Consider the following 144,179-nt stretch of genomic DNA (forward strand, 5'->3'; position numbering starts at 1 on the left):
GCATAATACTAGCGCAATGACAATGATTTTCCACTTTTAGTTTATTCTGGACATATTTTTGATATTAACACAAGACACCGGAGATAACAGATTCAAAGAATGCTTATAGAAGCCTACGTAAATCCAATACCATTAAAATTGGTAATTTTTTTTATGTGTTAACATAAAAATTCATTAATCATAAGTAATTGATTTAAACATTTTTTTTGGAGTTAAAGGTATTTATAAATATTGATAAAAAGGCAACCATATAAATAAACAAAAAAAAATTGATTTTTGAGAGCCAAAAAATGTCTGAGAACCTTTCTTTAAAATGCAACATTTAATCATTTGGCTTCGATGTGCATAACTCTATCGTAGAATATCAATAATTCCCTTCTGCCAATTAAGAGTATGATAATTGAGCGCGATACACTAAGCTGTGAATCACTTAAAAACACACAAACATTGTCTTTTATTGATATGGATGATATACGCTGTTTTCTCGGGATCCAAAAAATATAATTGTCGAGTGACGACATATTATACAGGCTCAGTTTACCACGGATATGATATTATAAAGGTGTGTATAGAATTTTTTTATATTTTGAACAGGAATCGTGAAATAATATATTTTAGGTGCACAGTTTTTTTATTTATTTTTCCGAACAGGTATAGTGGAATAATATGAATGGATGTATTGTCTTTTTTTTTATTTTCCTGATATATATAATATATATATATATATAAATATTATAAATATATATTATACACTGCAGACGGATCGCGGTATCGATGACGGTAATAATAATGGTTGAAGGAGTTCAACGAACATCCAGCGTGTACAATATACAGGTATAATGTGTTGGCAGGTACATATATATATATATATATTATACGATATTATACGATCCACGGTAGCGGTGGGTTATACTATATTTCTGATATACATATTAAATAGGTAGGTGTACACGGCGTGTGTTGGTATATAGGTGTAATATGCGTAGTGAAATCAATAAATCCGACTACGCTATGCTTATCGATTGTGACAGCTGTAACGGGACATGCAGCCGCTGTGTAAAAATGATAGTATTTACAGGCAAATTAATCGGCGCAGAGGAAGTAGTCATTCAGGAACCAGGACGATGACATAAAACGTGACAGTCTATATAGATAAACGAAACTCCGCAGAAGGCGGGCGATAATAAGGAATGAAAAAAAAAAACAGGAAAATATATAGCACGCCCAAATAACTGTGTGGAATTGAACTGAATAATATAATAATATATAATGCGTTCTCGTGCTTCGGACGCGCCTGAAACGTTCTCATAATGCAATCAATTAATGTTATTCAACATAGATGGTGTCGAAAACTGCTGCAATGATGCACGATTAATATTCCACAGATCCGGCAATTAACGTAGGTACCTAATAATATTTTTTGTAACGTCGTAATAGGTCGGATATAATATAATATTATAATTTATAATACCTTTTTCGCAGGTAAAAAAAATATATTATTATGGTGTTTTATTAATCGGATATTTATAGAAAAGTATACTACTACTAATATTATCATATAATGAAGATTTTCGATGAAAAAAAAAACCTAAAACGCGAAAACATTTTGATTATTTTTCTTCATTCAAAAAACCAAACTATTGACCCAGAAAATGAATCACTCCGTATGTGAATTATATTACCCAAAAACGTTCTGTAAACGTATATATAGGTCGTAGTTAACGAGAAAAAACACAGTATTATAGTTACACAATTTTTTTAGAGCAATCGAGATAATGTCCTATATTAGTTTTCCAGCTCATTATGAAATTTGCCTAGATTAAGTCCGTTGAAAAACGGCAACGTAGTAGTCCTCTTACAACAAGTGTTTAAAATATGCACTCGATCAATACACATAGATATATTATGTAGGTACATATTATTATGATTGTGTGTGCTTCTTGAAATATTATTTGGTCAGCCTTATCTTCTCTGTCAATGGAAAACCAATGGATATTTCACGGCATTGCAATAATAGGTACCTTGGTACATGATACAAAATACCATACATATACAACGGGGTAACGATGTTTGCCCCGTAACTTGTACAAATAATTGCAGATAATGCGTAGATAAATATTTAACTTGATGAAAATGTTTTTAACAACAATAATTTTGAAACATTTACAAATTTCGAAAAATGTCTAAAGGCTATAAATTGAACTCGAAAAAATTCGAAATATTTCGAAAATTTCACCATAAATGAAAAACGCCAGTATAAATATTTATTGAAAATTTCAAGTATCTACGGTTATTATGGTTTTTAGATAACACAAAAAATATCAAATTGATTTTGTCACAAATTGAACGGAGGTTTTTACACAACCAAGTTTTGGACAAAATCAAGTATGTACCTGAAAAACTAATAACCGTAGATACTTTTAAGTTTCACAGTATATTTATTTAACTATTTAGTATTTCATGTACACCATTAAATTTTCAAAATATTTTGACTCTTCTTGAATTGTTTATATTGGTATAGGAAAATTTTGATTTTTATTAGTTTTTTTAAAAAGTTATATTGATTACAATACTTTAAAAAGTAATAGGTATAACGCTAAGTTTTAGTATATAGAAATCAGAAAAAAGTTTAGGGTAAAGCTACAAAATGTATTTAGGCAAGTGCGTCTGAAGTTTGAATGTTGACAAAATTTGTTTAAATCAAAACTTTTGAAACATTGAGTTAGAAATACATTTTTATGAATGTTTGGATATTATTCTTTAATTTAAATTAAAATTTTTTACTAAATGTTTATTTTATAATTTTCAAAATATTTTCTTTAGTTTTGAGCCATTACGAACCTTTAAAATTTTCAATTTTTCAGTTTTTATTTTCTTTAAATTTCGATAAAATTGTTGTTGTTAGGTAAAAAAGATTGGAAAATTGACTTACAGCGTACATTTAAAATCTGTGTTTAGATGCAAATATACAAATAATTATCTATTGTACTTTCTTATCAATAAATATTACTTTTCTATGAAACTTATCAAAAGATAGTCCCAGTTAAAAACTATTCCATTTATTGTAAATTTTATATCGGTTTTCCACATTCACAGTTACAACTTAAATTGCAGGTAGTATAGGAGCCGAGAGATATTCCTACCATGTTTGATTTTTTTAATTAATTAGCTATTAGATTGCTTATCTTACGTTTTGATAAACAGTTGTTGCTTCTACACCGAAAACAAAAAAAAAACAATTCATTTCTTGAAGTTGTTTTTGAAATGTCTACAGTACAGTAGTACACAGCGTTAAAGCGAGTAATCAAGACATAGAGCATTCAATAAACGGTTTGCAATTTTACTTGAATAAAAATATGTATTATCTTCCCTATGCTTGTTCGACCACATTATGATTATAAACATTAGACTTTGAAATTCATTGACTTACGACTTCAGCATCTTTTCTGATAGGAAATTGAAATATATCTAGTTGTTACTTTTATAATAGAAAATGTTCAATAGTGTTGAAAGCATCGGAAAATGGGTGTAACTCAATACATAATATCATTAGATACTTTAAATTTGTATCATATGTTAATATAACCATTCCCTATTCATAATTTATTCGAAATATTTCATTTTTTTGGAATTTTTATGGCCATAGAAATTTTTTATTTATTTTTCAATTATAGCTGATAAGAAATAATTGATTCATTTAACAGCTTGGTAATTTAATGTAAGGATTATTATACGTTGTTTTAATAGTACTTCAAATATATTAAAGATCTATAGGCATGGTTATTTTTATATACGTTTGATGTTCAAATTTAAATGATTTCTACCTTTATGAAAAAAAGTTAATCGGGTGATCCTCTAACCCTGGAGTAGCTGTCTCTAAGTATTTGGATAAAGATAGTGTTTGAATTTTGAGGTATTATAGAAAAGCATACATTTAAAGACGCCAACAGAGGGGACTGGTGGTGCATTTGCACTACCTGAGAATTTAAATAATTTGGATTTTTCAAATAAATAATAAAATATAAAAATTCCTCCTCCTTTCATTTATAATTTATGTCTATGATTATTTAGTAAATATTAAATAACTATTGTGTTCTGATAAACCGTCGTCTGTCGCACTTAAGTACTGATTACTGACTTGGGTACAATTACGAAAGAACTCCAAGAACGGTAATATCACTCATCTAATGATATTATTATTATTTATACATTATTATGGGTATGTTCAAGTAACTTTATATGATTACAATAAGTTACTCGAACATAACGGTGTATAACCTAAATAAAATATTATGAAAAGTATAACTATTATTGTACACTTGGGTTTTGAATTTGAATTAAATAATTTTTTTAACTTCAGAGATGTCATTAATTTAAGGTAAGGGGGTTTGGGGGGGCAAAGCTCGTCACGTCTTATATATTGACACTAAAAGTATTTTTCACCTAGTGTGCTACTCCTCTGCGGGCGTCCTTGAGCGCAATATGAATAATAAATTATTGTAGATGTTGTTGCCGTCGACGTTGTACCTACTAACTGCAATACACTTCTGAAATAATAATGAACTAATGAATTATGTATGCGTCAACAGGTTCATTTTTAATCATATGTACCTATAAGTAAAAGCTTCTTCTGAGACTTTGTTAAAAGGGCGTCCAAGGACCAGGTACAATAACCATTATACCACCTACCTGTAAAGTGATCTCCAAACATTTATGTATCCTAGGAAGATTTTAATTATTGTCCAATAACCAACACAACAAATTTATAATGTAAATACCTAAACACATAACATTATTACTAGCGTCATGCGTAGATAATTTGTATCTCTATAATATAAAAATACATACTTGTACGATTTCACGTGATATTATTGTCGTCATTGGATTTCATGTAACCCTTTGTTGTTGCTTTTAATATAAAACGTGACATAATAAGTAGGAAGGTATAGCATCGAAATAACGCAGCAAAATGAACTTTTGCAATGCAAAATCTGCAGCCACTGTATTATTTTATTGTTACTATTAGGATTTACAGTGGTATTTCTTTTGTATTTATTCTACACTGTTATATGCCCAGTGTATTTTTTTGAGTACAGGTTCACACTAAATTTAAGACGATACGTGATCCGTATGACTGTACCTATACCTATAATAGAATTTTCAGATGGTACTAATAGTAGATAATATCATATTAACTACCAAAAAAATATTTTGAGAACCAAAAACCAAACAACCAACAAAAATTACCCAACATTTGATATTCAAGTACTTTGAACTTGTTATTCTTGTGGTTTACCTAACAATGATAAATACTTATATTTCTTATTAAATAAAAACCCAAAACAGCATTGGTAATTGGGACTCAAATTGTATAACAGAAAATGTCTTTCTTTTTTTCCTGATAATTATATAATAATTATATTATATACATATATTTGTATTATTAAATTATTGTCTACTGTAATTCAAAATGCATTAGGTATTTCACTACTATATTAGTTTATCTAGTTTTAAGATTCGCTTTTTTGAGGAAACCGATGGTAACTGCAAGTGGGAATAGGAGGTTAGGGAGATTCTAATTAATATTCAAAAAGTGTTGAGCTAATTCCTTAATTTACATAATTTGTACTGTATGTCGGCATTCTGTCATTATGTGCAGTTAGATCATAACATTGCCTATCTGATCATAGGACAACGGGATGGGCTGAATTAGGGAATCGTTTATATTCATTAGGTGCTTGTGAATCCTCGTATGCCCAATAGGTATGGAGTGTTATTGGTATAACTTCGAACTTACTTGGTAGGTCTGTATAGAAAATTAGCATATAGATAGAAATCTACATCTTAAATAATGGATCACGACAATTCACTTATCTATTTTGATAGTGATCAAAAACTTTTTGCCATCTTTCAGCTCAGTCAATATATCTTCTTTTTGCACCTGCAAAACATGGATTTTGTTCAACGATTCTTCTTTTTTAAACGCGTTGATACATTTCCGAATAATAGGATGTATTACAATTAACGTAGATCAAAAACTAATATGCATTTACGCCACCCTTCAAACAGATCTTTCTTTCTTATCTATAGATATTCAAAAACTTAGATTTAAAATATCAATATAATGTGTGAAAACATATGTTCATATAAAATAACCGCGGTCAATTATACTTAGACAAATTATTGTAGAATTAGAACAATTAATTCAGTACATGTGGTGATTAGTGTCCAAGTAGAATTGTTTATATTATATTGTATGCATAACTCTTCCAAACAATAATGTGAACAAATGTCAATTAATTTTTTTATCAGATAATTCAAATTTACTTTGCGAGGTTCTCAATATGATGTTCTTACAGAAGTTCAAGGTTAGGATTACAAAAATATGCAATATATATATTTATTTATTTAATATTTGTTTGTTTCATAACATTTTTAATTTTCACATGACTAAGGCTAGACGATTTGGTACAGAATTTTCAAAGGTTATTTGAAGTTGAAACCTAATCAAACAACTTTAGGATAGAGTTACATGCAATTTTATGAGCGATTCAATTTCAAATTTTTATGACATTGGATATACACGCATAAAATAAACATTTCTCCTCAAACGATTTTATTTTATTTTGTTTTATCAAGAACTTCAAAAACTCTACAATTATGATTATATAATAATTTTCGTTACAAAGTGCAATTTTAGGTAGTTTAGTAAATTATATACATAATAGAGGAAAAGTTCCCTACGAATAAAATTTTTTAAATTACAATATAATAACTAAAATAGTTATTTCAAAAAAACTTTGACTTTGGATGGCTAAGTAAAAAAAACTGAACCAATAATGTATATTTCATAATTTTATATCACTGTTAGAGTTATCTGGAATAAGGCATAAGCTTGTATTTATTTTTAAATCTTTTGACAGAGAAAAAACATTTTGTTTCCTCCTCCCCCTATTCTTACTCTTGGCTAAGACACTGGATATTATTATATATTATTTTATAATTATATATATATATACAAATATTATATATTTTACTTTTTCTAGACTTATATATTTATTTATAATATTATTATTATCGTGATAAATATTTGTACTGTGCGTGTCAAATAAAATGCTAAGAGTATATTATTTGTTTGTGTTCTGTGTTGGTATATCATTTTTTATTATACCTACTCCACGATTTGTCGGTGACGACGTGGACGAATTACAAACATAAATTAAGGACACCCGACAACGTCCCTTCTCCTATGAATTAATAGAATCAAATTGCATACACAATCATCATGACTGTAATGCGGACACAACAACAATATTACTTCAATCTAAAACACACACACACACACTACGACGAATATTGCTTGTTGTCGTAATAATATGACGACCACTCGTCATCAGTTTTACCGTAGTCATCTCGTACCCGTCGTACTAAGTTTGTCGTCTAATCCGCTACGAACACGTTCGAGCACAACGGCTTAACCACGGTTATTGTATTCGGTTCGGTTCGGTTCGTCATATTATCATCGATCTACATTTGTTTTGACGGGATGTAGAGTTTTCGAAAAACGGCGGGCAGACGTAATATTATAACATTATATCCGGTAAAAATAATTTAGGTGAATAATCACCGTATTAGATAAGATACATGACGTCTCCCCGATTTTTTTCAGTTATTCTTAATACCTACTGTTTAATATTAAGGAAATATTGTAATTTAAATGATAATATTTAAATACAAATGATTGGCATTATAAATATTTTTAAATAATCTCACTAATCGCACACCACCGTTATTTATTATTGAAGGGTAACGAAATATCATCCAAAATTAATTTTAACATATAATATTACGTCATATTGATTTTTCATCGATAATTAATTTTCTAAATTCGTGATTTTTCTTCTTTTCAACATTTTTGAAAATAATATTCTAAATATCAAAGGTAATATGAAATGCGTACAATCCTAGTGCGAACCGACGAGTATCGGTGAGACGTCTCATCCATTAATGTTATGTTTTTTATGCGCATACATAAGGCACTACACAACACTTATCGTGTTATAAATTGCATAAGATCACTGCAGCGGTACTTTTTAATTATGTTACTCTCGGTTCGGCATCTTTTCATACATTTTCACTGTAAAAATAAGATCAATAAAAGTTAAATGCCACTTGCAAGCACTGCTGAATTGGAAACTGAGCGATTGTGCCTCGGACAAGATATCGCGCGTTAGTGCATTCCGATCACGTCATATAGATTCGTAAATAGTAAAATAATCAAAAAATAATTATATAATAATAGCTCTAGCCTCTGTTGAAAATCAAATAGTGTCCGACAGAAGCCAGGGGTAATGCATATAATTAGGGTGGCTCTAGGCTTATTCTTGTAATTTTCAAGTTTGCGGCACCCATCAATTTTTTGTTAATGCGTAAGAAAATATTAACTGCAAGGTTTGTAATCAAAACTTCAATTTTAAGCCACGCCAGCTCCTAGAAACTTGAGCATATGTATAAAATACTAGTTCGTTTGACGGGAAACCCAAAACTAATGAATATAATTAAATATTGTTATTATTTTTTTTTGATTGTGACCTTTACGAAAAAAAAAACATCTAATGAAACAAGATTGCAGTTTCCCCGAAAAACAGTTTAACACTTGTCTGTTTTTTTAACTAATTAGGTATATATTAAGCAGACATTACACTGGCATTTTTTAATTTACACACATTAAAATCATCATAACTTACTTAAAAATAATAATATCAAGGTCATATGATTGCCTTTAAAATTTAAAGATGTTAATTCACTATAATTTTAGAAATTAAAGAGCAAGATGTATTATTGTGATCGCAAAATTTGCCATGTTGTATGTTTGTAAGGCAGTACAACAAATGCCCGTGTGGCATCCTCTTAATATAATAGTATTGGGTTACTAATTTAAGTAACTATAAATAAACATACTAATCAAAAATAATTTTTAAAAAAATTCTCGTATAAGTGGATGGTAGTTTGGAAAATTAGATTTTATAGGAAATAAGTGTACTTGATAATTTCTAAATTAGAGTTGTAAATTATTGATAATCAGTGGCAAAATATTGGTAAGGGTTCGAGGTTGATACGACAGTGCCCACCACATTATACACCCCCCCCCCCCTTTATACACCTCCAATCAAAATACATTTTTATCGGGAACGGTATGAGGTTCCTAATTCGGAAAACTAGGTTCCAATTAGTTCCAAATAAGTTCAAATGCTAAAATAGTAAAGGTTTGAAGTCAAAATGGCAATGTGGGAGGTAACCAACTTCACGCAACTTTTTTGTATGCAAAGATTTATGATGATTAAGTTAAAATATATTACATCCATCAAAGTATGGCATGCTCGAAATTGATAACTACTGTATAATAGAGCGGTACCAACTCCATTTCATTTTTTTACATTTTTTAATGAACAGTTTGTTTTTGGAATAGATAAAATAGTTTTGAGTACAAAACAGTTAACTTATAATTGAATCAAAATCCCAAATTTGAATTTCATCCTACAGATTGACAGATTTTTATTGTTGTCATGTGATATAGTATTTTATACTGTTTAAGCGGCCCATAAAATCCAATGATTCGAACCTCCACACATGGAGGTGCATTGATTAAAATAAAACTCTTATAGGTGTTATAGGTGATAAACTGATAACATTTGCAGATTAATCTCATGTCCCATTCCAATAATGTCAATTTATATGTCACACAGTGTCTTTCATGACACCAAAATACTATCATACCAAATACCAATTTGACTATAATTTATACAGTTTATAGGCAGCTGATGATAACAATACTAGTGACAATTATTTATTATATCGGATAAACGTTGTTAGAGTAAAAATAAAAAATATTCATCACTTTCAAACAACTTTTAAGAACTGTCTAATTCACAGAACAGAAGTTTGAATATTTGAATATTTGAATATTCACATATCCCAATCATTATTTCATTTTCTTTTAATTATAGCTTTAATTGTAGCAAAACAAATACCAGTTCAAAACCTTAACGACGACAGTAAGTTCTAATCGACCAAAAAAAAATCGTCTTGTAACTATGTAATTTTATAGTGATTCTCTGTTAAGAGAAGTTATATTACTCAGTTATATACAAAATCGATAATGCCAGAATTTATAAACATTTAATCAGTGAACGGCAACAACGGCGACATTTCCAATTAATGAAAAAAAACATTTACGTGAACGATCTTACTAATAGCCGGAGAACGCAGATGGGAAATATGCAATACTCATGTGGCGTGTGCGACAGGTCTTTTAAATAGGTATACCCAGCTGACGTCACACCAGCGGACGCTGCATGCGGGAGAGAAACCTTTCCTCTGAGATGTATGCGACAATTCATTCAGCGAAAGTGGCAGTTTGACAAAGCATCGGTGGAGACACATAAGGAGAGAAACCTTATCCATGTGACATATACGACAAGTCCCTCAATGAAATTGGCAACCTGACTGCACACCAGAAGACGCATACTGGAGAGAAACGATACCCTTGAGACATAGGTAACAAGTTGTTAAGTCAAAGCTACTCAATGGCATTACACCAGCTGAAACACAAGGACCGGATCTTAAAAATATGATCTATTCTCTCGCTCTATATTCACAGATATTAATTTTGATTGTCATAATCATCATAGTTGTTTCACATGTACATTTTGGTGTCATAACAGTCGTCAGTGTGTAACATATAGATAAGATATTAGAATTAGACATGAGTCTAATCTGCAAATGTTATTGCACATAATACAAACGATTTTTAAAAAGCTAAAATAAATAGAAAATGAAATAAGAATTTGGAAGAATTCAGATGTCTGAATATTCAAAATACTATTTTGTGAACCAAACAATTCCGAAAAACTGTTCTAAAGTGGTGCATTGTTTTCAATTTTACACAGACAAAAGAAAATAAGTAATACATTTTTTCTTACATTTTTTTTCTTTATTTCATTCAAATTTGTTTATTTTTATTTTTTATTGAATTTATTAGTGCTATCACTTATTTATAATAATTATAGATGTATTATTACAATTACTGATAAGTTCCGTTAAGTTATTTATACATTTTATTATTCTAGTGTAGTCAGATCAGTAGTTAGTGACACTAGATGCACTATAGAATTCAGCTACAGCCTACTGGTCTACTTACCGATACCGATTTCCCATCTTTTAGGTTTCTAAAAACATAATTGTAGAACAATAAACCTCTAATATCTCTGTATATCTATTAGTTTCCAGCACATAGTTATAGTAGTTGATATTAAGGTATTCATGTACAAACTCCCTAGCTCCTGCTCAGTTTTTACAGCAAATTCAATTGCCACAATAAAAGCTCTAGAGCTAATAATAAATCACCACTTCCAAGACGCCATCATCTTCACTGACTCCCCTAGCGATATAATATTTGTTATATGTATAACTCATCAGATATTGGACTATATATTCAAAATAAAATCTACACTCTACAAAACAAAAATAAATACAAAATCAAACTCTTCTGGATTCCCGGATACTCTACATCATCGAAAATTAGCTCACTGATCTCGTAGCCGAAACCGCAATCACCTCTCCACTATCATAGTTCACACAAATAACTTCATTTAGGGACATACAAATGCTTACAATAAATAAATGCCAACTATGATGGCACTAGAAATAGACATCAACCCCACTTAACTGAATCATATCAAAGATAACAACCGACGATTGGACATTCCCTATCGAAACACCCAGACAATTTGAAGTTATAATTTCAAGACTCAGTATCGGACATACTCAAACTACAGTTTCTTAATGGCCAAAGAAGAACCCCCAATATGCCCAGTCTGTGGTGTCCAAGTCACCATCAACCACATTCTTACTGAATGCCGAATACACCATAGCATCATGATTAGTCACAACCTGCCGAAATACTCCAAACTATATACTCCTTGCCCTTTCCAAAGTCAACACTATCCAATTTATCACCAAATCTTCAAACCAAAATTAAAAATTAATATTTAGTCCATTATTTGTAAGTCCAAGCCCCATTTCTCATTATAACGATTTTCTTATTTAGCTGTAATCAAAAAACGAATAGTTTTAGATACTTGAAATGTACACCATATATGATTATATGATTAATTTATATACTTGATCAAATTTTCAAAATATTTTGATTCGTTTTGAGCTGTTTACGGACATTTTCAATTTTCAATTTTTTTGGTATTTTTTCTACAATTGTTAGTAAAATTTTATTGGTTGGGTCAAAAAGTTTGAAAATTTAATACAAGACTCCTGATATATATATTTTACTATATAAATTGAAAAATATTAAAGTATTAATAGTAAAATATTAGTAAAATATTAGGTACAATTTATTTTTAAGCCATTTAAAATTCAAATTTTGGTAAAATTCATATCATTCATAATTTACAAATAATTTTATACTAAAAAATTTATAAAATTTTAAAATTGTAAAAATTGTATAGCTAAGGGTTGAAAATTTAAAACAAAGTTCCATGTAGCTACGTTATTCTGTAACCAAAAACTATAAAAATAAAGAATCCTAGTTTTTTTTTTTTAGATTTTTTTATGTTCGAATACAGACGAAATAACATAGTAAATAACAAAGAATAATGATTTATGTTATTTTGTTGTAAATATTATTAAAAATATTGTTAAATATATTATTCATGGGTAGGTACTTGAACCTTTTAAAATATATTATTATACTGTATACACACAATGACTTTTCAAATGTATTTTTTTGGCAAAATCTATGCTTACTAGAAAAATAAATTACTTTAATCACAATAATATCATCAAATAATATACTAAATTATACTAAGTAATATTATAGGCTGTCGGACCGTCTTCGCTCAGAATCGTTTTCCGTATACAATGACTTTATATCACTCAATTCACATTACAATGACCCACTTGTAACCTACTGGAGAGAAGAGCGACATTCATTTACCCACTTTGTATGTGTTGTATTCTTGTACATAATAGTAAAATACAATATAAAAATATTGCACTAATAATATTATTTATTTGTGAATAGAAATAATAGGATGATAACTATAATAAGAATAGTTTCGCGCGTTCAATGAACGTTTTTAATACATAAAAGTACATTTTTTCCTTTTTTCATTTTATTTTTGTATATTATTTGGTGATTTTGTAATATATTTTACTCTGCTATTAGTTATTTAAAATGAAAACTAAAAGAAAGAGTGGTGAAGATCAAATCAGAGAAAGAAAAAGGAAACTACAAAAAACATTAAGTTTACTTGACTCAAGCAGTTTAAACATCGACCTATGTTTTTCATCCTCTGTGATTCAGTTATAGAGTAATAGAAAATAAGCAATACATTATTCATTATACTGTGTACCTAAGATAAATTATTAAACACATTATGGAATCTTAAGTTGTTTTGATGAGAATGTTAAAGATTGGAAAAGGATGCAACATTCATTTATTAAAACTTAGGTAAATACGTTTAATTTTTGCACATTTTGACATTTTGTGATACCGAAATAGCAAGGGTCGGTCAAAACATAAATTTCCCGGGCTGAATATAGTTGCTCCAATCCATCCCAGGAGTATAGTGGTATACAGGGGTAAACCGTAAAATGTTATCCACTACTCCGCTCTTCTAAATTTCATATGTTTATACAGTTATAAGTTTATAGCTAATAAACTAATTATTCAAAATATGGTCTTTATAGATTAAAATACTTCAAACAATATTCTTCTTCGGAATATGAAATCAAAAATCTATGGTGTAGTTCAAAAGTAAAATTTAAAAATTATAAAGATATGAAATAATAATATTAACTTTTTTTCAGAAACGTTTTTTTGAAATGGCTAAACTTATATTCAAAGAATATATTTTCAAAAAAATTTTAAATGTCTAAAATCTACAGATAAAATATAATTGTCTTCATAAATAAACCACATAACTGAGCACTGGTACAGTGGTGGATTTAAGGAGAAGGCCAGGGGTACGTGGGTCCCCCGACCCATAAGATGTGTAAGGAGTAAAAGATTTGTTTCCAAAACAACGACGTTTACAATTTCGTTTATAAAATATTACTTTTAATTATATTTTTTTTATATACAAATATTTTTAATTTTAATACTTTTTTATGTATTTACACCTATATAATACATTATAATTAATAATATATTTTAAAATACCATTATATAATATAAGTGTTTCTATAAAAATATGTAATAATGTAAAAAAATGTTGCTTTCCCCAACTCCCCATCCCCTCAAAAAAAACCGAATCCTAGATCCGCCACTACGCTGGTAGACGTTAGTAAGTATAATATTTAAATATTATACAAGCATCTCAATACCTGAGGAAAATAATAAAACAGTACTAAATATTTATGTTTTTATGCACTTAAAAAAAGTACAAATAAGCATAAATATGCACTTATTATTTTTACATAAATAGTTCATAAAACTATAAACAGTAAAGCTCAGGGTATTCTTAGACTTATTAAATATTTAATTATACAAGGTTTTATAGTTTTACTTTTAAAATTAAATAATTTATAGAATAAATACACCGGTACATACATAAATTTTTATTTTTAAATTTATAAAACATAGGATTTATAAAATAACTACAACAATAAATAGCTGTAAAAATTCTACTTATTAAAATTATTTCAAATTTCTCTATTCAATTACATATTGGCCAATCGAATAAAAGACACCATACAATTAGATAAACCACTAAATAACTAATAAAAAATCATTTTAATTAAATTATGTTAGGTATAATTTTGTCTATTTTGGGTCGAAATAATGCGAAAGTAGTTCCATCCAGAATTCTCGATTCATTAAAAAACAAAAATATATACTTACTTTCAACATGCAATATTTCATTGAATCATTAAAACATTTTTAACATTATCAAGATTAAATGATCACCAAACTTTTTATTTGCAAACCCTAGTTAAACAAATCTAGTTTAACTCCTGCAAGTCTTGGATAATGCAAAATTATACAACATCATCAAAATTCGAACAATCTAAAATATTACAATAAGAAAATTAATAACTGTCCAATTCCGCGTATCTAACCACTTAATACATTCGTATCTGGATTTACTCTATAGTCACTCATTTATTTATAATAGCTACATAATTTAAAAATTAAATTCAAAGTTGTTAAATTATTTTCTTGGATTTAAATTGTTGACACACTTTAATTTAAATTAATATGAAAAGGTAAATAAGTAAATAAAAAATATTGAGTAAATAATTTTTATGCTTAGATATTTTGCCGTACAGTAGTGATTTGTTTTTAGAATAGGCAAATTGTTAAATTCTCCCTTGAATATCAGGCATAGTATTCTACGGTGCTATACATATCATATGATACACTATGGCTTCACATACCTGCATGTTTTAAACCTTAATTAAAACATTTGCATGTTTCTGCATAGTGCGAAAAAGATAAAGAGGGGATTGAACCCCCCCCCCCAATGCTGTATACTACTGCTTCGTGGTCTTTATTATCGATTAACAACTTATATCCTAACAACGGATATCATTGCAGGGTGGTTCTCATTAAAAAAAAAAGTTTGCCTTGCCATAGATCTCACCTAAAGGTGCACAATAGACTTTTAAAATATGATTCTTAAGTGCCTAACTACACTAAAAAAAAATCCAAAAACCAGAATTTGAATAAATTCACTATTTAAGGAAAAAATGGGGGATGGTCGTGATTGGCGAATCACCCTGTATATTATATAACACGCACACACTCTCGCACACACACACAAGCACGCACGAATACATTGAAGGATAAGAGTGGGATGGTTTTGGCACGAGGAGCATACAGGTCCACGCACCAGCGGATCTCTGTGGCTTTTGTGTGTACTTAGGATGCGATTATCCTTTTTACAGCCGGACCCGTCGAAGAAGGGGCGTCATCCTGCCTCCACCGCCAACACCGCCACCAACGCCACCGCCTTCCAACACCGTCTACTCGCCGCAGCATTACTCCCGAGCGGAAAATGCGGTGGACAATTGCAGGTAAGAAACCTCTCGACTACGTTAAAATAATTACTTACCTTTAACCCGACGCCTAATTTAGTACATATTAAATTCGCATGCACAATATTATACTATTATTATTATTAATATTATGCTATACCTATAATGATATTACGATAACGTGGATTTAGTTCAGCGACTTTAATATCATTTAGGTGTGTGTTGCAGACTGCAGATCGTATAATATCATAATATTATTAAATTACATAACCTCGTCAACACTCTCGAATCGTTCCCACTTTATCGTGCGCCGTAAATCGGATTAAGTTCATACAATATTATGTATTACGTAAAATGTTCGTTTTAACTCAATAGGCATAAGTGAAGCAAATTATTATAATATACAATATAATAAATACAATATGTATTTTAATACTTCGATATTAGACAGATGTTCGTGTCTTGTATGATACACAGTTATAGTTCTTTTATCGAATTTTCGGAACCTAACTGTAACAACAAAGAGAAAATTATATGATGTAAGTACTTATTAACAAGGTGAAAGTTTGACAAATCTGCAGTTGGTACCCATGTTTTTTTTTAATTACGATTAATACCTATATATAAAAGTTCAGATGATGATTTAAAAACCCCTCTTTTTAAATTAATTTCGGTTTTAAAAACAAATGATTAAATCGTATTTTGTAACAAATTATAAAGAAATGTTATGGGCGCCGTATCGAGCATTTTTTGTGGGCTTTATTACGCACTTTGTGCGGTAATGGACGGCGCTGAATGTATACATACGCGTATATTTATAATAATGTAACTGGTTATAACTGTTAAATATCACTGTTGCATAGTGGGCACGAGGCGTGGGTAAGGCGTTCGGTGTAATGGTGTATCGTCGTGGTCGGAGAGGAGGGAAAGGGGTTGGCAACCGTTTGTCCGTTAATAGATCGCGCATCAAAATCGGCACACGCGTTTCTAAGGCAGTATTCGCATCATGACTTTGAAAATAATAATATTAATCCGCAGTTTACAGCCAATTTCGAGACGACGCGAAAACAAAAAATTTCGTTCGCCTCGCAATCCCCCTTCCTGTCGGGTGTACCCTTCTTCTCCACCCCACACTCCACTCCACACCCCCCTGGATCACCCCGACCCGCGACCGTGACGCTCGGCAACCACGCACGGGGAGAGACGATTAATATTATAATATATATATATACATTGTATTATAAAAAAGACTTATCGCCAGAGATTGAGGTTCGCGGCGGCTTGGCGCCCGGTCAAAAAAAAAAAAAACAGTCTCCGGGCGTGCGTCTATTTTTGGCCCGGCGGGCGAACGGATACACGACGGGCTTATGTGCGCGATACGGTTACACACACCGCCGTGGTGGAGGGACGACGACGTTCAGTGTATATTTTAAATGTTTATATTGTATCCGACGACGACGACGACGACGACGACGACGTGGTAAACATTTCGCAGTGACTTGCCCGAGCCAGCAGCGACGAGTGTCCGTCTGTCCCCGCAAACGACAATAATATTATAACATCATATCATAGCACAGAGAGCGTTACCGTGACGCCGCCGGGCGGGTTTCGAAAGTTTGACACTTACAAACAATCGTATCGGTATTAGAGTATACTGCGATAACGATGCGAAAGTCCTCCGAAATGTATACTGATAACGCCGGCCAGTAGGTACGTGCGAAACAATTCCAATTACGAATTATAATAATTTATAATATAGTTTGCAATAATATTTTTTAACTACACACTTCGCCTTCAAACAAGGTGATTTTTTAAGCATGCTCGCCATAATTTTGTGCTCAAATTATGCGTACATTCAAATTCTGATTTTTGGAATTTTAAAATACGAACACTCGAAGAACGTATTATTATTTTTGAATCGCTGCGATTTTTTGTAACACTTAAGAATGATCCTTTGACAATGCAAGCTTCTGTTTTCTTTCATATAGAAACTCCGCTTTTTCATTTTCAATCATCAAGAAGATATTTTTTTGAGAATTTTTTGTGTACTTAGATACACTCGATGTCAAAATTCAAGAGAGTAGTTTTGAGTTATATGACTGTGTACTGAGGATAATTCCTATGCTTATGGTAATGGGTCAAGTCGATATGAGGGCTTTGACGATTTGAAAAAGTTAGCAATTGCTATTGATTTATCAATACAAATAATTTGCAAAAATTATCCAATAGTATAAATAGTATAATAAATATTAAATACTACACCTAATATCACAAATTAGCAGCATAAGCAGACTTAATACTTCTAGTACAACGTCCGTTTATAATAATGATAATAATGTTATTTTATATTATTTTATTAATTACAATTTACACATATTATGTGCGAATAAGGGAGTGGTCGAGGGTGCTAGGAAATTGGTAGTTAAATTTCTCCGAATAGTTAACTTAACAAATTTCTTGTAAACTATGACCTTTGTTTGGATTTTAAATTTTTTTTTGTTTAATCACTTTAAAAAACAAATGTTTAGAGGTACGACACATTTTTGATTTCAAATCAATAGCTTAATCTCGAATAATTCATGTACGTATATAACGGTAGACAAATATCTGCATTAATTTTAATAATTTTAATCAACTTTTTTTTATCGATTTAATAAAATGTGAAAATAAATAAGCATATGGGCTAATCACTCTCTTATTCTTAATGAACGCATAATATTATATACATATTATTTATAATATTATAATATAAATCTATAATATATGTTAAGGGCAATGCACACAGTGCCCGATCAATTTGATCCTGTCCATACAATTTGAAAAATGAATACATACAAATTGTTTTTTATGAAATATTTTCTATTACATTTATTATTATTATACCCAATAATAATTGTGTAATATTGATAAAAAAAACAAACAACAATTGATTATTTCAGTGTTAATTATAACTGTATTATTACCAACCTATTTATTTTATTCTAAATATCTTAAAAACCATGATAATAATGGTAATAATTATTATACCTATTATTGATAACACAACACTATGAAAGTAAATACTAAAAGTCAATTTTGAGGTTCTTTAGAATTGTATTATTGCCTATCATTATTTCAACATGATTTATTAGAATGGCATTTAGAATTGCAAAGACAGTCTGCTTTCCTACACTTGCATTTAATTATTTTGCGTACAAGTACATCGATCATCCTTCAATATTAAATATAATACCCAATATCATACTAATATCCCAAGTCCCAATCATTGTTATTCAGAATAAAATAAATATTTTAAAATATATAATATAAAATTAATTATTTTTTTCGTTTTTTCGTCAATATTATATTATAATAAAATAATTAGTAATGAAAGATAGAAAATATACTGCACAAAAAATAATTTTGTAACTTCGCTTAAAATATTGTCCAGGCCAGACCAAATCGACATGGCAATATGTATCTACATTGTCCGGTATTCCACATTACCGATTACATAATATATATATATATATATTATATATGCATAATATAAAAGCATACTCACGAAAATGATTTAATTAATATTATAACAAACGATAGAAGTTAAAAAATATTTTCTGTTTCAGCGCTTAAATATTAACAATATTAAAACATGAAATAATCTCAGTGGCACACCAAGAATTTTACTTTGGGGAGGACTGATTATTTTTTATTTAAGGAACCTTTAGCCCCTTTAATCCCAATCCACCATAAATTCTCCTGTAATGATGTGGGTAGGTATATTATTTTTAATTTTGGTGTCTGCACATTTTTTTTCTTGTACTAAACTGCACTATTAATTAAGCTATTAGTAACTCTTTAACCGCTGATTTTATATGCAGGGGCGGGATCGCGAGTGATGAGGGTATCATCTCCTCCCCACATTTGGCTTTTTTTTGTCGTATAAAAAATATGATATTTGATAAAACAATGAAAGTATATTTACGCTATATTACGTGGAGTAGTATGAATTTGTTGGTTCTGGCTCCATTTTTACAGGGAGATGAAAAAAGCTGAGGAATAATGATTTGCTAACAGTGATTCCAATCTCCCTGAAAAAATTAAGCCAGAACTAACAAATGCATACTACTAACGTGGTATGAGAGCACTGCATCTATGTTTATCGATCCTCTTAATTGTATAAGAAAGAGTGAAAGAAAATATGAATTTCCTTTAGTATTAATGAAAATTCGACATTTCTAAATTATTTCAATAATAAACTCTATTTCAAAAAAAAATAAATATAACAAAAAGCAATAGCAAGCCACCTAATTAGAATTTCCACAATTTCATTAATGCTTAACATTATTTTTAAACAAAAGTATTAAATAAATAATAGTCTACAGTAGTACAGTCAGAATATTTTTTTCATAATAATGTTGTTTGGCATTTTTGCTTTCCACCGTCACAATGCTCGTCCAAAATTGTTTCATCTGAAATGTTAATATCTCTATGAATATTTATTAGATAACAAAGCCAGATCAACAAGTCAACAGGACGTACTCAACTCCGATACCACAACCGATGCGTAACGGTACACACTCGAAACTTGAATGTGGAATATTCAAATACTATAGAATTTATTGAAAAGCAAAAAGATAAGAAAATAGAAAAGAAATTAAAATCTATAAAATTAATCTATAAATTACAATCTTGAAACATGGTTACACATTTCATAGAAGTTATAGAAATATAGAACCCAGAATAAGTCTGAATTATTAAATGTTCTTGAAATTTCATTAAAGGGTAGCTTATTCCTAGGCTGCTGACTATGACATCACTGATAGAATATATTTTTCAGTTGATTAATTACATAGGAACCTACGTGGTATGTTAATATAATATATTAATATGTTTTACAATGTCAGTTCTAATTCACAATTTCAGATGTTTATTTATTATTATTCAATAATTTACATTGGGTAAAGGGTAAATATATTCATCATATTCGACTAATTATTATTGGAAGTATCTTCTCATATATATATATATATATATAAACATATCATCATATTAAATTAAAAATTGAACATATTATTAATAAATAATAGTATAGGGTACCTACATTAATACCGGTACAATATAATATTGTAAGATGAATCAGAACAGTTGGTGTAGGTAGAATTAATTGAATAAAAATAACAATGTAATCACATAAATATATTATATTAGCTGTTTTTATGTGAGTTTGTAATTCATGGACAATATTAAAAATGTTTACATATACCAACGCGGTTGACGATTAAACTCGATTTCTTCTAATAAAACGTGACGAATGGTGATTATGTCGTAGTACCTTCGACGTTTTCCGAACACGCTATAATAGTATTAACGATGTTAACCCCAAGGCCCATCATATGCATCATGTATGTATCCTATTTTTCTAAAACGATTTTCGCAAGTTTAAAATAAATATTAATGTTTAACAATATTTTGAAATTTTTAATATTATATTAAATGTGTTTGTATATAATTCAGTGGTTCCCAACCTTTTTGGTACTATGGACCACTATGAGAACTTTTGATACGTCACGGACCACCTCAATTGTGTACCTTATTTTTCTTACAAATAAGAATCAATTTTTTTTCACATATTTTAGAATTTTGATTATTATTACATGAATATGAAGCTTTTAATAACATGGATTTCACTATATAATATAAATTTATAAAGAAACGACGTACTATACACGAATGTCAGTAATTAGTGTTATGCCTCAAAGGAAAATTAAATTATTAAAATATTTTTACATTTTGTAAGTATGGCTCGAGGACCACTTGACAATGTCTCGAGGACCACTAGTGGTCCACGGACCATAGGTTGGGAACCTATGGTATAAATAGACAAACGATAAAAATATATTGTATCCAATCGTATCCAAAGTAATACTTTAAAATAAAAATGATAAGCTTCGTTAAACATAAAAAATTACCATCTCGATGTTTACAGAAACATGACGCAATTTGTTTGCAGCCTGAGAAATTGTATCAATTCTAAACAAACTTCATTAAATTAAAAACAATATTATGTAAGAAACGTGAATCTTTGTGATTTTTTGACAATGCTTCCTCCGAAAGCTCGTCGATTTCTCCATTTTTTTATGTACGCACAATACCTAAATACATTTATATGTAGCTGGTGGATAAACTCAAGGGATAAAAACTTTCCACAGTATAAAATAATAAATAAGAGGTCGAGTGACCTATGGCGCATACAGTATACTATTCAATCAACGACCATGTTACGGTTACTAGACGATGCGATGATAAAATATAATACGTAATTAATTAAAAAACCATAAAAATGCATGTACACGAATGTTTAGAACAATGTTTTTTTTTAAATTCGGTCTCGAGGTCAAAATACGTGTAGTTACGTTACGGATAAAATATGTGTTAACGGAAAATGTATGAAGTTCATGACAATATCCTTCGAAGATGTGCTGTACGCGCTTACTAAAGATTAATGCACATATACTACACACCCACAAATGTAGTCTAAAAATATTTGTGCAATCGCGACGTATTAAAGACATGTTTCCATGGTTATACTATGGAGAGTCATTTAAAATGTAGGAATAAAAAATGTTTAAATTACTCGTAATCCGCGAAGTAGGCCACGGTGATGAAATCGGTTTGCATCCCGTGCACAGTAAATATTTTTGTACGAGGGAACGAAATTCGATTAGGTTATCGTGGGGAAAAGTAAATATAAATACTGACTAGTATGGTTTGAGGTATAAATATGTATAGGTAGCTTAAAATGTATTTAAATAAAAATTTCAATGTGTGCAGTAAATAATATTTTAATAATATGGTGAAAAGTCTAATCTATATTTAAGTATTGAAACACGCATGATAAATACCCAAATCAAACTCAAACATATTATTTCTACACATGGTAATTTATTAAATCTTGTGGGTTTTTACTCAGGGTTAAATATTCACAAGTGAAAATATCCCTGGTTAAATGTTTAACTTGAGGTAAGTAATCGCTAGTGAAATGTTACCGGAAGTAAATCATTGTTTGTAAAATTTTACCTCAATAGGGTAAAATATAACTGAGGTAAAATTTCACGGTTACAACTACTTATAGTAAGTCGTGAATATATAACTATATTATAAGTACAGATAAACTCCTCTTCGCTCTCAATTTGTGGCAACTACCAACAATCACTTGGTAAAAATTAAAGTACCCTTCGAGATTTTTTTTAAAAAAAATATTTAAAGCAGGATTGTTATTTCTATAACATAAACATTTATTGTAATATAATACAGACGTACCTACTACGATTTAAGAGTTCTGAGTAAATTTACCATAGTAGTTTTACTATAGTTCATGAATTTCTAGAAAAAAATGCTTCGAATAGAACACGTGTAAGTATATTACACTATTATTACTTATTAACAAAATTATTATTCCATCATCAAATTACTAAAACTTTTTAAGAAACTTAGGAAGTCCTGTGACAATGTAAACTCTTTTTGTCAAAACTATTGATTTATATGATAATATTATGACGTACCTATAAATAATTCGAATTTCAAACAAAAAGTTTCTGTCTCTCCTAAATTAACTTTATGTGTTAAGGATAGTCAGTAACAATAACGAAATATAGTTATTGACTAGGTACATATAAGTCATTAAAAGGATGCGCCACACACCTGCTTGTGTTGTCTCCATCCTACGAACTTATGGAGTACAACATATCAAATTTGAATAAAGCTGTTCCAATTTTTGTGTATTGAGCTTTAATGATATAACTAAATTAAACTTAAAGGTAAGGATATTATCTGAGCTTTCAAGTGCGTTTTTGACGATATTATGAATTTGTAGAAAGTTATGAGAGCCTACTATGCAAAATATTACAATTTAAAAATTCTCATAAATCGCTTACACATTTTAATATTGTAAAAATCCCATGTAAAAGTACAGATGATGTTAATTTCTTCTAAGTTTGGTTTAATGTGTTAATTCTGTCTACTATTAACGGTTGAGAAGGTATTGCACAAGATTGGAGCTGCTGAATAACACAACTTTTGCTAAGTCTTACGTTCGTAATATGGAGACCACACAATATGTGGGCGTTCTCGTAACGTTAATTCTTTAATTTACGTCTTTGACGATAATATTATATACGATATAATGTACGTTTAGTGAGATTTATTGTATATGTGGGTATGCCACAGTGCCACAGACCCATCTTCTTTATCTTTGGCTTAATGGCATCAATTTAGGCAGTGAATATAGGCGTCATTACGTAAATCATTCATTATCGATATTTACAGAAAAAACCGATGACTCTAGTCTCTAAGGTTTTGCAAAATATTATAAATATATTATGAGTAGAACGAATTTAAAAAAAAAATCATTATGATTTATAGTATTACAATATTCGCATAAATGAAAAATCAATTAAGGTCGATAAATAATAATAAAATGGTTAATTACATACCTATAATAGTTGTGATTTGAGAAATTTCAAATTATTCGCTCAAACGCTATAATATTATAGTCTATAAGTGCATGATACATCTGGTGGTAGTTGATACATTATTTATTTCTTTAACTCAATTAAGTCAACATTTGTGTTCGTGTTAATTTTAAACTTTTATAGATAATTTATTATTTGTTAACTATAACAACGCTGACTTGCTCCACTGTATAATATATTATAGCATAGTTATACAGGTACTTTGATAGAAAGTGGGTAGTTATATAAATGGCGACTGACTTTAAGAATCATATTATAAATATTATGCGACAGTGGAGGAACCTGCAGGTTCGTCCTAGGTGTAGATCATTCTACTATTTCATTCATATATTGGTAATATATTATTAATGTATACTTACATATCAAAAAATCAATTTACTTCGATATTTATACGATTGAAATACTATATTTAACAATAATATTAACCATTGGTATAATAAGTACGAAACTAAAATACATATATACGCATTATATGTATAGTCCAACAACCTCGTAGTGAGAAATTGTCAGTCCTAAGACGAGAACTTTAATGCCCCTCTTCTTTACCAATATTTATTACATTTTGCACTTTCGATTCTTTTAAAATTATATTTCTACCTAAAACAATTCATGACTTGCTTGTGCTCTAGCGACGGGAATGCAGTATCCCCCCTCCCCCCTCATGTAATTTCTAGTCACCGTACTGTTAGGTGATATTCGATATAAATAACATTAAAATAATTATACATGACATAAATATTGTACACATATTTATATATTATTATTAATTTCGAAAATTTCATGAAATTTAATTTTTTTTGAAATATTTAATTTTGATGATATTGCTTTCATCGTACATTTTATAAATTGCATAATAATTATCAATCTTATATATTATGTATAATATCTCCTCTATCTACGCATCGTGATTGGGAATCAAATATTGATAATCAGGCGTAAAATAAGTTTGATCATCTAGTGATAATTTAATGAAACATGCCAAAAGACACAAAATTTAAATAAAAATTTAAAAAATATATATTCCAAAAAGGGTGGAAGTTTGAATTTTGAAATATCTCTAAGTTAAAATTTCACGTGAAATATTTCATAACCATAACCCACTAATCGTTCTATATCGTATCGTTGTACTCTGCCGTTTGCGCGAATGGAAGGGCATTTTGGATACGACCCGAGACTGCGCTTTTGCGACGGAATCAATGCTTTCTGTGACGAATGCTTTTTCGAAAAGAACAATAGGTACTGTGACTATTTTATATACTGTTACCTACATACAGAGGTATCCATCAATTATGATAATAGACATTGTACACATAGACCGCGAGCGAAATCACGTCATTAATTTTAAATCAACGTGTATACACATTTATGTATATAGGACACACACACACTTAAGCTCATGTATACAGAGTGATTGACAATGCATGCTCACCACCTTTTTTTCCTTCGATGCAGTGATTCAAAATCTGATTTTTGGAATTTTCTATTTCTTGTGATAATTTCAACTACCTAATTATGAAGTTTCCCACATTGTAAGTGTGTAACAAACTCCTGTTTTTTAAATGATAACTATTCTATAGTAGCCAATTATTTAGAGGATAATTTTTCCGAACATTTTAGGGGTATCGAAATCAAAGGGAGCTATGTGAACTATAGTGATTTGAACATTTTAGTAATTAATATTAATCCATCATTATTTATTTATTTATAAATTGTAAAAATGGTCTAACCTTCTAAGCATAATAAATACTAGATCCAATATTATATATTGTTGTATTTTTGCGAAGCCGTGTTTAAGGATTATTATCTCAGGATTAGACATCTTAATAATAACTGATAAATTACTCCTTCCAATTTTGAACTAGGTGCTTACATCAAAATATTATCCACTAAATAACTGTAAAAAAAAAGGTGAGGGTTCTCATTTGGCAAAAACAGAAGTTTTTATTTCAGGAAGCGCATCCTTAAGCGGTACGAAAAAGTCTCAAGAATTTACAAATATTGTCCATAAGTAGGTATAGTTAAAAATTCCAAAAATCAGAATTTGAACAAATTCACTGTTCAAAGAAAACATGTGGGTGAAGGGTGAGCTCGATATGCTTGGTGAATCGCCCTGTACACGATATTATAATATAATATTATTATATATTATACCTATACCTATGTATGACGTTGTGCGCGCGTGTTGTGTTCTAAGGGCACACTGTGTACAATATTATGCTCGCAGACACACACACACACACACACACCACATGCTTGGAAATACGGTAGCAAAGAACAGGCGAAACACGCGACGACGTTATAATAATAATATGGTAATCGATTCCGTACCTAATTCAAACTTATATAACTGTGAACGGTGAAAAACCGATGTAGAGCCCGTGCGCGCGGCGCATTTGGCCGTTTCGAGTTTCGTGTCGCGTCGTGTCGGGTTTTTTTTTTCGTTTTTTTACGAACAAAATAATATTATATATTATTATCATCTAAATATATATATATATATATATGTATATAAACAATACTAGTAATAATAATAATAATAATAATAATAATAATAATAATAACAATCATGATATCATGTACCTACGTTCGTAGTATACGTCGACGTACCTCTATTATACCCTGTACCCACTTTTGTTATTATTATAATATTATGTATTGTTTGCGCAGAAATCCGCGTACCTAAATGTACTTAAAGTTGTGTGTTTCTTTTGTATTTCAGTTGTCGTGTTGGTTAATATATCGCTGTCCCGCGAGGAATGTTTTCCCCGTGAGTAACAAAACAAAACATATTATTATATTTTAATATATTATATCAAAATGATTTAATACACTGTATTATTTAATATTATTATACGTCTGTTAAAAAACGTGTCCGTACCGATACGACGGACAACGGTATCACGTTGTTACATACTGCTAAATACTATATCGATATTCGTCGGTTACGGGCGGACTTTTTTAGTTTTTTTTTTTTTTTAACAAACGGTTTTTTGCATATTGTTTTATATCTTACCTTTTTAAACGCTGTACCATAATATATTATAGTATTATTATTTACCGTTTTACTTGATTTCTGTTTACAATATAATATTATTATAATACAATATATACGCAATCGTTTTCATAATAGAACTCCGGTCATATTATATTATTGTTTTGTCTTTCTTTTATATAATTTTATCTTCACACCCTTTTTTTAACTACCTATATACTATGGCTCATGTACAATGTAATGCAAATACGTAAAAATATAATACTACATACACCCGTCGTAATACTACAATATCGACCCGAATGAAGGACCTTAGAATATTTACTGTTTTACTCGTTATTATCACACCCGGAGTCGTCGGTACTAGTACGGAATGCTCAGCATATCAAGGTAGGTGTGTGACGTAGTGCAACCGAATTATATAATAATGTATTATAATAATAATAATAATAATAATAATAATAATAATAATAATAATAATAATAATAATATAATAACAATAACCGTATAATAATAGTGTGAAAAAATAAAATCGTATGCCGTGCTGAGTGCCGCTGACCTTTAGGTGGTATATTATAATATTATGTTTATAGTATATACGACGGAGTAGAAGTAATAATGTTCAATGAATAATAATAATTACCGTGATATAGTATACGCACTTGCACAAGTACCTATAAAATATTTTAACTAGTACGAAATGGGTACCTTATATATAGGTAAATATAGCACAGGGTTATGCTACCTTCTCGCTGGTGCACTATATAAACACTATACGGTATATGATTTAACAATAATTATTACATCATACAAATTTGCAATAATAATAAGAATGGTCATAATATTATACATTTAGGGCTCGAACTTTATAATGCTTTAAAAACTAAATATTATGCGTGCAGTGTATGCAGGCTAGGATTAGGATACGTGTTTGGGCCCTGGGACAAACAATTGTAGGGACCTGTATGCCTAACCATCACAATCAAAATATTGGTACTCTCCATCATATGAAATATTAGTAATATTATATTGTACTTCGGAGACAAAAAAAAATTTGTTTCGTATAGGTACCTGCAATATTATCATAAGTTTTAATATTTTCATGATTTTATTAAGTGGGTACTTACAAGTTTATAACCTTTCATTTGTACAAACAATATTTTCTTGTTTTTTTTGGAAGCATCCTTAAATTATTATGATCACAATTGCAGGTATTAAACGCATTGAAAATATCACTTTCTGGAGAAAACAAAACCGTTAAATTAGTTACCTAATCTTTATTCTCCAAGAATTTTTAGTTTTTTTTTTTACGAGTTAGTTCAAGGAAAGCTATGTTAAAAACAATATTTGTAGTTCGGTGTATTTTAATTGCAATGTACAAATTAGTAATACATTTTGGATTCTGAACGGAGCAAAATGTATTTGTACTTATATGTGTTTTTATTTTTTTGTCCTGTCTGTTATTACCTTTTGGGGCAGTGAAAATGTTTCAATTTTCAACTTTCAACTTTCAGGGTAGTTTTTTGTATCAAATTGGATCTAGTTGGTAATTTGAGGGGTCAAAAGTTAAAAATTAAATTTAAATATTCATATTTCTGGTAATAATTAATTCAACTTCCCTCATTACTAATAGTAAAATAAATACCTTAATTAGCACCTTACATAAAATATACTTAGTTATATTGTATAGGCTGACTCGCTCAGAATCGTTTTTCGTATGCAATGACTTATTGCTGAATTAAAATTGAATAAATTGCAGTGTCTTACTCAATAATGAGGTACACTCGATACCTATTTTACCTACTTTCCCTTTGTTTTTATTCAAAATCTTCTAAATATCTAGAGCGTTATCTTTCGTGTCATTGTATGTACGTTTATTCAATGTTCACAGCTGCATAATATTAAATATTAAATTGTATAATTCATTTTTTCAATGCATTTTTGTATTTGGTCACAATGTGATGATCTTAAGGTTTTCCTTGCACACTTAATATAAATATGTAGATAGTAGGTAGGTATTCTAAACTGAATACGAATTTTGATATTCATACATTATTAGCCATGAATTCATGACATGACAACAAGATTAAAAGCTTCAATAATCGTCTTTATTTTTAATTTACGAAGTGGGTATTTAATCCTATTACTTCCTACTAAAATTTGCATTAAGAGGATGTCAGAGCGCCGTTTGTTTTCTTTCTCTCTCTGGCTCAAGTGCAAACATAGATACAACGCATTTAAGCAAAATCTTTTTTTTTTTTTTATATTTTTGAACAATTTTAGAGAAAAATCACAAAGTACAAAATCGATAGAGAATAATATTTTTTAGGGAACCGATTTGTCTGAATATTGTCTCAAAACATTTTAAACATCATTTAAATTTAAATTAGAGTCGAATTAAATGCAAATAATAATAAAATATGAAACTTATAGGTCATACCTTCAAAAATATTCTCCTCTATGTTTCTTGTGATAGGCGATTTACACTAAGATCACTCAAAATCATAAAAAATTATTTTAGGTGAAAGCGTTTTGTCTATGTTACGCATGAGTCTAAACAAATATTGAACTGACATCCTCTTAATCCTCAAAATATACGGACTAGCAATTTTTTTATATTAATTTCCTTAAGTCTTTAATTCATCCAACTTAACTATAGCGATAAACGTATAAAGCAAAAACAAACAAATTTAAATTGAATAAAGTTCGAGCTCTAACATTGTTATAATTATTAATTTTACAGTTACGTACATAGGTACTAATTATATATTTTTAAAAGCTAAACGTTGATTGAGTTTGCTTGATTAATTTTTTTTCTGCTCGGATATATTATAATACTATCTTATATCACTTGTGGGTAGCTTGGGTGGAGGGGGTCGAACAAAATTTACATTTTGGTCTCAACTCCCTCTCCATCTGTAGATTTTTACAAATTTCTGTATACACACTACACAGAGTGATTCACCAAGCATTCTCGCCCTCTTTTTTTTTAATAATGTTTTAATAATGGAGCCTATCAAAATCTGATTTTTGGAATTTTTAATTAATTTTGAAGACCGCATTTTTAAATTATTGGGATTTTTTTGCTACGCTTAACGAGTGTCTTGCAATGACAAACTTCTGTTTTTCAAATTAACTTCCCCCCTCCCTCTTTCCCTCTTTTTACTGTAAATTATTTAGTGGATAAGTTAATGGGTATACTTAATACAATTTTACGTACCTAATTGTAAAATTGAACGAGTAATTTCTCGATTATTAAAATACTTATACTAAATATACTATCTTTTCAAACCCATTACCTAACATATTATGTCCCTTCGTACACAAAGTTAAATAAATCAAAAACTACTAGTTGGAATTTTGATTCTGATGAGCCAAATATTTCAGAAAAATGATTTACTAAATAATTTATGGTAGAAAAGGGAGGTATCATTTGAAAAGTACTTTTTAAATAATACGACAAATCTTAAGAACGTAAAAATGTAATCTTTAAGTATACTTAAAGATTCCAAAAGTCAGATTATGAATAACTTTATTATTGAAGATGAAAAGTGATAAGCATGCTTGGCGGATCACACAGTGTAATATGCGTATATTTAATACACATATAATATATACGTACAACTCACTTGTCACTGCTATAAAATGAAATAAATTAATATATTATTCAAAATATTTTTTTAAAATATAAAATATTAATATTATTAATAAGTTTGACTATTTGACGTCTATTAAACCTCTGCAGACCAGCGAATATTTTTTTGGAACATTTTTAGTTTGAGTACCTAGGTTTATATTTTTTTTGTTTCACTTTTAAAGAGTAGAAAGAATTATTTAGAAATAATAATAGTAAATTACCATATATACTCGTACATTTAAATGTTCCACAATTAAATTGAATAAAAATTGAGGCAAAATATAGTTTATTTTTTTAGGTCTCAATCTTTTATTGCTATACGAGTAGAATTTGAGATTTACACTGATCTCACAAATATCTTCAGATAATTTAACTTTATAATACTCAATGTATATTTTTTCACTTTAAATTAATTAATAAGAGTTTAATTTTTGATGCGTATGTAAAATATATGAACCAATTTCACAACAATTTGTACTACATTGAAACCCATAATTCACGTGGTTAAGCCGAAAACAGGACCCCCATGCAGCGAAATAATTGAACTAATATTACATTGTATCACTTTAATGTTCGTTTTAATTAAATATTCAAATATTTCATGCATCTTACATGATTAAAAATATATATTTTTAGATGTAAATTTGAAATACACCAAATAAACCATTTCACAACATTAACCTCGACCAACTGTCATTAAAAATAGGCGGCTGAACTTTAAACGACATTTTAAACGATCGTGATACTTAAATAAATCATTAAAACGCAATTTGCGATTTGTGACTAAAATAATAATCTTGTGGTGGGTAAAATGGTTGATCGTCTTTCGCATAATATTTCTATAATTATATTCGCTGGTAACTGATGAATGTCACAATAATAATAATAATACTGAGTGCGGTGATATATTGAAGTAAAACTCTAAAAAAAACAAAAATATTAAAATCCATCATCTTGCCACCTCGTTTAAATCGTTTATATTGATATTGATTTTGTTTTGTCATGCGATCTCCTGCGACGCCTTCAGCTCGGTCCATTTACTGTTACGAATGCGACAGCGCCAAAGATCCGCGTTGCAAAGATCCGTTCAACTACACAGCCATGCCTCAAGACCAACCGCCTCTGGTCAGCTGCAACGGCTGTTGCGTTAAAATGGTCCGGTACGTGCGAACGTGTAAGTACAAACAATTTTTTTAAATCATTTTTTTTTGAATTCTACCATTTTGTTTTCCAAAAACTGCTGCACTAGAGTGTCTACCGAAACATTTTTTGTCCTTATAATATTATAGTCTTAGGGAAGGTAAATGTCTGTACGTCTTTCAATCGTTCCTTTATAAATAATACATATTTTCCCCGATATCCCACAAACATAGTTGAATTTGAATTTATTTATGCATCTTCTTGGTGTGTTACTCTTAAAAAATTATAAATATTGTCGTCTGGAGAGGGGTTGCAAAGCGTCAAGAGCACCGGCTTCACTATTTTCATAGAGCAATCTATATACCTGCAGTAGCTTTTTCGACAAAACTTGCAGTCCAATCCTACTCGATTACCACTTACCATTTAGTTCATCAATAATTCATGAATCACTTCACCTCTTCATAAAAAAAATACCATTTAAAGCAATACAAATTGACCACCCCTATAATAGATAAATAAATTAAAATACCGCCTCCAAAAAACTCTAAACAATAAATATATAATAATATTTTATTAGTACTATTGGTACTATTATATCCATAAAGCATCTAGGTACTTTCTAGTTAATCTGTAAAATACGGGTACACACCACACAGTACACAATCTCTCAAACACAGACAGGACAAATGAAAAATAATAAAATAATAACTATCTACTTAATGACTACCTATACCCATATGGCCATATGGTCATAGTTTAAATTCAAGGCACTCTTTGCACACTGTAATTTGATCTGACGGTGTGGTGTGTGGCGATATTTTCAATGTGGCAGCAACGTGGGCTCTGGGCCGACTGCTCAAGCTGAGTTCAAAGTGTTAACTTTAGTATTATCATAAACTGTTTTCTGTACGATGCACATACGACTCGTAGATTATGTTTACGAACTTATTAAGACTTTAAATTATAAAATAGATATAGGATACCATAAACATTAAAATAATCACCACTATCACTATCACTATAGGTAGTAGATACATAGCATAAAACAAACTCGCTTCCCGCTGTCTGTCTGTCCCTATGACTATTGTATGCTCAGACCTTTAAAACTATGCAACAGATTTTGATGAAGGTTTTTGTGATTGATAGAGTGATTCAATATGAAGGTTTATATAGGTTTATAACATGCATAATATAGTAGAGAAACACTGATAATATTTTAAAGGTTTGTAATATGTGATGTCGCGAATAAACACATTTTTTGAGCCTACGTTGCAAACGCTGGCTGAACCCTACGAGATAAAAAAATTATACCCCCCCAAAAAAAAATGTGAGCTTTGTATACAAAGACATTCTATAGTATATTTTAATATCAGTATTGCATTAGTGAGGAGCCAGAGTGGGTGTCTAGTACATTATATACAAAAATAGCCGTTTATACATTATTATATAAAATTATACATTTTCCATTTTTTTTTTTATAAGTATGATGTATTTAAATAAAGCACTACAGAATTTACTGTAGTAACTTACTTTAGCACTCTCTAAATTTAGCCGCCCTAGGCAACTTCCTACACTGCATACCTAATGGGTATTCCACCTCCGAATCTCTGATCATACATTTCAAAATGTTTTTTTGCCTACATCACTGTTCAAGTAATCACAGTAGAATGTGAATAGTCGCCTTAAGTCCCTCGATTGATAAATAATGATTTATAATATTTATATATGTACCTAGGTACATTAGTATACGCATTGAAATCTAAGTATTTTAAATTTTAATAGAACTACGATCGAGTACAAACGATTATTTTTTTCTTAGATGTGTTTTCGTGTAGTCAAACACTAAATTGTATTAGTAACTATAAAATTGTCATTTATTATAATTTATTATTATACACGTTGTCACCATACGACCACATTAGTCATGCACATATACAGGAAATGGACCAAATGATGGCTAGTTAAATTGATACCCCTTTTTCATAGATACGGTCTAAACGTCGGACAACAATTTATAGGTTCTTCCTGTAGTTGAGGTATAGTTTGATTTTAAAAATTCAAACACGTCAGAACACATAAACAAGCTTAGGTACAAGCTAATTCTGCGGTTAACAAAGAATAAAAATATGTATTTGGTTTATTATGCTTTGAGAAATTCCACAGCGAGTTTTCACATGATTAGGAATTTTTATTAACTATCATATATTTATATAATAATAATATAAAAACATAAGCTTTCGATTTGCTATGCATGTACTTATCAACAGTATAAACATAAATGTACAATATACGAACCCGAACAGAATAATAGATATAAATGAAAATAGCCAACATCAAACGCGGACAAAGTGACAACCTAAAACCAGTACTTATCTACAGTTGTATAAAAAAGTCCCGATAGCCGGACACCGGTAGGTATTCGTCGTCTTTTTTGTATAAACACGTGCACATGCACAACGCATAATTTGGCGAAATCAGTTTTCGTCACAACTTTCAAATTATTAAAATACTCGCATTATCAGCCATATATACCATCTATGCTAGTCCAGCGTGATGGGGTGATTCGCCAAACATGCTTATCCCCTGTTTTTTATCAATTACGCAGCTATTGAAAATCTGATATTAGACATTTTCAAATACACTTAAATACCATATTTTTAAATTTTTGTGGTATTTTGCACCTACTGCCTACAAGAAATACCCCGTGGAGTTAAAAACTTCTGTTTTTCGAAGGGAACACTCATTTTTTATTGTAAATTATTTAATTTTTCTGAAAATGTTGACGTATCAGTCGTATCGAAATCAAAATTCAAAACGAGTTCTTGTAGTTTTTGAGTTACTTGGCTTTGTGACTTGTGTAGGTACGTATTAAAGCTTAAAGATAATCTTTCAAATCGTTCCACGATAATGGTTTTGAAAGATTAAGAAACTCAACACTCTGTTTTGTCCTATTCACTGCTCGTTAGGTATACCTAAATCATCTCAATTTGTTATTTTATTAATTTATAGTACCTATATAGAGATTTTTGACAGTAAATTCGTATGAACTTAATACAAACAAAATCATAAAAATGAATAAAATATCAGATCCCTTTTACAGTCTAAGCGGCTGGTATACCAGGTATACCTATTTGATCAGCATAATAGGTACCAGGTACCTACCTATAGGTATATGCTTGGGAGTACACAATCTCTAGTGTATAATATGTATAATATGTGCATTGTGCATTTATGCTCACAGTTCACATACCTACTTATAGTTTATACTAGCTAAATATAGTTATATACCTACAACTAATTAAGTCAACAATAAATAACGATATAGTGTCGTAGTTATTATTATATATAGGTATTATTTAGTTGAAAACAATTATGTTGGATGGGCTCAGAACTAAAAGGTATTAAATTCATTTTTTATAAATCCCCTTTTTATAGGTGTTTCCCGCATTAATGTTAATACGATATAACATATTTTATCAACGTCAAGTAACCAGTGCTCAGTCATAATTTAGTAAATCTCACGAATAACCATGTCGGCTGATTTTTTGAAGAGTTGTCCAAAACTAAAATGTACCTAAATAATGCAATTTACAAATTTGTTAAGGTTTAACTAATGCATGTTAATCAAATAAATATCCAGGGCCCAACCCTTCGGATACTTCAAAAACCAACCAAAATTATTCATTAGTTACATTTAGAGCTGTAAGCTGAAAATGTTGATTGAAATTTTCATGCATTTTTCAGCAACATGAACAATTTTCAACATTGAAATTTTTCAAGTTTTTTCATTTTATTCTTTTTTTTGTTCAAGAGTTAGGCAAGTGAATGTACCCAACTTTGGTGTATGTAGGTAATAACTAATTATAGTATTGAAAATTTGTAATATTACGTATTTAGTAAAAATAGCAAAAACTATGATACCTAGGTAATTATTATAGTAACGATAAAGATAATATACAGACTATAATGTAGTTGTAATACTATACTGTCAGTAAGTGTTTAATTATCAAGTGGCCGATACACTTTAAAAAAAAAAATCAATAATTACAAAATCTATAAAAAAATTTCAACATTTTTCAGTTTTTGAAAATGTTCGTAAAAATGTACTGTTTTAAGTAAACTATTACAGTTACCTATTTCATATTTTAAGATATTGTTGGAACCGTCGTACCATTTTTTAAAACTTGATTAATTGAGAACGAATTTTTGAAAAATCACTGGCTACTTCAAGCCAAGTCAGCTGCCAACTTTGGAATGTTGAAACATTTTGGATGGTTTTTAAAATGTTTCAAAATAAACCAAAAAGTAAGAACCAACAATTGAAAACCATTATTCGAAAAATGGCATATTTTAGCATAGGTAGGTACTATAATATTTTTAATGAAATAATTTAAAAAAAATAATGATTCTTCATCATTTCCATTATGTTTAAATGTATTATTATTATTATTTACCTGTATTTTACGATACCACTGATACAACCTATGACCCAAATAATATTGGCAAGGTAAGAATTTTTATAGCTGGAAACAGATTCTTCTATTTCAATATCAGAAAAATAGAAAGGGTTTTTTTTGGACTTGGCCTTTCTTATGCCAACCCTGTTATAAATAGCTCAAAAAGAGTCAAAATATATTAAAATATTATGGTGTCTAGACAATGTTAATATAAACATTTGGTGAAAATTCCACGAATCTACGATTATTTATTTTTTTTTAGTTACAAAAAAAAAACAAAATTGATTTTGTCAACTTGTTTTGCATAAAATGTCCGTTTTTTAAAAATTGTCATTGTTTCTCTCGAACGCCTCGAAAACTCCAAGAATTTTCAATTCGTATCCCACAAATGCACCACCTTATTATCCACCTACACTCACTTTCCCACCAAAAAAGTAACTAGTAAATTTAAGCATTATTTCAACTAAATACTTACTTGCGGGTAAACACGTCTCATAAAAAGTGTTCAGTACAAAAATGAAAAGTTATATAATATTATAGCTTGTGATTCGGCCATTCTAGACACTTTTAAAAAAGCACCAAAATATTGATAGGTGGTCACTCAATTTTACTACAGCAGTGTTGATTCCAAATTTATAAGCCATTTAACAGTCAATAATATTATACAACTCTATACCTGGTCTTATACTTTGCACTGATAATAACCATTACATAATAATAACCGATTGTGTTGTTTCATGGCACGCGCGCAGCATACGAAAGCATCAAGAGAACATGCACGTCTCAACTGCAAATCAACCTGTTCATGGTGGACCACGTGTGCATGATGGAGGGAACGGGCACAGGACACATGTGCTTCTGTGAAGAAGACAACTGTAACGCGGCCACCGGACCAGCACGGTCATCGGCGATAGTGTCCGGTGCTGTAGCCCTAGCAATGTACACCCTGAAACTGCTATTGCACCGGTAGATATGGTCGAAAGGGCCAACAGTGTTTCATCATACATTTATTTACAACTTTTATTTCCCCTAAGTGTATATTATTATTTTTTTATCATCATTACACATAATTCTATACGTAAGAACTAAGAAGTAATAACTAATAATAATAACAATCATGTCATTAATGTCGAAGTGTGTTAACACTACAAGAGCTCTAGTTGACGTAATAAAAACTATGCCACATTGTTATAAATGTTCAGTTTTTTTTTTTTATCATAAATACTATTTACCACCATTAAAATGACCAATCATTAAGTACAATAAAACATATGTCACAACATGACATAAATGCCACGAGGCAAGTACATTAATTACATCAGTATACCACTTTTTGGTACAAAAACAATATTTATTAACACAGTATGTCAGTATAGTTTTTTAATAATCATAATAATAATGATACAATGAAATCAATACATTTATCGTTATTGTGCATATAAATTATGTGTTTCACCTAGCATTAACAATATTATAATAATTATGATCTTTATTATGCTTAAATTCTCTAATCATTGAGAATATGTTATAATAATGAATTCGTTCTTCGGTAAACATTAAGCTTCTGTTTTAAGTTAAATGAAAATACATACATTTATTTTTATATGATATATTATTATACACATATATATGTATAATAAATAACTAATAAGTAATAACAATGTTAATATTCACAATGAAAAAATTATAATTGTAATAATTAATAGTAAATAAATAAGTATATAAATATAATTACACTCCTTTATGTAAAATTTTAATTAGTAAGGTGAGTACTATAAAAGTTAATGTTAACAAATATGACAGTTAGCTAGTAATTGAAAAAATAAACATATTATAAACACTTTAGGTATAAAAATGTTTATATATTATTATGCCGTTATAATGAATAATGCTAAAAAAAAACTATAAGTTTACTTCATTACGGCACAATTAAATGGCAAAATGTGTGACATGACAATGAAACATTAATGTGACAATTTGATTATAACATTATTACTTAACATAAAGTTTAATACAAGATCAAATTGTCTTTATAACATTTAATTGAAATCTTGCCATACATAAGTAACAGATTTATAAAGCAGTCGACATTTTAATTTTTAATAGTAAGTATATATTAAATTCACTATTACGTTAAAACAAAATATAAAAATAAATATAATTCATATTTGGTATGAAAAAAATAATAAAATAGTTCAAACTAAATTTACATTTAAAAAAAACGAACAATAATTTATAGTTTTAACAGTATTGAGACGCCTAGTCTCTACTAACAAAATCCCATAATCAATGTTTTCATACAATTTTAGTATAACTACTCATTTTGTGGTGTTTCGACATAAAAGTGTTCGAGGGCACATATTTTTCTTCATATTATAAAGAGTTAAAAATAAACTAAAAATTCATAACTAAGCGATTTCATTGTTTTCAATATAAAAGTGAATAGCTACCATAAGTAATCTTTCAATGCATATTATTAAAATATTACAGAATATATAGATTAGACATCACATTTACTTAAAGACCAAACATTTGTTCAAAATAATTATCTATTAAATTCACTATATATATGAAACAAAATCATATTATTTCAAACTTTTAATTACATTGTAACATTAAAGAATGTTAAGAATGTTTTTTTTTAACATATAAACTAAACAGTCTATATGTTTATTTAAAAAAATTTAATTAATAAAAATCATAACTGGAGTAATTTTATTTTTTTCATGAAGTATTGTGGTTGATTTTATAAAAAATTTTGTTAGTAGAGACAGCCTTTAATTAACAAAAAAATATATATATATTATTATCTTTTATAAATTTATCATAATGCAAAATTAATAATTATGTCTACAGAGCGTTACAATTCGATGTTTTTGTTGTTTTAAATACTTATTGGATAATATTTACAATGCCAAAATGCTGTTGGGCTATTAAAAATAGAGTATTAATTTATAGACTATTTATATAAAAAGTTAGCAAAAACACCTCTTTCCATGTTATCAATTATGTAAAGGTACAATAAGCATGGTTAGTCATTGTTTACATAGTCTGGTTTTGAAAGACAAACTATTTTGAATCTCAGAAATACAACGATATGTTTATGTTGAGATAAGATTGTAAAACTTAAAACAATTACTAATTGAATGAGTTAATTGACTAGAATTTTTGAAAGTGAGATTGTTCTTACTGTGATATACATATATTATATATATATTAAGTAATGATTTTTATTATTATTATTGTTGGTTCACTATTACAGATACTTTGTGAGTGAATAAAAATTTCAAATACAAACATGTCTAATAATATACTCATGTTAGGAACTAATATGTTAAAAACAAGATACTGATATGAATAATGTCACTGAATACAATTGAAAACCAAACAAGTTGTTGAGTGCATATTCTGATGTACAAAACAAAATTGTACAGACAATAATAAATTGAATCAAATACAATCAAGGTTGTTAGTGCTTTATATAAATAATAATCAAACATGCATTATTGGCTCTGGATAAGTCTTTTGTGTGTTTGTGTAAATTAATAAGTGCAAATGTGAGGAGATGGAGGAGAGCAATATAATTTTAAAAGGAAAAGTTTATGTACGGGTAAATGTAACTTCACAGATAGTAACAAGAACTCTAACGCTCTCATTCGTTGACTGTGTATGATTTGGTCGTGGTTGTCGTGTTGTTGCTGATTGTAGATGAGCAAATATACTTTACAGTGTTGTTCTTGGTGGACATCGAGGAGGATTTGTTAAACACATTTTTGGGGCTCGAGCCTGAAAAATAAACATTCATACCTATTAGTTTCATTAATAATCAATCAAATGTATTATTATACTTTAATATTAAAACTATCAGGCATGCACTTGGATAGTTTTTAAAAGTGGCTTAAAAGCAGTCTCCTAGGTTTCTGAAATTGACATAATATGTAACCAAATTATATCAAGTTAAGGGAAAAGTCATAATATTTATATTTATAATTGAATTAACTTTTTAAATTAATATTTTCTAACTTTGCGAAAGCAGTGACTGGACCTTGTTAACTTGGCTGCTATATACCAATCGGTTATGTTTAATAAATCCATTCATTAGATTTCTAAGAATTTAATACTCTCTTCTCATCTTAAATTGTATATAAAAATAATGTGGATACATTAATATAATACATATACAACTAATATAATAGTGTGATTCAAAAGTAGCTTCATAATGTAGCCATATTATTAAGTATGAACTCAATTGTCTATACATAACCAATGTATAACTCAGAACATAACTAAAACAATATTGAAAATTGCCGCAATTAAAACCATGAAGATCAAAACTAGAATCATTATGATCAAACTATAACAAAAATTGTAAGCTAGTGCAAGGCATTACGTCTAACTAAACCATTTTTGTACAGCAACTGCAATTAATGGGATTGTCATAAAGAATAATGCTATTTTTTTCAATTATATTTAATTGCAAGTTGTACTTGTTTATTTTTAATTATTACTAAACTTAACTAAGTAAATTGTAGTAGAAATAACTAATAGTGATTTCATGAATTCATCATATTTGTGAAAGCCAGTTAATCTTATTAAAGTGTGTAACACACTAGAACGGTAGAACAATTAAATACATATTACTGTTATCTCTTCAGCTACTACTGAAACTAGAGATATATATAAAGGATTTTAGAAGCGGAGAAAGCCGTACTGCATAAAAGCAATTTAAGGTTTATTCCTATTGGCAGCCTACTATAAAAGATATTATTGTTGGTACTACATAGAATCTCAAAACCGTCATAAAATAAACCAGTGGATAATTACACAACGGTAGTAATAAAAACCCAGTCATTTCTACCTGTCCATTTCTATTTTATATACGTTAAATAAATGTAGAATACCTAATAGAAATATACAACATATTATATTTTATTTTATAATATAAGTTTAAAATATAAGTTAAAAAAGTTAATATAAGTTTAAAATTAATTCTAATTTTTTGGACACTTGCTATATTCAAATTTGTATATTCACAACACTAAATTCAGTAATTTATATATAATACAGTAGACAATAGTAAATAAAGAGCTAAATGTGTACATTTATGTCACAATAAATTCTCTCTAAGCAGACATTATTGGTTACTATATTATTGGTACTGTAAACATCTATTAACTGGGGAGATAGCATCTTGGGTCTGTGCGGTCGGGTAGCCCAATTTCCCTGGCAAGCGAGAGATCTAGGTTCAATCTTCACTCCAGCGGCTTGATTTTTAACGTTATCTTCCCAGGAGAAGTTACAGTACTTAGATTTAAATATAAATTAATACCTCAGTATTTTATTGTATTACACAGTATATTTTTTGTCGATTTTTATCATACACGATTACATGTAAAATTTCAGTTTTGTTGTATATTGTAAGAAATCAGTGGTTATAGATCATTAAGAGGATGCTACACCCTCATGTGTTATTTTTGTCTTACAAACGTACAACATATCAAAAACTATTTTGAGCGAAATAGAACCACTCAAGCTGTAGTCCAAGCTAAGCAATCAAATTTTTACACTATAAACAAGAGAAAATTTACTGTGCAATATCATTTTCATTTTTCGACATCACAAATACAAGAAAAGTTATTCAAGTTTGAAATAATTAATTTATAAGCAATAAGAAGTTTTCTTGTATTTGTGAAATCGAAAAAATAAAAAGGATATTCAACAGTAAATGTTCTCTTGTTTATACTGTGAAAATTTGGTTGCTCTGCTTGGATAACATCTTGAGTGGTTCTATTTCAAGCAAAATAGTTTTTGATAAGTTGTACATTTGTAAGACGGAGACAACACATGCGAGTGTAGCGTCTTCTTAAAGGTAAGTAGATAGCAACAGCACAATAGGGTAAAGCAAGCAAAAGCAAACAGCATTTCAGCTTTCAAAGCTTTTAAAAACGCTCTCTCGACAGAAAGCAGTGTCCACCACTGCATTGTTCTCGTCCACCAAATTAAGTGTATTTATAGGTAGGCAGTATACCTGCTGAATTGTACGTGTACAATTTATTTGTGCCTGAGTGAAACGTTTCATTAAAAGTGTTCAGACTAGTTTGATCATTTGAGTTGTTGAGGAGCTTGTACACGTTGTAGGCGTTAGCCTGAATGTTGTCTCCGTTTTCATCCATACTACTGTTGATGTAGTTGTCAGTGGAAGTTCTATAAAATATAGCACCGATGTTTTACCAATAAAATATTAATCGAGCTCAAATGGTTTGCGATGAAGACCCGCCTTTTCAACATGTTTATTCTCTTTGGAACACAGGAAATGTGGTAAAATATAATATACACATTGTAAGTAAAACTTTGCCAATATGTCGTGGGCACCCTAGCTATTATCATGAACAAAAATGATGCCATAATATTATGACTGAATCAAATATTAGTCATGTAGTTCACACACAACGCAGTCTAAATATTTCCAAACAACAAACTACAGCATTTAAAGACAACAATAATAATAATAATAATCAATATAAGACAGCTAACATTGACAAAAAAGAATAAAGAAATACAATGAAAGCTTTTCCAACAGATTTTTATTCAAATTTACCTGCTGCCATTTAACTGATGTTCGAAAGACGAATCATTTTCCATCAGTTCCGTAGGACTCGAATCATCACCTTTGGCCTTGTATTTGGCTTGCCTGATAACAACCAACCGTTGACGGGCCTCTTCTAATTCACGTTCGATCCTCAATACTTCTGATCTGTTCAAATACAGAAAACATATACATTATTAAATAGATACTAAATTACTAAATTATTTTTTGTGCAATTGTGCTAGTTAAAATAGATGATGAAATTCACAGTCAATTAAATACCTGGCATTAATTTCTTGTGCAATTCCTCCAACCATCCGTTTGCTAAGAACCAGACTTCGTTCTTCATCATTCTGAATGGCCTGTTGGGCAGCTTTAACCAGGTTGTCTGTTGCACGTTTCACAGCATTTCCAGCCGCCTAAGTAAAAATAACAAAATATAAGTTTAAACATAGTCACACAAACACGTCATGTCATTAGCCAAGATGAAACAATAATAATATTCTAAAGAAAACGTTTTACAGCTATATTCAAAGAGATTTAATAAAAAATTCAATTTAAAATATTTTGTAAGTAGTATATTTAGTATAGTATAGTTTAGATTATTATTTTTATTTATATTAATATTTTATATTTATCCTATCCTTAGTATATTTTGGTAGTCATATAATTGAAGTTGTTGGATGTTACGAAATTACAAAACTAAATAGAAAATGCATTAAATTATTTAGTCACGGATACTGTTTATCACTGCTTCTTATAAAATTTTAGAGTTGCAGTATTAGCTATAAAATAATATAAGAATAATTAATGTTAAAACAAATTATATTCGAATACATTTAGTATTTACTTAAAAATTTAAGGTATACAAACATGGCAACAGCTATAACTTAACAGTTGATTTGTATGGACTATTTTAAAAAACAAATTCATTGTTATTCTCAAAATATTGTTTACTTCAAACTATATAAAATGTGTTATTTTTAGTAACCACTGTGCTCTGTAGAGCGCTAAAAAATTATAGTTAAAACAGATTATGAACAAAATATCAGTTTTATTATCTACCAATAATCTCTTTGTGGATGCACTGTCGGGGTCGGCTTTAACCTTGCACGACACTAGCAACTGGGCAGTTGACGAAGCCACTTGTTTTGCCGATGATATCAGCTTTTCTTCACTTGATATCCCTTGCACTAAAGCATTTGCTGATTCCACTAAACTGTGAGTGGCAGCAGCCACTAAACGGGAAGCTGATATTAGGCCTTCTGACCATTGACCATCATCAGAACTGGTTAAAGGTCTGCGACTGACCTGTTTGGATTAAGTACGGTTGTTTTAATTGTTTGTTGTATATACATGTAAACATATACATTAATTATTTAATTTTCTTTACTCTTTCTAGCTATACAACAAAAGTATCTTACTTTTCCAGAATCGATTAGTTCACGTTGTGCAGCGGAAGCTGCTTTCACTAGTGCTGAAGTGGCCGCAGCAATGGATTTAGCTGCTTCCAAAATCACTTCATCAAAATTCCATGACGCATCAGCAGCTTCCTGAACAAACATATTGTTATAAAATATTAATTATTACTTAAGTTCAAAATAGTAGTATGTATACTGTTATTGTACACAGTTGGTGCTTTTTAAATAAAATACATTCTCATTAATATTACCACATTGACTGATTTCCTGGGACGTAGACTGGCAAGTTTTTTTGCAGCAGCATCAATAGATTCTGCAGCACCCAACAATTCGTTCTCCGCAATTATAGTAGGATCTTCAGGACTGACCCAATCATTACCTAAACAATTTCACTTATACAGTATACTTATAACATTATATTAAATATTAAAATAATGCAGTTTATTACCTTTGATAGTTTCAGTTACAGATATCAATTCCGTAACATACTGTGCGATCATACGGGAAATTGTTTGTAACATATGCTTGGAATCAGAACTTGAATTTGGTTTAGATATTATAAACAAAACGGTTTGCAATAGCTTTCTGTATTCTTGGGAGATATTGTACCCAGCTTGCAATGTTCTTTCTCTCAAATCAGCATTTTCAATAGTATTACTGCATCCCTGAATAACACATAATATATCAAAATATATACACTAATAATGGTTCTAAAAATCGTAACAGCAATTTTATTACCCTGCAGACAGTCAATAAATCTGATATAGCTTTACGCCCCATGTTTGCTGCAACAATAACATCTTCTTGTTTGCCACTGTTACCGGCTGAGACAGCTTTTGCGGTAGCCATTGTAATCGGTTTTGTACAGCGTATCAACTCTTCTACAGTAGCTGTTGACTTGAATGTTTCGGTTGAACTTAAGGCCTAAAATTTTATTATAATCAATAGTAATGGTAAACAGACAAAGTTAATGCACAGTAAATCATTTTTAAGGATCTAAACTTAATTTAAAAAAATGAATGTTTATAGTTTAATGGTTTGTAAAAAAATTGTCTGCAGTCGGCAAGTATAAAAATTTGATGTTGCACCAAGTTTTACTGTAAGCTAATATCACAATTTATTTTATATGAAAATGGTGATAACAATATGATTAACAAATCTTGTTAAAACATGATATTTGAGGAATTGTGGATATAGGACTTTTTAAATAACTTAAAACATATCATTTTTTGATTAGTCACAAAGATTATGAACATTATTTATTTGTAATCTTTTTTAATAAAAAATTATTAATTTTTACCCGAATTTCTTGGCCAATAACTTCAATAGTTGATTCAAGAGCTCTTGTTCCACGCGTGTGTTCGTCTTCGACTGCCTTAACAGTTTTTAAAAGCGAAGTAACATTTGTAACCATTACCTGAAAATACATAAATTTATAAATCATTTTATTAGGTTAAGTATTCTCAATTGGTATTAGTATTGTAAATTTACTTTAGCACTTTCTTTGAGTTCATTCATGGATGGATCGTTGATATTTTTTCCAGAAGCAGCTTTTGTTGCTTGAATTAAATCTCCTAATGCAGTGGCCACGTCTTTCACGGCATTGATTAACATAACCTATTAATGTTAATATTTTGACAAATACAATTTAATTTTTATAATTATACTTCAATATAAGTATATATAGGCCCCCTTTAAAAATGGGTAACAATGTATGTATTTGAAGTTAATCCCTGATTCACTGATCAGTTGGAGTAACTAAAAATATTGGCTCAATAACATCCTCCAAAATTAATGTTTTATGTAGTTATCAAAACTTGTGTATAACTACTATGATATAATAATTTGAAAGTTGACATTCTAGACAATGATTATATTTTAAATAATGACAATAATAAGTCATTACTCATTATTAATGATTTATTAGATGTGAATTTTATATATTATAAATTTTTATTAATTGTACAGTTTTTTTTTTTATATACTATTACTCTATACATGAAATATAATATTTTTAATAACCAAGCTAAATCTAGATATAAGAGAATGTTAGTACAGTATTTGCTATTTCTCTCTGACGCATGAGCAATATACCAAATTTTCAACAGCAGAGCCTCCCTTGCATTGTTAGCTTTTACTAAGGTGAATTGACCTATTATCAAATTCAAAGTTCAGAACATAATCTGTTTGTTTTTTACAATATTTAAATATTTTAAAGCCAGATATAAGTATTTTTAAGTTGTAATATCTCACATACTCATAACCTGCATTATAACTAAAACATAATAAAAAAATCCAATGTATGAACATAGATAATGTTCTTAATTTAAGTTGTACAATAGTGAATTATTCACTAAAATATTAAAAATAACAACACAAAATTAATTCAACTGAACAGAAATTTGATTGTTATACATGAGTCAGAGTGAGAAAAAAAATACCTTGTGCATTAACATCCTCATAAATATTATTTGTAATTAACTTTATAATTCGATAAAAATTTCGAAAAACTGATCAAAATTATTAGGATATTTTTATTTAACTTATTATCAATCATCATAAATGACAATAACATAGTCATATAGGATTATATAATATTATAAAAACCCACCTGAGCTTCTGGATTATTAGCTCCCAAAGAAGCTGCACCAAACTTCACAACATCAGCCAATTGTATTATAGTAGAAACAGCATTTTGAGCGGCAACTGCTAGCTGTTCCTGTGAGGAAGCCGCACCTAAGACACATTTATAATTATAACTACATACAATTATACATAGTACATAAATTGGCTAGAATGTGAAAATGCTATACAAAAACAGTGTCTATAAAAATATTTTAGGCGTTAATGCTTAATAAATGTAAAATAAGGCATTTTTACTTGGTACGAATTTTTTTTTTGCTCACTAAAACATTTTCAAAAAACATTAATTGTGTTTCTATCCTATATTAGGTAATAAATTAAGATGTATTTTTTCAAAAAAAAATGTGTACAATTAGTAAACCCATCAGATGCCTTATCTAACTATTAAATTTTTTTTGTAGTTACACAACTTTTACTTAACAAGGCAGGATATTGTAAACAATACTCAGTAATATTAATATTAATAGGTATCTTTAAATATTAAATAAAATTAATACTAACCAGTAACCAAAGTTTTAGTGTCTTCTACTAATGCCTTAGCAGTTTTCAAAATATTTTCTCGGTGGTCAGAAAACGTTTCATTTTCATTTTCGGCATGGAGAGTTCCAGCTGTGGCAAAGAGTATTGTTGTATCTAAATCACCAATAATACCAGATACTGTACTAGCCGCATTTACACACGCTTGAGTACCGCGAGTTCCACTAGATGACAATTTTTGCAATATCTATTTGTACATATAAATAAAATTGGTCAAATGTGAATATAAACAAAACATGAGTAACATCATACTTGCTGCTTTTCAATTTCTGTCATGGTGTTTTGCAACTGGTAATCGTGTGTCGACTTGTGATAACCATAGTTTTGATTATTTATGTTTGTGTCATGATTATATTCATAACGTTTTGTCAACGTTGAAATATCTAACAAATTGTCACCTGTAATAATTCAAAAATATAAATATTTTGTTTTAATTATTACAACATTATAACCACTTGTAATGTATTAAATTAAGTATAGAAAAATATTTTTATTATTTATAATATATTTTGTAACTTACTAGAATTCATTGATGAATTAGTCTGATCTATGAAGCCAGTATCATTAGATGATTTTGAATACTCTTGAACTTGAAAAGTTTTCTCAGTGTTGAACCTCTTTTCTTTTGAAACAGGAGACGTGCATACATCTACCAAATTACTCAGACTTTCTCCAACAGCTCTATATAATTATTAGAAGTCAAATATTATATTCATGAGTAATTTGTATAACCAATGCCTATGACAATCAATATTTACCTAGACGCGCTTGTAAGTCTATTGAGTAATTGGTTTAATGTAGTGGTCACTTGATATGCTGCATCCGAAAGTTCTTGTAATAAATGTTCATTATTTTCATGCTGTGTTAAATTACACACAGAAACTAGGTCTTCTACTGCATTAACCACCTCTCTAGCGGCGGCCATTAACTGTTCTTTGCAACTTGGATTTTCCACAGTTCCAGCAACAACCTAAACAATTATCAAATCATTATGAAATATAAACTCAAAAAATAACATAAATAATGTAAAATGCAATTGAGGTATATACTTTTGTACAAGCTACTAGCTGTGAAGTTGTCAGTGCACATGTAGTTGCAGCACTAATAACATTTGACTGATGTTGTGGTTCAACAGTTGCTGCGACATTTTTAGCTTTAACAACAAGAGCAGCTGTTGTATTAGCTACTGCCTTAGCCAAACTCAATAAAATGTCACGAGATTCATCAGCTCCATCATCACCAATCTGTGTTAATACTTGTTGAGATGCTTCGCCGACTTTACTAGCAGCATTAAGTAAATTTTGACGTCCCTAAAATATTCATTAAAATATTAAACTTACAATGCTAATATAAACTTGGAATAAGCCTTAACATACAGTATTTGAATCAGGTTGAACAGCTTTCAACAAGTCAGTGAAAGCAGAGCACAATTTACGGGCTGCATCTAACAAATGATCACCAGTAGGGGTTAGAGCAGCCAAAACGCGTACACCCTGACTCATTTCTGGTAAATTTGTAGTTATAGATGTAATAGCTTGTTCAACACTAGAATAGTCAATATCTCCTGAAATTGTTTATAAAAAAAAAAACTGTTATTTTAGTAAAACTTTCAAAAAAATAGCAATAATTACCTGAAGTCAAAGTGACTACTTGAGCTGTAGCGGCATTCATGGCTGCAATCTGAGAGCTGATGTTTTGTTTATTTGAATCTATTGTAGTCTCTTTAAGTTTAGTTGAAGCCTTTGAACATCAGAAATTAATGTTTTATGATATCAAACAACTCAACAGAAGATTATTACTTACTGCATCGTTTCCAAACTCAGGAATAACAGCTTTTGATATCAACTCTTTTTCAATAGTAGTTATTATTTCTTGACTATTTGATATAGTCATACACAATGCTTTTTGTGGAGCACTCAATACCTTGATTTGTTTATTTTGTGGTCCCTATAAAAAACACACACATTGTCTTATAATTTATTAAATGTCAGCCTAACATTAATTAACAACACAAATTTAAACATACCACTGATGGTGTATGGTGTACATTTATTCGTCCACTGACTGTTGTATACTGAGCATTTCCCACATGTCCCAGTCCATATGGACGAGCACCTATACATACAATTAATTATTCAAAATAATAATTAAAAATTAATCACATAACTAAACTATTACACATTTATAATCAGTATACAACACATAATAATTCATAATAGAAAGCTAATAATAATATTTACTACTCTTCTTAAAAAGGAAAATATTTATAAAATCAACAATAGTAAAATTTGACAAAATTTAACCTGACATAAAAAAAATGTATTCAATAATTATAAATTAAATATATTAACTCTTCATTTATTAAATAAAATCTACACTTATGAACTGAACTATTAACAAATGATAATCAATATTTTTATTGCATGAATAAATATATTACTAAAATATTTTTAAATGCACACTAAAATGTTGAGTAACAAATTATGTGAAGAGACATTACAAATGTTTTACTTTAAGAGGATGTCAGCTACCATTTTTCATCTTTGTCTGACCTACGAGCAGCACAAACATAGCAAATTTAAGTTAAGCAAAACCAACCATGTTGTTAATTACGGTATTAGAGTGAATTCCCTAATTATCAAACTTTAAGTTAAGAATATAACTTTTATTACTACATTGGCTTTTTTATGATATTTTAATTTTTATGAAAGTTATGAGCATTTAAACTATAACAATTTTGAAAAGCTTATAAATTGCAAAGAAATTAAAACATCCTAAAAAAGCCAATGTAGCAACACAAGTTATGTTCTTAACTTAAAGTTTGATAATGGGCGAATTCACTCTAATAACAAAAGTAACGACATAGTGTTGGTTTTTCCGAATGCAAATTTGTGATGTTGTTCATAGGTCAAAGAGAAAACATATAGTGAGTTGACATCCTCTTAAGTCAAAAACTACTCAATCTAATTCCAATAGTATACCACAACATCCGTCCACCCCCATTCTTGAAAAAAAAAAATTATACTCTATACCATATTTTTACATGAGCCACAATTTGTATGTTGTTTCTTGGAATTGTAAAAATAAGTGGTCTCAAAATATGAACCTAAAATATATTTATCATATAAAAAAAAAAATTTATTTTATCTTGTTCATTTCCTTGATATTTTATGGGGGATACTAAGTTTTTTTTTGAATGAAAATGGGAATCAAAATTGTGACTTACTATTGAAATTACAATTGTCTATTTGAGTGAAAATTGAAACATTTTTTCATGGTCACAAAATAAATTATTGTACGTCTACTACAGCCATATTGAAGAGTAATAGGAATTTACAACTAATATAATTATAAGACCAACAGCCAAATGTATATGAAGTTGTTTCTTAAGTGTCACTCAGAATCTAGTAAACGCGAGGCCACAATTGAGGTTACACAATAAAATGCCTAATGAATTTGATTAAAAGCACTTTTATATTGAAATTTTTATTCCCAAATAGCTTATATTAAATACAATAATAAACAACTATCGAGGTTAAACTTACACAAAATCACAAAATCACAACACAAATACAAATATCAAATTGGTTACTAAACTATTAAGAACTAATCATGCACTAATTTGGTTTAATTTATTAAAAAATCATGCATTTGATAATACCTCAGGCATTGGCTACTATAATATTTATGTAAAAAAATGAACTTAGAATTCACTAAAAACTTCATTCAACTTGAGTATACAGTATGTTTCCTTAATCTCAATCTATATAATTTATATTTGAATGTAATTATAGTTACTTAACATTTTTTGAAATTGCTCACGCATTGAAAAATATTCAATAGTTCGATAGATCTTACATTCATGAAACATACTGTTTTGTTTAGCTAGTTTTATGTATTTGTGAATATTATTTATCATAATATTACAAATTTAAAATACATATTATTCACACAAAACTACAAATATATATATATGCAATGGATGATAAACAATCAACGAATTATAAAAAAATATAGTTCTGAAGAAACCTACAAGAGTATAATGATCACATAACAATGTACAACTGAAGAGGGCAAATGAATAACAATGAGGAAATGGTAAAATACATTCATTGATTGATGATCAATCAATATTACCTTTAAAGCTCCAGATTGTCTGCATCACAGTGTATTTTTTTTTAACACAATGCCATGAATTCTATATTCCTTACATTCCTGAATAAAACAGTTTTTTTTTCTAAATTGTATTTAATGTTTAATGAGAAAAAAGATTGATATGTATACTCCCATATAACACCAAAGTTTTGAACAATGTACCTACAATGTAAATTCCTTATCATTTTTCTTCTGTTGTACGATTTTTTGGCGGTTTTTTAGAGTTGCACCATTTAATAATCGTGCAAATAAACTAAACGCGCAATATTACTTTTGTGTTTATATAGACAGTATATTAAAAATAATTAAAGAGAAACATATTTGAAGATAAATTCTAATAATCTAATATCTCTTCAAAAAAAGGGGGGAAACTATAATAATAATTAAATACTTCAAACAAATAATAAAGATTTTTTACTTGAATATTATAATGAATATAATATAAAATATACAATCATAAATTTAAAAAAAAAATCTTTTTATTGATGCAATACATTTTAATATTTAATAGAAGAAAAATTTTGGGTAAAGTAGATATTAACTTATAAATTATAAAAATTGTATAAATCAATAATAGATCATTCTATGGAGCTAATCATTGTAAATTCTATGGTAGTACAGTTGATAAGGTTTGTGTAAATTATATATCTACTGTGATTATAATTAAATGCATTACTCAACTTTAATGATAAATATAAGAATATACATATTATATATACTCGTATTATTGCTGGGTTGCATGAAAAATGTATTAATTGTACAGTTCAATAAAATTTAATGAACCAACTGTTGGCCACTAAATCTTGTTTAAAGGACCATTAGCCACTATCGATTCATTCAATACTTAGTGGTTGTTCATCCAACCCGGCATATGTGTGTTAACTATTTAAAGTAATGGATTTTGGAATTTTTAAGTTGAAGTGGAAAAATTAAAATTAAATTGGAAGTGACATTACTTTTAAAAATATTATAAAAAAATATCAAGATTAAAATAGTTATTTAACTTTTTTATCATTAGCAAACCATTGAAAATGGTTATTTATATTTAATTAATTCTAAAAATTGGAAAACTCATTAATCTGTAATTACATGAAAAATATTATATAAAATATATAAAATTAATTAATTAAAATTGTTATTACAGCTAAATATAAAATTTAATATTTAAATCAAAACATTACATGTCAGCATATAGCTTCACAGAATCATATTACCTAACACATGAACATGTGAAAAATACAGTCTAAACCATTATAAAAGAATTTAATTCTTACCTAATTATACAGTTATTTACAATTAACATTATAGTCTCAATCAACAGACCAAAATATGTTGTAGCATATCAAATATCAGCATTTTAATAGCATCATAATTTATCATCAACAAAAGATCATATATAACAGAGAAAATATATTCACTTAGATCATTTTGTTTTATTATATACAACTATATTAATCATCAAATAATTATTTGTTATGATTTAAGATATTTAAAAAAATATATGTTTATCTATATAATTCTCCAATTTATCATAATATTCAATCATAAATTTCAATTATTTTCCCCATAGAAAATTTTTAAACTAAATCTAATCGTCTGTACATTTAACAATAATTATAACAGTATAACTCCTTAATTAAATCAAATTTAGGTAAATGGAAGTTGAATTATATCTTCTAGTATAAATGATTAAGAATAAAACAGAATTTAATTGAATTATAATCATTAAAATAGAAGTGAGCATGTTTAGTGTAAAACATCAGACATTTAACTAATGAAAAAATGTCATATATTAGGTGTTAGTTAAAAACTATAGGCATGAGTTAAAATATTATGTTTTACAATTCTTTGTTATAACACATTAATATTGTTTGCAAAATTTATGAAACTAGAAAAATTTTCATGAAAAGCATAATAAAAGCTTATATAAACTATTTATAAGCTTCTACAAAATGTTTGAATTGTGATTAACATTATTCCTGGTGCAAATGTAGTAATATTAATTTTATTTCTAAAATAGAATACCAAAATTAACTCACCTTCAGCTCCAGCTCTCATTACTGCAGGCTTTGCCACTGATTCAGTGTTTACTTTTCCAAATTGACTACTTTCATGTTGTAAAATTGTAGCCCTAGAACAATAAGGTTTTTAAAATTATTCAATTTAAAGGAAGAATTGAATATTTAAGTATAAATTTCAAAACTTCTTCATTTTAGTAAATCCAAAAATAATTTATTATTCTAATGTAAACATAGACTTACTTAAGCGGTGAAATACTATCCTCTACCATAGTTGAACCTTCATCTCCTTCAATACCAAAATGATCTTTAGACTTTTTCTGTAAATAAATATATAAATAAATAATGTTTTCATAATACAATAATAATGATGTATTCACTTTTTTCAAAATAATGTCGATATAACCAGAGATTAATTGAAGTATTTGTTCAGCTTCAGTAGTTTGTACTGAATAATATTGATCTGAATAATCCCCAAAGTCTAAAGTGAATGTATTTGGAGATGCTCCCCATCTTCTAACTGTTGTTAGAGGCCAAGTTTTTAATATCTCTTTGGTTCTTTCATCCAAGCGTAAAACTGAATCCTTTGTCACCCCCAAAAGACGAGGAACTAATTTATTTTTTCCTTTCATTTTTTCCTAGTAACAAAATGTAATATTTAGAAAATATAATCAATATTCTATTAAATTAAGAAGCAACATTTATTTAAAGATTATAACATACTTTAACCAAGAAAAATGTAACCCCATAAGTGGGTAATGATCTTGCAGTTTTTGTATAAAGAACTTTTGCGTCTAATTCAGATAGACCTACATGATTTTTGTGCTCGGAAAATATTTTTTTTTCAATACCTTTTATTTTCGTATATGATTGAGGTAAAAATTCCTTAAGACTAAAAAAATATACACGTTTATTTTTATTTTATTAAATAATGTAAATAATAAGCTATACTCTAAAAACGGGGGACGGTGTTTGGTTTCACAGTAATTTCCAAATTGAATATGTGTTTGAATACCAGCAAGCTGTAAAGCAAGTTCTTCTGTAACTGGGTGTGTTCCATCTAAAATTGCATCTCTTGCCTATAAATTAGAAAACAAAACAAGATCAATTTATGTATTAATATTTATTAGTAGATTTGAGTAACTAAAATAATATATATTGAAGTCAATTACCTGAACATATAATAAATTTAATTGTACTGGATCATGGGAATCTATGTTTCCATCAGAAAAGAAAAATTTCCTTCTTAATAATACAGGTTCACCCTCGTCAATACCTTGTTCTCTAAGAGTTTTAGATGGATCAACCCAGTTAACTGAAATAATAATAAAATACCTAATTAAATTTTTGAAAGTATTCAAATACATACTATGAACAGTATTTTAAATTATTTATACAAATAGAAATAATGCGATGTAATTTAAACAACTATATTATTATTACCTTCATCATCTGTTTTTAGTTTTTTTCTCAATTGTTCCATTTTAGCATCTTTTTCCCGTTCTCGATCTTCTTTTCGTCTTTTTAATGTCAATGTTCCAAAATTAGCTTTGTTTTCAACTTCCTCTTCTGGAGTTTCTCTCACAAGACTATATTCATCATGATTGGTGATTCCTTAATGTACATAAATTTCATCATAATATTATTTTTAAGTCAGTATAAAATAACATTAACTATTATTCATCACACAGAAAAAATTCTTTAGCTCGTACCAATTTTTGTGCAAATGACCACCATTAGATTTGCTACTGGTTGACTGTCATCGACAAGAAGGGTTTTCAATGTTCCATCAAGCATGTGCACTTTTAATGTTCTCATCTTTTTTCGATATTCCAACAAATCCTAAACCATTAAAAATAAAACCATAAATAACACAGAATTAGGTACATGAAATTATGTATAATTTATAAATCTACTTTACATAGTGTATAAGAAGTAAACTTAAATTCAATACGATACATACTGCATATACTGTAGTTGCTACGTGTTATTAATTTTTTTTTTATATATTTAAAATCCATTAAACATTTTATCCAATTCTTTTGAATCAGGAACTTTTTTAAAGATCTTTATCATGCATTAACAAGTCTCAAAAAATATTTAATTAAACATAAAAATGTGAAATTAAATTGTATCTACATATTCTTTGTTAAATTTATTAAATTATTGTAAGTCAAATGAGAGAAGAAAGAAGAGCTAGACTTGCCAGATGAAAATATGCATTAAGACTACCTCAAGTGGTGGTAACAAGTTAATGCAAGTGAAGCAAACAAATGGGAGGTATACATTATGACCAAATAATAAAAACTAACAACTTAAAAAATATAGGCAAAAAAAAAGGTCTAATTGATTTGATGGGTACTAAATTGTTAAATTACTAATTTTTTTAGGTATAATCAGTAAAGATCAAGATTAAGATGGAAATATTGTAATTTATATAAATATGTTTTTGGTTTATTAATATAAAAACAATTAAAACAATAAATAGAAATTCTGATACTATAAATATGAACATTAGATTGAATAGCATATGTTCAATATGAAATTATATTCATTATTAATATTAATTTAAAAAAAGTATAGTAATGATTTTGAATAAATCTTAGTGAGTTTTTTCATTAGTAGTTTGTAACGAGTTTTGTAACATTCTTTTAATATTATCTAGTGAGCTGTGGTGCCGTAACTGAACTAATTGAGACCAGAGTGCAAAATTTAAATTTGAAGCCCTTTCAAAATTATACATTCAACAATGCATGCTATACATAATATGATGATTGGGAATAATGGTTATAGAAAAAGTCCCAAAAAAAATTTCTCAAAAACATAGGTTTGTTGTTTTTTTAATAAAATCCTGCATAGTGCATTGATATAATTATAATAAAATATTATATAAATATTATATAGCATTTCATATAATATGCATAATAGTTAAAATGTACTTTTTTTATTATTATTTAAAGATATAACTTTTAAAGTTTTCTAAATTTCTTCGGTTTCTGTTGAACTTTATAGTCACATTTTTTTTAAATATGGTTCTGTCTATTTTTAAGGAGATTCATCTAATATTTTTTTTCATGACAAACAGAATGTATGACTACTCTAAAATCCACTAATTTTTTTATTAGATTTTACACCATAGTGTGATTGACAGATTTAAAAAATCTATGGTTTACAATAGGTAAACCTTCAGTTTGGTTGTTTATAGGATCATTGTCTTGTAATGTTACATAATTGACACTCCTGAAGGAGAGAATAAAGCAGTATTAGTATCATCTGGTGGTAATGATTTTCACTCCAACATATCAATCACAAGTTAAGGAGAATAATAATAAAGTATCATCAATATTCAAAATTACCCTTGGGAATTTAAAAAAAATTTAATTTTGTTCAAAGTTACATTGGGTAGACAATTTATTTCCACAAAAAAATAATAGTTACAGTCTTATTTATGTAGCCGGTTTTACTTTGGATTTTTTTCTGTTCAACTAGGTGATTTTCAGTGAATTATTTTCTTTGGCCATTTTTTTAAGGAGTTACTTTCCATTTTGTTACCAATGATACTATTAATATAGAATAGATTCTTAATGTAGGTATGAAGTATTCAAATATTCAAAATAGCATTGATTTGGTTGTTAGTAGGATCCTATGAAGATAAGTACTTGCATAATTTTTAATACACAAGCCTAACCTTTGAGACAATTTATACTGAATAAGTTGTCATAAATATAGAACTTATAAAACTATAGAGGAATAAAATTGATAGACTGTTACTAAAGGTGTATTTAACTAAAATATCTTTAATATGAAGTTTAAGAAAATCATATTTTTAATTTGACAATAACAAAGTATTAGAGAAAAATCTGAACTTACATTGTTTTTGTACATATTGTTATCAATAAGATCATAAATCATAAATAAGGACCAAATTTGTATGCACATGCATGTTCTTCAACAATTCATTTAGAATTATTGTATACATTAATAAATAGATTCTATAGTTGGTTACAATTATTTTTTGCATATTTTGGCATATTTGGGTAAAAATGACAATAAATTGAATAAAAGTTTCATTTTTTATAAATAGTTGAAGATTTTTCTCTGATACACAAAATGTAGTTTCAAAATATAAATTTATGCCAATCGAGAAATTTCTGATTTGAAAATATAAAATCACATTTTTTAAATTCATGTTGGTATTCGTTCTACAATTAATAATACATTTCCCTTATTAATTTTATATTTACTTAATTAAACAGGAGGTATAGTTTGTACATATTTTGTAAGCAAACATAATACATATATATTTAAATAGTATTTTTTTCACATGATTTACTTTGTAATTTTTTAAGATGTTCAGTTTTTTTTAACATACAATGAAGAATTATTTTGCATATTTTTAAATTTTTAAGTGTATAAATATGTGCATATTTATGAATAATTTTTCATAAGAATCTGGGCCTTAATCATAAAACAATTTAATTATATATCCTACTGAAATTATAGTCACGTTTCATTGTACATGGAATCAATTTACTGAAACTCTTATAAATTTATTGTTTGACAACAAATTTGTTTTTGAGCTTTAGTAATATGGCCCTTGTAATGTTGGATAATGTGGTATATATAGATTAGATATTATCTTTAGTTAATGCAGCTATCACAGAGCATTAACATCATCACAGAGTTTGCTAATAAATCAATAATAGTTTTGAAGAAATAACATTGTTATTGGCATATTTTACATAATATTATATAGATTTAGCATTATCCATAAATGTTAGATATATCTACACAACACACTTTCCATAATTTTTCAAATTTTGAATTACACTTTAAGGTATGAACCATCCCCCCTCCCCGTTGAAAATCCCTGAGAACACCACCGAACAGAAGAATAACTGATACCAATAAAGGAATTTTTTTTAAATACATTAACCAATGCATCTTAAGTATTTAAATTGTTAATGAAATATATAATAACTAATACAACCGTATACTTAACAATACTTTATTGAAAAATAAGAATTGACTCACTCCATTTCTCAGAATATAATATTCTAAATTACGCCCAGGTTCCAACCAAACTCCTTTCTTTATGTCTTCGTCAGCTAGAAATAATCCATAATCTTTTGCTGAAACAGTTAAAACAATTACACCTCACAATAATGCATTCAAATATTTTGAATTACCACATCAAGTTATATTTAAAAAATATATAAGAAACATTTACTCATTAATGCTGAACAAACCAATATTTTATTTAATACCTTATGTATACCTATTATACACTAAATACATTTCCCCATTAGCCATGTGTAATTGGGAAAATATTTAATGGTTTAATTTTATGATTCAATCTCAAAAATAAATGCCTTAATATGATATCATTGTAGCATTCATACTAGGTAGGTTTAAAGGTAGGTGCAACAATTAATGAATTCGACTGTAAGAAATTTGTTATTTATTAATGATATTAGTTTATGTGCATACTTTCAAGCTGCATTTTATAATTAAGGCTAGAACTCGAGAACTCATTAAAAAAAAATCTATTTTATATTTTATTTGTTATTCAGAGGTTAAATTGTATTCATACTGTCTTAAGCAAGTATTATACAGTAAACTTAAAGAAAAGTACCAAACCAATACATAAAACTCGTTGTCTCTATTTTGCATAAATTTGTAAGCATTTTTTATTTATTTTTGTTACTTATTAAAAATTATTCAACATACCTAAATGGTTGTTATTCCTATTGACAACACAAACAATAAGATATAGGTATCAACCGGGGTACCTACATAATTTACAGCAAAATAATGTTTGATGATTTTCTTAAGCATTAAAAATCTAGCCTTGGCTGTATAACCAACTACTACTAGTTGTATTACCTATCACTAATATAAAACAAATAAAATTAGTATCTACATACCTAATATAATAAATTAGTGTCAAATTATATAAACATAGCTATTATAAATAAAGCTGGCTCTAAAGTCAAATGTTCTGATATAGAAGAAAAAATAAGAGATTTAAGCAGATTTAGGTAATGAATTATTCAACATAATACTTTATTTCTAGCCTAAGTTATCCTCCAGAGTAGGGGTCTTCAACCTTTTTAATGGCCAGACAAATCAGAGATATGTTTCGACATTGAGCTCTATAGTTGTCTGAGGAGAAATAGTGATGTAATGAGATTGAATAAAATAAAGAACCATTTAATTTTTTTATTCCACCATAATTTTACAAAGGGGAAATAATAATAACATGATTCCCACACATGAACTCCAATACATAGGTAAATCATAAATAGCTAGTATCTTGAGTTCTTGAGTACAAGACTTAAAAATCAAAACACCAGTGAGATTGGAGGTCGTCACTTTGGAGGATAGAAACAATTGAGTTTTGACACATACAGCCAGATAACGAGCTAACGGGGCACTTAGATAGGTAGGTTTAAGATAGGTACTTACCAAACTCGTCGATGTGTAGGATAATACTTATTAGGTAAAAAGTTAACTTTTACAGTACTCACGTTGGTCTAGATTGGCTTCGGATATCTTTTCTCTGATCAGTCGGCACGCGTTGTACACAGATATGGTCGGATCGAATTGCATCGTTTTGGTGACATCTCGTTCGACGATGGATATCCTCAAAGATAGCGTCGCCATCTGAAAGCGTAAGACGAGCACGGACGTAATCAGCTAAGACCCAAATGGCCACCCCGTGAGCACCCGTAAACCACAGGTAGGTACCCACCGTGTAGTCGTTCCGGCGCAAAGGACTGCTACCCAATCGGGCAGGGTGTTCTGAGGGCGTTCGGGCGGCGGTGGCGGCGACGCGTTGGCAGACACTGCGTGCGGGTTTGCGCGATCGCGATCACGGACGGACGACGAAAATAATATAATATTAAAATACGTAATATTTAGAGGGCGAAAAAGCCAACGGCTGCGGCGATGACGAATTGATCAGGAATCCGTCGTCGTCGTAGTCGTCGTCCGAGCAGCGGTCTCGGTGGCAGTGGTGGCAGCAGCGACGATCGAACAGCGGCGGCGCATGATAACGAGTAACAACGACGAGCGAGAGCGATGACGACAGAGCAGATGGACGCGAGTGACGACTACGACGGTGGCGGCGGCCCCGTTACCCCTCCTGCCAACCCGACCGACGGACGACCGGATCTCGAACGCACCGAAACGGTCGTGCGGTGATTATGTGACGGCAAGAGCAACGCGACAACAGCGGCGGCAGCGGCGGAACTGAATATCAGCTCGCGCGCGTATTATCACCGAAGTCGGCACTCGGAGCACCGCGACCCGTTCCGCGCCGATCATAAGCAACACCGCCGTCCCGCACCGCTCACAACGTGTCCCGTCCCGCACCGAATCGCTGTACAGTCCAGAGGCGTCTATTATTATTGTTGTTGCGCCGCCGCCGAACGCGAGTGTTGTACCGACGACGACGCGGAAACGGAACATCTGTCGACGACGTCTTAGCGCGCCCAAAAATAGAACGCGTGGCCCCGGCCGGTGGAGGCCGTCTTTTCAATAACACACGTTGCCATCGTCGTATTATTATTATTATTATTATTATTATTTATTGGTTTGGCACGATTATTTGCACACGCAAGCTATTACCCAGTTGTGTGCTGTTGAATGCTGATGTCACTGCAATCGCGTACGTCGGCTATGATACTATCCTCTCTGTGAATGAATAACCTTATAGTAATAAAATGTGGGTAGGTACGTTACACCGTCTTAGATCACTATGGTTTATTATGTGAGCATTTGCATAATATTTTGTATTCATTGGATTCCAATGCAAAATATCATTTACACAATCCGGTAGTTGAAAGGTTGAAAAGTGAACAAGTTATTTAAAACATATAGGTAGATCGTAGCCCGTAGGCCGTAAGTAACCTATGTAAAAATTGCAAAAATTATCTCAAATTACGAATGTACTGGTTAGTGGTTACCTACCTCAAAATGTTTTTATCACAATCAAAGTGTTTGGTTAAATGTTCATTGTTTAATATAGGAAAAAACTATTCCTGTTTATACTCCTAGTGAGTTCAACAATTATTGAAATATTCACCGACTAGTTAGTTGTAGCTACTTGCCTACTTATCTTGACTTAAAAATTAAAGCTTGAGTATCAAAATGCTTGTATTTTTTTTTAAATAACCTTTTTAGGTATTGAATTATTAACGTAGGCAACTACATAATTCTTTATTAGAATCATAAGTTCTAAACTCGTAACCAATTGTGTCCTAACGAACTATTAATTATCTATTAGCACTGTAAACAACGAAATGTCAATTAAGAACAAATATTGTCCTTCGGTGGTTGTTAAGCTTAAAGAGCAAATTTCATTTCTAAAATATTGACATTGTATACCATCATATACGATTATACGAGTTACAACTTCACCAAATTAATTTTAACGAAACTAAACCATTTATCAATTTTGCAAATGTAATAAATATAATATTGAATGTAGGTATCGAATTCAAGGAGATAATACATTTTGAAAATTAGTGAATGTTCAAAACTACTAATTTGTGAGTAGATCTTTAAAAAAATCCTTTTACACTGTACATATCACATACAAGCATATCTAAGTGACTAAATACTGTTTTTACAATTTTATATGCATCATATAAATGATGTGAGACGAGTTAAATGAGGGGCCCATAAATATGTTGTCTGACTTAAACACAATAATAATAATAATTATTATAAAAAATTTAATTGTTAGAGTACTCTATGTTGAGACAAATTTCTCAGTACCTATATAGAGCTACTAACAAAATAATGTATGGATTATCAGAAGTAGCTATAGTGAAGTCCCTTTGTCCTAGATAGTCTAAGCCTACCTAGATCGGCCGACCTCGCCTTTGTACTACATACCAACCAGTTAGTTGTTTTTTATCTCAGCAGTCAACATAAGCACTATAATATTATTCCAAGTATATTAGGTATATACCTACTCAAAACAGGGGCTTAATTATATATCCCTCCAAGCTCCAGATTTTTTACATTCTGAGAGGAGATATGAATGCATTGTTTTAATGATATGTTTTAAAATTTTTTTTACATCAGTATACAGATTTTACTACTTTATACGATTTTCAACTTTGAAGATGGCTTCTGAAAGAAAATTGAATCTAGATTGTACTTTTTAAAGGTAAAAATTGAAAATTTTCAGATCTTTTTTTATCGCGAAAAAATAAAAATAAAGAATAATACGAGGATTTTTGACGAAAACCCAGTTTTTAACAAAGCCGATTTGATTTTTTGATGTAACTCAAAAACTAATAACTAATATAGATACTTTACATTTTCACCGATTGTTTATTTTATAATCGTCTATATTCTTTTGTCAGTTTTGAGATATTTATAGGCATTTGAAATTTTCAATATTTTTTATGTGCTGTTGAAAAGCTTAAAGATGTAATACAAAGTTCCTTGCAAGTTGTTATAATAGCAGTTATATAAATTTTAAAGATACTTCAAGAATTTTTTTGATAAGCATTAAAAGTTCAAATTTGACAATACTTTTCAAAATCTTGAAATCGTTGTAAATTATTTTGTAGTTGAACAATTTTTAAAACGTTCAATTTGTATAGCTATGGATTGAAAATTTAGAACAAGGTGTCTACAAGTAACTCACACTGTAACCAAAAAATATAGGTATTATAAAGTTTTAATTTCAATTTACAAGTTTATTTGTTTTGTCATTTTTGAGAAATAGCCATATATGACTTTTTTATATATTATAGATTAAAACAATGTGTTGTTAAATAATATAAGTAATTATTTCACTGTGTATAAAAAAGCTTTATGATATTGTAGGGGAAACTTTCTCCACTCGACGTTTATTTAAAAAAATGATCCATCCTCAACCCTCAGAACAAAATCATAACTACCAAACTGGCTCAAAATACACTGTATAAGCGTGTAGATATATGGATTCCGTGTGCAACACATTGAAAACAGTGGTCGATTCTTTGTTGGTCAAAATACTTAAAATGTACTAAAGGACCAGCCCAGAAGTCAATGATAGTATTGTGCCCTATAAGCAAGACTCATTTATTAATTACTAATCTATAGTATATATATGTGAAAACAAGAATTGTTGATACCAATGATTTTTGTAGAAAACCACTCATAGTCGTAGAGTTTTTTTTTTGTATGATAGTGTATATCACGGTGAATGTTATAAGCCTATTAAATTGACCATTGAACTACCTACTTAAAATATACAATTTAATCAATGAGACTATAAATAACTGTGTTAACATTGCGCACAGTGGCCAGTGACTATAAATACGTGTTACTATGATAGTGATTATTTATTATACCATTCGTGGCGATTAAAATTTAAATGTATGTGCCGACGTAGGTACAGTGGAATGGTGATAACAATGTATATTCTAGATTAGTGGTATTAATAGCTTTAAATAAGTTAAAATATTTTGAAAATTTCGGTGTGAAGTTTAATATAGAAAATAATAATATACGTATAGAAATGACGAAAAGTGACAAGTGTGACAAGTTGTTGTGACGGTTAATAACTATCAAATTACAACAAAATAATTGAATTGGTTTTAGGTTAATCAACATTTTTCGTTTCATAAGTTTTACAGCCTAATTTCGTCAACATTTGAAATTCAAATACTTACATAAAATGTTCTGGCTTAGAATTTTAGATATCATCGAACTGCTGTAAAAATAACTTAAGTATGTAACCTCTTACCTCTTACAACATTGCCATGCCTCTGGTACCTATGATTGTTGACATATGTATAATATGAATAGGTATATCGTATATTCTGCCACCGCAAAATAATTTACACAATTTCATGATAAACTATATCATATCTAAAAAAATACTCAAAATTCGAATACAATTATTTGATAAAAATGTCAGAATTACAATGGTCAACAGTGGCTTGATTTTGAATTGCAGTAACCACAACATTTTTAAAGGGTTAGGTGAATGGGTGCTGAGTGGGTGAGTACTCGATTTAGTGAGAAATTGTACTACATGAATAATATGATATTCAATAAGAATAATAACTAATTTTAATAATAAATATTATTTTAAGTAGTCAAGGAACGGTAGGTAATTCAAAAAATGAATGGCCTGATTAAATATTTCACTTCGCCACGCCACTGATGGTCAATATTAACAAACGACAATACTAAGAAGTAGAACCATTAGTTGGGAGTTGAAACTCATAAGTTATATGGAGTGATTGAAACATTTTGTGTAATGTGTAGTAGAATCATATACTTATACGTATTGAATTATCTATTTTTAATTGTATATATTTATTTGTATGTGTATACAAATATTGTATTATATTTTTGTTTCATCAGTAAAAGCTTTGTTTGAGTACTATTGTGAAGGTTTTCATTTTATTATTTCACAATAGATATAGCTATTAGCCATATATAGTAGTGTTGTAGTTAGATACCTGATATGCTAGAGAGTACGAAAAATCATGAAGATTTGAGTTATTATAATAAAATAAAATTTTGATGGACAATTTTCAAAATCTCTCAATTTACAGTATGAATATACACCTACTGCAGTATGTATTTGAGTATTCCTATAGGTAACTAATAAGTTATGGTAATATGCATAAAAGTATGATTACATACCCTGATATCCGGGTACAGAATTATCTAGACCCTGAAGCAAATTGCAATTATTCTCCCTCTCTCTTTTTAATAGGCAGTCGGTCCTCTTATCTACAAAATATATGTGCAAAGGCATGATTTAAAAATACATGATTTTGAATTGCCCTTTAATTTTTTAACTCGAACATTTTAATTTTAATTGTAGTAGCAATTATTCGGACGATCAATAGTTATTATAATATTAGTTAAGGTAATAAAATAATACATATAGTATATCTTTAATGACGACAATTATTTACTCGAAAACAACTATATTAAGATTTCGTTTACATATTTAGAACTGGAAAAAAATAATGTCTACCTATTTTAGACTTATGAAATATATGAACATGCAGTGTAAGGTTACTCCGGTGTTTTGGCAAGCTCACAAGCAAAAAATAAATAGCTTAATGCCGGAAACGGAACTTACAAATTTGCCTTTTAATAATATTTTGATTTTACATAAAAATATGATTATGATCTAATAATTTCGAATATTTGTTTTCTTTGAAGTTTAAATTGTAACAGAGTTGTAAACTAAAACCTTAGATGTATTAAAATGAAAACATTTGACTGGAAAACGGTTCTTGGTGGGATTGTTTTAGTAATAATATTTTACAAAAATAATTAAATTTAAAAAAAAACACTCGAATTGATCAAATTTTAAAGTGAAAATGTAATCGAATCGTTAAATCTCTAAAGACTTAAATTAGCACAACTGTTTATTTTAGTTAGAACTTAGAACATGGAAGATGTCTTATTATGATATATATATTATATATATATCTTATTATATCTTATGACATTTTCTTATTTGTAAGCTTTGGCGACGCATATACATAATATTAAACAAATTTATTTTGGTGAAATTTGAAATAAAATAATTTTGAACTTATAATTCCAATTAAATTAGGTATTTGACCTAAGGCTTAAGACCACCTTAACCCTTAAGTCCACACCATATACAGTTTATAAATATACATAGAATAAGCTTATAACAATTTTCCGCCAAAGAAACCTTCGACTGTTTTCCGTTTACCACCATGATCGCTTTCTAACAAAAGTTAAATTCTGACTTCAACTAAAAAATGAATGTGTGTTTTACTCCAGAAATTGTTTGAGAACTACTGAACCTAAATCTATAATGATATCGATATATATGCTCCACATATCACCTAGTCACCTCAAATCCTATAGTCTCTATGACTTTATTATCTATGCCATATCAATAAGATCACTATTTTAATGTCGAAATAATACATTAAATAAAAAATAATATAAGTAGTATAGGTAGGTATTATACCATTTTAAGTTATATACAGTATACGCATGGGAATATGGGATACATTCACATTTTTTGTAAATTAGCATAATCTGCCAACAGTTACTAGTTACTTCTACGATATATTTCAGACATTATGCTAAAATCGCAATCAACACTCAACACAATTGAATAATTAATTCAAATATCAATAAATAAATTCTCTCTAAAGTTGTCGCGATATCAACTGACTAATAGTGATCAGTTATAATGAAGCTTTCGTCAACATCAGTGTTAACACACCCAAAAGATAACAGGTTTCAGCCGCGATGAAATAATAATAATAATTATAATACGGAGTAAATTTTTTTTTTTAAACAATCAGGATAAAATAAATCTTTATTTATTATTATTATATTTGAAGTATATTTAAATTATTTTCTCTTGATCGAACATAAACACGTATTTTACGTATATGCACTGGATATTAATTATCTTTTAAATATTTATTAAAAATATACATTTTATTGGCACTGTTCATTTTTACCTAAGATATTGTTGTGTAATCACAGGTGAGGCAGCGCGGCTGCAGTATACTAGCGTATCGTGGATATATTATGTTAAAACTGAAAAATAACTAGGTATACCTACCATATTGAATGCAGTATAGTAAGTATAAAGCTATACAGGTAAATTATAATCTGCATATTTGGAAAACGATTATCTGTCAAACCTGCAATACATGCAGCTAGTATATTATTTAACCTGCAAACAATATGATGTTCTTGAATTTCAAATAATATTTAACACATAAGTTGTTCGTTTAAAAAAGTGAATAATATTTTCAAATTGAAAAAAATGTATATCATTAGAAAATGTATTTTTTCTGATCAACTATGGTGTACAAAAAATAAACAAACATGGTGCGTGATTCACTCATATCATTTTTTAAAATCATTTCCTGTAATAAAATAAGTGTTTCTAATACTATGCAGCTATATGTTTTGGTTGCCATGAAATGCCATCTTTGGTGAACAACAGTCTATCACCGATTTTCTGGCCAATCGCTTCATAAAATTCAATCACATTGGGCACGAGCTTATATGCAACACTGTAATTAAAAAAATAAATATAAATAACACTCACGTCAACAGTTGTTACTTAGTTATTCCTATACATTTTTTTTTCATGTCTAACAACATTGTATAGCAACAATACTTGACACTACATTTATTTGGTTTCATTTAATTTTCACAGTACCTATTATATATAGTTATAAAAACAATTTCAGTTATCGCTTGGGAAATTGTATGATTATATTATATCTATTGAGAATTGTCAATGGTTGTGATTTGTCAGTTAATAGTGATTAGTGAGTAAAATAAGTGATGTAATTGTAATATTAATCAATGATCAACGTGACAAATTTTCATTTACCCATTCTGAATTAATGAGTTTACTCTTAGAACTACAACGAATTATTTGTTCAATGCATTTGCATTGTTTTGAGCACAAAACTTGAGTACGACTTTATCTACAACAGTATAGGTTTGTACAGTCAAATACAACCTATATTATAAGTTTTATAACCGTTATACAGGTATACTCTTTAATTAACATCATTGGCCATTGACTATAATAACAACCGACTTCAGCTTACTAGCTACCTTTTTTTTCTTATGGCTTCACTCGCCCAAACATATCAATTTTATTCTATATTTCTATAATATAGATACGACGTTATTATGCCTATCAAGACCCAGGGGGTTAACCATACGCCACTGGTGTCACTACGAGGGACCAAACTGTCTGCGTATTGCTTGGCCTTGGGTAGCATCATTTATTAATACAATAATATACATTCAACGTTAGATAGTACTATCTAGACCTACTTACCTAGAGCTACATAAATGAACTAAATATCATATAGTAAATTTCTCTATATTTTGTTATTGGGTGTGGGGGGGGGGGGCTATAACAATAAACGTAACTGTAACCTAAAGAGCACGATCAGTCCTTTTGTCTTTTATACGTTAACCTCGTCCAACCACTTTATTTCCTTATCAACTCAGACCCCCAGTGCATAAATAATAATGAAGTTTATTATAAAGTTGAATGCATTAATGATTAATGCATAATATTCTATATGATGTATAATATTGTATACATGCATCAATCGAATCGATAAGGATCCAAAAATCGTTTTAATATTGGACTAATGTGTCTCAAAAATACGTAGGTAGGAGGAACAGTAACCATTATAATATTATGTAAGGTTGCTATTAAATATTAATTATTATAGGTATTGTAAGTACATGTCTGCAGCGACGACGACTAGTGGGATTATTGCTTATAACTTAAACAGAACTTGAGTGTATCAAAACAGAATCATTAAATCATATAAAGGTAGTTCTATAAACAATTCAAGTTTTAATAGACAAGCAGACCTATTTTATATTATTATGAATAACGATATTTTGAATTTAAATATGTAACAAATAATAACATAAACGAAATGATGTAAGCATATATGTAGATAGTCAATGCCCTAAGGTAGCAGCTATAATAAGGTAAGTGCCCTTTTTATACCATATAAGCTATTCATAAAGATTTTTACATCAAGTTTGCGTTTTTGTAATAATGCTGTAAAAAATGAATATTAGGTATACCTGCCTGTAAAATTTAATATAATATTATATAAGATTTTGTTGTTGTATTTAAGGTTAGGTTAGGTTTGATTTCAAGAATGGATAACCATAGAAAGACTTGAATTCTTAGCTAAATATGAGAATACCTACCATTTTTTAGCTATAATATAAATTTCAACAAATTTTGGATATTTTTGGGCTAATTGCAGACATTTTTAATTAATTTTTTTTTTGTGTGTAATAAAATTGTTTTTGTAAGTAAAAATGCTTGAAAATATAATATGAAGTACGTATAGGTAGTTTATGATTGATTATATTATATTGTAATTCATTATAGAATTCTATTAATGATCAAATTCACTATCGACAGAAAAAAATATTGCCTACTAATATATTTAATTTAAAATGTAATTGATTTAAGTACTTATTAAAATTGTATACGAGTGAAGTACCTAGTTATAGCTTTAAAAAAAGGTAACACCCCCATGACATGTTGTCTTCGTCCTACAAACGTACAAGTGTACTACATATAAAATTTCGATCAATTGAACCAATTTTGTTTTTCCATCTTTAATATCAGAGTGAATTGACTTATAAATCAAACTAGGTAAGAACATTAGCTGTGCCTGTAAAGTGTAAACGTTGATTTTCACAATATTTTTATTTTCAAGCGAATTGTAAATATTTTAAACTGTCATATATAATACTAGGTATTAAGTATGTAGTATTGTACATAGGTACTACATTAAATTATTCAATTAAAACAATTTGAAATTGTATGGTACCTTAAAATGTTATGCACTCAAATACAAATGATTGATAAATACTAACTATGTTTTTATAACATTTTAATTTTCTGTTAATCGATCATGTTTTAAATCTTTTCCACGCAATCTCCTCTATACGTTTTATGGCCAATCTATGCTCAGAGTCACGCATGCACTCTTCCAGTGGTACGATCATTAAATACTCCGCACATAAGTATAGTAGATATATTTTAAACATAAATATTGGTACTTACACGTGGTCGGGCTTGGGGAGTTGGACATTATACTTGGATACTTTATCGAACAACTGATCGTGGTCGCGCTTTAGTTGCTCCCACTCTACCACCTTTCCTTGTTCACAGATCTGCGCGCGGATCTTACAAAACAGCGGTTCAATGTCGTACAGCTCTTTCATGTTGTCTGTGGTTAGCTTGTTGACAGTTCCTTCGATACGCACCTGTCTGGTTTGAGGCAAGTTATCTGATGTTCGGTCCAACCACAAAAACAACATGGAAGCCTGAGGATTTTCCGCCTATACACACAATTGTAAATTACACATAGGTACATTAGAACTTAATTACACGATATCCAACACAAATTAAATTTATTGACTTAAAAAGTATTTAAATGCAACATGTTGAAATTTTAATTTAATAGAACCCCTCTATACCATAATTTCTATAATGAGTATTGCGTATCTATTATCTATATATATAATAATATATTATGTATTCAAAAGAATATAGGATTTTTTCGTGAACCATGTTTCTGACGACACTATTGAACTATAACTTTTTTTTTTATGAATTTATTGAAGTATCCACCCTAGTCTCCTCCTGTTTCTTTTCCCCCATTTTTTTGGCAAGAGTGGGTCATGCATTTTATTTGGTTTTTCTACTTTTCCAAAGAAACTTTTGAATGATTTCACTATTTATTTTACAACACTGTTCCAAATACTCCGCCTTCAAATGTCATTTATCATCATTCAATCCTCCCATTTTCTGTCAGATGAAGGTGAATTATTCAGAAATTATTATAAATGACAATACATTATAATATTACATTTAATGTGTGTTATAAAGGGCAATGGTCGTTTGGATTAAGGTAATAATTTTTACCAAAAATTAATAATCCGTTTGGGTGACTATCATTCATACCGTTTGAGTATAGTGATGTGAATTTCAGGTAAAAACATTTTTTGGTAATTTACCGAGTAATTTTATAAAATGTACGGTAAAGTTGATTAATTTTTATTAAAATTCAATTAATAGTGTACCTATTGGATTTTTTTCACAATATTATGCGAAGAAGGTAAGATAATTATAAAATAAAGCATTATTATTTAATCCCTTATCCGTTATCCCCTATCCCATCGTATTAAACTACCAGTACCTATAACCAGTAACCACATTAGCATATTGCAGTGACACAATGCTTATCGACATTTATACCACGATAATTCGTATCACGTATCGGCCATTACAATTTTATAAAAATTTTGATTTTTATTATAAATTAAGATCCTAATATCTTATACAAACTTATAATAAATATAAAAATACAAAAATATAGAAATAAAGTGATCACTCAACTTTTTGAAAGGTAAAAAAAAATAAAAATCGTAATTTTTTTTATAAATTTATCTTACCGGTAAAATTGTAAACGGTAAATTTACAAGATACAAGACTCACATCACTACGTTTGAGCAAGTGAAATTATTTTTTCTAAGTAACATAAAAACTTGATGAGAACGTTTTTAAAAATAGGGTTCACTATTGATTATTTACATTATGTATATTGAGAATGGTTTTATTTTATTAATTGCAAAATTTATATTAATGTTGATTGTATAGATTAATATATTACAATATTACTATACCAATATGTTTTAAAGTTAAAAATTCATTATTAATCATTTATCATGTATTTTGTATATTTCAAATGACAATGTACATTACTATACACTATTACAAAATATTAATTTACCTATGGACCTATCCACTATTCATACTTATTTGGTTATTCTCCAAAACGGTATCTTTTGATACTCTGATTTTTGACATTGTTTTAGTTTTATTAATTTTGTAATAAGTATAGTTACTGAGTTTTAGTATTAGATTTAATAATTTTATTTTTATACATGAAAAAATATTTTCACGTGATTCTTTACTAGGTAACAAAAACCGAAACCATTAATCATTAGCCTTATAAAAAGAGGCCGCGGGCCAAAGGTTGAAGCCTCCTAACCTAACCCATAGATAGATAAATTATTATAGGTTATTATATTATTATCGGTAATTATTATAATAGCTCAAACAAATACGATAAAATGAAATAATGATATACGCTCACACTTTATAAAAGATAAATTATCAGTAAGAAATCATCATAGATATATATAATATTATATATATATTTTTTTTTTTAATATTTATATTACCCAAGTATCTATGTAGGATATTATGTTATATGTACACTTTTATAATACAACAAAATATAATATATTATATTAATGTTATTAACTATTTTATACTTGTGGAATGTAGGTAAGTAATACAATTATTTAATTATTCTTACAGTTCAAATTTGATCCTTTGTAACTACTGAAAATACATTACATATTTTTCATTTTAAACTACCATTTAAGCGATGATTAGTATTTTTTGGTGAATATTGTAAACTTATATTGTACCTAACATACCTATTTATATTTTATGTAACGTAATTTCTAGAAATATTTTGAAACTTAAAGTCACATTATATAATAATATGGTATATCTTACCATTACATAATATAAAGTATAGTATGAGTTATAGTACTAAATACCTAACTAAAAACTGTTAAACTATAGGTCTTAGGTAGGTATACGTATCACTTATACAGCTATACTATATACGTTTATCTGTCTGACACAATTATTTCAAACATTCATTATTTTTATTTTAGTTAAGATCTATTACGTAAATTGAATTCTTATAATATTATAACTTAGATGGTTTTTATTGACCTATCGATTTGTTAATACAACTATGTGTTTGCTGAAGGTATATTATAATATAAGGTTTGGTGTTAAATTACCAAATCCTTTGATTTTCTACTTCTTCCATCAGTCATCATCACAAATCCGTCTTCATCCAAGCGTCGTAATATTAAACTACGACAAGATACCTTTCCGGTGCTGAAACCCAAGACAAAAATAAAATATTACTGTTCATTATAAGATAGTGGAGATTTCCACACTTCGTAATAAAATATGTATATAACAGTTATACAGAAATTATTTTCAATGTTGATCAAAATTTTAAACTGAATCAATTATAAGTTATAACTTATCTATTTTATTAGTTAATTAGTTATTACTTTATGAAAATATCATTATCCTAGAGAAAAATCATGAATTAGGTGCCTATATTTCAAAGACTGTAAATGAATTATTTAACCAGAAAAAATACTGAAGTTCAAAATCGAAGCACTACTTATACTACCTACTTATCGAGTACACAGACACACAAAAAACACACACATCATTGTAAAATAAATACATTTATCGCTCCTCTCAGAATCTAAAACCAAACAAAACAACTAACAAGTAACTGCAGTTATCGGGTGTTAAGTCTTCGCTTGACTTCGTCAAAGTCCTAAATCATCTAATTCACAAATCACTATACAATTTTATTCTAAGGCATCTAAGCGGAGACGGGGGAATGGTAAAAATTAAGATTGTTGACATTTTTCAAACATTTTCGATGGTTGTTAATAATTTTTTCTTGTTTTTGGAGGAACTTCTGCTAAAGAAATTGATTTCTAGACACTTTTTTTAATCTTTAGTCCTGGCCCGAAAATTGATTGAATATTAGAAGTATTCAATCTTTAAATAGATTCAACAATTTTACACTATCATTTTGAAGAACATGTTATGGTTTAATTTAATACATGTATACATTTATGTCATATCTAAATATTAAAAAAAAAATTTCTTAAAACTATTAAAAAATATAAATCTATTTCCAAACTTAATATAACTTCACTAAATTTTTCAAAGGACAACCAAGTTCTTATGATAGATGAAAAAAAGTTTGAAATATCCATATCTGAGAAAAATAAAGTGGTTGCTATTCCAAAAAACAAATATTTTAGTGGTGCATACTACATTAAAATATGAATCTATACATTTCTGTAAAATTACTAAAATTCACATAACTAAAAAGTAGATATTGAACATAAGGTAAATTTAATTTCCCAGCGCAACTGTGCTCATTTGTTTTGTAGAATAGCCAATTTCTAAAATTAACATTTTTAATTTTAGGTGTACCTACTACTGGAACAAACTTGACAAATCATATTTAAATCCATTTATTATAAGATCAAAACCAACAACTTGTACATTAACAACGTTAGGTTATTAGTTATGTTTCCCTAAGTATTACCTATGTTTATGACGTTTGGCAATTGTTTTATTAAACAAAAATAGAAATGCATGATAATTAATGATGTAATTATTACATCAATATGACAATAAATCACTTATTTTCAATACACTAATAATAGTTATGCTACATATAATGAAAGTATGTAAAGATATTTTTCAGAAGTTTGTTCATAAAACAACAGTTATAACACCTCCTTAGACCGTAGTGCCGTAGCCGTACTATCGCAATATTTAATAATAATTCTTTACTCTGCCCTAAAATATTATAGATAGGTTAGTGTTACCATATTAAGACTGTTCAAACACCGGAGACCTAAATGACAATCATGTTTTTAATACATTTTATATATTGTATACCTACTCTGATTTTTTAAATCTATAGACTTTTAGACTATACCTATGGAATATAATATTGTATTTTCAAATATGTGATGCCATCTTACCTAGAAACGGTGGCCAAGCTAAATGCTTTAGCAGAAGTCACGGATGCATTAGCTGCCATGTGTTCGTTGTACCATTTACTAAAAATGTCAATAGGATTTTTCGAAGATGTATTTATTTTATGCAGACCACTATGTTCATGCAAAGATTCGACCTGTAAACAAATATTCACAATATTATGTTGAAAAATATAATTAATTATATTTTATATATATTCAAATACATAAATATATTGTACAATACATTATACTCGATGGTTCTACCTACGCATTTATCATAATATTACGTGTACGATCACATATTAAAATATTAGATATTCTTCTTATTAAAACAGTACGTATAGGTATGAAACAAAAGTTGGCTTCCTTATTTACTAAGGTTGTATTCCTTAAGTTGTATTTTATTACATTTAGAAGAGTGTATAATTTATGTCTTGTGTGATACATTTTAAGACAGATTCTTCATGTTAAGTTTATATTAATTTTAATACACCTAGACTTTAAAATTGATTAAATTGTGAAACTGTCGAATTATTATTACCCATTCGGCTATACCTGTACAGTGTACGAACTCTTAAGTCCCGACATCTGTAGTTCTAGCCAGTTCATTTTTTAAATTTTTAGTTAAAATACTTATAGAGAAATCAATGGCGTGCTCAGTTTTTTTGAAATGGGAGAGAGGGATATGAATTTTTCACTTTTCTCAGAGTTTAAATGGTTTTATTTAAGAGAAAATTTAAAAATGACAAATTAAATATTAATCAATACAGGTACTAAAAATACCTAATGTTTTTCAGAATCAAACAATATTATTATCTATTTGAATTTTTAAGAATAAAATATAATATTTAAGTACCAATATGTAATAAAAATTGGAATCAACTTTTTAGGTACCAACATTGTACATTGCTTTAACACAGCATATACCTATTACAATTTAAACACACTAGCCGTAAAGAGTCATGATATTAAAATTTATCTAACCAAATATTTTTTTTTTTTTAATGCAATACATCAGTATTTTAAACAAAATAAGTTGTCTGTTGTAAATGCTTCGGTTATATAGTAATTTTATATTTTAATGAATCATCGACGATTGTCCACTAAAATGATAAAGAATATACAAAAAATAAACTAAGTTGTCAAGGAAAACTTTAAAAATCATTATTAAGGCAAAATTATTATTAATGAAAGTAAATATTTTACCTGGTGCCTAATACTTTATATAGTGATTACCGATTACTAAATATAGACGAGATCCATATTTAGGCAATAAGATATTCATTAAAGATCGTGATGGAAAGTTTTTACATTCATAATAGCTCTATGATTTATTCATTCCTTATTTCTTTAACCATTTAATTATACTTGAATAGTTATACTATGTTATAAAGTATAATATATATATAATAATGGCAATTTACAAATTAGTTATAATATGTTTTTGTTGGTACAATACTTATATTATATACCAGTAGTGCTAGTGCTACTGTATATATTGATATTGTCATAAATTAATTTAAATATTAATACCAAACACTTTAACACTTAATATTATTAAGTAGGTACGTCTTATATATGGCTAGACCCATTACCTATATTTATTAATATTTATTAATCATGCTTGTTATATAGGTAGTACATAATATTATACATTTATGAGCAATTTACGATACGTCAATATTTATCTCGAACTTTATAATATAAAATAATTCAAGGAAAAATAACAGTGTGTATACTGTAGTTAATGTTTCATGTATATTAAAAATACCACAATAATTACTTATTAGTACCTAGGTAGGTAGGTATAGACAGGTAGTAATAGTTTTCCTTGTTTTATTATTGATGTTTTAATATATTGAATTGTAGACAGACTATACAGGATAAACATATCAAAATTATTTTTATGGAAACGTGTACTTCCCTTTAATTAAATTTAAAAAAAACTATGTTGTAATTATTATTATTGTACATTAAACTAAATGCTTTAACCTTATTTACCTAAAGTCTAAAGGTACTAACTTCATTGCTTGACTTTTAATATTTCCAACAATAGTCAACTACCAAAAAATATCGATCGAGTTCTACGCCCATACTAAAATAAGTCTAACTGCCTCACTGACCCAATTTATGAATTATGGCGATCGAGAATATGTTTCATTAGACACTATATCGATTGATATATACTATTTTTAACATTTAACAAGAAGTGTTTACCAATGGCTGTATATTTGTTTGTACGAATTCAGCTTGTATAGCTTGTAATATTTAAAATCACGTTTTTCGAGCACAAATACTTAAATTCATGTCATGACGTAACACAAAAAGAAATTATCGGCTTTTTTACTCATATTATAAAAAATATAACAATGTATACCTATACCGAAAAAATATAAAGTCAAAAACTAGGCATATGTTTTGTATTCATGATTTAAAGACAACAATTTACCAATAAACTGTTTAATTGCGAATAAATACCTACTATTATAAAATAAACTGAAAAATGCGATTAGAAGACCAACATGATACCACGACATACCTACACCTACTTACCTACTACATTCTCTATTGAACGTGCAAGTGCAGTTTTTCGAGTGAAAACTTATTAACCACCTATATGTATCAGATATCTAATGTAACATTATAATATATCATTTGAAGCTATATCTACCTATTGGCAATTATTAGCCATATACACTACCTTGGTATAAAGGTAATAATATATTTTATGTAAGTACTTAACCGTTAACCATGCACCATAATATACACATATTTTTAAAGTAAAAGAATATACCTACTATTATAAGTAGGTATATTATATAATATATACGCGTAGGTGGGCGAATGCGCAGAAATAATCTTCGATGCATTTAAAATCGAAACATGGATAAGCTACATCAATAGACGGCATATTTTTACAACCAGTTAGGTACATTCTGAAAACGTCAATATCTTTTTGCTGTTTTTTTGAGAACTACCAAGGATTAGCTAAATCTACGGTTTGTTTGAAGCATAGTCAGTTTAGGTATAGGTAGGTACTTAATAATTTAAACAATTATTGTACACCAATAACGTATTGTTCATTAACACGCAGGAGGCCTTGAACTGGAGTCTCAAAACTAAAGATATTTGGGAAGACCTAAATATTATGTGTGGCTGATAAAATATTTTAGAACATTGGGAATGGATGTTAAAGAAGATACGAACAATTAGATAGATGTTATCATAATCACGGCGGAGGACGTAGAATTCGATCGAAGTAAGCAGTAATAACTTATTTAAGTATAAAAACATGCAATTTGATTTTTTATAATATAGGTAGTTCTGTACTATTATAATTCATAGAATGTATATTGTATAAGGCATCAGTGCCACATGGGACTGTAATCTATTTTTTTTAAATGTTATACAAGATGGTAAGTACATAGTTCTTATTAATTTAAAAAATATGTATTTTACTAATATCACTCAAAATAAATCGGAACATATTTTTTTTAAATCTAAAAACAAAAAGTATTTTTGGAAATATTGATCATTCGAAAAAGTGAGTTTTTTTACTTATTATCTACTATTTAATATGATGCAGTTAATAATACATAAATAATAACTAAAACTTCAAATAGATAAACATCAAACATCACGATCAAAACACAATCCTTATAGCATTAAGCTAGGTACAAGTTTTTTTTAATGTCAAAATATAATATTCATGCATGCTTTGCATAAGATCTTACAACATTTGCTATTTTAGCAACGATGACATATTAAATAAATTATGAATAGTTCACTGTAATTACCTATATGTATACTTATTTTGATTTATTGTGTATAATACGTTTCATCGATGGTAATTTTGTTTTTAAAAATTATAGAAAATGTCATGTAAATATACTTTTATAGTTTTAATTTAGTTTTAAATAATACCCACAATATTAGCAATGGGTATTACATATTTACACATGTCATTAAATTATCTTTAAATTTAAATTTATATAGGTACAAAAAAAATTAATAAAAAAACACCCACTTAAAGATATTCTATCAACTTAATATAATAATATATAATAATCTATATTTTATCAGTTTGATATCTTACTTCGGCTTGTCGTAACGAAGAAAGGCTTCGGATGTTTAGCGTTGCGTTTGACGTGGCCAAACGGCCGACGAAAGAAGGCAATGATTTCACATTCAACTAGAACACGTAAAAAATACTTCATGAAAAAAAATAGTAACTGCATACATTTTGCAACTTCTCATCAGTCATTAATAAATAATTTGAAACGAAGCCCTGAATAATAATAATACAGCCAGGTTATCTACTTCATATAGCTTACCATTTTGCTGAATTTTATTTTTCCTGAGTACAATCAAAGTCTTTAAAATTTTTTTTTACTTTAAGGCTTTGTAGAAGTTAGAACGCAAAGACACACCTTTATCGTCACTACAGTGGATACTCGAATGTGGTGGTATAAAACTGTAATGAGCACCTGGTAAAAAATCTAATCAATAAACTTATGTATCTAATTGAATTAAAAATTCTAGTTCAATATTCCAAATGAAAATATGTGAGACACGGTAGATTGTATTCCTGTACACCACCACAGTTTGTTTGGCTTCTCCAGTAAAAAATATATATTATTATGTAATTTGTTCCATGTTACGCTATGAGCCTTTTGTTTTTTTCTTCTTTAAAGCCTATAGTATAATCGCGAATGTCGAAATCGGTATGTCATGCATTAAGATCAACCTTAAATATGATACCTATATTATACTTGCCTACATAATGCGAACACACCCGCGCGTCTATTATTTCCACAACTCGACAAATTGTATTATACTCATTCATTGATATTAGTTAAATCTACATTTTACATAAGCAATTTCGATTTATTATATAACTGTTATTAGATTTGAAATTCTTGTGCTGTAATTTATAATATTAATTTATTAATAATTCACTAGACTTTTTTCTATGTATACGATGTACCCATTTATTTATTTATTATAATTTAACACAATTCTAGGGTCCAAACATCAAACATCTTTCTACAATGTGCTTGTAGTAGGTAGGTAGGTCGTAGGTATATTATTATAGGTATTCTAAGGTCCACTTAAAGGTATTATGATATAATTATATTATGCATAATATATATATTATATATATTACATAATATAATATATTATTGGCTCATTATTGTAGTAACATTGAAGGTTACTTATTATTGTGTATCTGTATGTGAACAAATCATAAATATTCAGTAAAAGTAAGTAAAATAAAACTTTTAACATAGATATCTAATTACAATATACATTTATATACCTATAAAAGCATAAACACTATAAACTGTTATCCATATATTTTAATTTTATTAATGAGAAGTACTCAATAAATAATAAATAATATAGTGCATACTAAATCATGTCTAAAGAATAGACTTAGTAGTTAGTAGGTAGTCTATAGGTAGTAGGTAGGTTCTTACACTGTATAGACTTCAAACACAATTGCATAACGAATTGTTAAACTTATACACAAATAAAAATATTGACAGTCAAAATATAGGTATTCCTTGGGGTTTTTCGATATTAAAGTAATAAAGTATGAAACACATAATTGATTCATCTATATTAATATTAAGTAAACCTTTTTTAATACCAATATAATATTATGTATGTAGGTATAGACTATAGGTAACTATCCATTAATTCCCGATAAGCTTCCTTGTATTATCTATACGCATGTGGCATGTCAAATACGTATTTTTCATACTTGTTAAGTGCAAAAATGAAATTAAAATATTTACTGTACATGTTTTAATTTCATGGGCGTTGATTACATTTTTGTTCATTTAACGGGTATAATAATAAAGAAAAGATTGTTCAGGTATCTATAACAACCACTGCTTTTACGCAAATTAGGTATGTCTTATTATACTCGTATTATATTGTGTAGATATATTCATAAAAACAATAATACCTTGTTGCCTGTTATTTAACTATTCTAATTTATTACAGTCAATTTCGATTCGAAAATAGCCTATACTCATAGTGCTATAAATTAGAATATACAATATTGATAAACTATACATGTAATAATTATTATTATTATGCTTAATATATTGAGCTCAAATCTCATTATTATGATTTTTATTTTCCCTGTATTAAATCGATTCTTAATTTCGTGTAAATATTTAATTTCAAATCCTGTAATGAATTCAAGTAGGTATAAGTGTAATAGTTAATACCTGGGTACTTAAGTAAGAAATGTAAATAACATAATTATACCAGTAATTTATTTATATGAACTTCAATGAAGATTACCTTTGCCGAGAATCGATGATTTTTAAATAATAAATTAATCGATCTATAATTTTATTTTATGTGAATGTGAATTTGCAATAATTGCGGTTGCTACTATAATTAATTAATTAATTTTCTAACAGTTTGAAGACACGTAATTTGTAAGTTATAAATTATAAGCATACTGACAATGCTATTCCGGACGAAAGTACTTTGAGAAAAAATTACATACCAAATATTTATAAAAGTGTAATGGGCCAAATAATAAGTGAAATCGGAAATAATTACGTTTATATAATTGCTGACGAAACGACCGATCCAAGAGGTTTGCACAGAATTTTTTTTTTTAATTTTTCATATTATAATAAAATATACTATTTTGGTTTAGGTTTGGCTATTGTAAATTAGATGGGACACCTAGTAAATCATATTTAGTTGCATGTAAAGAATTAGAATCCACAAATTATGAAACTATTTGTCAGTTTATTAATTCTTCGTTAAAAATATTTCCTGGTATTGAACAAAAAGTATTATTTTTTATTAGTGGTACTTACATGATTAAAATAGCAAAAACATTAAAAATTGTTTTACCAAAAATGATTCATACTACATGTATGGCGCACACAATCAATAGAGTTCTAGAGAAAATTCGAGAACTATATCCTGACATAAATAGATTGATAACAATGGTAATAAATTTAATATTTAAGATCTAAATATATAGTAACTTATTTCGTTTATTTTAGGAAAAAAAATACTTTCTTAAAAGCACCATCGAGAATCAATAAATATAGAAAAGAAATGCCGGGTATACCTTTACCTCCCGAACCCATTATTACAAGGTAGGGAATACATGTTTAAATGCTGCACTTTTCTATGCAAATAATTTTGAAAAATTTGGAAATGTGATTGACAGTTTAAAAGACGATACTATCTGCAGTGTGGAAAAACTGAAATAACTTGTACAAAATAGTACAGTAAAATGTGATTTAGCATTCGTAAAATTACACTTATCTGAGTTACCCATTAATCTTACAAACTTGGAAGCATCGAATAGTGAACTACTTGAAAGTATGAATATATTTAGAACAATTAAAGATATTTTAGCAAATATTCTGGCCCAGATGGAAAAAAACTAAAGACAAATTTATGTATGTAATTGAAAAAAATGAAGGGTATAAAACTATTAAATCTTACTATGAAGTCATGTCAGGTAAAAAAGATGTTAATTATTAAGATATATCGTTATTGAACTGTTTTAAGTATGCACCAATAACTATAGTGTAGACGTAGAACGTAGTTTTTCTTTGTACAAACATATTTTAAGTAATAGAAGATTTAATTTCAATGAAAATAATTTGAAAATGAATCTAATTATCAATTTTAATTTAAAAAAGTAACATTTATCTAATTTTTTTATATGACTTTTAAATTTTTATAGTGCAATTTATTATGCAATTTTTACGTATTTTTTAGTGCAATTATACAATTTTAATATGAAATGTTTGTGTGTTTTCAATGCAATTAAATCCGGTATTTAGTTATAATTAAGAGATGAAGAGTGTTATATGTAGAATGTAGGTATATAGGTACCAACTAATTACTGCAGGAGCAGGAGAACAGGCATACTACTGTTTTCTATAAGTCTGCAATCAAATTAAAAATTTACAAGGGTGCTCAAAGAATTAAAGAAATCAGGGGTAGATTGAGGGAACATTTTGGGCGTAGCTATTTGTTAAAAATTGTACATGTAATCACATTTCGTATAGGTCAAAAAACTGATTTTGATTGAAATTTGTCTTATAATATACTCAGATTATGCAACTATTGCTACCATCGTAAAAAATCTATCCCTAGTATATTTGGTAGAATTATAAATAGAAAGGGGTAATTAAATTTGAATCAAGGTGTTGAAAATCAATGGGCTTTTTCTCATAAACTAGTGTTATAATTTAAATGTAGGTACCTACTGACACAATGTAAGGAAGACGTACTCATGCCATCATGGCTCAAGTTGTTTTGTTTATCAATAAACTTACGTTAATCTGGCGTAAGTTGAAGAGCTTAATGCATTTTTGGGTGTGCCGTGGCTTATAGGTATAGTATAATAATATTATACTGGAAGAAAATCGATAGAATTTAACCGTAATGTATAATATCTACGTGACTACGTTTCGTGTCTAATAATGACTCGAATAATAAATAATTATCGGTGGTATAGCATATAGTTTTATTATTACTTGAAATTCTAATTTTTTGGCTAATGTATTCACATATGGGAATCGTATAACATTATACAGGGGAGCTAACATTGTAAAATAGTAACCTATACATAGATTTTTTATTTAAAACATTGTTGCAATAAAATTACATAACTTAATATAGATAACATATTACTTAAAATGTTTGCTTCAATATATAGGTACAGTCAAATGTCAATAGATATACGGAGTGATTCACCAAGCATGATCATTGCTCATCTCCATTTTTTCCGTTAATAATTTATAATTCTAAATTTTGGGAATTTTTAAGGAAGTAAGCCTACTCACATAAAATTATTTAGATTTGTATCGAACTTTAAAAAGTATCCTAGCTGTATAAATAAAAAGTAAAGGCATATTTTTTTCAAATGAATACCAACTTTGGAATATTTTGATCTGGGGCGTCATTTGAGGTACTCAGTGAAGGTATACGTTTGAGTACTTATTCCATATCATCACTTTTGGCCCACTGGGGACAGCCAAATTTAAGACTTAAGGCAGTGTACAATAGTTAAGAACGAAATACAAATTAATTAATTAGTTATACCTGGAGAGTGCAAGAATGGCTTTTTGAATAATAATGATATCAAAAAATTCCCCTCTCTTAATCATCAAGGGTAAATTGAATCAAAGCGTTATGTCGTCTAACCTCGTATTAATTGAGTCAACTAGTCATTAATAATGTAAAATATTTCGAAAAAATGTAGAGGCCTGCTCGATATAATGAGTATTCCAAAAAAAATTAAAATAACGACCCTGATTTTGATACATCTAAATAAAAATTTAAACGAGTAGCTTATAAGAGTTATTAGAATGTATATACTCAGCACCATTTATGGTCCATAATCCTTATTGTAAATTGATGGAACTTTAAAGTCCAAGCCAAAAAAAAATTCTTATTGAATTACATACTAGTATGCAACGATTTTAAGTAGGTATAGCCCGACAGTACTTCGATCTATACCCCATATTTTACCAGAAAAAATGATCATTGAAAAAAATGACAGTTATCATAGTAATTAGTAACAAACAAACGTGATTTTTTTGATAAGTGATTATTTTTTAGTAAACACGATTTTGAAGTTGATTTTTTTCAAAATTATTATTTAATGTTTTAATACATTTAGGCATGCAGTTATTTTTTATGTGCAAGTAATACATTACAAATAATGTTTTACTATAACTTTAAGTGCTCTAGTAAAGTTGAGCTAGATATTAAATGCTATTTACTAATCGGGACTTTGAAGTCCCGTCAGGGATTACAGTGACGAAGTGAGCGACGCAGGCGGTGGAAGTACAATATGCAACTCAAAACTAATAGTTCATACATTGCATAGGAGTAGAATGGGGGGAGGCTAAGGGGCTTTGACCTCCTCAGAATTTTTTTTAGCTGTACCTTGTGGGGAATTGAAAAATGTTTTAGATTCATCTCTCACTTTAAAGACTTCGTAATTTTCATAACATCCTGTATGTACAAGCTGTATCATATTATTTGGAGGACAATCATTTGAATCAAAATTATATGTAAATTCTGACTTATTCTTTACAGTTTGTTGGTTACATAAAAGATTATGAAGGCAGAAGGCGTACGCAGATAGAACGAGAAGATCAGCAGTTTGTGTTTTCAGTGGAATTGGAGAGTACAAAACTGTGAATACCTGACTTAGAAGTCTATAACTATTTTCTGTAGTTATTCTTGCCCGTGAAAGACGATAGTTAAAAATTTTTTTCCCACAATTATTTCTAGACTTAATTTTTGACAGTGCCTTATAGTTTCTATGCCTTAATACGGCCCTGCCTGGAAATTACATCGTCTGAAAATGTATTGGAAGTGCTTCTTGAATACTTTGAACACTGAGATTTAAAACTATCTCTCCCAAACATTAGGTTTCTTAATCATTTAAATACTGAACACTACAAGACTGTATTAGCAAATGAGTAATAAAGCACTGTGCCTAGGCCTTAGGGCCTACGATAGTGTTAATCCGGGCCTGCTTCCAGGCGTCAATCCGATTTTTCAAATCAAAGGTACAGAACTTATACTGAACGAGGTAATTTCTGACATGATATCAAATAAATTTGTATTATCAGTTGTGACTTGTAATTAATTAACAGTTCATATATGATAAAATTAAAATTAATTTAATTTGTAATACTTATTATTAAATGCCATAATACTAATTATTTGTTTCGAACAAATAATAAAAAAAATACTAAGCAAAAGTACCTGCCTAAGTATAATTTAGTAATAATTCTTAATCGCCTAAATTTACTTGGACCTTGGTTATAACTTATAAAATATACCTTAAATTATTATGAATCCTAAACAAAACGAAACTACTTTTGAAACAAATTTTGACACCATTAAAATTAATGCATGTTTTTTAGTGGTTTTTGGGAACTTGATTCTTTGATCAATCTCTAATAATTGTTGAGAGCGCTAAGTGTATTGTAATGAGAACAATTATTTTCAGAAGACAGATTTAGAACAAGATTTAAAAAATAATGTCCCAAATCAACATCTTAATTTTCAAAAAATCAAATATCAAATAATTCACTTTTTCCAAAATACAATAAAAGGTAATTTTGTGCTAGGTGGTTTAAAATATTTACCTGGCTTCATTAATGACAATGATAATATGTACACTTAAGATGTATTAATTATATTTACTTTATCTATTTCAAATTTAAAGGACCAACGGCAGCCAACTGAGCAGCCAATATGTCTGGAAAATTGAATGGTGCTAAAAGATTAATAAAATTGAAAATGTTAAATCAAAAAGTTGTTTTCACATTGTAGTAATCATTCATTGGATTTGGCATTACAAGAAGTTATTCAAAAAAATAGGTAGTGGTATGTGTGATAAATACACACAATATTTTCACTATGGTCAAAGATGTATCAAATGCTATTCACAAATCTACTAAAAGAAAAAAAATGTATGAAAATATTCTATTAGAATTAGGTAGTATACAACAGAACCTACTTCCATTTTGTCCAACTAGAATGTTTGTAAGGGTTAAAAGTTGAACAAGATTTTTAGATAACTATAGCAGAGTTTAAAAAAACATTAGATGAAATTCTTTGTGGGAGTGTGTGTGTATCAGATGATAGAAAATCAACACTAAGAGTATAATATGTCAAAAAATTTAAAAAATTTAAGACAATATTTTTTTTACTATCTCAAAACATATTTTTTGACCAGTAAAACAATTGGCAAAAGTGTTACAAAATCCTAAATTCTATGCATCTGATTTAATGAAAGCTGCAAATACATTAAAGAAAACACTTTCATCATTCAGAACTAATGAAGATTTTGAAATAGATTTTTAATACCGTGAATTTACATGCTGAAGTATATGAATTAGAACCACTTGACAACACCATAAGCATCCAAATACCACCAAATCGTCTACAATATACAAATAATAACCCTCCAACAAAATTATCATCAATTTGAAAATTGAATAAAGATATATTTGAAATAATTCACTATTTAACAAATTAAATTGATAGACATTAAACATTGTAATAAACAAGGTCTAAAAAACTTAGTTAAATTAGAAAACAAACTTATAGATAAAAACATAAAAACTTACCGAGAACTTACAAATTGTTTAAATAATATGAGTGATGATTTTGATATAAAAAAGCTTCATTCACAACTTATTATGTTACCATCTATAGTACATACTATCGTCAGTATTTCAGATCTTATCAACAATTTGGGAAATGAATATTTAAAAGTAAAAAATTCTTTGTTTTCTGAAATCACCGAAATTATTAAATTAATTTTAAAGATAACAGTATCTGCAGCGAAAGCTGAGCATTCTCTTAGTGCATTGAAAAGACTAAAAACATATTTAAGGTCCACAATGACCCATAAGAGAATAACTTACCTCATGATTTTGCATGTCCATGAGTCTATAACAGAAAAATGTGATTTGAAGTTAATCACTGAGGAATTTGTTTCAAGAACAACAGAAAGAATATCAACATTTGGAAATATTTAATATTTAATAATACCTAACCTTTACTGTAAGGTTGTTATATTTTATTATTTTAATATAGCTCCAGGTTGACCTAACTCATGGCTTTATAGCTTTAATTATTTTATTTTTGTTCTTAACTATTGAGAACTAATGTATTAAGTACCTACCTAATTTTATTTTTTGTTTTGCTTCAATATTGTACACTTAAGTTTTATCAATATTTTATTAATAATTCTTACGTCATTACTATCGTATGTACGTTGAAAAATATATTTAGTACGGGTTTCTAATTGTCTATTATCAAAAACAACCATTTTTATATACATAATATGTATGTCGGTATGTATACTTAGATCTGTATTTAGGCTTTCAATGTTTTTCCTCCCTTATGAAAAATTGTTCCTGTGCCACTAGGCATCCATCAATTGTTAAACAAACTACAGTAACCCCAGCATCCTTTAAAAGATTCAAGCGTGTTTAGTAAGCTCAACTTTTTGTGAACCATTTAAATTAGATACTAGGAAACACCCAATAGGTATTTTCCAATATTCATTAAAACTAGACATTCTTTAGCTTTTTCAAAATTATCATTATCTTTATTATTTCTTAGATCCATTTCACCGTAATAATTTGTTCCATCAAATTTCGCCCAGCATTAAACTGGATCAGTATAAAATTGTACTTTTAAAGCAATCATCAAGCACTCTTTAGTATATACATAGTATAGAGATTAGTTAGCTATGTTGTGACGGCTGAGCACACCAAGTTCATGATAAATGTAATTTTACATTGATACATGTTAAAGTTTAAGTGTTTAAGTATTTAAATTTTGAACTTAAAGAAGTGAATTTTAGTATATTTAACAGTTAATACAGGTAACAATATTTTATTAATTATTATTTATTATCATATTGTATTGCTAAGGTACTCGCAATAAAATGTAATGATGAAAAATGAAGATTAAAATAAAATTTTGGTTTCAGAACTTTCAACTTATGATGGGTATTTCAAAAAATTACCTTACTGTACCTAATTTGTCTTATATATTGTATTAAATGATTAATTTATTCAGTGTTTAGTATTTGAACAAATAATAAAATAGGACAAATTATATTCGCACAATGTTTTTATTTTATATATTATCTATTACAGGTAAATATAATTTGTATTTTGAATTTTCGACCAACAAAGTCTTATCACCAATAGTATATAATAGTAATCTTATAATTTAGTATACATTTTTAATTCAATTCAAGCAAATCATTTACTTCTTAATGAGAGCACCAATTAGGTACTTCTATGCAAAACTATAGATTAAAAATTAAAAATATAGACTTATAGGTAGTCATTTATATAATATCACTACACATCTATACTATGTTATAGTTTAAAACGCATAACACATAAGTAACATAATTAAAACTCATCACATAATAATATAATAATTATAATATTATAATTAACACAATAAAACTTAAAATAGAAAAAAGGAATGACAAAAATAATATGTTATTTAATAATTATAGGTAACACATATTCAACTGGTGTATGAAAATTGATGTGCTAGTGTTTAAAACATTATATAACAATGAGGTACTTTGCACATATTGTTTTCTTATACATAAATGTTGTACAGACTTTTGATTACATGGTATTAGTATAAAAATAATAACAATCTAAAGTAGAGGACCCCAAACTGTGGGTAGTGATTTTTTTTGTTAGTGGGTTGTGTTATAGTTTTTAATAATAAATTTATAGACATGTGTTTTTATTACTTTTTGATGATGTTTAAATTTAGTTGTCTCATTAATCATTATATGCAAATTTACTGCGACCATGTCAATACAACGCAATAAGATTAGTAGTGATTGAAAAGATAACAATTTATCGTTATAATAAATTTTTTGATAAAAATTTTAAAATAAAATGTACCGTTCTTCAATTCAAAATGATTCTTTTTTTAAAATGCATTATTTATTATTTGTAGGTAACAGCAAAAAAAGTCATTGATATTATTGTGGGCCTCTAAAATTTCAATAATTTAAATAGGTTGTACCATAACAATTTTGGAAAACTCGGATCTAAAATCTTGAAATATTAGACCAAATTATAATAATTTGTTTTAATTAATGAAAACTCAATTTTTATCATGTTCTTTGCATAAAAATGTTTTATATTAAAATGGTAAAAGTATTATGAAATAGATTTTTTGATTATGTTTTACAGCTGAAGTTTCTAACACGCGACTTATTTCAGAATAATTATTTATTTCTTTTCTTTTTTTAAATAACATTTTTCTTAAGCTTATAATAGAGGAGCAGAAAAGTACTGCAAATTGTATCATCGTGGTATTATTGTAGTATTAGTAATAATAAACAAATATCTAAATACATTTTCCAAAGTTACCACGATTAGAAAACTAGAAATAAAACTAGAAATATAATTTCAAATTAAAATGTAAGGAATTAAAAATAAAAATGTCTATAATTGAATTTTAACATACTGAGTTTATGTTAAAATAAAAAATGTTCACACAAGGAGTTGTTGATCAACAGTAATATAATATTTTATAATTGCTTTTATAATGTCATATATTTATATATATATTTTATATTATATTATAAAAACTTTAAATAAATAAATATTTTAGTCAATGATTAATGAGAAAATTGTATGCTCACTTATGTAAATAATCTAAAGAATAGTCAATTAAAGAAGCCCAAGTCAAGACGCTAGTTTGTTATCATACACCATACAATTATACTAGTATAAAATTAACAGGAATGGATAGCTTTGTAATAATATAATAGACAGATAAACATTTAAAAAATCCAGTTTGATGTATTTAAAATTAAAAAAAATAAATAAAATTTTAAAATAATTAGTCTTCTATGCTTAAAAAAATCATACTGTTTATATTTATAATTTATATATGCTACATGCATACAGTATTAAGTATTAATTTAATATAATTTGGTTTATGAGTATATTTGTTACACAAATATGATATTTATAAATCAGTATAAGTTGTGATTTATTTACTTAAGGATAACATATTGTTGAAAGATTAATTTCTTGCATATATAAAAATGAACTTAAAAAAGTTAAGGTTAATATTTAGTCTTCAGTATAGTTGTCATTATTGTGTAAAAGATTTTGTTTTTCCGGGCAAGGAGTTCTATAACAAAAAAAAAAAAATTTAGTTTAATAAAAGCTCACAATAATATAAATTAAAAATTTCAAGAGGAAAAAAATGGTTCATTACTTGTTTGATTCAAGTCGATTTCTTTGTTTAATACTCATATTTAATATTCCATTATTCATTGAATCAAATGTCCATAGAACAGCAGTCAGCAACAGAGCAGCTAAAATTATATAGGTTAATTAGAAATAATAAACAAAATTAAAAAATAACTGTTTTATTTACCCGTATTGGTAATACGGGAATCATAGCATTCTTGTTTAAAATAATCGTTTACATAACAAATTAAGTTTAATGGGTAAATTGTATGTAATCAAAATGTAATGGAAAAAACTTATTAGTAATATAAGTTCACGTTATTAACTTGAAATATAGGAATATTATTTAATTAAATTAATCTATTCTAGTATTAATCTTATTAATTTCTGTTTGAAAATATAAAATAAAAGATTTTAAATGTGTATAGAAATTTAAAACAATTATAAAGTAAATGTTTTAAAGTGTATAGTTATTTTCGATTTTTATAATTAACCACTAAGAACTTATGAATACGTTTAATATAATTGATAGCCCAAACGTATTAGAGAACATTTAAGATAAAAACAACACAACCTAATAATTTATTGTGTACAGACATACAGTTATGTAAACCCAAACTGGTTTATTAATACATAATTAGTAAAAATATATATTTTTTCACAGGGTTATTTCCTGTGATAAGTAAAAAAATATTTACCTGATAATAAAAGACAGAAAAATAATTCAACCATATAGTAACCTTCTGCATCAACTATTATACCGCTTAACAGAGCAACAACAGCAAGACCAAGATTTTCAACAGATTGTGCTCTATAAATCAAAAAAATAAAATAAGAAATCAAAACACTTGTATTTGTAATTATTGACTAAAATAATTTTTTTTTCTAAATAAAAACAGAATTACTTTTTTCTTGATAATATGGTTTATCAAGATTAAAATTGAAAAAATTGTTTGTTTTCCTTAATATTTTATTGTTTAACACAATATATAAGATTTTGCTTTGAGTTTAAAATTAAATTAACATTTGAATAAAAAATTTTAGTTGAGTTACAAACAAATTAAATTTATATCTAAATGTTATCAACAATTTATAATGATTTGGTAATATGTTTAATTTAAACATTTTTTTATTTCACAAATGTCCCCCTTATATTTCTTAAATAAACACTAAACAGACACAATAAGCGTCACAAACTAGCATAAGTATGTTATAATAAAAAAAACACTTGCATGCCATATGCTGTTCCCATTTGATGTTCAGGAATAACCATTGCAATCAGAGGCCACAATGCACTTGCCAACATTGAATAAGATAATCCCATTGTGAACTAAAAGTAATTTTAAATAAAATTAATTTAATGCATATTTTAGGTTTAAAATAAATGTTAAATTTTCATACCATGGCAATATACGGATTTACAAATGAAAATGCCAAGAACATGTGCGCAACCAAGGTACCAAGAATTGATACAAATACCCAAAATAGATTTCTACCAGTTTTATCAATGACTAAACCAAGTCCTGGTGCACATATAGATGATATGATGTAAATAATCCCATTAATCAAATTGGCTGAATCAGGTGAAAAGTTGTACTTTTTTTCAAAGAATACTCTAGAAAATAAACATAATAAGATATCTAATCATAACAATTATTAGATAGTTTAATGTTTTACTTAAAAAATAAACAAAATTTGTTTAGTTATACAATATTAAATCAAAACTGGAAGTTAAATCATTATAAGAAGTTATTCATTCAAAAGTACATGCAACGGAATTTTGTCAATATGGATTCAGATATAATTTTTAAAATGTAGCCATTTAAACTAAAACCAGAAGTGTGATTATTTAAAAATTAACCATAACATAAGCTCAATTATTTTGAATTACAGAAATAACATATTGAAATAAATAACTCAATATCAATGATTTAACTTTTTGTGAAGTAGTATTTTATTAATCATAATACTATTTCAAATAAATAAAATAATATAATCATCTTACTTTCCTAATGCAACAAATGGAAAAATTGATGTGTAGTAGAAGACAATAATGAATGTAACTAGCCAAAATACTTTTGGAAAGTATCGCACATCAGACATTTTTACAACTTCAGTAGCATCAGGTGTTTTTCGGTTAAGTAGTTTTTCGGCTCTTTTATCTTGCCAAGCAAGTAATAAGGCGCTTACCAATGATAAGACGCAGGTTAAGCTTGCTAATGAACAAAATAAAAATTAATAGATTTCTGTAAGGTTATGATTATTATCAAATACATACCAACTAACAAAACAATTGATAAACATTGATAGTTAGGGACATTTATTTGTTTTTTTACATATCTATATAATGGTTCCATAACTATGAAATTGACTGTTGAACCAACTCTGGCAAAACTTATTTGAAATCCAAACACCATATTAAGTTCTTTTCCTTTAAACCACAATACTGCATAGTTGTTTTGAGCAACAGCCAATGATTCTCCACCAATTCTGTGTTAATAAAACATATTTTAACATTAAAATTAATGTATGACTTGCATGAAATAATATATATAGGAGTATTACACTAATAAAAATCAGTTAGTTTAATATTCACACAAAATTTTATATCATTTAATTTTAAGGTAAATTATGCAAATTGGTGTCACTCCACAAAGAGCAAGTTAATTGTAAAAAAAACTTGTTTAATGTAAATTTTATTTAAAATTGAGCATGAAAAAATTTAGTTCATTATTGCAGAAATAATAGATTTGATATATTAATGGTGGTCACTAAATTATTAAGCTATATTTATAATTAAGCATAAAAATCTAAAAATCTATTTATTTTATACTTTTTAACTTTGTTTCATAGCATGTTTAAATATCTACACTATTTTAATTTATAAACAGAAAGCCCAAATTTAATTACAACATAATTTGTGCAATATAAAATTTAACTTTTTAATAGATGAATTTTTGAAATACACAATTTATTAATAATTATAGTTTATCCTTCTTCAGCAGATTTATTCGAACAATTCCAACGTTAAGTTATTTAATGTATTCAATTAGTTCTTTATTTAAAATACAAAGGTTTTTCAAATAATATTATCCAACTATCATAATATAATACTAAAATATAATCACCCAAATATTAGACGGCCAAGTATCATAATCCAGAGGGCATTCAAATATGCTCCAGCAGCAAATACTATTTGACCAAGAACAACCAACAATGCGTAGATGACCGTACCTAAACGTATTCCAAAAACACTAAAAACATTTATATTTAAGATTTAGTAATTATATTTAAATTAATATATCATGTCATAAATGTATGGGAATTAATAAGACAAAAATTTACCGAAGTAAGTTAAGCTTTATAATTTTAAATATGGTCTTGCAATTAGAATATAATACTCAAGACATATCTTAAAAGTTAATCAAATTCAATTTAACCTTCATGTATTCCATACAAAAGTTTTGATATAAAAAAAATATGTGTATGAATATAAAATGCACATATTATAAAAACATTAATGAAATATCAACAAGAATTGTTTATTATTTAAATTTATATACATTATAAATTTAAATGAAATGTACTATTAGCATACAGTACTTTTGTGTATAAATATATTTACACTATTTAAGTAAGTACTGGAAAATGAAAAATAAATTGTTTTTCTTTCTGTAAATTACTGACGTCACAATGATTCAAGTATCTTAAGAGGACGTTATACTCGCATGTGTTGTCTCCGTCTTACAAGAGTGTAACTTATCAAATTTTATGTTCAGCAGATCATGTTTATCTCAGTTAGCTTAAAAATTAGAGTGAATTTGACCGCTTATTAAAATTAAAGCTACGCTTATTACGGATGGATAGTGGGCTTTTTATTATATTTTAATTTTAAAGAGATTTATGAGTATTTAAAAATTGTAAATAGTTTGCACAACTTAAAATACTCATAACTCTCTTTAAAATTAAAATATAATAATAAGCTCATGAAAAGCTGCCTGTAATAAGCTCACCTTTAATTTTAATAAGAGGTCAATTCACTCTAATTTTTAACCTAACTGAGCTAAACGTGATCTGCTGAAGTTAAAATTTAGTATGTTACGCACTCGTGAGACGGAGACAACACATGCAGGTATAATGTCCTCTTAAGATAAATATTAGTTGCAAATGAATCAATATTAAACATATTACAAAATTATAAACTTCAAACCTGTCAATTAAAAATCCACCAATGAAACACATTACAACATTCGGCCAAGAATACCACGAATACAAATAGACAAATTGTGAGGTTGTTAAGTTCATGTCTTGAGTAAAATTATCTTGTAATGCTCCAGGATTATCAAAACAAAAATATGAACCTAAAATCATACATATTATTTTTAATATTTTTCATCCTTACTATGAATACAACTAAATAAATATTTACCGAATCCAATTAAACACATTAAAAATAATGCTATAAGTCGTTGAAAAATGTGACTTGGATGTGTCCATGTTACTTTACAGTCATCTTCGTGGTTGTGTGTTATTTCAGACGACGATGTTGGGTGACTTTCCTCCATTTTTAAATTGTTGAAATTAAGTAACTGAAAATTTTAAAATTAATTACTTTATTTAGATAAATTATATCAACTAATTAAATAATTAACATGTATTTATAAATTATAAGACTTTAAAAACCTATCATAGTTCTTATTCATATAGTCTCTGACAGATGCTCACATGTGTTATCTCTATCATACAAATATACAACATAATAAATTTGTAAAAAACTAAAATCTTGTGTTGTTAATCTAAATATTACAATAAATTGACAGTATTTCAAATTTAAAGATTTATAACAGTGTTATTTTGTTGGCTTTTTTATTTTATTTTATTTAAAAGCAAGTTATGAGCACTAGATATTTTTACTTTACCTACTTATAACTCAATTTAAAGTTAAAATATCAACAAAAAAAATACAACAAATAAATACAGATAGTATTATTACAGGGTTATTACCTTTATATTGAATGACCTATTAGTCAATATTTAATTTTTGTCTGTATACAACCCACTTTTTAAAAATGTATCTTAAGAAAATTGTTTTTCTTTGCTCAATCATAACTTACATTCTGCGCTTTAATTTTACCAAGAATTAAAAATAAACATGTATCAAAACAATTTGTATTGAGTGTTTTTAAATTAAGTATAGTTTTAATAAATCTTAATTTGTTTTAGTAAGATATAAAACAATAATACTTAATCAAGTACACAAATATTTTATTTTTTAGTAAAACAAATGCTCTGATGTTTATTGTTAATATAGGCATTTAAAAATTCGCAATTAGTTGTATAATGTTAAGTTGTTGATATTTATATGTTGTGTAATTAGTAGTAGTTTTCTTGTACCTATTTAGTACCGAATATGAGAAATGTAATTTTCAGAGATTTCTAGTAATATTAAATAATTTTTTTTATATCAGATACCTTAAAAAAAATTTAAACAGAATATTAAAAATAATAAAACCAATAAGGCCACAAATAAATAATATTGGTTTCTTTTTTTTCTATAATATTATTTTATATTAATTTATTCTCATTGTCATTTCACAGTAAAAAGCACAGAACATGAGACCTCCTCTGAACTGGCATTACGCTGTGTCCAACGTGACGCTGCGAAAAAGAAAACAGCTTGTATTTCGTCGCTAGCTTGGGCAACAAACATCATAGTCAGGATAGAATTCGCTCGCATTCTTCGCGTTCACGTTGAATACAGCATAAGGCTCCATCATCTGCGCCAGTTGTTGCACCACTGTACGTTAATATGTATGCAATACATATTATAATTAAACATACTTAATATATTATAAACTCAGTTATATATAATTCAGTGCACCAATATTATTAATATATATAATATAAATGTAATTATTATTAAGTTCTAATACCTATGACCTAATTTGGATAACATTTGTTATTTTAGTAATTTTTAAACAAAATTTAATGAAAATGTTTAATTTATTCTCAACTTACAAATATATATTAATTTTTTGTTAGTACTGCTTGTAATTATTTAACCATTTAGATAATTAATGTATATGGTCCATTATTAATTAATTTAATTATAAATGACGACTCAATTATAAAATATTAGAACAAAAACAACTGATATATTAAAAAATTATAAACGAGCGACCTCACACACTGTTAATGGTCATAAGTAATAAGTAATAACATTCAACACAAAATGAATCAACTAACCTTTTTCGTTGCAATCTGTACTTTAGACCGTCCAATTGGCCATAATATTATAAATTGGTTAAAAGAATGACGACGATTTTTCGGCCGTCTGTTGTGGGCAAAGAATGATCAAATGGTGTTATATCGTGTGCGGGTGGTGTACAGTGGAAAATAATGAACGTCCAATAATAATAATAATAATAATAATAATAATGTTCGTGCTACGTTACGCGACAACGGGGGAGTTTTAAACTAATAAATAAAAGGCCTTTGTTATACTATTCTCTATCAGTGGAATGTTTACAACACCATAGGGGACAAAAAGAAAATACAAGACACAGCCATATGTACAATAATATTATTATTATTATTCGACATGCACATTTCGTATCACAAAGGCATTATCAGTGAAGGTCTTCTTTGATAGCGTATGGCGGTCTGTGTAGCAGCTGTGGCATCGTCGTGAGTGTGCATTACCTATTTTAAGAGTGGTAGCTGAGAGGCAACTGGTGCCTAATTAGATTGTTAACTAAGTAGTGATCGTCCGTGAAGCGAAGTTCCGCCATTTTATCTGAGGCCAGATGTATTGAGGGGATAGGGGGCCGACAGTTATTTTAGCCAAAACAAACCAATATTTTGTCTATCACACTTACCGACCTAGTAGTATGATAATACTTTTTAGAACTGATTTGAATTTGTTATGATGTCTACTTGAGATCGGTCAGTCTACTTTTCCCAATTTCACTCCCCCCCCCCCCAACAACAGCTACAACAATAAATTTAGTTTGAATATTTTGAAACTTTTTTAATTTTCAAAAGTTGATTATTCGGAATTTAATTCAGAAATCTAATAATGTGGACTGACCAATCTCAAGCAGACATTATAACGAATTCGGATCAGTTTGCTAAAATATTATAGGATTCTTAGGTCGATCGTTAGGATGGACAAAAAGTGCATACAAATGATCATAAATTGTTTACCGTTCACTAGTGCAACGCCGAGTATATGACTTGTACATGCGCGTGCGGGAGCGATCTGCTATTTCTTTTACACACAGTCACACACGACACACGCTGATCATCACTTATTACGTACACATTTACAAGACCCGCGTATAAGCAATTTGAAAATTGCCTATTTCGAACTCCTTAAAAAACTGTCCATCGCCGATCCCTTTAACAATGATCACAGAAAATTTATTTCGTGGTATCATAGTACCATCCCAAAAGATGATCAAATATCATCAAAGAAGTCGTCCTACCGTCTCATGTTTGTTGGTAAAAACTGTTTTGCGCGTTTCAACTTTTCTCTCGTCGTATTTTTAAGAAAACTACCGACCTACGACCTACTGCACTAACCACACCGCATAAAGTAGATATGTATATTTGAGTGGCGCTTTTTTTTCCACATAAATGCAATTTAAGTCATTTATTTTTAAACGTTTGCTTTTTTGTTGTTTTTCTTTGAACGTCTTACCATGGTGTAGTATTATTACTCTACAATAGGTGACATTCCATGTATTATTTTATTTAGTAAAAAAATAAATTACTAATAATAATATAATATAATGACGAAGAAAATAATTTGCATGATTTTGAATTGTCGAACGAGCGCCGTCGCCGGAAAACGCACGGCAGTTCGCTTTGAATTTTTGCGATCTTCGTCTGCTGTACAACGGTTTCTTATGCTAGGTAACTTAGTAAATTGTACATTACTTAAAAACAATGTAAATAACTACCTTTTTGTGATTCAATTATTGACACAAATTATTTTATACATTTGGCAATAACTATTACATATAACATAAATATTTTACGTCTATACTTATTAATCTGTTATATACAACATAACAAAATACCTACCTGATAAAGTGGCATTTGAAAAAACTTCTTTACTATAGGTACATAATTTATTAAAATATTTTTTAAATTATATACTATGTATAGGAAAAGATAATGTAAATATTTAATGACAAAAGTGTCTACGGTCATTCGTTTTTAAATTACAACAAAATATAAAAATCGCTCTATTAGATTTCGATATTCGTTGATTTTTTTTTATTTTAAGGAGGAATAAACTACTTTATAGAAATGTGAAATATCAAATGTAATGGCTAAGACCCCGTCCGCGTCCTCGGCTAAAGTTTATTTTTTTTCATCGTCGTCGACGACGATCACTTGTGTTTGAATCAGTTCTTCTAAGCCCGTCCCTGACAAACGAGGTTTTTTTTTATTCATTATTTCGCTCTTTCCCGCTCCCACACTCGCCCTGTAAGAAACAATTCATCATTTATCTGTCTTTATTTCTTTCATGACTGTCAATGAACAGAGAAAAAAATTAAAATCTGAAGGGCCGAAACGTTAACATTGTCACCGTCGCACGACACATTCTGGTTTCACTCATTCTGTGTTGTGGTGGGGGGGCGTGGGGGAGTAGACCGACACTTTGCCATACGCCGCCATAATCTGTGATAAATGATAATTATGACGGACTGAAGCAGTTAATCAATGATAGGTGCATAGGCTTGATTAATCTATTTGGGGGCTACCAATAGCTTTTTTTCCCTAGTGGTACCTTTCGACGACGACGCCGCCGGAACTTCTTGCGAATTCCAAGCGAGCTATAGCCCCCTTAGGCCCCACCATTCTACACCTATGGATAGGTGGAGGTAGATATCGGCGGCGGTGGTAGCGTCGTGACGTCACAGCGGAGATACAACAACGTACAATGTACTGTTGTCACTTACCATTACGTCTACGAGTGGTACAAGTGTACAAGTGTACAAGTGACGTTCGGTACTAGTAACTCACAACCTATGACGCTAACCTCAAAACACACCGTCTTTGTTGTATTACTCTTGTGCGCGTTTCGTCATTCTGTGTTTTTCGTCGGTCCTGCATATTTGCCTTCTGCACGCTTCGTCGGTAAACATCAGATTTTTATTAACGCAGCAGTTTTTTTTTCTCTACCGTTTTACTGGTTCGCCACTTGACCTAGTCACACGGCATTCCTAAAATTTTTACGTTTCACTCGTTGTTCAACCCACAACGAACGACTGAAAACCTAGCGGCCACCCGCTTCTCACACGACTCAAGTATTTAGCTTACGGTACGTCGATCACCACTACGCTTCTGTCGTTGTTGATGATTTCCCCGTCTCATCCGATCAATTGATCGACACTCGTCTAGAACACCCCACCAACGGTAAGTTGTTTCTTAGGTCCATTTCATTACGACAGTTGTCAGTATACCCTTCTGTCACATTAAGCACGATGGGTACCAAATACGTCGTGCCGCTTTAATACTTATGATTATCTGCTGCGCGGTGTTTGTTCTCGCGCGTTCGCGTTAAGTTATCTGCGATATGTCGGACACTTGTTGGGTATCCGTCCTGAAATCAAAAGTTAATGGATAAACAGTGCACTGTGCGTCCTGTCCATAAAATCGATTGTTTGTTGATATTGATTTTGTGTATTGGAGGCCTAGTAACTGTTCATGGCTTGTAAAGGTGATCTAACAACTCAAGTCGCTTTTGACATTACACTTAGGCTAGGATTAGTGCTCAACCGACGGTCAACCTAACCTAACCGACGGTCGGCGCTGACGGACGAGCTCAACCAACGGTCCTCGTCAGCGCAACGCAGTTGTACGCGCGCATCAACTTTTCAGCGCTGCACTGTAGTTGTTAATGTGCATCCTTTGATAAATCTACGCTTGACTAAAGTCAGCGCTGACCGTCGGTCGAGTACTAATTCTAGCCTTATACATGTGTATTACACCCTCTACCAGTTTGAAAGTAATAGTGTTATGCAAGTTACAATTAACAGAGTTAAATAGTGTTAGTTATCAATTCCATAATAATCGTCTAACAAAATTTGATATCGCTCACTCCACCTGTGATCCAAGTTGTAAAATCTTAGTTTTTATTTTAGAGATACGCTCGATTGGCATATCTTTATCATTATAAAATGAGGTACTTGTCGGTTTACTCCTCGCCAGTGCACCGTATAAAAATTTATCTCCCCACCACTCTTGTTTGTATAAGTGTACCGTTATTGTTCCTATAATTATCGACTTAAGCTCGTGATAGATGATCTATTTTTAACAAATATTTTTGGAAGTACTACATTTTGTACTATAAATAGGTAAAGTTATATACATTAGTATGGTGCTGGCTTTCATTATTACATTACCTACTTCGTTCAAACCAATAGGAAAAATTTAATTTAGTACGATACAAAGTATTTTAGTGAATTACTTACAGTTGTTTTCAAAATGTCAACAATGATTCTGGAATCAATATTTTGTTAAAATACATCAAATTGTAATGTTACTTAAGTAAGGGTCTGTTACTTGTTCTTTTTTAAATATTGTTGATGGAAATGCATTACTTTAATAGAATGTTTTACAACTGTACATCAGCTTCAACCCATACAGTCAAATTATTTTAATTTTAATTCTAACGTACAGTAAATATTATTGATTTCAACAGAATTTAAAGATTTTTCACTTTTACCGATAATATGATATATATAAATTATACCTAACTAAAAATATCAATACAAAGTATTAAATAATTAAAAAATAATTAAGTAATTCACACATAAACTTTATTTTTTACAAAAATAATTATAAATATATATTATAAATTGTATAGTGTTATGTATTTTAAGCAGTTATTTTTTTATTTTAATTGTGTTATTTTCTGTTTTTTACATTTCAGATTCTGCTTGGTTTTCTAATGAACTTTGCTAGAGTCTTTGTATTATGCAGATTTCCGTTCAATGTTACAAACTTCCTGTGTACTTTTATCTATTGAAATGCATCATTAGTGAGGTTGATGTATTTATTCCTAAAATAATATTAAACTGCATTTGAATCAATTTTTTATGAAAGTGGTTAAAACCAAAATCTTGGAAAAAATTAAAAAAATCCACACAAAAACTTACCATTAAATTAAAACTGTAACCAAATATTTGTATTTCCTGTATTTCATAACACAGCCTATACATATTAACTCCTTTCAAAAGTGAACAATCGGCTCAACCCTCAGAGCATATTTTGACGTCATTTACTGAAAAAAAAATTCACTAATTAACATTTATTAATAATTCATATATTGTATTAACTACTTAAATTAAATGACTTATCAATTAGACTTTTATTCATTTTTTTTTAAATTTCGATCAGTTCATTCCTGAATATTTTTACTAACCAATACCATAACTGACGTTCATATGAGTTAACCAACAGAAATACATTTTGATAAAATTAAGCGTAATGATAAAATAAATTCCTATAAGTTATAAAATATAATATATATTAATGTATAAAAAGGTTTTCCTAAAAACCAATATCAGCTAATGCTATGTATAACTTCACTATTAAACAAAACTAAAAGTTAATACAATTTACAAATTTACGAAAAACAATACAATATATACACTCCCAAATATTAAACTTAAATTAAAGTCGGTAACTCAAATAAATTTTTCAAAATGTCGACCTCATGTGCTATGTTTGGGTGTGTGAACAAATCTGCTGATAAGTCATGGTCATTTTTTCGATTTCTGAAAGTGAAATCTTATGTTTGTTCTAATTTAAAAGCTAAAATGTTATCTCAGTGTATGGCATAGCTTAATTCATTTTAAAACTGATAAATACCAACAGTTTATTAACTTCTAGTTTTGAACACATTATTAAAAGTTTGATTTACTGGCCAGAAAGAGCCATAGAGGCTTTACAATCATTTTTTGCTGCCTTTGGAAATTCAGTTACTGTTATTATTGACTGTTTTGAAATATGTGTTGAGGAACCATCCAATTTAAAAACAAAATCTCAACAAACATGGTCATCTTATAAAAATAAAAATACAGTAAAATATGTATTTAGTAACTCAAGGAGTTATTTCATTTATATAAGATTTTGGTGGAAGAGTGAGTGAGAAACATATTACTGAAAATGACAACTTTTTAAATAATTTATTACCGGGTGATGAAGTTTTAGCCGATCAAGGTTTTACTATTAGTGAAAGTATTGGATTTCATTGTGCAACTTTGAAAACCCCTGCTTTTACAAAAGGTTTACCTAAATTACACCCATGCTCCATAGAAGAAACTAGAAAAATAGCATCAGTAAGAATCCATTTTTTTACCTAACCACTGAATTGTTGAATGCGTAATGACAAATATCCAGATAACCAAAAACTGTAGATCAACCCAACTACCAAACAACCGGGATTTGACCTCGAAAGAAATACTTGGGTAACACTAAACCGTAATAGAACTGGTCATGGTAGAAGCGGTCATATGATATATAAATGGGGACTATGTGACAATGAAACGTATGACTGTGGCTATGAATCCCAGACGATCAATCATAATCACCACTGAATGTCCAATCCGTGCATTTAAAGGCACCACAGTAGAAAACCACCTGGTGAAAGAAGAAGCGGTGGAATGGATGAAGAACCTGGATGTGAAGCTATAGCATGACAGTTACATTTACCAAATGGGGAACCTCTTATCTATTTAATGTTTTATGTGTTTATTTATTTTTGAGTTTTATCACTGTTGATCATAGACGCCATACGAAATAATAATATTGACAACCGTACAGAAAACTTAATTCATTGCTATTAATTTATAACATGCTTGTAATGATTTTACCTACTTCTCAAGTTTTAATGCAGCAGCATTGCAATTTACAAAATATACATTTTATTTATTTGTGATTTTTTTTAAACGTGTATTTGACATTGTTAGTTAACATAAACATGTTCAGTTTGTGGACATGAAGAACAATGGACACGAAGAACAATTAAAAAAATCCTACCCATAACGTACACGATTTCCATCATTTGATTTATAAACTTACAAAGCTATACTAGTTAATTTAAATATGTGCTAACTTAATGTGACTACTTTCAACAAAATTTATACAACTGGATTTTTTGCTATTATGTGTGATGAAGCTAGGTGAGTATTAAGTAAAAATGTTAAATATTATTAAATGTCAATATAATTTTTATTTAGGATCCACAAAGTTCAACTTTCAATATGTGTTGATTATGCAGTTTAATTGGAAGTGTATAAGAGATTTCTAGGCTTTGTGGGTGTATCAAAAGGCCAAAATGCAAAATTATTGTTGAATCACTTAAAGATGAAGTTGAAGATCTGGCAGACAAAAGTGTTGCTTAAGTAATAGCTTAATATTTTTAATTTTATAAGAACTAACAATATTTTCTAATAAGCTGACAATGACATGCTAAACAGTTATTTTTAGGGCAGAGGACTTGCAGCTCTAAAAACTCACCAAATATGCACTAAAATATACAAAATTTGATTATTTTTGTATTAATATAGAGTATTTAAATTTTGATGTTTGCACTGACGTTCCTGTGACCAGTATTGATAATATCTTATACAGTAAACAATATCTGTACATAATTAAAATTCATAACCGGAAAATAAATCTAATCGGCAATCCTCAAGGCGTGTCCTAGGGAAAAAAGTGCGTGTGGGATCAGTCAACAAACCATATTGATTTGATTCATATTTAAAATAATTTTAAATTCAACATTATTTTAGTTATATATTAATTATTAAAATTAAATAAAAACGTTAACGGTAACATTTTTGATAAAATGATAAATTATTGAAAAATATATGCATCTTAACTTATAAAATCGAAATAAAAAATTTGAAATATACATTTATATGCAAAATAAAATTTCAAAACTAGCTTTGTTTCAGCATGAAACGTATTTGTTTCTTACTTTGATATTTTTGTAAACGTGCAAAACAACTATACAAATGCTACGAGTCCTCTGCCCTAGTTATTATTAATTTTCAGGAATTTTAAGTTCAATAACGAAAAAAAACATTCTTATAATTTTCATCCCTTACAATGTACTTTGCATCATTAATATTTTGAGCAATTAGCTTCAAAATAAAAAAAGCTGCATTGGGAAATTCAGGAAATATAATGAAAGGTGTTATTGATTCACTTACACATCTACATTCTGGCAAAGCTTTTGATATATTTCGACAAAAGCTTCAACATTTTGTAAATAAAAATAATATAATATTGTCACTACCCACAAACGAAGGTTAGCTCTGTTTTAAATATTTAGATTATATATTATTGCTTCATTTAATAATACTGTATATTATTTATAAAATAAAATATACGTTTAACATGCGCCTAAGCTTGTATAATAATATATTGTTGAAAAATATTTATGTATTTATTTGATTATAGAATCAAAAGAAAAACGCGAACGGTGTGAACCAGTGAACAAGACATAGTCTGAAAATAATACTTCAAATACTATTGAATATTGGCATACATTTGTTTATTTAAGAATCATTGATGAAGTACTTATAAATTTTGAAAAATTCAACTACAAAACCCATTAAAATAACTTCAGGATGCCCATAAGATGGATTTTTATCAGCAGTCTTATTTGTTTATATTTAAATGATTTCACACCTAAAAAAATTGTAACGTAGAATTAAATGCCGTCAATACAAAATTAATAAAATACATACACAATCTTAAAGATTTTCATACCCTATACACAACATTACTCTTCTCTCTAATTGGTACAAAATGTATAATATGGAATTAAATCCTACGAAGTGCAAAAAGTTAACATTATTTTCATTTCAACTATCATATTAATAGCACTTCAATTACACTAACACAATAATCAATAAAAGATCTAGGAGTCATTCTATATTTTTAAGAACACAAGTTATATCAATCACAATCACAAACAAATGCTAGAGCCTTATATACTTTAGTATGTTCAAATCTAGAAAAAGTACAAGACCAATTCTATAGTTATATGAAGTTTACACAGATTGAGATTACAGATACAGATTGATTGATCACACTCGAATAACTACCCTAACATCTTTAAAAAAAAACAGAAGAACCGTGATTGTTATCCAGTATTTTTTTACAAAGTCTTCCATGGATTAGTGGATACCCCTACCATTTTAGAACGATTCAAGTTCTGTGCATCCACAAGACTTCAACAGCTCTCATACTTCAAAAACCAATATAACACAATGATCTATCAATAATCAAAATGCAGACAAAATAAATAACAGAAATCGACATCTTTCCACTTCATTTTAAACCAATTCAACAATAAAATCCAACAATTTTGTTGTAATGGTATATCTCAACTACACTTATCTATCAAGAATAATTTATTTGTATTAGTATTTAATTATTATTTAAATCTGTAATTTTTCTAATTAAGAATAGTTCTAAGTATACTATAATTAAATGTACAGTTAATTTTTCTTATTTTGAATACCACATGCATTACAATTATATTTACCAAAAGGGTGTTTACCCGTTAATGAAATATATAAATAAATAGTAAAAACTATTGGGTCAATGAGGTTGCCGACCATAATATCTGGTCTGCAAAAGAAAAGTCCCTACACTAGGTTAAACAGTTAAGCAAACAATGTATTCAATTAACATATAGAAAAATTCAAAAATATTGCAGCAGGATTGATGGTTTAGCTTACTTATCACTGAATTAAATGGCAAATCTAAAAGAAAAATGTCACCATATTATGTAGAATTTTTTTAAACTTATTTCAATTTTTAATTAAAAACCTATTAGGCAAGATTCTGCTTTGTGGTTAAATGAATGTTCATACATTAACTTTCATAGGGAGCCACCAATGAATAATTTGAAAAATACTGGACATAAGCATTAAACTATTAGGGACCAAAAAAATTTAATTGAACATTTTTGCAGGAATGAGTAGAAGAAAAAAACTAGGGCAAATTTCGTACCTTAAAAAAACATCAACAAAATGTATGTATATAAGTACAAAAGGCAAAATCGGGGTGTTAGATTTTTAACATCTGTAAGCCCTAACTAAAAATAGGATGTTGATGACTCGCATTTTTTCTTTAGTTCTAGAAAATGCTATTTTTAATCTATTTGTTTTCATGGTTCCTTGATTCAAAATATAACAAATTTATTTTGAATTTTTAGCTCTTAATTTATAGCTAAAAATGCACTATTTTGTTTTTTAAAGATCATATATTTTCTATTACTACAATTTATCATACAATAGGACATATTTTGTAGTTTTATTACAATGTAGGGCATCTTTCTCAAGTTTAAGGTTTTTGTTTATATTTTTTTAAATTTAAATTTTACTTTTAAATTGTTTTTATATTAAATTACTTTGACCACTCATATCTCTAATTACAATAATTATTTTTAAATTACATTTTATGTCGTTTTTATGGCTTATTTGCATATTTGTGTGATCTTCTCATTGGTTAATTGTTAAATAAATAGAGGTGCAAGAAAGAATGTAAAAAGGCTGTTCTGAAATTTTGATACGGTATTCTAAAGCAAATTAGACTTAAGAGGTCAAGAGAATTTAATTTTCCTAAAAATAATCCATTTTTAACTTAAGAGTATTTCTTCGTCCAGCAAAGCTATTAAGAAATTTGGAAATACGAGGTGTAGTTGTGGGGAGGATGGTGTATATCCATCAAACCTAAGAACATTTCTTTGTACCATTTTCAAGCTGATGAGAGTTATACCTGATGTATGTGGATCCCAAAGAAGAGCATTGTACTCTAATATTAAGTGACATGTTGTAAAGCTTACAAGATTGCTAGCGTTCATAAAACGATTAGCACATGACTTAAACAAACTTGGTCCATCTTTAGAAATTGTGTTTTGCTCGCTTGTCTGTTCAATTTCATAGGACCACATAATTTCTGTTTTCAAGTGAATGACCTAGTATGCACTTATCGAAGTTCCAAGTTAACATTCTAATGTTTAAGACCATTTAGAAATAATGTTTAGGTGTGTCTATGTTTAGGTTTTGAAGTCATCAAAAGAATCGATTTGCATAAATAGTTTCAAGTCATCTGTGAAACAAAGTAGTTACTAGTTTGCAATGATTTAAAACTTTGCTAGCACAACTTACAAATGACGAAAGAGGAGTGGTATAATTATAATATAATTTTAATTTTATTTATTGTAAAAAGTGTTTGGTCAAAATCTAATTTGTTTGTTGAATAATATAATTTGACGCTTGTGACTTATACCCCAAAATATTTATAATTTTTGTTTTTCTCTGAAGTATCCTTTTTTGTTATTATTTAATTAAATACAATATTATTATTACTTCATAATTAACTAACAATAATTATTTTAATGCATGGTTAAAAACTAAAAAAAGTGAGAGGTTATAATTGTTTTATATAGACAAGGACCATACACAGTTATTTAATTGATACATAATATGTGACATGTCCCTACAATTTTTAAACTACATAATTTTGCATTTTATTTATGATTATATTTACTTATATATATTGGCATACATTTTATTTTAAAATATTATAGTTAGTCGAAAACATTTCTGTTGAATAATGACTTATCGACGTTCTACTGTGCTTTACTTAAATAAGCCCATACACTAGGACAAACAACGTACGTAGAATAAATAAACACATATTTGAGTTTTTTTAAGAATGAATATTATATTATCTACTACAAATTATATAATGTTAAACATCATAAAGTATGAATAAAATCTTATTGTTTTATTTAAAGAATGTTTTTTTCATTAAGCCTCCGTTCTTTTTTTTTATACTGAACATTATATTAGGTATTTTTTTATATGCAATATTAGCTATATTTAAATAATATTATATTATGAAACAAATTTCAACCAAGATCAAAAATTGTGTCTATCTGTTAGAGGGCTTGCAATGATTTAAGCATAATCAAATTTTTTTATTTATTTAAGCTTCGGCAACTGAGGCCATTAGCTGTAGAGGTTACGGTACTGTTGGGTTATGGGAACACGTGTGTGTTTGTGTGGCAGAATTTCTAGTGGGCACCCGTAGGTTTCTGCCATGTAGGGGGGGGGGAAGGGACACCATGACTGCCCGGAGAGAAGTGCCGCCCGAGGTTCGACGACGCGCATTGCAACCGACACGTTATCTACTCAGCCACTTTGGCCCCATAATCAAATTTAGTTTTACTTATAATACAGTAACCATATAATGTTGTACATATAAATCTTGATTTTGGTGTGCATCTACTCAAAATATAGAATGAATGAAATTAGTCAAATTGGAAAATACAAAATTTCAAAGTACCGCAATATTGTGCATTTTTATTTGGCTAAATTACTAAAAATAAGTCAATTTTGAGTTCATTTATTTCCATATAATATAACTAAAAATTTCTGTACTAGAATACTATATAATATTATGCTATATTTGTTTAAATTTCTTGTGTAGTTTAAAAATGTGAAAAATATGGAGAAAGTTATAATTATTTTGTGGGCCTATAATAGACAAGTGCTTTAAGGCTGAATTTATGTGATGAAAACTATTTTGTACTCATTTTTTTTAAAAGTACATCATGGGTCGCCGACGTTTTTCAACAAGCTACATTAAAACATATCTGGTGGTCAACTACTATTCTATTGACTATATGGACTTGATTCTATTCTAACTACTATATTATTTATATTAATACATGCAGCATAATAATATTCTTCTTTTAATATTTCTCTGGCAATAAATACTTTCTCTATGAAGTATAAAAGTGTGTTAAAGATTAGAGTGAATTAACCTCTTATAACATTTAATGGTAAGGTTTATTAACTAGTGCATCCCAAATGCTTTAAATATATGCATTTTAATTTTAAAGAAAGTTATAGGTATTTTTAAATTTTAAAATACTCATCTCCCTTTAAAATTAAAATATAATAAAGAGCTTATGAGATGGCCTAGATAATAATCTTACCTTTAAATGTTATAAGAGGTCAAATCACTATAATGTTTACAGATGTTTTAAGAGATCAAAACTTAATCTGCTGAGAGTACAATTTGCTATGTTACGCACTTGTAAGATGGCGACAACACTTGCAGATGCTGCCACATTCTTTTAATCTTTAAAGCCCGTTGATTAATTTTTTTCAATTAAAATTGCATAAATATGCACTATTGCATTACCTTAAATATCACGAAATATAAGACAAAAAAAAACATGATAAAATTGGCATAGTATAACAGAGTTAGGTACAAGTTAAGAAGTGACAAAGAATAACCACAACACGTTCAACTAGTAGCACAACTAATCACTGCAATAAATGACAAAAAATAGGTATAGTTATGATCAGCAGATAGTAAGTTTCAAATTAAAACCAAATATGAAATAATAAAAAATGATGCCCTCATTAGGTCAGTCTATTTACTTTTAAAATTTGACCATTTTTTTTAATTAAAAAAAAGCACACATCAAAAGTCCAGAAATATCACTAAAATCTAAAAATACGCAAAATTAAATTTCTTATTCCAGTTCCATTTATTGTAAAAAATATAACAATGTTCTTCATTTTAATATAACACGCTCCTTAAATGGTGAAAAAAATCTTAAGAATTTTAAAAGGTTTTAATTATTTTTTAGGCTTACAGACAGTCTTCTAAAGTACTATTTTGAAAGTATCTGTATTTAAAACCAAATACTATTCTGAATACCTTTTCATCTTACTCTATGTACGGGGACAAGCAAATTTAAATAAAATAATGCATTTTAAATTTTTATGTTTCATCGTTGAGTACTAAACTATTAATAAACCGTAATATTTTTAGAAGCCTAAGTACTAGTGTCATATTATTATGATTATCAGCAATGGACTAAATATGTCTAATACTGACTAATGATTGGAGGCTGTGTGTGTTCAGCGCGGCATTCTACATTCTATATTCTGTTAGTGAGTTTATTTTGGAATTTGAATTTTACCGTTACTTAAAAAAAAAATTTTTTTAACATTGCTGTCCAAGTTTTAGCATTTGATGGTGCATTGCACCAAATACCAAAAATGCTGCATATAATTCTTTTTATTTTAATTAATTTAAGTAAAACTAGAAAATGCTAAAATCAGTTAACTAATGATTAAATTTATATACAAGGGCATTAGGTCAAATTAAAAAGGTGTTACACATTTATGTATAAAAAAAAGTATTTGAAAGTATCTTTTACAAGACTGCTTACAGATAATTACATAATATGATATCACTATTATGGAACTTTTTCTTATTTTTAAGTAATTAATATAAAATTTTCTGGTTACTGTTATACTTATAAGATTATGTTAATTACATTTCCATCATGTTAAGCAATTTTTTTTAATTAATTCTTTTGCAATTCTGCATTTTATTTATTTTTATATTAATAAACTAATTATATATACATATATGTTACTAACTTACCTATTATTTTAATATTAATGAAATGTGGTTTTGTGCATCATAATTCTCGGAATAGTCAATACTTGTAGAAAAAATGTCGGACGACTGATTAAAATCACAGATAAATCCCATAAATTGAGAATTCGAGCTTCCAAACGTTCGTTTTCAGTAGATCCGTTCCGTCCGCATGGTTTTCTGAAATTACATTTGAGCAAATTAAATAATCACATTTTCCTTACATGTCCAATGTCGTGACTGGTGATTTTATACTCGACGGTCAACAGAGTTCATTAGTGGTTGTATTGACTAGTAGTGTTGGGCGTGTGTATCGGACTTCGAACTACTTTATTTTTAAAAATACCCATAACGCAAACGTTGAACGGTCCACCTCCATTGGGGTTAACCTCATGCTGCGGTGAGTAGACGGTTGTATACGGCAGATGCCAGGGCATCTGTCGTTACCACTTACCGCTCGACGTGCGCCAGTACGCCGTAAAAAATGATTCCTTCCCTTTTGTCGTTCCAAATACGATGTGAACGCATCTCATGGAAGAAAAATTATGAGGACGTGTTTGTTATGCTTATTCGCTCTGCCAACCATAATGCTCCACTCACTATAGTCGTATACACACAATAATTATGTAAGCCGTATCGGGTCGATGACGGGCTTTACATTCCCAACTTTTTCTAGGGTTATTTTATTCGGTCCTTAATTTTAACGGTTTCGGAATGCCCTCATTTATTTCAGAAGAGGTACCCGACCAAAAATTTCCAAATTTTAAGTTCTGAACGGAGCTAAGAATTTATTGACTTTATAATGATGTGTGTTTTTTTTTAATTTTTACTATTTTTTAGTTTTTTTTTTTTAGGGTAGTTAAAATGCTTCGATTTTCTTAAGCAGCCTCTTTTTTGATACTTTGATAGGAAAGTGAATGTAGTTGTTACTGAAAGGGGTAAAATAAACAAAAGCGTCAGGAAAAAATTAAGATTCTTACGTAAAACCAGTTTTTGTCGATTTTGTTTTGCAGTGTACCTAACTCTAAAAAATATAACCTTAGATACCTGATTTTCATTGAACCAATTCATTGATTTTATACAACCAATTTGTATGCTCAATAAAATTCACAAAATATTTGCGATTTTTTTTTAGCTATAGTCATGGAAAATGTTAAGTTTAATAGTAAAATATTTTATGTCTTTATGGTATACCTACAGAGATATTGGAAAAATGCGGTTATGAAAAAAAAAAAATGTTTAAAATGCCGCCATGTATAAATGCAGTCGAACTTGGTTAACCCGAAATTTTAACTTTAATTTTGAGTTTATCACTCCGACTGTAATTTTAGATTGTGTATTGGGAAATTGTTAAGCAAGATCTATTATATTTCACGGAGAGCAATAGTGTTGCGTTTTTTGCAGATAAAAATGTAACCCCGAATAATAAAAAGTCATTATAAGCACACTGGTAGGGATGGCAAAAAATCGTAGACTATCGATATATTGTAATTTCGATACATTGCACACCGATACCACGATATATCTAACACTATTTTACCGATATATCGATATATATCGAAAAAAAATTTCTAATACTAAAAAAGGTTTATGGACTTGCTCTTTGGTTATAATTAAGCTTGACGCTGGCATTACGCGCCGACATCAAACGTTTCCGGCAAACAATTAGCCGTTCGTACGCACATGCACAAATCATTGCATTTGGTGAAATAAAATATTTTTTTCCAACGAGGAAACAAATTTTAATCAATTACCTAAAAGTCTCACAAGATTACGCATACTTAAAATAATCGGATTTCAATTATGTACAAATATTTGTACTTATCGTTGTATTTTTAGGTTATTGTGGAAGTCGATTTTAGAATAACTGATTAACATTCTTAAAGAAGATACTAAAGTCAATCAAAAAACTAAGGAACCAAAATAAGATTTAAGAACAATTTAAAAAAATATATCAACAGTTTATTTCCACAATAATCTAGAAAAAATGTCGATCAACTCAAATCTTTATACAAAATTGAAATCTGATAATTTTAAGTATGTGTTATCAGGCTTTTAGGTCTAAAAGGTGAAATAAATACACTGCTTCCAACCGCCTTATACACAATAAAATGTTAAAATTTACTTAGAAACATTATAGGCTCTTAGAATTGTTTTTTGTATATAGTGATTTTTGGATTTAAATTTAACACACGCATTAGTGACTCATCAGACACCCAATGCACAGCAGTACATTGCTTACTACCCGCTTTTTTTTATTCTTAAAAATATTAAATTATAAATACTCCAATTGTACAATTTGTGGGATTGTATCATTTTAACAGTTTTAAGTTCAAGGTTAAATTTAAGACTATAATTATGGGTGCATGTAAACTCGGCTACGAGCACTTTTTTTTAATGCTAATTCCGCCAAAAAAAAACAGATAAAATTGGGTTTTCATGTAAACACTCCTTCAGTGAAAAAAAAAATATAATATATTAAATTATTACCAAAAAAAATTTAATTTGTAGAATAATGATCATCCACATTAAATAATAGTTAAGTATGCATATATACCTAAAAATATACAAAACTTGAAAATAAAAATACTAATATTGTATGAACAAATCATATAAATTGTAATATGTATTGAATACAAATTCTTAAATAACTGTAATAATTATAAAATATGTACCTAGGTATGTTATGTAATAATATTTTGAATTATGAACTAAAATAATGTGATACAATTTGTGATATTTAAACTTCTAAGTGCAATATCAATCTATTATTATGACTATTTATAGACTTCTCTAACCCTATACATTTTTTTTTTAATTTTTGAGCTTATTTGGTTGAGATATGTAATTAAATTTTACATAAGCAAGGCTATAAGACTGACAGAGTTTCTATATACTCATTACAGATAAAAATATAAAACTGGCAGTTTGTATCAGACCCTTTCATTACCTTTTTATCTAACCAGTTTTCTGGTGGAGTTTGCAATCAACCATAATATTACACTTGTTTAGAGGGATTAAACATTAATGATAAATGTATATTTATTTATTTATTGTTTAAAATTACTAATTGAAAATTCTAATTTTATAGGTACTCACTCAAACTGGTAATCAACTTGTGAATTGTCTATAACACTTCCAGTTGAAATGTAAGTGACTTACAAATTCATAATATTTAAAACTATTTTTATTGATTTAAAATTCAATTTCTCAACTAATCATTAAGAAAATGGAATTAACTGTATCACTTTAAATTACTATTAATATAGCAAAATTGTACGCTCAGCTGGCAACAGACATTTTAAGTCGTTAATTATTTAATTGTTGTTAACTTAAATCAGAATATCTTAAAGGTGGACTATAATAATTTGCTTGTAATCCATTTTCTAGGCATTTGAATGTTGTTTTTTTTTTGTTTTTAATTGAAATTCATTTTTATATTGGTTTTTTTTAAATTTATCATCGTAAAATTATCCTAGCATCCTGAAGATTAAAAATGATATTTCAATACAATTATATTTTACACATATTAAGTATTACTTAATTTATATTTAATCCAATATTTTTGGTTTATCCATAAACTTTCTGTCATCAACTCTAGAAAATTTAATCTACTATATCATAGTAATATATTAATTACTTATGTTCAATACTATGGATTGTTTCGGATGTTACATTTACACACACAAATAGATAATATTTATCCTACAGGAATCAAAAATGATAGATTTTTTATTTTTGAAAAATATTTACAAAATGTAATATTATATTTCAAATAGTTTAATCATAAAACTGTCATTTTATTTTATCCCTCTTAAGCTCATGCTACATTCGCATGTGTTGCCTCCGTCTTACAAACTTAGTTAACTTTAGCAAACTTAATTTGTAATGATATTTATAATATACACTTCAAATATTTGCTTTAATAAATAGGTATATGTGACTTTGCCTATTATAATACATACATTTTCATAAATATTTAAATTTCTCAACATGGCTAGATACTTACACTAATTATTCAATGACTAGGACTCAATGAGTAATATAACTATTTATTTATTTAAGTATTGAAAGTAACGCCTGCTAGTGCAGAGAGTACAGTATATATTACTATTCACTAACTTTACCGTCGGTAAAATGATTTAATTGAATAGATCAGTGGTTCCCAACCCATGGGCTGCAGCCCACTTGTGGGCCTCAAGCAGCTTGGTACTGGGCCGTAAACTATATAAATATATAATACTTGATATTATATATATATTTTAAATAATATTATATTTTTAGTGTATACCTAATAATATTTCTGGTTATAATAATATTTATCAATATTATCTACACTCTGCAGTGTCAAATTATTAATTAACGCTAAATATAGGAATCAACTGAATGTTGAAAGTGATTTAATTGTAAAACCATCCAATTTTCATCCCGATATTGACTCTCATGAAGCACAAGTAATGTCAAAAATCACATTAAATTGTTTAGATTGTGATTAAGTTTAATAAAGTGTTTTTCATGATAGACAATTGATTTTTTAATTCTTTTTAGTTCTAACAACTGACGTTTGTATATACATATATTATATATATATATATTTATGCATTCGTATATAGGTGAGCTGTTTGTAGGCCTCAAAGATTTGTTTACAAAATTGGTGGTCCACACAGCTAAAAAGGTTGGGAACCGCTGGAATAGATTATTGCCACATGCATACTATTCGTTTTAGCATTTAAGATAATTTGTTGCTATTATTTTAGATGTCCTTCATAACTGATTAGAAAATAACCTAAATAATTATTGATATTTGTATTAATTATTATGTTTATAGTTTAATTTTATATAAATAGTTGTTTTTGTTTTCGTTTTTAGACTTACCTGGCCCTGTGACAATCAAGACTATACAATGAATCGATTCGAGCCGGAAATTGTCATTATCAACAGTATGGCCGACTTAAATGAGCTCATGGATGTAACTGAAGATACTGATAGGTATTATTTTGGAAGAAACGAAGAAGAAAATGAAAACCCTTTCCCATTAGTGAATGATGAAACAGCCGATTCAAATAATATTTTATCGGTTGACCACTCGAATATGGATTTGATGTTTTCATCAATAGTGGATGATATAAATAACATTTATAAAGACTATCCATCAAATTTTGAAAGCCTTATGGAAATAGATTATGTGGATTTTGATAATCTAGATGATAGTACTTCTCAAAATCAACCGAGTACTTCAATGGTAGTTAATGGAGAACAAAATTATAATATTGATGCATTTACGATTGTGGACTCTGATGATGAAAATAAACAGGAAGTAAGAACAGAAAATATCAATGATGGTGAACAAGATATCATAAATTTGATAAGTGACGATGAAGATGAGAATAGTGTGCAATTAAATGGAGAACAAAATGACCCAATTGTATTAAGTGATACGGAAGATGATGATACTAGTTTGGAGACCAGCCAGGCAGTGGAAACTATCCAATTAACAAGTGTCCATGAAATTCGATCTCCAAAAAACATAAAAAAGATTCTCCCGAGGTTCAAAACTAAAGTTCAAGAAACCTTACATTTTTTGTCCTCAAAAAGGGTAGACTTACTTGTACGTCATACCGATGGTTATAAGTTGCTTACGTCTGATCTTTTTAAATTAATTACTCCAAGAGCCTGGCTGACCGATGGAGTCATTATGCATTATTTTTTGTTGTTGGTTCAACATAGTAAGCGAGTATTATTGATGGATCCGGATATGTTAACCAGTTGTACTCGGAAAGGGTTTGTTCCAGAAAAAATCAATAAAACTGATGAATATGACAAAATTATCATTCCGATCAACCCCAATCGCAACCATTGGGCTTTTGTGGTGTTGGAAATTCGGCAAAGGAAGTTGATAGTTATAGATAGCATAGACCATACGGGCAGTAAAGAATTGGATTTAGTAAATGAATTTGTAGATCTAGCTTTTAAGGAGATTTTCCCCACAGGCTTCGAAAATGTAAAACTGTTCTCTCCTAAACAGTCAAATACTGATGACTGTGGTGTCTTTACATGTACAAATGCTCGATATTATTTGTTCAATAGGCACCCTGATTATACTCAGAAGGATATTCCCCTTTTACGGCATCGTATCGCTTGGGAAATTATTCAAAATACCTTAATACCCTTTTAAGTGGTCTTTAAATTATTATTAAATTTGAATTGTTTAAACATAATTATTATTATTAATTTTGTATGCGGCAAAAGAGGTACAAGCCAGGGTAATAATAGTTTTTCTTTTTATCTTTGTAAATATATACTCTTATGGATCTCAACTAATGTCGATCGAACTCATTATTAGTGATTTTATATTATAATAATAGATTTTGACAGTGACTGTGTTCATACTTAAATCTGAACAGTCGGTGAAAGACAACAGTGCCATTTTGTTTTTACAATATATTCAACGGGTCTTAGTCTTACGACTGTCACTGGCGTAACATATGAGACTGATCTATAACTTTAATATACAGATATAAGTGCCTTTTGTATTTTTTAGTCTTTAGATACTTATCATCACGACCTAACTAAACAATTATTTATAATATGTTTAGTGTGAACTAAAAGCCGTAAAACAAAAGTATGACATTCCATAATTGGTACCTATATAATTGGTCATAATACATTTATTTATTTATATGTAACTGTAAAATTCTTATTTAATCATATATTAGGTATTGATTGTATTAGGGGTACCTAATTACTTATTGTGTTTTTTTTTTATGTACAACATTTTTTTGTTCATACTGTAAGTTTGTTACCCATCAATATTATATTTCCCATTATTAATATTATTATTATGTTAATGAGTAATATGTAATGGAAGTCAAAAAAATCAAAAAAAAATTGTAATTAATATGAAAAATAATAACATTAAGTAGGTACCTACTTAATAACTTAAAACATGTTTATAATTAAAAGTTAATTTTATCATTTATAATATGTTATTAATATTATTATCATTTTATTGCTGTTAAAAGTGATTGTATATATTTTATGTTGCACTATCTACATTATTAATGTGTATTTTTCATTTTGAAAAATTAAAGAAAGTCATGCTTGAAAGAGCAACTAAAAATTGTTGTTAATTATTTCTGAAGAAATGAAAAATATGTTAGTACAGAAAATGTTTTTCTTTTAAGTAACTATATAGAGGTGGCATGGCTCACAATTTGATTTTGGCAGAATTGAAGGACTACATAAAGCTTAACTGTACAATTTATGTACTCAGTATTTTACATTTTTTAACTTGTATGGATTTTAACCAAAAAATCTTATATTAATCATAACGTTACAAAACTTAAAATGTATTTATTCTTTCAAAATTGATATTATGTTAGGAAATAAAGTTGTGGTGTTTACTTGATGATAGGTAAATGTAATCTTGTCTCTGACCCTCCACACAGTGGATCAAGTTTAAAATCGTGCTCAGTGAACATTCAATTTTTCTGATTATTTTGACACATCTAAATAGAATTTAGGATGAGTTTATGAATTATAACTGCTTATAAGTACATTACCTAAGTTAAGAAACGTGAAGTAGGTAGTCGACCAACATTTTGTGGGGTATCCCCATACCACTTCACTCTACTCATCCAAAATTTAAATATTTATAACTCATAAACCAATCCTCCTAAATTAGATTTATATGTATCGAAATACTTAGAAAAATATTTTGCTTTGTATTATGAAATTATTACTGTATGTTGTCATTCAAAAAAGTAAAAAACCTAAATAATAATCAAAAAAATTGTTTTTAACAACTACAAACCATGTGGTAAATTTTTTTTTCAGAAACAATTTATACTTTTTCAAAACGATAAGTGTTCAATGAAAAAAGAATTACCCAGTATAATTGGGAAAAAAAAAATGAATTTATGCTAAGTTTTTTTTTTAATTTCCAATTACAATCACTTGTGAGTAGTCTTGCATTATATTTTAATGTTTTTTGGCAGATATTAATATGTTTTTTAAATAATAAAAATTAAAAATCTCATAATATTAAAGAGCTCAACATGAGTCAACATTTTATAGTGTTTAGAAAATGCTAACATAAATATTCATTGAACATTTCAACTTTGAATGGTAATTTTTTTGTTTTATTTGTTACACTAAAAACCAAAATCGCTTTTGTTTCAAAATTGAAAATTCCCAAATGTTTTTAGTTATTTTTTTGTTATAATCCTGCATTTTTTAACACTACTAAGAATTTAGATCTGATTACAGCTAGATTCACTTTCCCACAAAAAAAGATACCGAAAGTTTGAATCAAAGCATTATTTCAAACTACTTTTTATTGAAATGGATAAAAAAAAAACTCATCATTGTCAAATCAATACATTCATCACTTTGGTCAGAATCTAAAATAGTAAAATGTGATCTCAATATTTATTTTTAAATAAAATATTATACGTACCTATAATATAATAATATATAAGTATAATATATATTATTAATTTATAATAGGTCATATTATGTTATTAGAAATTGAAACCTATTAGTACCTAATTCTGTTGGATCAGTTACTGTTTGCTGAAAATATTACATTTATTATACTAAGTTCCCAACTATTAACTGTTTTTATAGTGCCTATATTGTATTTAAACATCATGAGTAAGGGTTATCGTTGAACTGTGGAATATGTCTCATTATTCATATTTATGTCTTAATGTATTTTTCCTTAATCAAATTTTCATATCGTTCTATCGTAGTTAGTTTTTTTTACAACTATTAAATATTTAAATATTATATAATTTGTCATTACGTCAGACGATCTAATTGTATATTGTTTTTGAACATAGACCTATAAAAAATTAAATAGTGGGGTCCAAGGGTATGGCATAGTGCCATTTAATTAAAGATCTTCCCACCCTAAAGAAATCAAGGCTCGTCACTGTCGTACCTAACCCTTAAAAGTTATAGTTATAGGGTTTGAAAGTTGTAGAAGTTGCTTAGGTATTATTCCATATGCTCTCGATTTATAACAGACCAAGATAGAAATCCAAGCTATGGGTACAATGGTAAGTTAAAAAATATTTCATACATTTTTGGTGAAAAGTTCATATTTCTTAATTTCATACGCATATTAAGCATATCTACAAAAATTGATCTTTTTCTTTCTTCAGGAGATTGAACTGATTGAAGCACACATATTTTTCTCGTAGACAATAAATTACATATACCTTGAAATTGGTTTTAATTTTTAATATATGAATTAATTCTTTGACAAAATAAATAGGCTTTTCAGGAAGTCGATTTTCAACTTTAATTTTAAACGACCTTAAAACTAAAATACCTATATAGTAGCATTAAATTTGTATTTATTTTGTAGTCTAAACCAGGGGTCGGGAACCTGTGGCTCTTTAATATACAGCCTGCGGCTCTTTGGAAAATTCCCACTAATATTAAGTAGATACGTTTATTTTGTGTTATTGTATTAGCATAATATGATATTTATATAAACAATAATAATAATAATGAATTAAAAATTTAATGTTTTTCTATATTTTCTAAGTTTAAGACGTATCATTATGTTTTTAATGCCTACCAATTTTTCAATTAAATAATAATAGTATCTTTATTCTATTATTCTATAATATATTGCCTATACTAACAACTACAACTAAAAAAAAGTTGTGCAAACCTGTGCGGCTCCCTGGACATCATGGTTATGTAATTTTCGAAAAAGTGGCTCTTTCTTACGAAAATGTTCCCGACCCCTGGTCCAAACGCTTAAGAGGACGCCACACCCGCATGTGTTATCTCCGTCTTACAAACGAGTAACATACCAAATTTACGTTCAGCAGTTCAAGTTTTATGCCATTAGCTTAAAAATTAGATTGAATCGACCTATTATGAAACTTGATGTTAAGAACTTTATCTGTGTTTTGTTGGAAGTTTTTTTTACAATGATTCAGTTTATAAGTAAGTTATGAGCATTTTTAATTTACATTTATTATACAAGCATACCTCGCTTAAAAACTGAAGTATCGTAAAAAAACTCCCAAAAAAACGCAGATAAAGTTCTTACTTTTTACTATCAAGTTTTCATAATAGGTCGATTTACTCTAATTTTTAAGCTAACGGTATAAAACGTGAACTGCTGATCGTAAATTTGGCATGTTACGCGTTTGTAAGACGGAGACAACACATGCGCGTGTAGCATCCTCTTAATACTTATAAATACAACATTTTTTTTAAAAATTACAATCGAAATTTTTTGAGATGTATTGACATGTGCGTGTGCTTGTGAGAGTTGCTATCTGCGGCTGTTGCACGACGCGGCGTGACAACAATTCTCGGAAACACACCAATAATCATTTGCTACTCACACATAGACATATAGGCACATAGCCCATATGTACTTGTCATATGAATTTCCTAAATATTACTTCTTCAAACTTGATACGATTCTACTACTGCTAATATCTATCTCGCTAATATCCCGATTACGAACATATTTTTTAACTATTATTTTCAGTTCAATACAATTTCAAAATTTCATACAGTTTACAACCATATTTTGAATATTATAAATTTATTTTTCCATAGGTATTTTACATTTCTTTTAGTGCAAATTGTGCAAATTAATAATAACTTAAAATATGGTTTATTTTTCGTTTTGAATTCTTATGAATATTTACTAAACTTTTTTTGCATATTCGACATTTTTTTATGAATAATTTTTTCGTGTATATTAACATGTACATCTTTCCTTTTTTTGGCTCCTACATGGCTACATCTTTATTACAGCAATTTTATTACATACACCAATTTGCCTCACTCTATTTGTATTATATAAAAGTTTTTAATGTTGATGCTATTGAGTTTTGGAGTACAAAATTTGAAATATTGACTGTTCATTACCTATACATGGAATATCCATATATGATGATATTTATAATTTAATATTTATATGTGAATAATATTCTCGTAAAATAAATAAAAATATGTATGTATTTATAGCATATAACTACTGTACTTATCCAAAATGTACGTTTCCTGTTTTCACATATTAGGCATTGGCAAAATGTTATTTGAAATTTTTAGGCCAGTCGTTTTATTGGCTATCGCGTTAGTATCTTTCTTTAAATACAACAATTATAAACTAACAAAATATACATCTATAGCAAAGAAATGAAGTACAGTACACTCGAAGTACAACGATTTTATTTTTTTGTTGAACTGCTGCCGAGTGTCGACGTAGACCTCAAATGTACGTGAGTACCTAAAACAGTACAACATTGTGATAATTTATTTTTCTAGCGTTTGAGCAATCGTACGAAATATAATATGCAGGGCTTTGCACTCAAAACATTTATTTGGGTTTCGGGTTTCAGGTGCTAGATGTATTTGGGTGTTCAAACACCAAAATAAAAAAATTAGACAAACGTTTGGGTTTTAATAACCGATATTATAAAGGTTAATATTACTTAATACGGGTGTTGAATAATCTAGAAAAAATACAATTATTTAAATTTTATTGAAGGATAAGCCCCCCCCACAAAAAATTTAAAAATCTGATTTGTAGTTGTTTATAACAAAATATAAATTCCAAACTCGAATGCTACAAAATGATACATCACATGGAGATTATAAAAAACAAAAATATTTGGGTTTTGGGTTAACCAGAATATTGTATTCGGGCTTTGGTTAATTCGAGTGTTTAGAAAACAGAAACACAGAATCATTAAGGTTAAATGGGTTTCGGGCGTTTGATTTTTTAAGGGTTTTTAAGGTGTTAGGGGTTCCGGTTAATTCGGGTGCAAAGCCCTGATAATATGTTAGAAAAATAGTTAAACTGATTAATTTAAGCTAAATTAAAGAGTATTTTATGCGTAAGAATATTATTTTATGCAGTTTCACTACATATAAATCCGGACCTTGGATTAAGGTTACCCTACGTCCCGTATTTATTTATTTATTTTAATAAGATACAGGCCAGGGCCCAACAAGTCACAACCTACAACTTTGAGCGGATAGGCCCATCGAGAAATCGGAATTTTCCCGGTAGGCCTAAATCAATATTATACTCAGAGGCCCCAATCACAAAAAACTAAAAAAAAAAATAATAGTAATAATATAAAAGTAAATTTGTATAATACCAGGCGGCTGTACAGTATTAATGCGTATTTGTAATATCTGTATACTCCATTAGGGCCTAGAGGCCTCTGTAAAAACTCGTCGATACCCGTAAAAATACATATCTATTTTGTTGTATGTACTATTGCCTATCGTGCTAAATCTAAATAATATATAAAATGTAAATATAATTAAATACAATCGATGTTCATGACGTTCATGTTCTAATAACAAAAATAAAGAACCATATTAATAATCATTAATTTTTCGATTAGTGATAGCTAAGTATGACGTATCTACTATCTACGTTTATATACATATCTTTGTATCGTAATAAATTCGATTTGTTCTATTTTTAAACAATGCGTATTGTACTTACTTTATAGTTTATACTGTTTATTAATGTGAATGTCTAATATTACATTTTCTCTTACACATAAATAAGGGAAAATGGTTTCCAAAAATGTCTTTGTGAAGCAAAAAAAATGGCCAAGTCCTTAAATATTTCATCGGATCTTACTTACAAACGTAAACTTATAATTAAAAGTACCACTGTTGAATCAAAAGTCAGAGAAAATAAAAAATATGAATCTACAGAAAGTAAATTTAGAGCTCAATGTTTTGAAGCATTAGACCTGTTCACATGAACGCGTATCATACGAGATGTATCGTAAGCGCTCGTTTTTAGTGTACATTGATTAAGTTCATAAGCGTTATAAAGGCGAGGAAAACTCTGACGACGGCTCGCATGAACTTAACCAATGTAAATAAAAACTCGCGCGTACCATACATCGCGTATGATATGTGTCCAACATTTTATAAATTTTTAACTACAAAATTATTTTCAATTTTCAATTTGATAAATATTGTTAAAACTTGAATTTTAAATCCTTATAAAAAAAAATCGTGCCTATGCATTTTTAATATTTTCCAACTGTTATTTGTAACAATTTATCAAGAGTATTGTATCAAATTTTCATGTTTTTTGCCCAACCAGAAATGTTATAGACATGTATTAAAAAAAAAAATAAAAACTGAAAATTTCCATCATTAGCTTAAAACTAGTCAACATTTTTGAAAATTTTATCAAGTATATAAATTGATGAAATAAACATATAGTGTAAGTTTCAAGTGTCTACAGTGATAAGTTTTTGAATTACAACAAAATAAGGAAATCACTACATGAAAAATCTAGTGCATATCCAATGTTGTAAAAATGTCAACTTCATAAGCTCATTAAAATTTTATATTTATTTGACTTTCCGGTAGACACTTTTTTATTGATGTAGACAAATTTATGAGGAATCTTGTATTAAGGTTTTAAATCTTAGATATAAAAGGAAAAAATTTTATGAATTTCTCACTAAAAAAAATTGCTACTTTTCTTGATTTTTACAAATTTTGTCAACATTTTAAATTTACATAAATAAAAAATTATTATGGATTACACTTAACTTTTCTTTTAATTTCCATTAACAACCTTACGAGAAATCTTGTATTACATTCACAAATTTTTTAGACGGAGCGAAACATTTTTTATCGACTGTAGTTTAAAAAAAAAAATAATATGCGAAAATGGCATATATGCCTATAAACCGTTCAACACAAGTCAAAATATTTTGAAAATTGTATGGTGTGTAGAAAATACTCACACAAATATTCAGGGAAAATTGCATGTATGCTACGGTCATTTTTGTTAGAATTACACTAAAAACCAAAATCGGTTTTTTCGAAAACTTGTTTTGCATAAAAATTCTCGATTTTCATTATATTTTTATCTCACTTTTGAAAACTATTGAGAACTTTAAATTCGGACCTCCCAAACGCGCCAACTAGATTCACTTTCCTACCAGAAAAGTTGCTGTTGAAGAAAATCGAAGCAATTTTACTTGCCCAAACCCGTGATGACAGGCAACAAAAATAAATAAATATATTATAAATATGAAAACACACATCATTGTAAAATCAAAGCATTCATCGCTCCGCTCACAATCTAAAATAGGGCATGTGAGCATGTTTAAAAAATCACCCTGTATATTAAAAAAAATTTGTTTGTCTTGTGCAATATAACTTAATGTAAAAAATATATTATTTGGACCCGCTCGAAAATAACTTAGGACTAGTGTTAGTTTACCTAGTGGCTAGTAGGTACATGAAAGACGGTCACATGCGGTAGGACGGAAATTGGAATGCAAACTATTAAATCATAATTTCTTGACAGCTGTGCTGCTCAAAAATATAGTATAAAACAAATAGTAGTACAAAAGAACATTAACAGTGTGTGTAAAACTTACCAGGTATCGGTGAAGACTGATTTAAATGTAATGTATAGACATTTGAAGCCATGTTCGTTGTGAGGATCAGACCAAATCAAAGGCTGTGGTAAGTGTAACCGCGGACGGATACCCGCGTGCATTTTGCGTACGTGGGCCTGAGAGAACGCGAATACGTTGGTTACATAACGGAACGTACGAGTTTGTGGTGTGAGCGTGAGAAACATTTGTGATTTGTGGATACCGGAAACAAATGGCACTGTGGGCGGATAGTCGGCACAATTGTCGTCTGAGACTTTGGGCAGACTTTGGGCCGTGTTGATTAGTAAGCGAACAGGTGAAAAACAATCCAACGATGTATATAATATCATTTGCACATATTATTCAGTAACCGGGTGCGTGTCAGAACGGGAAAAAAATCGGTACGGATGTCGTTCACTGCAAGTGTGGCTGAAGTTATAAGCTATAGCAACGTATATTAAAGGCACGGAGCAATAATAATTAACAATGGCCCGACAAAGGCACGGAATCACACCCGGATATTAACGGCGACGATACAACGGAAGCGGCAAGATTACAGGTTCGACGGATGAAAAACGAGTGGCGGTTATTAACGAGTAACGACTATACAGGGTACAGCAATCGGTTCCAAAATGCCGCGAGGTAGGCGAAATTGCGCGACAGTTAACGGACGACGATCGACGACGGACTACGCAACGGGCGCCACAGCTACGCGTCGAAAACCATTTCCGAAAATCAACGATCCCCACCACTCAGGAAATCAGGAGCACAAGGCGCTAACCAAAACCTCGTAGCTTAATCATTTCCCCCTCCAAGTAACCCACAAAAATGGCTGATACCGATTGGCACCACCCAATTTTATTATTATATTCTATAGATACATATTGTTATCATGCCTATGACCTCGATGACAAGAGTCTAGAATGATCTAGGCATCTAGCCTATAATAATTATCCATGGAAAACTCAAATATTTGACGTAACGTCCTAGATTCGGGTCTATTATAGTTTGTGTGGTTAGAATATTTTAAAATAGAATATATTATTGCCTTTATAACAACACCATCAAGATTTTCAAGAAGAAAAATTCGATACGTATCGATACGGAATAGTTACGTACCACCTCGTATTGGAGTCCGAGTCCGATACGGGTCGGTACATATCGCTTGTATATTGCACGTGTAACATCTTGAACGCTCAAAATTGACCCGATACGTACCGATACACTCCAAATTCTTTCTTGAAAATCTTGCATGTTCCGATGTTTGAAGCACATAATATAAGCAACATAGCGACGAATCCCTACTTTAAAAGTGATACCTCGGCAAGTATAAGTTGCTCGTCACAATTTTATTTTAATAACTTATTACTCCATGAAAATTCATGAGTGATAAATGCAAGGCTGGGCAAGTTAACGATTTTTTTTAACTCGTTAAGTTAAGTTAATATAAGAAAAAATAAGTTAAGTTAAAAGTCAACTATAGTATTTTTTATAACTTTGTTAAGTTAAAAATTAATGAATAAAAAAAATTAATTAAGTTAAAATTAACTTGATAATAAATTTAATTATATTCAAATCTGTAAAAAAAAATAGGTTACCTACAGAATGAATGACAAATTTGAAAGTTGTGTCAAGTTTAGATTTCTGCACCCATGCGTGGCCAACCATGTAGTATGCTTAGCAATAATTACTGAGGATTTGGGGTGGGCATTTAAAATAGTATAAATAGTAAATACACAAATTATACAAGTTCTACTATTAGCTTTAATATTTTGAATCGGAGCGTTAACAAAGATTTTCAGAAATAATTTGTTCCCCATGAGTTATTTTAATAATTTCAGGTAATAAGTAATAGGTAACGTATTTCTCGGGATGTGTGGAGTATGAGTTAAAACGTCACTAGGTTGATTTATGCCTTGGTGTACAAGAAAACTAATTAAGTACACGAACGTCGCGACCCGCATACAATTATATGACTAAATATAATATAAATTTAGATTAATTATTTATTAATTATAAATTTGTCCATTTATTTTATATTATATATTTATATCCAATATTTCTTAAGGCATCAAGTTATAAATCAATGGGTTGTATCAAATTTAAAATATAACTTAATTTTAAGAAATCTGTGTATAAAAAAAGTCCGGCTCGGCCCGACTCTTAACTTTTGTCCTAATAGATGTCCAGCCCGGCCCATCTTGCATTTTATGGAATCCGGGCCGGTCTGGGTAAGCCCGGCCCGTGCAGGTCTTTATTATGTACTAACCCATACTATAATATGATCTACAAGGGCCCGATCCTTCAAATACCGGAATATGGCTCCACCCATTATAGTGTAATGCGAATCTAGGGCGTTTTGTCTTCGTCAAATATTCGAGTTTTCCAAACCTACTAAATCTGTAGTTTTTGGAGACTCATCATAATATTGAATATTCACTTCACTAAATATCTTAGTCCGTAGATCGGGACAATAGCGAATACCAAGCTATATTTATAACAATTAACAACGATAACGCACTCAATAAACGCCGAATTGGCAAACTTCAAAAGGCTACAAGCTTTAAAGTGTATAAACTGGCCCTTCGACAAGACCCGACCATCAAATTCTGTTTGCATCATAGACGCACCTCATTTAAGAGGACGTCGTACTCGCATGTGTCGTATCCATCTTATCCTACACAGCAAAATTATATTTTAAAAATATTGTGGAAATATTTATAGGAAATTATGAAATATTTTTTAATTATCATCAAAATATTTAACAATATTGCAAAAATATTTTTTGGCAGGAGTTCAAACATTACCACAATATTTTATGCTTATATTTTCAAAATATTTTGTTTCAAATATTATTACAATATTGTGTTTGCGATATTTCTGAAATATAATTTGGCAATTATTGTCAATATATTTTGCTTCAAATATCAGCACTATTTTATTTTTGCAATATTTCTGAAATGAAATATTGCATTTACCCAATGTCAAAATATTTTATTTCAAATATCATTACAATACTGTGTTTGCGATATTTCTACTACTAGTTTACATGCGTACTACATTGGAAATGTTCGTTCACTATAGTTTCAATAGTGTGCTGTTAGTTTTGATATTAGAGTAATTTGGCATACCATCAAACTTTTTGGTAAAAACATTATCTGTGTTCTCTCATTGGTTTTTTACGACATTTTTAAGTAAGTTACGAGTTAAACAATAGCATATAATAATACAGACAATTAAAATATAGTAAAAAACCAACGAGAGAACACTGATGATGTTTTTACTTAAAAGTTTGAAAATAGGTTAATTTACTCTATAATATCAAAACTAACAGCGCACTATTGAAACTAGTGAACGAAAATTTGCCAGACATGTGTAACACGCATACAACACACGCGGGTGCGACCCCTTCTTAAGTACGAAAGAATCAAAAAAAAAAAAATGGGAAATTTTGTGGTATACTATATTTTTTTTAATATTTCGAATGTTTGAACTACTATTGAATATTTCGATAGTGCCCATCACTACTTTGCCACACAATACATCACCCGATATTGTTAACGTAGTTTCCTAGTTTACATTTATACTTGCTTAAAGCTTTTATTACTTATACATTTTAATTAATTTATAAGTTATGACACATAGATACCAATTAATAGTATAAACGATCCTTTTTTATGCGAAACATCGAAAGCGGGGGGTCACAAGTGAAAACTGCTGGGGTGCCCACCCAAAAAAAAAAAAATATATTCAGCCAAAACTTTTTAAGAAATCAATAATAATGATTAAAATATACAATTTGTTTTCAACAATGTTAAACAATAATAAATAAATATATTGCAATAATAACAATTAGTAATTATGCGTCGAACACCCGTCGCCCATACAGATTTTTTTAATCAGAATTTTCTAATCTTCTAATCATTTTTGCAACGATTATGGCACAATTATTATAATACATAGATGATAGATATAATACATAGGTATATTATATCACATTGGTAATAGTCAATATAGATAAACGTGGTTGAATCATGATTGAAGTCCCTGACTCTGGAAGACGTTCCTATGTATAATTTAAAAATCCCAGTAGTTTTCAAAAGCTCCGAGAAAAACAAAAAAAAGTTAAGGAAAAACGGGAATATTTACGTAAAATCAGATTTTGACTAAAATGTAATATGAAATTGATTAGAAGTTGTTGTAAGTGAAAATTTTAAAAAAAGTTGAGAGTAATAAATAAAAAAATTTTAAGAGCGTGGTCTTGACACGAGTGTTCGTCCCGTGTAGCTGTATTCCGTCGAAATATATTATTTTATCAATATGTATGTATTATCCGATATCTGCTGAGTAATTTTCTCTATATTATTAGAATATCCGATTTTGTATATTGTGTCCCCATCACATAATGTTGTAACATATCTCACACGTTATTGCATTAAATTATGCCTAATATAGTTGTTATAACTCGTGGGATATTTACTCCCGACACCTGGAATGTCGATATTACAAATGCCTAATTTCTTCAGTCTACAAGTCTTTACATTCTGCTTAACATTACACTTCCAGTCCCGAGAACCGAGGTTAATAGTTGTGTATGAATGTAATGTAAATTAAGAATGCGGGATACCATTATCTACATCGTGTTTTAAAGAAACAAGTCTATCAGTTAACGTTAAAACCATTTTTATGTCTACATTTCATCAAATACAATTGAGTTAACCATTATTCATATATAAATATAAAACTTAAACAAACTTAATAAAGATCATAAATAAAAATATATAAATCTAAATTTCAATTGTATACATAATAATAATAATTTTAAAAAACAAACATGGACTCCAATATATATAAATATGCATATGACATACAAAAATTTAATAACATAGGCTGTAAAATACCCAACTAAATATTATAATAAATGTTAAATTGTAGTGTAATGAAAAATATTAAATACCATTATTTAAGTCTTCACATTTTATATAATGCCAGAGATTCAAGATTTTTAATGTTATAGTAATTCTTTTTCCTTTGTTAGTATATGTCATAATGTATAAAAGTTCTTTCCAAGAAGAAGTTAATACATTTGCATTAAATTAGTTTATGATCTAAAAATATGTTTGTTATTTAATAACAAAAAATCCATTGAAAATAAAGATTGAACACATATTAAACATAAGACCAGAAATATCAATCCATAAAATAAATTAGTTTTTTAAAATATTGAGAATCTGATTTAAGCTCTGAGTTAATGCATCTCTGAATTTATCTCCATCAGAATGTTCTTTGTAGTTGGTAATAATAGCACCTGAGTAGTCTTCAAGAATTGTGTATCTAAAATTGAAGAGACATTTATTAAAATGTCGGTAGTTTTTTTTTTTTCAACTAATAATTGCAAGGAAGTAGATTTCTATTGCTCATACTACTATTTTAAACAAATTAAACTATGTGAAATGAAGTACAAACAATATGTAACATATTTAAAAAGAAGTTGCAAGTGGTGAAACTAGCCACTTCAATATTGTAAATTTGAAAAAGTTGAAGTTGAAATCGAAAATCAAAAATACAATGTTTGTATTTTATTAGAAAAAAATCATCATGAATAATCATAATTTATTGATACACTCACCCAATACCATAACCATCTTTTACAACAGGACCAAATCCTCCTAACCATACATAATCTGAAGTTAGACTAGAAGTAGATAGAATATTATGATTAATCTGACCATAAGCGGGATCAGTGTACAAGTCTGGAATCTTTAAATTGCACTGTTCAGCTAATAATCGTAGAGCAAATAAATGACGATCAAAACCTTGTCCTGAAAACAAAAAGGTATAAAACAATGATGATAAACAATTCTATTTTTATAAATAAAATATTACCCATGGCAGCTTCTTTTACAAGTTTACTGTGCTCAACCGAACATTGTTTTATCATGTTCACCAAGTCATTGTCAGAGGGCTTATTATTACTTGAAACAGCATGGCAAAAATCCTAAAAAATATTTTACACAGAAATTGAATGTAAATATTTTTTTATTTCAATTATAATTTTATTAATTAAACTTACAGCTGTCATCATAGTACATGGTCTTACAGTTTCTGTTCGCCCATGTTTGAATGCTGCTGTACTACATGATTCATAAGTACCAACATGTTTTTTATGTAATTTATAATGACCCAGCTAAAAACATTAAAATAATTTTTTTTTTATGATTTTAAGCATTCTTAATAATGCACTTAATGATTTTAAGAGGAGCGCGCACTAATGAACAATATATGGTATAAAACAAGGTTTCGTATTTCAAATAACATGGCTTATTGAAGCGATTTACATCAAAAATACCTATTATAAGAATTATAGAGGAGAATTTTATCTAGAATAGTACTAAATATTTTTACTGAAAACCACTTCAGTAAGCTGTATTACTTGAAGTACAAAACTATGGTTTTATGCCATATTTTGTTTGCTATTGTGCCATGTTACTTCTTGGTGTACCATTTGGATTTAAATCCCCTAAAACCTACCAGAATATTACTCTAAAAAATAGCCGATAATTAGTTAAAAAAGTTATTTCCAACAGAGAAATTTATTTTCTTAATAAGCGGAAAAATCTAAAACAAAAAACAAAATAATCAACAATGAATAGTGTTTTACATTTTCCTATTAAATTTAAAAAAATATATATTGATATAACAAAAAACCAATAATCTAAAATTTGTGAAAAATTCTCCACATTGTACAAAAACTATTAAAATGCCCCATGATAGAATCAAAAAAAGATTTTAAAATATCAAAAAATGACAATAAAAAACAAAAAAATGCAAATAAATGCTAAGTTAAATTAGTATATTCTGAATTAAGGACCAAATTTAACACGACAGTTTGTGAAATAATAATGTGCCTTTCTTGTGAGTGTGGCTAGTGGGCCTCGGTCACGAAAACAATGGGTGTCATTAAGCCCAGTCGGGTAGAACACAATTCCGTATGGTCCTTATCAGCGTATGAAATCATGCACATTTTAAGGCACACAATTCCATTCGTTATGAACCCAAGATTTTGGTGCAATGTTGCCAGATTTCCATAAGGTTATGTAGGTAATGTTGGTAATTTTACTTTGACTATTGCTCACTTTTAAGCATAGGCAAGCATGGCCATTACCATTTTGTAAGGGGCTAACAAGGCATGTATGAGGGACAAGGAATCGGCATGAAAAACACGGCTGATCATACAGGTAAACGCTTGACCTCAAACCAAGTTAGTGTCTGAGGCCAACCACAGATCTACACCAGGCCCCTTCAAATTAATCTATATACAACATTATATATTTTAAATAAACCTATCTGAGTTAAACTATATTGTATTTACCTGGAAACATAGTTGCATCAAAGAATCTGCACTTATTCCAAATTTTTTACACATTTTTCTACCCACATTGAAAAACTCAAAGTAATTAATATCCAAAGATTCATATTTACATTTGAATTCGTTCTTTACTTTTATGATATCACATTTCATTTTTTCATCCAAATTGAATTCTATTTTAACATATAAATAAATTAATAAATTAATATAAAGGAAAAATATTTCCAAAGGTTATTATTCCACAACAAAATCAAATTAATAAAAAACGAAATGTTCAAATCATATCTGACTGTTTTCTGTGCAACTGATAATAGGTTATGTAGACATTTGAGCAGGCCTCGTGTTAAGGTATCATTCATCTACAAGGAAAACGGAACATGAGCACGCAGAAAACAAGAAAAAGATGAAATATACACTTAAAATCTTGAACATGTATTGCTTCCAAACTACAAAGACATTAAGTTTGGCATTGTAAAATACTGAAATATCAACAACTCATCACTCCATGTAATATGTATATTAAGTAAATATTTCACTATATTTGAAATTCACAGAAAAATAGATGGCATAAATGTAAAATAAGCTATGAACAAAGATAAAATCGGTTAAAATGCTGCTTCCAAACAAGGCCATATCTATCCTATGCACATATGCCATATACGATACTACTTTTCTCTCAGAATGTGTTCCAGAACAACTGAAATAGGCACAAGTGATCACATTATTCAAACCAAGAAACTCTCTGGATGATGTCACATAACACCAACCAATTTCACTCATTTCAAGCAGATATAAACTCTTAAAGAAACTTTTAATGAAATTATAACCACTTATAGTGGAAGAACCATTTATACCGGAAGGTCACAGTTTGAATTACATAACAAACACTTAACAACTCAGTCCAATTAGGAATTAAAAATAATCAACAGTTTGTAAAATGTACTATCAAAATTAAAATAAAACCTTAAACTAGAAGTAAATATTAGTATAAATTATGTTCATTGTTCATATAAATAAAGTAGACAGCATACTAAAAGTAATACTATAATGCTGAGTTGCATAAAAATTTTGATTTGCGGTTCACTAAAATTAAGTGGACCAATCAAAGCCAGTAAATAATGTAAGAGACCATCACTATTCATTCATTAAACACTTAGTTATTGTTTGTGCAATCCGTAGTTAGAATTATTAGCTTGTTTAAACCATAACACATTACTCCTAAATAAAAATAAATAGTAACATTACTATTATGTTTTCAAGAATAATGATACATAAATTAATTAAAATAATATTGTACATACAACAATACATTGTTGATAATACAAGTAGATAGTTGTGTCTACAATTTGATAACTGTTTTCTTTTTTTCAAAATTACTTACAAAATACAGAAATACACGTCATGCATTCTAATTAAAAAGAAAATCATTTGTCGTGCATTATATAATGAAAACTAATGTATTTGTATGGAGAGTTCACAATTACAAATTGTATTAAAGTAGATACTCAAGATACTCCATGAACTATTTACCTAATTTTTTCACATCTAACGTTTCTGCTGATGTCAAAACTTGATTTAAATTTTCTGGATGACATCTTGGAAAGTCTGTAGTATCCTTAGAAATATCTTGAAAATATCTCAACACAGCAACTCCATCACCCCACGAATGCTCGAAATTCAATCCTGAAGTGCCATCAGCACATACTATTAAAGTAAATGACTTGTCAAACCACCTGTAAATAAATATTCTCAATGTACATGTGACTAGTATACATAAAATTATTAAATTAATTATTGCTAAGACCTGTTGATTCCGTCAGAATGTAGATATTGCTTAACACATGATATTGGATCAGACCCCGGTTTTTCATCATCAAGAGCTATCATAAGAAGGCTATCATCTATTATACGCAACGATTCTTCATTTCCCAACTTAATAAGATGATTTCTTAAATCAGCCCAATTATTACGTTCAGCAGTCGTTAAAACGCCAATTGGATAATTAGATGGAGCAATGTCCTCGTTCAAAATATATTGAATTTTGGACAATAATAACTGAGGGTCTAATATATTGCCTAAAAGTGCACATTATGTAAAATAAAATATTAGATAGTAATTATTGATCAAAAATTTAATTAAATAAATACTTATCAGGGGCGGACTAAGATAACTACTTGGCCAGGGAAATCTATATTTTGACTGATCCTTTCTATTTCATAATCACAAAATGTAAGAACTTAAATTAACAAAGTAATAATTGTTGTATTATCTACTCATTTTCAATTTTCTCAAAAACAACTCAAAATCACATTAAACTACTCTAACTTGATTTTTCTAAGAGTTTCCTTTTTCTCTCTCTTCTTTTGGCACCACCTTTTCTTTTAGTTTCTATTTTAAACAACCAATAGTGATGTAAATATTAGCAAATCACCAAACAACACAACAATAAAATAAAAAACAAGTAAGACAATGAATGTACAAAACTGTTCTTAGTAATCACCCTACTAAAATTAATACTATTATAATATTAATGAAAAGTAAATACTCGTGGACTAGACATGGATATATTAATTAATTGGTATGATAAACATCAAATTAAGTCTAAAGTAGAGCGCAAATTTAAATGCACTAAAAATAGTAAAAATGACTTAACAAAATATGGTTTAATGCATTAAAATTACAAAGCATAGTAGAAATAACCTAATAATTGCCCTGAAAAATTAAAAGCTAATTTAAATGAAAATAAAATAAAATTTAGAAAGATACAATCATTATATTTTGCGTTTCATTAAGGCACTGGACAATCAGATGCAATTTAATAGTTTCAAATAACAGTTGTTAGCAAGAGTTTTATTGTATAGTTAAAGGAGAGGACATAATACATAATAAAAACAGATATATTAGTTAAAAAATTATATTATTAAATTTTTTTTTAAAGGAATTTATGCTAAGTGTTATTTAGTTGTATTTATTCTTATAAAATATATGAAAAATGCCTTCAAACCATAAAAATGTCCTATGAGCCAAAAAAAAAAAAATACTAAATACAAATTTCACTTTTCGATTTGTTGGTGTATGAAACAAATTGTTTGCAATGTTCTAGAAAATCAAAAAAAAAGCGATTTGTATTTAAATCCGCACCCAGTCATAAATAATAATTGCTGATGATGCATTGATGCAGAGGCGGTGAATTATCAGCCTAATTAAAATCCGCAATTTTACAAAGCTAATATGAACAATTTTTCACACAAAACAAATTATTTGTAATTTATATTTATACTGATTTTATTATAAATATATAATAATAAGATAACAATCAATATTTTGAGCAGAGGTCCACCAGGAAAGTTCCCGGTATTTCGCTGGCCCAGTCCACCCTTGTTACTTAAGAATTGATGAATAAGTACCTTGATTATCCAGAACATCAAATTTATAAAAATGTCCTCGCCTCATAACTACAATATGTTTTCCAGATGTATTATTGTGTAAAACATCTTGATTAATCATTGGAATTCGAGTATTATTAAATAAAGAACTATACTGAGACATATCTAAAGGATAAGCCTGCAATTTTTTTAAAATAAAATCAAAATAAATAGTTACCCTGAATATACACAATAAATTATACAGGTATATTAATACCTATAAACAGTACATATAATAATAATACATAATATAAATACACAATAATAGGTGGTACATGTTTTATGCATTTCATGCAGTAAACATCATGACTATAACACTTAAATGTTCTAAATTCTTATGGAATTTTTTGAATACAACTCAATAGTAACAAATTAAAAATTAAAAATCTTATATTAATTGCACCAACTATCCTAATACTTATATAAACTTCTGTCATGAATTCCCCTGAAAATGATTTTTCTACTTTTTTGAATTTGGAGTCAACATTTGAATACTAATAAATCTCAAAAAGTTCAAAAAAAGTTGTTTTTCAGTAAACTTCACAACAAATTTAAATTCTGTTTCAGAAATATTTTCTGTACACTAGGTTAGTTAATACAATTAGCTAAGATTGATACTTATTCAAAAAAATATATATTTATACATATTATATAAGATGAGGGTAGACGTGCGGGAATACCAGCTATTTTTTTTTATACTGCAGTAACTCACACTAAATAATATTATATGTGTACTTATAAAATGTCTTACATTGAACTATTTAATGACATACAAAATTGATTTTTTATTATACTTACATTATACATGTATGCTCCATACCAACTAATTGATTCTGGTATATACTTCATTAGTTTTCTAAATTGGATGGTATCACTTTTCTTTGGACTAATATGAAAAATTTCTGGCTCTAGTATATTTGCATTCAGTGATTTGTAAAATCTAAATTTCAAACGAAAATATTACACACATATTTATGACAGATTTAATATATTAATGATAAATTAAAACTATATATACTAGCAGGGTTGTTTTATATAAACTTATTTATTTAATATATTAAATTAATAATTAAATTATTATTGATCAGGTATTTATCAATTCACGAGTATAATCTTATCAGCTTCTGAAAATTAGTTATTACTATATTATACATGAAGGAAACAGCCAACAATAATTATTAGAGGCTAATATTAACACTGGGGGGGGGGGGCTTAGTCCTTCTAAGGATTATGGAAGGGGCCAAAATTTTTTATAAATATTTGCATACATTTTTATTTTATTAAATATACTAATTAAATAATGAATTTATCATTAGTATTTTCTATGCATAGTTTAATATCTAAAATATGTTAATTTTTTTTAGCTATTTATAGAATTTCAAGTTCTTAATTTTTTTCTATAAATGTTGATAAATATTGTTTTATTGGTAAAAAAAAGTTTAAATAGTTCTTACTAAATTCCAAAAATCTAATAAATATAAAGCGTAACTTTTTGTACAGATAATTTCAAATGTTGCAGGGTTGAATTTAATAATTAATCAAAGAATAACAATTTTAGGGTATACTAACATCTTTAAAACTATTATCAATTTAACAGAAGTTGTATAAGACTCCCATTATAGGAGCTAGCAAATACTTTAATCTTTATTGTATTATAATTTAACAGAATATGATTTTTTATTTTCTTAATAAAATTATTATTTGTTATTATAAATAAGAAATAATGTGTACTGATAGTTTAATTTTGTTATCCATTACCATGGACAATATTTTAAAATCCATTTTACCAGTAAGTAGAATCATTATTAAAATAAAAATGTTAAAAAGCTTTTTGTAATTGATATCTATTTTAAACATAACTTATATAAATTAATGCTCACCTTAGTGATGATATTAACAAATTAGTAGATCTTAGTAATTGGTTATTATATGCATTATCAAGTTGTTTAAATACCAATAATGGATTGTAATTAATTGGTAATGGAGTTCTGTCTGACAAATACATATTAAACCAATCCTTAGTTATATAACTAGTATTTTTGTTCGAGTTATTTTTTTTTTTCAACATTTCTTGTAGTAAATGTCCATCATTTTGTTCAAAGTTTTCCACACTATTTTTAGTTTTCAAATAATCATTTTTTGAAAGTAAAGGTTGTTGTGCTTTAAGATAACGTTGACAAGTTGATTTTAATTCTGGAACTGGAAGTCTTGGTAAAGATCGTTGAAAATGCATTGTAGGTATAATACTGTTCTGAAGATATTGATAGTCATCAGATCGATATCTAAAAAATTAAATATAAATCATTTAATATTAGAATTACCTAAATTAAAAAAAAATTATATTTGTTTGTATCTGATTAATTAAAAACTGTTGGATCTGACTTTTAATGGACGCACTTACATAATTGAGAATAATTAGTTAGTTATTTAATTAAAGTAATACCAATCACTATAAATAACATAGAGGTGTAACCCTGGGTTTGCCTTAAGAATTATTTACATAAGGCTATAAATAAACTATATATGTTCAAAATATAAAATAACTAAATTAAAATTTATAAAATATTAAAATACATATTGAATTCAAAATTTTAACTCTGAAAGTAGGTATTTGTTACTTTTATAATAGTATAATATATCTCTATACAGTCTTTAAGAGTTTGGCACACGTGTCGTATGCTATCTACCAACAAATTGTCGGTGTCATATGCTATCTACATTCTAGAAGTACCTACGTTATCTACCGTAATCCATTTGACGGTATCGATATTATATTTCTATATATTATACATAGAAAAATTATTTTTATAGGCAAAACTTGTTTACAATTTTTAAAAGAATGTGAGTTATATCCTAATACATAACTGTGTACAAAGTTAAATTCTATTGGAGAGCAATGTAATGGTGAAATAAAAGAAACTTTAAAAAAAAGCCGAAAGCGTGATGTAAACGGAGATATGACTAGAATGTATACTAGAATATACACCTAGAATGGTGGAGATACGTCAATGAAAAAAATGTTTTTGAATGTTTTTACAAGATATAAAAAAAACATTTTTGTAAATAAAAAAAAATATGAACTGTTAACAAACAGGCCATTTAAAATAGGACAACTGTGAACCAATAGGCATTGAGCCGGTTAGTTTGTAGATTTTTGTAGATATGAATATATGATTTTCTTGGTAGATAGCAAACGACACGTATATGCTATAACTAGAGCTTATCATAATTTATTGTTATGGATGGTAATAATTGGCAATTTAAATAGATTATCTATTTGATACAATAGACACTGGTAGAAGTTACCTTAATAAATTGTAATAAATACCATAAATAATAAATAATAGTAGGTATGTTTAAGAATTTAAATTAATCAAACAAACCATACTAGTTGTAAAATTTACCTTATTTGTGCCAACATTTTAATTGCTGAATCTGTGTTTTTTAATATTACCTATAAGAAAAATTGTATAAATTAATATAAATAACATACAATCACAAAAACATATAGTTATTTTTTAATTTGGGTACCTATAAGTATATTTAAATATAGAATTTATTTAAATCACATAAATTACATCAAAAAAATTGTTTTACATAGTTACAAAATTTAAAATGTTCAACTTATAAATTATTAGTTAAACAATAGAATTTTATAGGATATTATAGTATATTAATATTAAAAATACCTAGTGGATATTTGGAAAAAATTAATAATTTATTATTGGTTTTACCTTAGGGCTTAGGCCATAACAATAATATGGCAAAAAAAATAAAAATAAAAATAAAGTTCCTGTGATTACAATTGTGATGCTAAACATTCCATTGCTTGTATTGTAAACACTAAATAGACACTTGTAATAAAATTACCTTTCTTGTAGCAATCATCAATGAGTTTTTCTCAAAATACATTTAATAGATACAGCATGATGTCTGTACTTTTCAAGAAACTTTCAGAATTTGGTGTCAAGAATTGTATTTATTGGAATACATCAAGTTTTACATTTTACACATCAAAATATGTTTGCACACATTTCAAGGGGGAAAAAAAAGTGCCAAAAATATGTAAAAGTTAAGAAATATGCACTTAAAATTCTATACAAAATTGAAGTTCAAAGTTTTTGTTTTTATCAAAGCATAGAAAAGTTGTCTAGTTTGGATTCTATAAATATAGAATAATTTTTACAACTTTGAAAATCATATTCATAATTTATCTATTTTTAAAAATAATTAAAATAATAAAGTAAAACTAAAAAGTATTAATAAACTTCAGCCTTTTTATCTAATTTGTTTTGTTTTCATGTAATACATTGGTACATACAAAAGTAAAATACAATGGTTAAAAAATGTAATTGATTTTAGTTCATTAATTCAATAAACTATAGTTCATAATCATTAATATGAGCATTAATAACCCTAATAGTATCTACTATCTATATTTTCATGTTGTGTAAACAAAATATTCTAAGAACCATGCAATATTTAAAATAAAATCATCCATTACTTGCAAGAATGTAGTTACTCAAATGTATTAAATGTCTTTAATATTTTTGTTATTTTTATAAGGATTAAATTATTGAACAAAGACAACAGCACTCACTTTTTCAACTAAATAGGAGTTGGTCAATAGCTTGTGCTTCGAAAACATTTTCTTATAGTTATTATACTGCTGGTTGATGAACAAGCTTTTACTTAATTGTAATAACTAATGTATTCACAATCATACACAAATCCAGAGTTAATTCATTCAAGTATTCAGCAGTTGAGGATGTTAAGATCTAGGAACGTCTGCTACAAACATTATGACAGAATATAGAACACTTGATGTCATACTTTCATATAATCATAGAAGCGATATTGTTGCATAATATAATATTAATATTATATTCTGTTTTAATATACCTAGTTGAGTAATTAATAAATTAATAATATTAATAATACTATTAGATAAGAATATGACAGTCACTGTTGTAATCGTTTCGTTATCATAAAAATAAGAAATGTTAGCATGTAATTTTTTTGATTGATAACCGCCGAATAGTTGATAAACTCGAATTTGTGTAATGTGAAATGTGAATTGGTATTGTATTATAAAAGATTATAATTCTAATAATATTATTAATTTGCTTATTAATTTAATAGGCACGATTAAGCACAAATCCGTCCATCAAAACTATTATAACAATAATCACGTATTCAATTTTTTTTTCGTTACTTAAATTATTATTCAACTTTGTTATCTCCACTTTAATATAATATATACCTATTGGTATTCCACTGAAATACTAAATCTTATTTTTTAACCACCTGCTAGAAAATGTATACAAAACTTTCTATAGTTTATAATAGAAATAATTCTTAAATTATCGGTGATGCTGGAAAAATATTATATACATAGGTGGGTACTTATGTAAAATTGGGCAGTCTTGGAACCCAATTACAACAAAATGACTAAAATCATTATTCTTTGAGTTAATATGTAATTTTGTCTAAATTAGAACTTAAAATAACAATAAAAAAGCTGTGTTTAGGTTTAATTTTTAGATTTGGGGTTACTGAATTAACTACTTACGCAGGGCCTTTTTTTAAATTTTCAATCCTTAGCTATAAAAGTTTAAGGTCCTTTTTTTAATTTTGAACTACATAATCATTTTTCAATTTGAGAATTTTCGTCAAAATTTGAATTTTCAATGATGATAAACGCATACGTATTTCTTATATTTTACAACTACTATTACAACAATATATGAAGAGTCTTGTACCTACAGTTATTTGTTTTTGAATACAATAAAATAAGAAAATCACTACATGAAAAATCTAGTGGATATCCAATGTTGTAAAAATTTTAACTTCATGTGCTTATAAGAATTTAATTTGACTTTCCAGTAGAATTTTTTTTTTGATGAAGGTCACTTATAAGGAACCTCTTAGTCAATTTTCATATCTTCGATATGAAATGTTTTTTTTTTAAATTTCTAACTAAAAAAAATTTGCAATTTTTCGTGATTTTTACGAATGTCTTCAGAAATTCAAAATTATAAGTTTAATTATATGAGAATATACTAGCACACATAGGCCTAGGCTGCCCTTGTGATTTTCGAAAGTCACCAATCAACAGAGTTTAAAGTCTGCGGATGGGTTACAACTTTTGTTATAGAAAAACCTATGCTATAAAAACTCAAGACAAATGATGGTATGGTCCGCATAAAAAATACTAAAAATGCAATTACTCTAAAAAAACAGAATACTCTGGATTCAGGAATAGCAAAAGCACATGCAATGCCAGAAGCTTATAGAACCCGTTTAAACTTCTCCACCTCAATAAATTGATTGTTATTATGTTTGTAAGATCGCTTTTAAGTTCCCATAATTTTAAAAGATGTTTAAAAATGCCAATAATTAAATAACAAGGATTTTGGGTGATAAATTAAAATGAATACTTGAACCGAATAGTAATATTTGATTATTTTAAATTTGAATAGGTAAACCAAATAAAGTACTAACAAAACATTTTGTCACCATAATAAATATGAATGATATATTAATAAAGTATACAAATCAGTAACAGTAGCAATAACAATAACGTTTGATTTTGTCTAAAATTATGAAATACCTAATGTAAATAATATAATTTAAGTCTCAATACAAATTATATATAATATTTATTTTGTGATGGTGTTTGTGACTAGAACAAAAAAGAAACATTTTATTTATAAGATAATACTTTCAAAAATAAATATAATTATTACAAAATGTATTCTTAATCAATAGTTTTCAAATTTTCAAAATAATACTTAGTATAAAGGAGATTCCAAATAATATTTAGTGGAAAAACAATTTAAATAGTTATATATTTTTCAATATTTATAAATGAGATGAAATTACCTACTAAAATAAAGACTATTTTTAACACAAAATAACTTATAAGTAGCACCGTTATATAAGGAAACAACTGTATAGTATGAGCAACATAATATGATTATTGATTATATACCCTTTGTTTGTTAGTCTTTTATATATTTTGTCTTTCTATTTTATTAATTATTTATGTCAAAGATTATATCTTATAACTAAATTAGTAAATGTATTATAAGAATATAATAAATTATAAAAGAATAGATTTCTACAATATTAAAACATTATTTTGTTCAACACCTAAAATGTGATTATGTTAAACTAAATTAATAATTTAAATAAAAATAAATTGGAAAACTAGTGATAACAAACTTAAAACTTGCGAAAGTGGAATTTAAAAAAAAAAGTGCAATATTGTCATGGACTGTGAT

General features: G+C 28.3%; 8 protein-coding genes and 1 long non-coding RNA gene across 12 annotated transcripts in view; 2 read left to right on the top strand and 7 right to left on the bottom strand.

Moving 5' to 3' along the window:
• The first annotated feature begins 7,379 nt into the window (after positions 1–7,379).
• On the top strand, positions 7,380–38,067 carry LOC111041534 (protein quiver). Of its 4 annotated transcripts, none has more exons than XM_022325822.1 (5): positions 7,381–7,615; positions 15,964–16,092; positions 27,286–27,333; positions 32,223–32,369; positions 37,545–38,067. In XM_022325822.1, exons 2-5 carry the CDS (start codon positions 16,074–16,076, stop codon positions 37,760–37,762), a joined length of 432 nt encoding a protein of 143 aa, XP_022181514.1. In that variant the 5' UTR covers positions 7,381–7,615; positions 15,964–16,073; the 3' UTR covers positions 37,763–38,067. The 4 variants fall into 4 exon arrangements, with proteins under 4 accessions (XP_022181515.1, XP_022181514.1, XP_022181513.1 ...); XM_022325821.1 differs by having other exon boundaries at positions 7,381–7,600; XM_022325823.1 differs by lacking the exon at positions 27,286–27,333 and having other exon boundaries at positions 7,380–7,600.
• A 1,724-nt stretch (positions 38,068–39,791) lies between these two features.
• Positions 39,792–61,405, bottom strand: LOC111041533 (talin-1-like). Its single transcript, XM_022325819.1, has 31 exons — positions 60,683–61,405; positions 59,187–59,284; positions 55,865–55,994; positions 55,596–55,766; positions 55,325–55,467; positions 55,104–55,231; positions 54,876–55,044; positions 54,533–54,790; positions 54,396–54,472; positions 54,174–54,265; positions 50,006–50,094; positions 49,783–49,926; positions 49,611–49,719; positions 49,356–49,543; positions 49,029–49,289; positions 48,738–48,949; positions 48,500–48,660; positions 48,232–48,377; positions 47,944–48,166; positions 47,411–47,535; positions 46,291–46,416; positions 46,100–46,216; positions 45,538–45,723; positions 45,248–45,464; positions 45,051–45,178; positions 44,803–44,931; positions 44,444–44,689; positions 43,661–43,797; positions 43,391–43,546; positions 42,821–42,996; positions 39,792–40,578 (listed from the first exon to the last, which is right to left on the bottom strand). The coding sequence occupies exons 1-31, from the start codon at positions 60,816–60,818 to the stop codon at positions 40,445–40,447; spliced, it is 4,812 nt and encodes a 1,603-aa protein (XP_022181511.1). The 5' UTR covers positions 60,819–61,405; the 3' UTR covers positions 39,792–40,444.
• A 6,614-nt stretch (positions 61,406–68,019) lies between these two features.
• LOC111041553 (pyridoxine/pyridoxamine 5'-phosphate oxidase-like) lies at positions 68,020–79,870 on the bottom strand. The gene is made up of 6 exons (XM_022325853.1): positions 79,715–79,870; positions 79,477–79,572; positions 75,384–75,535; positions 73,590–73,689; positions 70,765–71,042; positions 68,020–68,206 (listed from the first exon to the last, which is right to left on the bottom strand). Exons 1-6 carry the CDS (start codon positions 79,715–79,717, stop codon positions 68,083–68,085), a joined length of 753 nt encoding a protein of 250 aa, XP_022181545.1. The 5' UTR covers positions 79,718–79,870; the 3' UTR covers positions 68,020–68,082.
• An 11,019-nt stretch (positions 79,871–90,889) lies between these two features.
• On the bottom strand, positions 90,890–98,105 carry LOC111041519 (major facilitator superfamily domain-containing protein 1-like). Its single transcript, XM_022325797.1, has 11 exons — positions 97,418–98,105; positions 95,601–95,760; positions 95,382–95,532; positions 94,300–94,425; positions 93,450–93,661; positions 93,177–93,387; positions 92,573–92,786; positions 92,404–92,501; positions 91,870–91,982; positions 91,197–91,296; positions 90,890–91,109 (listed from the first exon to the last, which is right to left on the bottom strand). Exons 2-11 carry the CDS (start codon positions 95,734–95,736, stop codon positions 91,049–91,051), a joined length of 1,422 nt encoding a protein of 473 aa, XP_022181489.1. The 5' UTR covers positions 95,737–95,760; positions 97,418–98,105; the 3' UTR covers positions 90,890–91,048.
• A 43-nt stretch (positions 98,106–98,148) lies between these two features.
• Positions 98,149–118,500, top strand: LOC111041520 (ubiquitin-like-specific protease 1). Its single transcript, XM_022325799.1, has 3 exons — positions 98,149–100,600; positions 114,774–114,831; positions 116,552–118,500. The coding sequence occupies exon 3, from the start codon at positions 116,586–116,588 to the stop codon at positions 117,855–117,857; it is 1,272 nt and encodes a 423-aa protein (XP_022181491.1). The 5' UTR covers positions 98,149–100,600; positions 114,774–114,831; positions 116,552–116,585; the 3' UTR covers positions 117,858–118,500.
• On the bottom strand, positions 102,031–112,180 carry LOC111041522. The gene is made up of 4 exons (XR_002605340.1): positions 111,938–112,180; positions 111,689–111,862; positions 102,346–102,470; positions 102,031–102,248 (listed from the first exon to the last, which is right to left on the bottom strand). It is a non-coding gene; the product is annotated as an uncharacterized LOC111041522 (long non-coding RNA).
• Positions 118,501–121,712: 3,212 nt separating the features above from the next.
• On the bottom strand, positions 121,713–127,108 carry LOC111041521. Its single transcript, XM_022325800.1, has 2 exons — positions 126,100–127,108; positions 121,713–122,951 (listed from the first exon to the last, which is right to left on the bottom strand). The coding sequence occupies exons 1-2, from the start codon at positions 126,447–126,449 to the stop codon at positions 122,825–122,827; spliced, it is 477 nt and encodes a 158-aa protein (XP_022181492.1). The 5' UTR covers positions 126,450–127,108; the 3' UTR covers positions 121,713–122,824.
• Positions 127,109–131,021: 3,913 nt separating this feature from the next.
• On the bottom strand, positions 131,022–141,833 carry LOC111041538 (carnitine O-palmitoyltransferase 2, mitochondrial). Its single transcript, XM_022325831.1, has 12 exons — positions 141,494–141,833; positions 140,298–140,347; positions 138,774–139,175; positions 137,692–137,833; positions 136,876–137,032; positions 135,273–135,543; positions 134,999–135,201; positions 133,472–133,641; positions 132,173–132,286; positions 131,986–132,097; positions 131,729–131,921; positions 131,022–131,433 (listed from the first exon to the last, which is right to left on the bottom strand). Exons 1-12 carry the CDS (start codon positions 141,539–141,541, stop codon positions 131,307–131,309), a joined length of 1,989 nt encoding a protein of 662 aa, XP_022181523.1. The 5' UTR covers positions 141,542–141,833; the 3' UTR covers positions 131,022–131,306.
• A 2,329-nt stretch (positions 141,834–144,162) lies between these two features.
• The window catches only part of LOC111041547 (receptor expression-enhancing protein 1-like), a 5,302-nt gene continuing 5,285 nt past the window's right edge, over positions 144,163–144,179 (bottom strand). The window contains 1 exon segment of the mRNA XM_022325845.1: positions 144,163–144,179. This exon segment is cut by the window's right edge and continues 104 nt beyond it. The gene's annotated coding sequence lies outside the window, so the exon portion shown is untranslated.

This window comes from Myzus persicae, unplaced genomic scaffold, assembly GCF_001856785.1.
Source record: "Myzus persicae strain clone G006 unplaced genomic scaffold, MPER_G0061.0, whole genome shotgun sequence".
Classification (NCBI taxonomy): Eukaryota; Metazoa; Arthropoda; class Insecta; order Hemiptera; family Aphididae; genus Myzus; species Myzus persicae.

Coding starts and splice junctions, on each gene's coding strand:
- LOC111041538 (XM_022325831.1), bottom strand. CDS start 141,541: ATGTTTTCGAAGCACAAGCTATTGACCAACTCCTATTTAGTTGAAAAA. Junction 135,544..136,875: donor TGATGTTCTGGATAATCAAG/GTACTTATTCAT, acceptor GTGCACTTTTAG/GCAATATATTAGACCCTCAG. Junction 131,922..131,985: donor TGTAAAAGAAGCTGCCATGG/GTAATATTTTAT, acceptor TTTTGTTTTCAG/GACAAGGTTTTGATCGTCAT.
- LOC111041533 (XM_022325819.1), bottom strand. CDS start 60,818: ATGGCGACGCTATCTTTGAGGATATCCATCGTCGAACGAGATGTCACC. Junction 54,473..54,532: donor TCGACATTATTTTGAAAAAA/GTGAATACATCA, acceptor ATTTATTTACAG/AAAAAGTCTAAAGATCATTT. Junction 49,927..50,005: donor TACACCATACACCATCAGTG/GTATGTTTAAAT, acceptor TGTTTTTTATAG/GGACCACAAAATAAACAAAT.
- LOC111041553 (XM_022325853.1), bottom strand. Junction 73,690..75,383: donor AGCTTGGCCACCGTTTCTAG/GTAAGATGGCAT, acceptor CTTGGGTTTCAG/CACCGGAAAGGTATCTTGTC. Junction 71,043..73,589: donor GTAGAAAATCAAAGGATTTG/GTAATTTAACAC, acceptor TTGTGTGTATAG/GCGGAAAATCCTCAGGCTTC.
- LOC111041520 (XM_022325799.1), top strand. CDS start 116,586: ATGAATCGATTCGAGCCGGAAATTGTCATTATCAACAGTATGGCCGAC.
- LOC111041519 (XM_022325797.1), bottom strand. CDS start 95,736: ATGGAGGAAAGTCACCCAACATCGTCGTCTGAAATAACACACAACCAC. Junction 91,297..91,869: donor TTTCTGTCTTTTATTATCAG/GTAAATATTTTT, acceptor ATATAATTTTAG/CTGCTCTGTTGCTGACTGCT. Junction 91,110..91,196: donor AATCGACTTGAATCAAACAA/GTAATGAACCAT, acceptor TTTTTGTTATAG/AACTCCTTGCCCGGAAAAAC.
- LOC111041534 (XM_022325820.1), top strand. CDS start 27,861: ATGAAGGACCTTAGAATATTTACTGTTTTACTCGTTATTATCACACCC. Junction 27,949..32,222: donor GGAATGCTCAGCATATCAAG/GTAGGTGTGTGA, acceptor CGACGCCTTCAG/CTCGGTCCATTTACTGTTAC. Junction 32,370..37,544: donor GGTCCGGTACGTGCGAACGT/GTAAGTACAAAC, acceptor GCACGCGCGCAG/CATACGAAAGCATCAAGAGA.
- LOC111041521 (XM_022325800.1), bottom strand. CDS start 126,449: ATGATATTATATACATCGTTGGATTGTTTTTCACCTGTTCGCTTACTA. Junction 122,952..126,099: donor TCAGTCTTCACCGATACCTG/GTAAGTTTTACA, acceptor GTACTGTTTTAG/GTACTCACGTACATTTGAGG.